This window comes from Eucyclogobius newberryi, unplaced genomic scaffold, assembly GCF_026437365.1.
Source record: "Eucyclogobius newberryi isolate DKJ021-1_F unplaced genomic scaffold, fEucNew1.0.hap1 SCAF_5, whole genome shotgun sequence".
Lineage (NCBI taxonomy): Eukaryota > Metazoa > Chordata > Actinopteri > Gobiiformes > Gobiidae > Eucyclogobius > Eucyclogobius newberryi.
In genome coordinates, this window is record NW_027316167.1 from 26,073,597 (window position 1) to 26,217,775 (window position 144,179).

Here is a 144,179-nt window from a genome sequence, read left to right on the forward strand (position 1 = left end):
AGGTATTGAGGCCTATGAAATATTTACCAAAGCAATAATGACTCCCTGGACAGAATGAGTGAAGGTAGAAGGTAGGGAAAGGTAGAGGGGGATCAGGATGGAGGAGCAGGGGAGAGTGAAGACAGGCTGACATTCTTTTTTCTGTCAGAAGTGAGCATGAACAAAGACCGAGGCAGCGGCAGACCTGAGACTTTCCAACTTCACTCGTTCCCTAAGCACAGAATAAAGATTAGCAGTGTCACATGATAGGACTTCAATATCAAAGTGCTGACAGTAATGATAACAAATTGAGAATAAAGTTAAAACAGTGACACCTGATCCATTTTTATGACCTTTTGAAGAATTCGCAAAAGAGAAGAAAAGTGGTCTCACGGCGAGCTCTCGGAAATCAAACACAAAAACAACCTGCTGAAGTCGAACACACCCAAATAACCAAAAAAAAGTACCTAGCCTGTATTTGAACCTCATTTTGTATTTTCCCAGTGGTTGCGTGTGTAATTTATCATGAACTTCCACTGTATCATGCAATCTGCAATTTTAAATTATGGTTTGAAGGCTCGAAAATGTAGTTTATCTTACACCAAGAGTCACTTTGGGAAGTATTTGGCTATGTCAGGACACGTTCAGGACATAACAAGGACTAAGACATATTGAAAGAACATTTAAAACAGAGATAGGCCAGGGATAAGAGAATTTGTGGTCCACACTTCACAAATACAGAGATAGGGCTTGAAATGAAACAGAGAAGTCACATACAACCAGTACTTTAACCACCGTTTGAGAAACACTACAGTATGGCAACGTCAGACTGGACTTTATTGGCCCAGTTTACTCAAAAAACCTCCAAAACTACTTTTTAAATGTTTCTAGTTAAAGGAAATATGCAGTGTTGAATAAAACATCAACTGCAGCGTGCATACACACACACACACACACGCACGCACGCACTCCTTGTAACATGAGCCTCTACAGGGCAGATGCAGAGTCCAACTTCTAGGACGAGTCCCCCTGTGGCGTGTCTTTAATGCTGCCTCTTCTCTTGTTTGCAGAGAACCGCTCGGCATCACACTGCGGGCCAGTTTGATCCGGACAGCCAGCAGAGTGGGCCTCAGATGAGACGGAGGGAAAGGAAACTCCACCGCCGCGCTGCTGTTTTCTCTTCATACCACTGGCAGGATGCTGGGGTGGCTCAGAACAACAGTGAGTCGTCTGTGAGAGCATGCAGGCCCTGGGTGAGGGATGGGAGGAAAGGAGCTCAGAACAGCGGAGGCAGGGGGTCTGTGTGGATGTGTCTACAGTGGGATGCAGCCACATGATACGGAGCAAGGGTTGGGACAAACAAACATGAACCTTTGCACCATTTGATTCGCTATGAGACCTCCGACGATACCGCTAAAGAACACCAGAAAATTCAACTAAAACTTTGTCTTAAAGAGTCAAGGAAACTGGATAGTGGTTGTGCAATGGTAGGGATTTTCAACTGTGTAATTCACTCAAATGTGGGCTTATATTGGTGTTTTCATATTTTACAATGTGATGATGTCATACTCTCAGATGAGGGGCACAAACCAATTCTCTCTATTGATGGTATTTTATGTACAAATATCTAAAAGATATCTGACAAATGTTGAACCTGATCATTTATATTCCTAGAACTATATCAACAGAAATGTGCCTGTTATCAGTATTCGTTTAATGTGTATTAAATATTATTGGCCTATAAAATGTTGTGATGTCATCTGAAACTCTCTTTTCCTGTGTTTTTCTGCCACATCACATTTTCTACTGCTTTACACACATTTTTTATAATGTTCAAGCAAAGGAATATCTTATCTTATCTTATATAGTTTGAATTAAAATGAATTTAAAAAGATATACTGCTGAAGAAAAACAGTATACAGTAGTTATTGACATTTCTGAGCAGAATAACACTAATGCAGCAACTATAACCATGTCACAGTCATTTTAGACAGAAAATAGCCAGAATGTCTCCTCTTTCTGCCGTGATGTTACTTGACCCAGTGTGAGTATGGGCGATTGATGTCAAAGTGCAGCATGTGTCCAAAACATGACGGTGCCTGTGTACTCCCTGAAGCGAGAGGCTACACTTCCTGATCAGCTCGCCTGACACACTGGACAGCTGACCTCTGACCTCCGGTTTCACCTGAGTCTCAGAGCGGCTCTACTGTCCGCTCTCTGCTGCGGAGGGGTCGGGGGGCAGCGTTGACACAGCAGTCCTGTGTTATGCTGAGCTATGCGAGTGTCCACCACATCAGCATCATGCCTTCACTCCGGAAACAAGTGTCACACCAAATGGGCTCTGGGGAGGCCTGTGTGGAGAAGATGGACGTGTTCAGGGGGGATACCATATTTGACACAAGAATAGTGGCCATTTTAATTATGCTTTAGGTAGATGTATTATGATGTGTTTAGGTGTGTGGAAATACCTAATCAAATACAAATATTTAAGGTGTTTTCATTTTTATTTATATATGATTTTTTGTTTGAAAGCTTTATTTGACAATAAATAGAGAGAAGGGGGTGTAGATAGTCTGCCAATGGTTGAGGCTCAGAATCGATTAACCCACAATGCAGTGGTGGTAGCAACCACACATGTAACATCCTTAAGCACTGCACCACCGGTAGTAAAGCTAACACCAAACATGCTTACAGCACAGTCCCTGCTTTAAAACGCTCTATAATTAGAAAACAAACATTAAAATTCAAAATAGCTGTACTGGGGCCAGACAGACTGAGAAAAGCTGGTACAGTCCTTTAAATTATGATGTTGTTGGGCAATTTAATTGTGAATTTGTTATCAAAAAACAAAAAAGAGTACTAAAAACATTGTCATTGTTTAATAAGTATTATCTGTCCATTGATTGTACAGTATTTATAACATTATCACATTTGAAGAAACATAGCGAAGTACAATAAATTAAGCACTCACAGGATAATCTGAAACCACTACAAGACCTCAATCTGACCTACACACAATCTAAACAACAACAGAAAGGAACACATGAACTAGTTAGAAGAAGCTGTGAGTGGAAAATCCATGCAGCCCAAGTGCAACTGCATTAAGTCTGATGAGCGATGTTAAACAACAACTGGACCGGCGGGCAATTATCATGATTGGAGAGCTATTCCCTTTGAGAGCCATCAGAGGGAGAGAGAGACAGAGATAGAGGGAGAGAGACGTATCCCACCTCCTCACGGCGTTCACATGGGGTCCACAACTCATTACCATGCATGCTTTTACAGGCCCGGCCACAGCAGTCGATGCTCTCTACTTTATTTATTAGTAAATAGAGACAGATGGCAATGAGAAGGTGGTATTGACTGGCCATTGCCTTTTAAACAGGAATCGATGGCAAGGGGGGAGTACAGAGAAGAGGGGCATTAACGTGCTAAATTAGTCTTATATATGAAATGAGCTGTAGTTGTATAATGTGACTTTTAACGCTTTGGGAATTTCCCCAATTTAACCAACACGCAGCGGTGGGTTTTGGCTTTACTGTTAATGACGCAGAAGTTAATGAGATGCAAGGTTCGACAGCTGTCAGTACATTTAAAAGATGAAGCACTAGCGCATTGATCCAATTGATTAGTTTTACAAGTGGGTCAATTTGAGAGTGACAGAAGAGCATGAGTACGAGAAGCAAGTTGCAAATGCCACCAGGTATACACCATTAAACACATAATTCTTAGATAAGAAACATGGGTGTGCTGTTGCTGATGTTAATGACATGATTTGTTGGTGAAGGTTAAAGTTCATACTGTTCTTAATATTACAGCAAAACACTCATCTCAAAACTATATTACTGTATTACTGATTTTAAAAACAATACAAGCTAGATGTATCAAAAATAAATGAAAGGAAATGAAAGGAAATTGTGTTATAACTGATAAACAATGAGGACATATAAGCGCATCCCAATGGATAAACACAACTATCTATCTGTATTTCATAACACTATGTCAAAGTGCACATTATTCACAGGAAAATACTGGCCAATGGAGGAAATGTGGCTTCCGAGTGGCTCATCACTATCATGTACTTTGGGACTGCCATATTATTCATAAATATTGGACAGAGATGAACAAGGATCTGCAGACGGTCTTTAACACCGACATTTCATTTGACTTTAAAACAATGTATCTCAGATGTAAAACTCCAACAATGGAAACGATAATAGCTAGCTTTGGAATTTTACTTTTGACAGCAACGGAGCTGACTGTTAATGACTGGACTGAGCTAACATTGGGTATTTATAAAACGGAAAGACGTTAGTCTGTGAATCAGAAAATTGACACATTTGCTGGACATTGGGATGTGCACAAAAGGGGACATTTGCCAGACTGACTTTCTATGAACTACTCTTTTTGTTTTTGTCTTTTCACTCTCTGTGTCTTGTTCTGCCATAGTCCATCAGCCTGCTCTCCTTCATAACCTCGCTGCCCTCTGCATGGGGAGCAGGTGGGCTTCCTTAAACCACCCACCACAGAGGCAATTAAGACATTAACCTGGATACTGCCTGGTGAATACACCGGAGACACACTGTAGATAGAGCAAGACACAAGCAGTGCACCAGAGGACAAGAGTCAAAAGAGGAATCTCCGCGTCCATATAGAAACGTACAGCGCTGTGGTGCTGAGTGAAACTGAGAAATGGATGTGAGCAGAGAGTGTACACAACCATCCCCTCCACAGCAAGAAGGTCACCAGAACTCTCAGAGGACTCCCTTAAATAAAGTCCCCTATCCTGCACTTTTCTGGGCAAACAACCTCCTCTGCTCTTTTTTAACTAAATATGAGGGGACTTTGACCAAGGGGACAAAAATTCAATATTTTTTTCCCCCACCAAATATTTAAACCAAGCAAATAAACAGACAAATAAATAGATCTCCTCTGCCAGGGGAGACGAGGCCAGGCGGTCCCCTGGATGTAATTTGACGGCCCACTTACTTGGAAGACCAGAGCCCAGTGCAACTCAGACACTCATTTGAAGAGCTGTCAATCACAGGGCAGTAGCAGCATTGGTGTGCTGATGGAAATATCTGTATGTGTTTGTGTGTGTATGTGTGGAGGGGTGTGGACCCACAAGATTTTTGTCACCAAGGTTACAGAGGATAAGGTGACATGCATATGCCATCCATATGTTTACCGTTTAGAGGTTGACTTCCAGTTATCATATTAAACAACTTAAAAGTATTTCACATTCAATCGTTTTCAAGCGTCAACAGAAAGGGCAAATCACAAACCATTGCATTTATTCAAATACACATTTCCCTACAGGCTTTAAAATATAAAATGCATCTTTTATAGTAAGAAAGATTGTGAAACCATAGTTTTCAACAAATATTATCTTAGGATACAAGGGTATTGTCTCTTGGAAGTGCAAAAAAGAGTTACTAAAAATAAAACCAATGTGAATATAAATGCTGCATTGTTTTTTTTAGAAGTGGTAGATGCAAGAGGTTTGAACAAAAGACCACACCTTATCAGATAATCTATTTTATCTAAGCACTTGACTAGGTATGTAAACTTCCTTTTCACAGTATTTTGATGTCTTTGTTCCTGCCGCTCTCTTATCATTCCACAAGCAAACAAACTCTTTCCTCATCTCCTCCTCTCCCTCTGCCCCTCCGAAGCAGAGTGATGCTGGCCTAAGCCTCGGCTCCATCCTGCTGGGTAAAGCTGGGTTGAGAGACCCGATATCAAAAAGTCTTTTCATCCATTTTAGATGAGATGCAGATGACTCAATTATGCTTGGCCTGACATCAAGACCACTTGGCGGAGGAGCTGCTAACGCTGGAAAACGATCCATTTAATCCCACTGATCTGAATGGCAGTGCGTTAACTGGGCACGCAACGGTAAGAGGGAGAGACAGGTGCAGGGAAAGATGCTTCAGAACTGCAGAGGGGGAAACAGGACTGATTATATGGCAGCGATGTGGAGTCAGAGGGGTGCAAGATGCTATTAGCAGTTTGTTGCTACGCTGCTCTCATGGTCAAAATGGTTCTGAATATTTTGTCAATAGTAAATGTAGCCACGGGATGACAAACAAATGACTTTTATTCATCCTCAACATAAATGTGTATACGCTGAATTCAATGCTCAGGCTATTGATCGCTTAGCAACCCTGCAAATCTGGTTAGGTGAGACCAAAGCCTCAGATATCAAAGTCAGATATCATGGTTGAGTGTGTAAACCTTTTGGTGTTTTACTTGAGATAATACTTATCGTGTAATACTAGCATTTGAGTTAAAGCAGGGTGTCCAAACTATGGCTCGGGGGCCAAACGTGGCCCTCAGACCAATTTTTTACTGCAACCTAAAAAATAACCATTTTTATATGCTACTGACCTAATATTAATGTTTCAAGCCTAATTAAATGTGGCTCATCAACACTAAATCAAATGAAAAATATCAAATTCTTCACTTCCTTGTCCTGTTTGCTGTGGCTCTCCGCTCCAACGTTCCAATCGACTTAACTCTGGGTGGCATCGAGTGACCGAGTCCTAATGTCACCTGAAAAGAAGCTGAATCTCGTGAATCCATGGGTTAGAGTGATGAAAAATCAGAACCATTGCATTATGATCAACAATCTAAAATGTAAGACAAAATGTGAAATGTGAAAACATCCTCAAAGCGCTGCCTATAACAGGAAGCTGAAAGCCATGAACAGTTTTGCTTATGTTTATAATTTTTCGCCTTGATAACAGAAAAAAACTGCATCACTTTCTGTCATGTACATTGGGTCTAAACATAGTATCAAAAAAAAAAAGAAGAGAAAAAGCTCTGAAATAGGTCAGGCACTGGTGAGGGGCAGTGAAGTCCTGCTGGACAAACGCGCTCTCGGACGCCTATCAGAGCCGGGGTTCTGCTCTGACCCACAAACATGCTCCACATCTGATCAGAAGTGTGTTTGATCTACCAACCCCCGTCTCCCTCCAGACTTTCCCTCTCCGCTCGCTGCAGTGCCTTACACTGTGTTCAGCAGCAGCACTGGCAGCTCCGACATCAGTGTGGAAACTACCGCAGCTTCACCTTCACTTTCGCCCGTCTAATTCCTGGTGAACTGGGGCCCGGCGGACGTGTCAGTGGTGATCATGCGTTTCACAGAGAGAGGGCAGCGGCTAAACACAAACCCTGCACATAAAACATGGTATATATGGTATTGTTGACTCGTAGGCATTTATTTCACTGCCTATATCACGTTATAACCCTAATTTGTTTGTAATATTGACACAGTAGCACGTCATACAACAAATAGGGATGACACATTTGCTCGCAGAATAAACAATAAAGTCCCCCACGTTGAATGGTTTGTGCAGTTGTTTAGCTAATTGAAACAAAATTTGCTAACCGCTAACCGCTAACATTTAACGGCTTTAGTTATCTCTCATTTCTGGCATTGCATATTCAAAACGTGAATCCACGCCATGATCGCAACCACTTTATGCAGCATTTTACAGATGTTTTCAAATTTTGTGTATTCGTCATACTTTATACATTCATAACAAGTTAGATTTAAGGATAGAGACTGTATTACCTTCTACAAAACAATCATTTTTAACCTTATAATAACAAAGCAAAGGTGTCAAGCAACTTTCTATTGCACGCAGAACGTTGAAGGCATTTTTTGTGTGATTTATTTCCCTCGTTTTGAAGACAAAGGCTGTTGAATTACACACATTGACTCAAATGATACCTTTCCAGTGTATAATTTAGAGCAATGACTGTTGGGGCTGGCTGGTATTTACACGGCTCTGGAACTTTTTCCTGCGTGTCTCTTTATGACCTCTGCGGCAATTATCAGTTGCAAAACATTAGGGCTGGTGTTGCTTCACATGTAGTCAATCAAGTCGGTGTTGTGTCAGTGCCGGCTGACAAAGAGCTCGTCTGTGTAACTTTGACAAATGAGTTGGGCCCATCCCACTGCTAACAGCCTCCCCTGAGCGCTGATGCTATCTCGCAGCTCCTCAACGGGCTTCTACAATTACCACTGCACGGCTTAGTGGCCCCGGGGCCTCGAACGCCGACCGGTGAGAACAGGGAGGCTCATCCACGCAGTCGTTTTGTGCAAACAGATTTCACATGTATGTTTAAAGAAGGCCGGAGAGTTCAAACAGAAACGTTGGTGTTTAAAGTATACTGGAAGTTGCACGGTTGGTTTGTTTGGTTTGTAGAGCAACGTTCGGATTGGAAAGGATGCACTAAAATCACTATGGAGATACAAATTTAAATAAGCAGATAACGCTTTAAAATAAGATTAGTATTCATAAGGCATTATCAAGCACTAGCTCTTTGTTTATGCACTTATAAGCATTTACTAGCCTTTGTACATATCTTAATATACCTTATAAACACACGGAAAAATGGGCTTGAATATACAGTAGTGTAATAGATTTAACATGACATCTTAAAATAATCTTGCGATCCCCAGTTTATAGTTTGCGACCCCCACGTTGGAAACCACCGTGTTATATATGCAAGAGCAGTAATTTAATGCTAAAACATTTTCAATAACCAAGTGAAAAATGCTTGTAAATGCTTAATAAACAAATAAATAGTACTTATTAATGCCTTGTAAGTAATTTAAGAAGGAACCTTATTTTAGATTGTTACCAATAATCACTATAAAATGTACTCTAAGATAAATTATAATTCATGAAAAACAAGGAAACACTTTAGTTACCGGTACTAAGCTTGAATCATGTATCATTAAGTTATAGTAGTGATAAAGTGGTACCATCAACAATTAATAAGTTTGTATTTTTACTCAGCACAAGCAGTATTTTTAATGACAGCTTTCATGGCCTTAACTTGTGTTCGGTTGTGCAAATGAGCGTTGACCTAAGCCCCGGAGGCACAACAATTTCCATTCGGACACCTCAATATGGCCAATAGAAATTACAATAACTCACACTTACAAATAAAAAAGGCAATTCCCATCATTCAGGCAGCCATAAACCGTACAGCATACTTACCTATAGCTTATATAGGCACGCAGCGTCACATGTGACTGATCCGTGACCCCAAACTGATACCTTTCGCCAGCACACACCTGGTCATTTTATCTCCCCGAGCTCCTATTGTTGGCCTAATTGAAGGTGGCTGGGCTGGTTGTCTGCAGGTCGACCCCGGCCAGAACAATGCATACCTGTGGCTCTCTCCAGCTCTGTGTTATTGTCTCCTCAAGTGGGGCCCTTTTCAACGGCGGACCCCGGGGGAAGAACACACCGTCCATCATCCATCACTCAGTCACCGGGCCGCTACAGGAAGTGGTTAAGTCGGTCAACCTCTGCCTTGAAGGTCAGGCGCGCGCACGGCGGAGGAATTTAGGACGGACATATATAATACAAATATAATACGGGGCATCGGTTTTCCCAAACGCGGCGCCGTAAATCAATCGATCATGTCATCCGTCAGCGGGACGTGCACGCTGTTTGCTCTGGTCTGCTTTGAAGATGGATGGGATAAATTGATCACTATTGGACGCAAATACCTCCTTGTCAAGACAACGTGCGGTCATTTCAAATCAAAGTAAACATTTGCGGATGACTTTTGCTCGATTAGAAAGTGAACAAAACACAGACACGAGCCACGTTGGAGAAGACTTTTTACTTTATTTATTTTTTTACCGCCATTCCTATTGCTTGGCGACAGACGAGCTGGGGCACAGGGAGCACGAGAGTGATTCAAACTGTTTTAACACTGCTGCCAATCTACAAACAAATCTCAGACAGCAAACAACAGAGACGCAGCAACGAAGAACGGCATTTGGCAACCATTAACATTTTGACAAAAGAACTCAGAAGTAAAAAGGAGTGCATATTCTGCATTTTTAAATAGTAAACAGCGTCTCTACTTCATCATGAACTAGATAGAGAGAGTGAAATCAAACAAGGAGGGCTGCTACGCTGCTTTGACGTTGGCCCCCTTTTTTCACCCTTTTTAGCGTTTTCTTTGAAAGTGGATTTTGTCTGAAGCGCCGGATCCTTCTCTCCCTCTCTCTCTCTCTCTTCCTCTCACTGTTTGTTGGCTGGCCTGCAGCATTACAGGGGCGCGTGGTACTCTACGCACTAGTAATTAAAAGCGATAGAACAGCTGTAATTATGAGAAACGGCGGCAGTGTTCTGGGTCATTCTATCAGTGCTGCCTTTCATCCCAGCATAGGCAGAGGGACCTGCGTTGCCAGTCTCCTTTTTCACTTCAATATGCACCATCTTCGTGAACAAACAACTGGCAGGGCGCCTACAGGCCTCGAACGCACTATCGCACTCACACACACTCACACAGACACACGCACGACACACTGTACGCCCGACGAACACACACGCGCACACGCACACACACACGCACACACACACAGGATAAAACTAACAACGATTGGTAGTCACACCGACGCTAACCGACACAAACGGCATATTCTTCATAAAATCTTTTTTGTTGACATTCATCATCGTATTATCAAAGCTTACTTTGGTCTCCTCAGTCTCGCTCTACCTCCGAACACAGTGAATAGAAATACATTACAATGAATGAATTCAAGTGCGCAAAATATGCATTCTATAGCTTTGTAGAGTAATATAACACTATGAAGAAATCCGAAAAGTATATATGCACTTACGATACTGTGCGGTTACTTAGAATGAGTCAATCTACTGATAAAAGCGTCTCTGGGTTACATGAGCATGAGTAACATTGAGTACATTGAAATAAATCCTTACACAATGTATGCTAACACCGAAATGCGGGATCGGTGATACTAGCTTGATACACTGGACTTGAAGCATATGTTACTGAAGCACTATTGTGATAATATTGTGTTACTTGTAGTACTGTCGTGGTAGGTATTAGGCAGGGTGTAGGTTTAGGTCAGCGGGGAGGTTTTCTGTAGGCGTGTGGAGGTGGAGGTGGAGGTGGAGATGCCCCGGTCCAACGAAAACCATTGTGAGATCACGTCGGGGCGCTCGCCGGTCTCGTGCCTCCTTCCCAGTGGGGCCATTCACAAAAGCTGGTGGGTTACTTCACGACACCTGCGTTCATCACATCCTGCTCAAAGAGAAAATAACACGGGTTTAATACGGTTGTGATGCGTACGAACATGAACGCCAAAAATGTGATCTGACAACTGGAGTTATCAGATTACTGAAACGTCATGTTAGATCTGATGCGAGTGGTGACTTCTTTCTGATTGTACACTGATTCTTATTTGTTGTGCTGATAAGAAAACCTAGGCAAAAAAGGGGCAAACGAATGTGACAAAGTGAAAAATGTCAACACATATTTTGAATAATTAGATTAGATACACCAAAATGTGATCTAATTATTGGTTTATCCAGCTGTGGAAATGTGCCCACTGTTCACTAGTGCACTATCTATTGCTTTTCCTGCAATAAAGTAGTAGTAAATAGTATTAAACTTGTCTATATTGCAGTTCAGTTGTTTTTATTGCAAACAGTACATTCTCACTGTGAGCAGGGCCACCTCTTCACAATCACCTGCTTGTTTCCATAGAGATAGATACGTTTAATGCCATAGGTAAAGCAATAACATTACTATGGATACAAGCAGGTGGCAGACCCTCCACCAGAAAAAAACAATACATTATAATGTGGAGTACTTCCATGTTAAACCTGTTTGTCAGGGCGGAGGCACAAAATTTGCATTCGTCTAGTGGTGAAGAGATACCGCTCACTAAAACCCAGGACTAAACAACTATTAAAGGAGAGGGTGATATTAGCAAACATTTATAAAACGATATGCAGTATATGTATGTATTTTTTAATGATCCTGACGGGAAATCCATCAGAAATGTGCTAAAACCTGCCTGTAAATGTCTAAATGTGGTTTGAGTATTGCACAAAATATAAATGAACTGTAAAGTAATAAAAAGGTAAAAGAGCAGACATATATTTCCATCAGCTCTGTCAGCAGTATTTTAAAACATGTTTTATTACAAACAATATTCCCAATACTCTAATTTTGTATATTCCCTGAACAACAATTGTAATAATGTCCCCATTTCAACATTGTGCATTGTTCCGTCATATATATAAAATATATAAGATATAAAACTACCCGTATACATTTCATGAGAGAAACGCATCAGAGTTAAATCTGCGTCCAGTTGCCAGATTCGCATGACACATAATAAACACAAACTGCTTCTAAATTGGGCCCACCTCCAGAGCAGCGACTCTACTCTGCTGATGATGTCCGCCAGATCAAAAGGCAGAGGCATGCTGGGGTCATCCACTCCCCAGAAAGGCCGGTCCACGGGTGCTTCCTCAGGGGGCAATGTCTGGGCCAGTGTCGAGTGGCACCTGAGGCGACAGGACACAGGAAACAAGCGGCCATTAACTCGTCCAGCTCATAAATCCAGCGAGGCAGACAGCCAGCGCTCTTCCAGCATGTGGGTAAGTGCGAAGATGCCCTCAAAAAACACCCAGCTCCGGGCATGTGGCCTGATAACCAAAGTGAAATGTCAAGGCATGCGTCCTACATAATAGATGAAATATAATAAGGCCATAAATAAATCTGTCTGCTGTCGATCAGTTTACAGCACATAGCGACCTTTAACCTGGGGTCAGCCGTGGCGTGCCCTAATACAGTCGCAGCTGCGTCCAGGCTTTTCAGCTCAGCGGGAGGAATAACTTAATTAATAGCATTTTTAAAAAGGGGAAGTATTTGCAGTAACATTATGGAGTGTGTGACGCAACCCAATATCACCACAAAGTCATAAACGGCAATGCATTTACTGAATTAAAGACTAATTTGAGGAAAATTAAAGAATTTAATGTTTCTTGTAGACTGCGTAATTGCCTGTAAAGCCTGTAAAAAACATTGACCATTATTGTGGTTTATTAGGCTATAGGTAAAACAGAGCTGAAAGTGAAATGTACAAAGGAGAACAGTTAATACCGTTGTTTTAATCGTTTCTAACATTTGTCTACTTATGGTTCAGTCATAGATACAAAAGATACCTGTAAAAATGTAATATTAATGCATTAAAGGTCAGGAAATTGTCAGATTCATATTGATCTTATCCTGTATCTTCTAACAAAAAACTTCTAAAATAAATATAATTAGTATGATAATGATTCTGAATATAATAACAATGAAACTCAAAAAGAAATGAAGTAGTGAAAAAACATAACAACTGTGTGACATAAATCGTTCCACCCACTCATTATCTCCAAACTGGTGTAATCACATTTGATTAACAACCACAATTACTTTGTCATAATCCATCTGCAAATTCCTCAAACACGACAAGAGAAACGTCACGGAGCAAGAGTGGAATTTACTTTCGCAGCTGACATAAAGCAAAGCAGTGACATTGGAATAACAAGGCCTTGTGAGCGATTCCTTCAACACACGGTAGGCGTGTTTGACCAGGAGCCGGACGTGTGTTTCTGTTGCATTTTACAACACGTAATGGATGGATGCAATTAGAACCTGAGGTGGTAAGTGTGTGCACCTCGTATAACCTGCTACGGAAAAGACCAGCAATTTAAACCTACTGCCTACGTCTGTTTGTCTGTCCGTCCATTGATCGTGTTTAATCCTACAATAAAGAAAAACAATGCTTGATCCTTCTCTAACAAGTACGGTTGCTAAATACCCGGTCTGTTAGCTGTTTATGCTTGCATTTTCCTGCTTAGTCAACTCAAGTCAAACGTGGTAATAAAGCGTTTGCGTTAAAAAAGAAGAGGAGAAAGTGATTAACAGCTTGTTGCCAAACACAAACAGCTGCAACACGATCAAATTAATCGCTGTGATATTATGTCTTTGATTAATGCCTCATTCATCTCAGGCACTCGCTCGGCCACACAGCGAGGTGATTTCACAACAGTGGCACTCCTCTTTTGTTGGACGCACTACAAAGCCCACAGACACCTGCGTTTGATGTCACGGCCCGATTCTGATGTGATTAATAACACAGGGCCGGTTGATTTGTACAGTGTTGGGAGGCCCCGTAGACCTTCATGCCACGTCTTTTGTCGAACCAGTGTAAATATTTACTGCAGTGACTTGGTGTCGTGGTAAATCTGCCCCCACCCTCCTCCGTCTTGACAGATGGGGCTGACCTTTGATCCCAGAGGTGCAAGAGGGGAGAGCTTGAAGATGGTATTTATATGTTTTGTGAGGTGCGGTGACTCAAGAATTTCCCTCCAACTGCAGAATCATGTAGAAGTCCTTAAAAAGACCCCCAGAAGGAAAGTGAGCAGGAGGACACAGGATTTTGTACTTTATGTAAAGTGTATCTAAAGCAATTGGTGATCGCAATATTTGAACATGGTTTTTTTGACACTGGATGCAAAGTTTCTTGCCCATAAACACATCAGCGGTGAGCATCGCCAGTAACAGGGAATGTCTCCACTTTGCATACAGCTATATTTGTTTTTCTGTTCACTTTTTCAACATATTTGTGTTCCCTCAGTCGTCCAAGGGGGATGCATAGCGATATACAGTTACATTTAGTCAACTGGACAGTTTCTGACACCGTTTTGTCTCTCATCCGGGAGTTTCTTCAGTTCTGAGGTCAGAGCAAGAACTTGTCTATTTTTACCTCTCGGCAAAAAGGAGTCTTTACATCTTTACATTGAAATGAATCCCATTCCATCCCATTGTTTACTGTATGTATCTGGCAAGGACTTTCACGTCTGTCAATGACATCAGTGGTAAACGTGACTAAATTATAACCACAAACATTTACTACTAACAAATACTCTGAGCTTTTTTTGAAGACCGGTATATTTATACAACACAAACTAATATTGTACGTCAACATTACGTACAGTTTTCAGCTAATGGCTTTTGTCGAAATAGAAAGACACACAAGTCATGCATCGATGACACGCACATGCCCGAGTTGCCGGGGAACAACCGCGGCTGCCACAATTTAATGGTTATATATTTTCGAGCCTCTTAGCGTTTGACCAGCTCTCAGGCTAAGTGCAACGTTTTGGTGCAGTTAGCCCCTTTAAAGAGCCACTGCATTACGCCTAGTGAGGAGCGGCATTAACATCACCAATTCCTATATATCTTGTGCGCTCTGGATCCGGGCCTGATAATAGCGTCTGTTAACATGCACTAAGTACCATTATGTAGCACATCACTTCATAAATAATACGATTAAGCGACCTTGGGGCTTTGCGACGAGCCGTGTGTTTAAATGTTCTCATCATTTATTTAGGCTGCGAATTAAAGGAAGCAGCACTTCAGAAGAGCAGGAGGACATGGCTGGAATACATATCAAGAGGAAAGTGCAAGTGAGCAAAAGAGACGCTTAACTGACCCAGACACACATTCAGTAGGCTATATGCACAGACAATACATATTTATATCATATTTTCTTGTGTTTGCATCACATTCTACCACAATTCACCAAGAAAAGGATTTGCAAATTAAACTCAAGTTCAAGTTAATCAAGTGAATAGCTCAAGAAAACAAAGAGTTAAAATGAGTCAACAATTATCACTATTAAGACCATACGGACCTAACCAAATCATAGTAAGTTTGGATAGCACTTTCAGAATACAGTCTATGCCATCAGTTACCTTGTGACCAGTCAACAACAGACAGGTGGTCAAATGTAATATTAGCTAAGCAGAAGATTCCCACAAAACCACAGTTGTAGAGCTGAATCAGTGGAGGTAATTCAGAACACACTCTTACACAGGCTGACTGCTGTTCACCAAGTAACGCTGCCTGACTGCAAAATGGAACCAAACAAAAAGTCAATATCGAGGCGAGGTTCCTTAAGCTCTCCCGGGCTCGGACTAAATTTTCTGTATAAGCAACAATGGGCTACAAACAAGCTCACCAAAAGATTTTCCCATGGCTGAACAGTCCACCTTAAAGTTAAGGTCAAAGACAAAGAGGTGTGAGGAGAGGAAGAGGTTGGGGTGAGGTGAAGAGGGAGAAAATGTGTTTGTGAGTCCAAGCTGTTCCAATGGATTAACCTGAGACAGATATGGGCCTAACTATCCCATCTGGCGCTCGGTCAAGTGAGATTGGCAATACAATCACTCATTTCAATTTGCCCTGAAACCTTATAGCTCGGCAGGCCCCCACTTAAATGGTATGCTAATGTGAAAGGTATCTAGGATTCTATCGCCTGTATTCCACTGAGGCCTTTTCTTCCATGCGGCACGGGCACTTGAACTGCAGCTCCACGGCCCTGGCGCAATAAGGGCCCGAGCCCCCTTTGCGCTCAAACTAACCACTTTAGCTAAAGTGAGTGTTAATTATGGACAGGCAAAGCAGTCAATAAAAGGTTAATGTAAAAGTCAAAGGATAAATTCCTTTAAGCATTGCATCATTCCACCATCTCTGCGACCAACACACTGCTCGCAGGTCTCCTAATCAATACGTTTTACTGTAATGCGCTCCCCATTGATTTCCGACCCCCCCCTCCACTGCACAGTCTGGGCTTCATCACTTGGTTAAAGAAAGGAAAGAGAGGCGGGGGCTCAAGAGTGAGAGAGACGGGTAAATAAAATGATTAACCTCGGTTTCACATTGTTGTTCCACTCTTAGTTTCCATCTGAGAGGCTTGTTAGGGGGTGCAGGGTGGTCCGATATCATTGCGGCCATCGCCAACATCGCAATCATCAGCATCATCACCCCACTCAATCGCCCGGGCGCGGTGTAATTGTGTGGCTGTACACTCAAGCAGGGGCATACATTAAAAGGCCCTCTGCTCTTAAAAGGGTGGAAATCCGCCTAATAGACAACATCAGTGCTTCCGACTCATGCAATTACACTGATAAATGCACAATTGTGTCAGCCCAAGTGAAAAAGACTCTCGACATCACAGATAAGAGAAAACACTTATTGCATTATTGCTACAGCAGGTCATTTGTAACCACAAGGGGAGTGGAGAGCATGGATCATCTTTTGGCCAGGACGGGGTCCTAAGTACCATTTTATATGTACTACTCCACCTTTGTTTCATAACTCAGTTTGTCAAACAAGCCCAATTGATAGAGTGGTAAAGTGGTTAAAATGTGTTGATTTCAAATTATGGTATTATTTATGTATTAACCTTTATTTGTTTGTTCATTTATTTATTTATTTATGTATTTGGTCGGGATAGTGCATGTTAATGCAATACATGCTGTAAACACAAATTCACTCTCACAAACAGGCTGTCTTTCATACACCAGCATACTATTGTACATGTTTTTAGTGGTAGCACCCGGAGGAAACCAACGCAGACACGGGGAGAACACACAAACTCCACAGAAAGGCCTCGCGATAACTTGGTGCACATTTACGTATAACTTTATACACTCAAAACATCCCATGTGTGAACCTCCAGAGAGTTCACAGTGGTGGGTGAGCCTGCCACAACCTGTTGAATGTCAAACATTTTTCAGTTACATTTATATAGAGCATCGGCATAATCCAATAAAGGAATAAATGAGGCCGACACCTGACAAACAGGATTTATTACGATAAAAGAAGAAGCTTAACCTTCAATTTATGAGTACATTTTTGTATATGATCTTTAAAAGACTTGGCTTGAGATAATTTGACAAACTCAATAGTTTCTCTGAGAGGTCTTGATCACCGGGATACTCTCTGTTAATGCATGTCCATGAAAGAATACCATAGCTTTCTTTTTTCTGAAAATAATTCAGCACTAACTTCAAGATTTTCAACCTAGACTGCACCACGTAGAACGCTGTCTATAAAGACTCGATGGCCTGTTCCAATGAGTTTGAGCAACAGTAAAATACTATATAATCTGTTTAAACAATGCTCCTTCACATTTGACGGATCAACACAAAATATTCTCTATTTATTATTAGAAATAGAGAATAATTACTCCTTAACACATTAAACACATTAAAAAAAGAAAGAGGAAGCCCCTTCCAATTTGACACATAGTAATCGATTTAACAGATAATTTTCAGAACCGGCAGCTGTTTTTGTCCCTGATTGACCAGGCCATAAAGAATCAAAAAGTCAACCAGCCAGTATAACATGTTCATTTAAGAAACTCAACATTTTAGCTTCATTAGTCAGCGTTGTTATTTTGTTGTTGTCATTCATCACTAACATTCATCATCTGTCGTCATTCTGATGATGAATGTAATAACAATATACTTTTAACAGCTTCGTGCTATTGTTTCCTCCTTATGGAATTATTTCATATTCTTTCTCCTTGGGAATCTTGGTCACATTGGATGGAAGGTTTTTGGTCAGCCGGATTATGATAAAACAGAAATGAGTATCTTGCAGTGAAAAAAATGGAACCTCGCGTGGACTTGGATTTGATGTATTTTTTTTTTTTTTATAATAACTCTGGAGTATGCCACAGTGGACAATGGACTATGTTGTGTGATAAAATGGACCATGGGGCATGACAGTGGACAGGTGCATGCTGGTGGGAAGATCGGGTACACACATTAATGGAATTGATTTAAAGTTTTAAAGTAAAGAAGGTTTTCGCCAAAAATGTATTAAAGCATTATCTCGACAATCTCCTGAAACAAGTTTTTCTATCAGGTAAGCTAGGGAAGGTCGTTGCAAACAAACTGATTTGAGCTAAACACAAATGTGCACAAAAGAACCAAACGATTAGCTCTGCGGTCTTAAAATAAAGTGTAGTTGTATAAAACACAGATGTTTATTCCACTTGGCCTGATAGAGTCATTTAAAAAATATGTGCCAAAGCCAGTGTTCAAACAAGAACATTTAATTGAATTTACATTACCCGATGACAAGAAATAAATCACATGCCGCTGTCAGTTTACTATGTCTTGATGTCTGTCTTAATCAAGCCAAAAAAAAATTGCTCTGATCACCTTCCTCATTGCTTCATGTGACTTTTCAGTAACCCTGTGCAGGTGCGAATCTTTATGGTCTTGGCAACTGACGTGCCCCCGATGGCTGAGAATGCAATCAAACAAGTCATGAAACAACAGGCATGTGTCACATAAATCAGCGTGGCCCTAAAGGTAAGGCGAGCAGTCACGTCCCAGGTAAGCAGCGGCTAACCGTGTTATCCTCTTGAACGCTCGGAGGAATGAGCAGCTGAGAACATGCGTGTCATACTGTTATATAAAGCTCAATTTGTACAATATGTCTTGAATTTACGTTTTAGCACTGCAAATGGTGTAGAAACCAAGCCACAGGGGATCACAAGCCTGTGCTGGGCCCAACTCTGGATAAATCTATTCCACTATAATTAATCATCAATGGAATGTTACTAAAAAAGTCCCTAATGCAATCATCGCATTATTAGAGAGATTTATAAATACATTCTACATATCAGATTGGATAAATGCTTGGCTTTTACCTTACAAATTTTGACTGTAATAAAAACAAAAAAATGTACAGCATAACTATCACATTTCAAAATGTAATACAGTAGATCCAAAATGTAACTTTGGGGATTTTTTTTTTATGGCTGCACCATTTCTTAAAACATATGTATTTTCAATTACAGAAACAAACACAAAATAAAAAACAGTCATAACTGGAATCAACAGTTTGTAATCTACTGTTCATTATTATATTAAAAAAATAAATAATGTAAATCAAAGTGCAACAAAATAAAAAAAACACACAAAAACAGATCAAAGTGAAGGAAAGCCAAAGTAGTGGCCAAAAATATAATAAATGTACTAGTTACTAAACACTAAATATAGCTTAATAATCAAGGTCATGTTCTAGTTCAACAACAAAACAAAACACTTTCCAGAAGATTAAAAAATCACACTAATAAAAAAATAATAGTTTTGTGTAACAGTTGTAACAGTAAAAAAAAGAAGGCCAGAGGTGTAAGATGCTGGATTTTAAACCTGAATACTTAAGCGTGTTGTCCTCCAGCCCAAGCAGCACCTCAGATGTGTGCTTATTAGCCCCCAGCTCCATTATCTCGATCATTGCCACATTGAGCCATAAATTTCAAGTGGTGCAGAATGTGGGCCAGCCAGAACGCGTGGGTCGGGTCGCGCCGTAGTCGTTTCTTCAGGATCGATCAAACACTATTGTGTCTGCAGACGGCTGCTGACTGCACACTTTGTAAGCGTGTGAGGTGGGCAATGTGGAAAGAGAGCCATGAGGAGGGGGGCTGGACTTCAAATGCATGACATATGTTCCTTTCATTTTGATTCCCTCTAAAGAGCCTTGGCTAATAAAACTAACATCTGATGCACTCTTTTTTTCTACATGTAATTAATGGTTCGGCAAAACCACAAAAATGCATTATTATGAAAGGAGACGAGATGTGCTCTGTGTGGGACTTTGAACACTCCCCCCACGTGCCATCACCGCACGTCTGCTGCGGGACACAGTGATCCTGCCCAGGACCAGGGTTTACCTTTGGGTGGTGTAGGGACCTCCTTTAATACTGTGAGGTCTCCCCTCAGCCAGCTGCAGTCTGGCTCCTCATTAAACCACATGAAACAAATAGGGCCCATTATGGCGTTTACAGCCAGTTGGGAATGCATGAATGACTAAGTGGTTCTATATAGTGCACTCTAAAGTTAGTGTAGCTGATCACAGATGTAGCTGCTTCATCATACCTGCCTGAAGGTTTGATGTGGCTAAGTGTGTCTTCTTGCGCGAGGCAGACCAGGTGCGAACCGAAAAACACACAGAGGTACGTTGCTACTAAATAGGCCTCATAATTGGAGGTCATAAAACAATGTAACGGTCTGGAAGTGAGGGAGTTGTGGCCCTGACTTAAAGCTTCTGCTGTCAAAAATCCAGGTGGATGTCCATTAGGTGCTTAACAGTGTAACAAATTACCCAACACTGTTACCCTGGTCACTCTGCGCCTCGGGCAATGGACGGAATGTGGCCTTATGTCAACACAGGCGCAAAATTTACAACCAGACGACTAAAGCTTAAATGCAATCAGGTTCTAATAAAAAGGCAGGTAAAAGAATAAAAAGACAGAGCCCTTCCGGCCATTCCAGCCTTCCAACAGTGTGCTGTACAGACATATCCCGCCCTCCGGCTCTGGCCGGAAAAAAGTGTGTATGTTTGAGAAAGGGAGAGCAGGAAATCAAAGAGAAGCAGTTACAATTTGCGAAGGCTTCAGGCACAGAGCACTTTAGGTGTCTGAGATGCCTGGCCCTACAGCGACTTGTGACAGGTTACAGCTAGCTCGCCCAAGCACCTGGCTAGAAGAAGCAGAGCAACAGAGACGTTTTGACAAGTTTTGACAAACATCATTACATGTTTCAGAAAACTTGTGATGCAGTTTTGTATAGAAAGCAGGGCTAATAAGGGCCGCTTTAAAAATTATGATAGTTTTGACTGGTGGCAAAATACTTATAAAGCCCTGGAGAAGGAATGGGGCAGTAAAACTTGATGTTCTGAGCTTTCTTGTAAAACATATTTATTTATCCTCCCCTTCCCTGCTTTTCGGCAGCCAGAAGCGCTTCGTGGGCATCATCCGAATGGTACACTAACACAAAAGATGAATGAGTCTTGCCTTGACAACTATATGAGCAGGCCACTGAGGCGACACTTGACCCCAGCCATGCAATAAGGGCGGTCCATGTTGGCACGTTCCAAGCTGACTTCAGGTGACAATGCCAGGGTCAAACCAGCCAGTCTAATAATAGCCTATAGTGTAATTTCTGGTGGCTGGTTACAGGTCACAGTGCTGCAGGGGATAAACTGCAGCAAAACAGATATTAGATGTCACAAATTAGATTAACAACCTGTTTAGCAAGGAATGTGTATCTTTTTTGAAGATTGAATTGAATATGGAAACAGATCTGCAAGTAACCAGATATTTTGACTGGGTAAAGGAAATACAATATGCAGTCGAAAAGTTGCTTAATGAGGCCAAGTCTTAATATAAAATCATTTTAGGCAAATAAAGAAGTAAACATAAAAGAAGTCAGTCAGTAAAAGCATATTGCCAAAATACTCTCTCTATTAGTGCAGTTGTTTCATAACTTTTTAATGCACGCAAACCTAATGAAAGCGAGTGAGAGTATTTAGTCAGTATTTAAACCAGTATTACCCGTATTTTCCGGACTATAAGTTCCAGCCAAAAAATGCATAATAGAGAAGAAAAAGAAAAAAACATATATTAGTCGCACTGGAGTATGAACTGTGGTTGCGAGAGTGATAACAAAAAAATTACATAAATAAATAACAAATAATATCACATATAAGTCGCCCTGGAGTATAAGTATATAAGTATAAATATAAGTATAAGTCGCACCCCGGCCAAAACTATGAAAAAAAGGTGCGACTTATAGTACGGAAAATACAGTACAATATTTTACCAATGATTTTGGCTTATTTGGTTATTACATTGCTACCAATTTTAACATAAGTAAACACAAACAATCCTCTCATGAAGCTTTATCTATTCATTTTTTGTCAGATCATTGTTTCATAAATTATTAACAATACACTTTTATAGATAAAAAATTTCTAGAGTAAACAAGAAAAAGTTCCAAGTCTGACTGAAGTTGGTAGAGACAACCAAAGGCCTTCAACGCACAAGCGCTCATGCATACTACTGTGCGCTCATGCCAGAGTGCTTTCTGCCAGGTGTTTGAACTTCTGCATCACCTGCTGCTCCCGCTGCGTGAACACGAGTTTTGTTTCACCCTATTAAGTAAATAGTGTAATTAAAGGGTCTGGGTATTTAAAATGCTGTGAACAGGCAGCAATTTGTTTGGAGGAGCAGTCAAGCTAGGCCCTGAGGCAGCGCAGTGAACAGGATGCAAAGAGTAAAGCCAGCCAGGAACCCACTACACTGTGTGCACAATGCATACAGTTTATACCAGCCTGTTTAATTACTTCATCTGTGTTTATGTGGGTGTGTAAATCAATCATTAAAAGATGTTCTTTGCTTTGGAAAAAATCTGTTTGTTGTAGAACAGGCCCTTAATAGTGTGTGTATTGTCAATATGAAAGACTGATGTCATAACTGTAACACCTGCATATTACAAATGTTTTTCTTTATTGGAACTGGAAAAGTAATAAAACAAGGGACACCTGACAAAAATGTCGGTAAGAGGTCACACGGGTGTTTTGTCTTGAAGAAATATAGACGAAAAATCTATTGTCAGCAGAAGTGAAGTTCTCAGACTACGTCTCTTCATGATTGTGTCTGTGCAAACATCCCTCCATACACCACCTATCCCAGTCAATTCTGTGCCATCGCAGTTGATCCCGGGTCAGCTGTGGGAAAAAGAGGGGATAACTTCTTCCTGAGCAGCAGAGAGGCCCAGATGGCTCTGCAAAAGCTCTCATCCAAAAACTAGCTTACAACTCAATCGCTGCGGCCATATCTGCGAGTCCACAGTTTACCCCTCTCACATGTCAGCCAAGGTCACAGACGCACACTCGAGAGGCCCGAGAAGCCAGAGAGGAGTGCTGCCAGAGGAGAAGGAATTAGACCCGGGCTGAGTGGCCCTCATCTGGCTAAGCCTGGTAAGTAGCAAGACTAACAGGCTGAGGCATGGTGTTTTGGGTTAGCACACACACACACTCACACACACACCACTTCTCTGCACACAATAGACAACCATAAAGAGGTAGGTACACGCAGAGGAAGTTGGAAGGCTACAGATGGCATGCCCTGGGCCTGCTGACTGGGGCTCTCAGAGAGCTCGTCTTAGAGCCATATTCACTGGAGGGTTCAGGAGCTGTGAGTGCAGGACAAAGAGAGCAAGAAGCGGGAGAACAGACCACACTGCTCCAACCATTTTAGATTGGCATAAATGTGGTACTATTTGTCTAAGTGTCCATGCATGTCCAAAACAATATTCTGTCCAAACACATTTAAGAAACCTCCCTATAAACACACTGTCACAACCAGTTCAGAGCCAGAAGTCACCTCAGCTGTGATTCCGCCTGACTTCCACTGCAGTCGGGTGGGCAGGACACAGACAGCGGGAGGACAACAAACTGTGAGTACAGGAAGAGACAGAAAATCATTCAGAAGCTTGCCTTTATGAATGTTTGATGAGAGAAAGTGGGGGTTTTGAAGGTCCCTTTTGCCTCTGGTTAAATCAGAGCATAGTTGTGTGTGTGATTGCTAACAGAGGTGGATGTGAACAGGATTTAGACTAGACCCAGATGAATGCAAAGTGCATACCCCGATACAATTTCAAGCCAGAAATTAGTCCCTGTCCTCCAAGCTCATGTCTCAACTAAGTACAATCACAAAAAAAAAAAAAAAAAAAAAAAAAACGCTTGAAATCCGGGAGGTGAAGCACTTTTTTGCATACAAATTGAACAGGTCTTAAATAATTAATCGTGCAGCTGGCAACACTTCATTATACCTCCATTAATCAATCAATCATGGCCTGAACCAACATGCATGACATAACATGCACTAGTCCAGCATTTTAACATTTAGACAGTGATACTTTTATTTGGTTACTTCACCAACATATATTTTTTATAATGATCAAAACTTTGTTAAAGAAAACAGCACATTTATGTTTTCATTATGTTTTTTTGATAATAAATACATAAATACACAAGAGTATTTGATACAACATCAAAAACAGAGATATATAAAAATATATACAGATTTCATAAATATATGTATCATAATTGTATGACTGTTTAAATATTATAAATAGGTTAAATTAATAATTTTAAAGAAATTGTTATGTATTTATTTACTGGAATTAATTACATCCTGTATTTTAGACACAGTTAATGGGTTGGTAATGGCAACTTGTTCTAAAGCAGTGTTGGACAAATATTGAATAAGCCTTTTCATGGAACCAGTTCCATTTATATGTACAACAATAACTCTGCTAATGTTGCAGGCAACACCGTCCTTTGAAAGTAAACTTGACAAACCTATAATAAAAAAAAGTCTGGCACTTGGCCAGGACAGATGACATGTGAGAGCAACAAACAACTTGTGTTATGTTGTATTGCGCAGTTCTAATTAACAATCATAAATTATGATTCAATGTCATTCAAAAAGCCTTGTGACATGCAGTTGGAGCGTGGGAAGTTGTTTAACATCCACGCCCAGTGTCTGTTCATTGTTCTGTCTTCACACCTGTTCTTGCTTCGGACACATTAAAAGGATGGCACTGACTCATTGTGGCTTGTTTTAATTAAAAAATACAAGACAATTTACAGCAAACCCTCTTTTACATCTGTTGATCTGCTCTTTAATAGATGTCAGGCAGTTGCCAATTTCGCCTCAACATGACTTGGGTTATGTTACGAAACAAGTGGAGCAGCATACTAGTTTTATCTCACCTGACACTTGTGACAGAACTGAATCCTAAGCAGCTCATTGGAAACTCAGCATGTTAATGTTCACAATGACGTTTTGATGAAGACTTTTCATCTAACTGTCAGCTAAACCAGTGATTCCACTGAATGACTTACGATCAAATACCATCTACTGTCTTGGTCTGAGCACGAGTTGCCCTGGTTCTCATTTACATCTGTCAGGTTCAAACATTTACACTTCACTACACAGGTGGATCAAATGCAGAAAGTACAGGCACAAGTTCAAATCTCTGCACTAATATACTTTACGCTCAAGTAACGCCAAATATTTCAGATTGGGAATTTGGAGTGTGGATTTGACTGACACCTTATGCTGCTCTCACATGTTGTACTTCAGTGCATATGCCAAATTTGGGCTTCCTGTTGCCTACTTTGCCTGTCCTTTCAAAGGCAAGAGTGAGTCTAACAGTGCCCCCTGATGGTTCATCCATACTTTATAGCAGACTGACAAGGCATGAGATGTAAATGGGTTTCAGGGAAGCTGCCTCACCTGACATCAAGTAGAGCCATTGTCCAGTCTTTGTCAGACAGAAGAAGGTGAAAAGAGTAGTACTTAGCACAGCAGCTAACCTGTGGTCAAATCAATAGTGTCTGAGTAGCAGAGAAGTGCTATGTGCTGGGGGGGTGGCTGGCGGGCCAACCCCTGGCCCTCTGCCCCCCGGCCTGCTCCTGGGGGGAACCTGAATGTCTCGTCAGCCTCCACCTCTTCTGCTTCACTGTCCATCCCTTGACTGGAAAATGGCTTGCACACACAAGTGTTCACCAAGGTAACATTTACAAGTGTGTATATATATATATATATATATATATATATATATATATATATATATATATATATATATATATATATATATATACACATTTATATTATATTTATATATATATATATATATATATATATATATATATATATATATATATATACACACACACATTTATATTATATTTATTTATATATAAAAAACAAATATAATATAAATAAAGACTAAAACATGCATTAAATACTGTAAATACATGTTGAGAGAGTAAATAAAAAGGTAAAATAATTATAACATGATTAAAAGCACCTAAAAGTTGATCTTGCATAATAAGTCTCATTTAAAAACAGGGAAAGACCAAGTCCTCCTCCCTCATTTCTTCTCTTCCATTGCTGCCCTCTTGCTTTCAATCATGCTTAACATCACAGGACATGAAGTGGTGTGGGCTGGGAGGAGGCAAGCACAACCCTGCTGTACAATGCACTTGTCTGGCAGCTGCTAGCTCTGACATTTGAGGCCATGGGGACCTTGTTGAAAGAGCAGATGCTCACTGATGTACAGGCACAGGAACACAGCAACTACACAAGTGACTGAGGCAGAAAAAATCTGCACTAACATATGACAGGAAAGAACAAGGGGATAACGTTAAAGATGGCTGCCGTGTGCCGAGATTTGAGTGAGACGTAAGGAGGGACACAAGTGCTTATTCAATTTGGGCAATCAACATTGATGAATGCAGATTTTATAAAGAGCATCATTTTAGGATTTGATATATTTGATTATACATTGGAGTGTAGCAAGTTACTAAATTGCTACCAGTCAAAATCTAATTCAAACAAGAAAGAGAAAAGAAAGGATGCAGAGAGAAAGATGTGTGTACGAATAGACAAAACACTTGAAACACAAGAATGAGAATGCAAAGTAAGAGCTTGACTATAGCATGGTGCATCTCCGGCACAGAGCAATGAGTTTCCACAGAAAGGCTGCAGGCTTAGTTATGGAAATGGGTGGCTGGCAGCGAGTTCAGCTGACTGTAAACAGGATCTTGGTAAGGCATATAGCCCCTGGTGAGGCCTGTAGAGCCAGGCATCCTCACGGAGCTGCAGTACTCCCACGGTCCCTCCCTCTATCCACTGGGTTCCGTTGCTTAAACCTGCCCAAATTACACTCGTGAGTAATTTATGAAGCTAGGCGGGGGTGGTGGCGGAAGCAGTACGTGCACATCCTGACACCGAATACATGACATGTTCCACATGTCTTTGCACTCAACTACAAAGAGCCCTTTTGTCTCTACAAAAAAGAAGCAACACTAAAAAGTAGTAGAGGCATTCACTGCTTCTGTATCTCTTTGCAAACAGCTGTGATCCTGGGAACATCGCCAAACATCATAGAGTACTTCACACTTGTTCGTCCTTGTTGGATCCTGGTTCCAGACCAGTTTAGTCAAGATGTAGACTTGATTTGGTCTTGTTCTTTATTTAAATTTAGAACCAGTTTGATTCCAAGTTTGATGTGATCCCTGTTCAAGTGTGAGCGCACTGTTGCATTTGGAGATTAGTAAGCGAAACCACAGAGACATAATGGGAGAAATGACATGTGTCACTGCAAACACAAATGTAGCACTTGAGCACTTTGCTGAATATGAAAGAGATATTTATAATACTCCCGGATAAGTTTCAGAGCATGTGTGGGTCAGTTGGAACTGGGTGCTTCTGTAGTGCAAAGGCAGCTCACTCTGATATCTCTTTTCTCCTGCTAATAGCTGTTGCTAGGACAATTAGGCTTGCATTATGTTTTCCTTGCTACAAAACAAAGTGCGGTGGCGTAATGCAAGGTCTTACACAAATGTAAACAACTTCATCTTGTGTCTGAAATATGTGTCACAACAATTGTTCAAAGCGGCCCATGGACAGGGGCGAGCAGGGTTGAAGGAGCCCATCCTAATTAATGAGATAGTGAGCGAGCTCGTGAAAGAGACAAACTCTCTTCTCCAGAGTTTTCCTTCAAACAAACATTGCCTACGGGATGCTATTGTTTGTATTGAGGCATCATGGGTAGCCTTATTTACAGATTTTAATTGCTCTGGTGATCTGGGGGTAACACACCCTGTCGTAATCACCCCGCAAAACAATTGTTACTCATTCAGACAATTGTACAAAAATGCTCTTTAGTGTCTGGGAGAAAAATAAGATTATACAAAAGAAAAGACTGAGGAGTGAAAGAAGGATGAAATTGCAGAAAGGAAACACAAAAAACGCAGGCAATATATATTTTCAATGCAAATTTACTTTGGTGAGAAGAACTAATCCAAGCAGGCGGAGAGCAGGGACGAGGACGGGACTGTTGTCCAAGGAAATGATTGCTCTCTCATCTCAAAGTGACAACCATGAGAAGCTCACCGTGCCTGGACCTCCGGAGCGGAACCGCGGAGGAGACAGTCCCTGCAGTCTTCACACACATAGAACAACTCACCTCTACTCAGGCACACTGCGACTGAGTAGCTGGGTCACCTACATCTACAGATTAGTGTCAGTGTGCAGGAGTATGAGCGCGGGACTGTCAGAAAACTGTCTTCTACACGTGAGAAGCCATCACACCTGCACTGGAGGGCGGCTCGCGCTGAACACATTACATTACGCACAATTAAGTCTATGTGGAGTGATGAGGGGGCTTAAGCGAAATTAAAAATAACTGGTAGAACATGACGATTTAACGACACTGTACAAAGACTGGAGCATTATAGTTGTGAAGAGATCAAAAGCAAAAAAGAAAATGAGCAAACATAGACTTTATCCCAAGACCCTGCCGAGTCTTATAAGATCTGGGTAACTTTATCCACACGTCACTACAAATAAATTGTTTTTGTTTGCCTTTCTATAGCAGCTTCTATATATCGAGTAGTGATTTATTCTACTTAAATGCGCCATATTCCATCCCATTATTATGCCTGATGATAAAGGTAACACAAACACCCTGCGCATCAAAGGTGCATAAAAAATTAATCAGCCAATCAGCTGGCAATTATTCTCTTTAATCTCCTGGAGGCAGCCAATGGGGATGTGCCTCTGGTGGTGGTGGCCTGGAAGGTATTTTTGCCTTGGGTTTTAGCACATTCCATAGTCCAAACATACTTACTTTGCAATATGCTCAGCTCAGGCTTAAATTAAGTAAGGCAAACTTTCTTAACACTATAACTTTTTTATTTGACAATATAGCTCTAACAATATTGGTCTGGTGGACCCATTATTGTCTCTTCTTTATACCTTTTATAAAATTAACACACAATTGGATATAGATTATATTATATATAGACAAATTGTGACTTTAATACAAAGCACTGTTAAATTGTATTTTTTTAATTACAGTTGTTTTATTGGATCTCTTATTGTGACAATTTTATTTGCCTTTTCATCATACATTATTTTCGCTTACACACAGACAATTTTATAGAAGCGGTTAAATTGTAAAATAAATCAAGCCGAACCTGTGAACATTACAATTTAAAATGTTTTATTGTAAATATTAGAAAGGTCTGCAATTTAGCTCTGAGCTTGATGATCTATAGACAAGGTATGGGTTGCACTTTAAACTACAACAATGCTGCTGTTTTTTTGTTTTGTTCTATCCCTTTCAAAATAAACACTTACATAAATCAAATAACTAGATCCACTTATGATTTGAAAGTTTACCTGGGTAATATGGGTATCTGGGACTAGCATCAAAAGGTGCTCTTGCTAAGGTGTGCTGCATTGTGAACCCATGTACTAACTGAAGTCTTCATTTAAAAAAAAATAAAAACACTAATTGTTCAATTACACTGCATCAAAATCCAAATAGACTGTCCCTGCCTGCGTGCCATGATGGATAGGCTGTGCGCAGTTGACAGCGTCCTTAGCTGCTCCGCCGAGTGTATAACTAGAAACATTAGCGAGCATCCACACCCAAGGACCCCATCAAAGACAAGGGTATTTAGCCCGCCGTCTGGGGAAACGCACGTGGACAGATGTACGTACATGTGCGTCAGAAGCTGGCACGCACACTCTCGTTTTATTGGCACATGTGCACATTGACAAACAGTAGGTGTACTAAAACATATATATGGATGTACACTTTGATATGGCCGCAACACACGCACGCACGCGCACACGCACACACACGCACACACGGACGCACACACGGACGCACACACGGACGCACACACACACACACACGCACACACACGCACACACGGACGCACACACGGACGCACACACACACACACACACACAAACACACACACACACACACACACAGGCAAGTCAATAGTGCTGATTTTCCTTGTCAGCTCCTGGGCAGGCACTGGTTTAAAGAGACATCAATCTGTGATGTCAGCACTTACCTAATGAACCTGCCCGGATCGATGAGCGCACTGGTCTGCTCCGGCCTGCCTCCACTGTCAGGCCTGCTTTTATGTGTGTGCTCTGACACTTCTGGGATCCATACCGCACCAGGCCGCGGCAAGCACAAGTGTATCCAAGTGTGCACATACCAGGAAGACATGGGGACATTGATCCCGCCCTACGTGGCTGTGATCACCCGCTTATTCACTGACTTAGTTGTAATACTCCGGAGGAACCGTCTTTGGGTTTTCTTACTTCTTAAAACTGTCCAAACACACGGGATTGGTTAACTCATTTGCCCCAATGAATGAGGAGCTGTGAGTGTCTAACGAGTTGCAGACGGGTTTATTATACATTCTGTTTCATTCCATTTTAATCTTAAAGGTGCGGTACCTGTCTTAAAAATGTGAATTAACTAGTTCACTTTCAAGTCTTTGCACATGTATTAATGCCTTTTGAGCGTCCTAATTAATCACCATGCTGAGTTTATAAGCACTTTTCACCACTAACTGTCACGGTCAACAACTAGCATGCTAAGAGCACACTTCCTGCGTCACTGAGAATAAAACGCTCTATATTTAGATGCAAAAGAGTGCACAATGGACTACTTTTCACCCAAATAGATGCTATTACAACATATCTCTATGTGGCAAAACAGATTTTACATGAAAAAAAGATAAGGTGCAGCCCCTTTAATGCATTGCTGGTCAATTATAGCCTTATTTAATCACTTAACAGTATATGTTCAGTCAACAATACACTGCCAAAGCCCTGGTCTGGTGATGGCAGTGAACGAGCAGCAGTGGAAGATGCTGTACAATTGGATTAGTTCCATTTCCTTTGATCAGCCTCGCCCTGTCCCATCTCACATGTGACACTTCAAATGCAAGCGCCTTCCTCTGCCACTTAATTGACCAGAATAAACATATTATATTGTGATAAGTGTCACGATTGTAATAAATTGTTTGCCGTGACTGACACAAATCACAGCATTAGCTCTGCCTTTCTTATCTTGGGCCTCCTCGAGCCTTCTCAATAAACAAGCTGGTAGACAGGAGAGAAGAGGACGAGGCGGGCCTAGATAGCAGAAAGGACGGGAGCTGGATTGATGGTGGGTGAGGAGAAAAGAGTGCAGTAAACGTGATATAAGGTTCACCCACTTAACCATTCAAAAAGTCATCTTCCTCCATCAGCTCCCCACTCGGCGCGGCATGAGAAACATTATCTTTCCACAGGAACTATCACTCACAAAGGGCTCCCCTCCGAGCAGCTTGCCAGTACTCATTTCAAACCCAGTACACTGCATTCCTGACATCTTTGTATTGCCTCTTTACCTCAGTGTCCCTTGGTACTGTGTTAAATGTAACGGCCAAATCTAAAAAAAGAGGATAATATGGAGGCTCTCTGTTGTGCGCGTGTGAAGATTTAAAGAGATGATGGTAGTCTAGAAGGAGCGCTGACGGCTGGTGGGAGGATGCGGGGAGTCTGATGTGTTAATCAGTGAATCAGCGTCCATCCACTAATGTCTGCCACTGTAAATAAGGCTTCATCTCCTGCCGTCACATACGCTGCCTTTCCAGCCCATTAGGCGCGAGCTGGCTGGCTGAGGTGGTCCCGTGCTCGCTGGAGACTCATTTACGTGTCTATAGGCATCTGTGGCTGGTGATAGGGAGCCCATGTGAAATTAATGGGACTGTGGGTGCTGCCAGTCCACCAGCTTCTCTGCCGCTCTCGCACACACACACCCCCACAGTATTTACAGAGCCTAATCATACGCATGTACGCTTGGGTGCATGAGCTGGCGCACCTTCATATGCGCACACAGACACACACAGGCACTGTTTTTATGCATGCTGGGTAAACTAACCTTTGCCATAAAGATTTAGCAGCTTTATTAGTTTAGGAAATGGCTGTAATTAAGGATAATTCATAATGGCTGCTTCCCCCCTCTCAAAGGTATTAAGACTGGCCTAATTTAACCAGCTTGCGTTTGTGCACTAAGGCAGTAAAATTGTTTAAGTCCATCTAAACAGGCACAGACAGTATGGACAATAGTTAAAAGATGTCCATAATATGTCATGCAGTGGATTAGTGTTTAGCGTCCAGTAAATACTGTGGTAATCACGCACTGAGTTTTGTCTGGAGAGTTACAGATCCCAAGTGTATTCTGTCCTACACATGATAATCTCATAACCTTCACTAACATGAGAGGAAGATCCCACTAGTGCAGCTTGTGCTTCCACTTTCACCAGCTGAGGTGAGACATACAACCAGACGGCAAGATTGATTAACAGTTGTTGCAAGATCTTTTGAGTCATTATTATTGTTAAATACAAGAGCATAAATCCTGAGCTCCGAAAAGATCTGTTTACTGCCGACATGCAAACATTAAAAGCTAGGGCACACTGTAATAGACCTGATATGTAGGAGAATAATGACATATAAATTATATGATGAAATTGAATCATAAATTGAACTTGAAAAGAGATCAAACATTATAACTCTCCACTCCTAGTGCAACAACTTTAAGCAGCAAGCATGCACTGACCTTCTGCATTATACAAAAAAAGAAGTAGGAGCTTCAATAAACGGCCAATCAATTATAGAGTAGAAACCTGTCCAAAATGTGATTTCCACACTGTCCGCTGCATCTTCCACACCATTATTGATTACTTTGGCTTGTAACGTTTTCTGTTAATTCTGTTCACCCACACAAAATCTATATGTGTGCATTTCAAAGCAGGCATTTGAGCTGAGCCCAAGCTGCCTCAGCTCCACGGGCCAGACAATCACTGTCAATCTACCTAATGACCAAGTGTCTGCTGATGCATGCTAGTGAACAGCGCTAGTCCCTGGGTCCAACATGAAGCAGAATAAAGAGCATCCCCAGCCTCTCAAAGTGTTGAAAGTGCATGTAACACCCCTGCAGCTTTCCCAATGCATTTCACTTCTCCTGTAACTTTAGTTCGATCAAAGAGAATGGGACCCTTAAATAGAAGTAGTACAGATCAACTTTTGGGCAAGTCACAAAAGGATGCACAGAGAAAGTAGAAAGATAAGACTGCCAGAGTGTGATTGTTTGGCTGACGGAGAAAATGTGTTGTGAAGAAGGAGCAAAGGGTGGGTAGAAAGTTGTCCAAAGTCCTAAGGTAGGAGTGTGCAACCTCAGCTGTGTCCAGTACATCAGACCGGGATGTATGAGATTGAATCAGACCCTGCCGCTTTGCTCGGGTGTTTCGCCGCCAAAATAAATGACAAGGCATGTGCTGCAGAGGAAACAGTGAGGGCGACCCAAAGGTGTGACCCCACTGATGAGATGAAAGTCAGTTCGGAGCTGCCAGGAGCACTATTAAAGTCCGGGACACAGGACAGGAGATGGAGAGGAAGAGGGAGCCCAGTGTCACTTATCAAATTCCTCCTAGTACATGGTAACAGGGGTCAGGGGAAGAGAAGCATGGGGGCAGAGTGTAAAGCTGAGTGAAAACACAGCGGCACTCTAATACCTTTCATAAAGAGAAAAGCCTCCTCATCCAGCCGCCATGATTAAATATAACCTGAGTGCTGGAAAAGTAACCCCGCTTTCACCCCTGCAAGTCCTAAGTTTGTGTGTACACTCTGATGGGGTGAGGAGGCTAAAAGCAATTTGTGGAGAACTTGTTGGGTGAGTGGAGTTTTTGGTGTCATGGCAGGTGGCTGCGAGGAGGGTGCTGGGATGGAGGGGCAGGGTGCTGGGATGGAGGGGCAGGGTGCTGGGATGGAGGGGCAGGGTGCTGGGATGGAGGGGCAGGGTGCTGGGATGGAGGGGCAGGGTGCTGGATGTTCACATCTTGGCCCGCAGCTCCCCCTGACATCAGCCAGAGAGTGGTTAATGTGAGAGACTGCTGCTCGCAGGAAATTAATGCTGTCATCAGCAGCTGCAGGAACTTAGGTAGAAGAGATGTACTTTTACCTGAAGAGACAGGTCGACAGACTTTTGTGCCATTAGTTTAAGTCCAGAAAGCCCAATATGAGCTTATAAAGAGGGTATTATATTGGAAAACAAAAATAAATGAAAATACATATATTCAAGTTTTAGGTTGCAAGTTACCATTTCCAAAGTACTGTTAAAGTAATGTTTATAGAACATTTAAACATTTATTAAATCAATAACATAAAGGGGAAAAAAGTGAAATCAGCACGGTGTAGTCCAAAGGTCAGAGAACCTCCTGATGCCGTGCAGGTCAAAGTGCATAGATCAATAACACAAACTAGAAATGCAAATATTTGTCTCTGAATCCTCCACCCTCTCGACAAAGAGGCGTTACAAAAGCAATAGCATGCTGCAAATATTCTGATGTGAAAGGCCGATACCTTACAATAATGTTATTTCATATGTGCCTATGCAGCCCTCTGAGATCCGGAGAAATTGGGCCATCAGTGTCACGGCGAGCCCCTGTGTGGAGCCTTGTTTCTTGATCTAATAGAAGGTAATGATCCAGAGAGCAAGCCCATGCACTCCTCCAGCACAGAGCAGGCCTCTGGGGGCTACTCCAGCCTGACAGAGCCACTGGTTGTGGCAGTGCAATAAGAATAAACACATGCAGGCACGGAGTCTATTTGGTGGAGAGTGATGGCTAGCTTGTTGCTTATCCAGGCCCAATAAATCTCCATACAGGGCCGAGAGATGAGCACCGCTTATCTCATCAGCCACGACTGATGCCTCTGACCGCATGCTGTCGCTCCAACCCCTGATTTATCACAAATAGGGGAGGGGAGCAGTTCCTTGCCACAGTAAGCTAAAACAAAGAAAGAGCTTGGGGTACGAGATGCAGCTGGGACGCAAAGTAGCAGCGGGAAAATAGAATAAAAAAGAGGGATGAAAAAAGAGACATATTGAAAACCATATAGAGCAGAGACAGATAATACAGAAATATAGAGAGTAAACAGAAAGGCTTTCAAGGGAAAACAGCCAGGCTTTGGCATGAGGCGGGTGCAATAAACTAAAAATAAAAACTCACAAATTCTGAGAGGAGGAGAGGGCAGCATAGGGTAAATGTCATCGTGCCCATGTCAGAGCTGGGCCGATTGCACTTGACGGCTGGATTCTGTGGGATTCAGCAGTCTGTAAAAGGCTGGGGAAGAGCTAGAGAGAGGCACTGAGCTGCACCATTCAAAAAAGGGCCAAATGCATCTTTCATACTACAAAACATGCTCTTCAGTGGCTTTTGCCAGAGGATCACATACTCAACAACTTTACGCTCACAGGGATGATGCACAAGATCAGAGTTCATTTGTATTGGCCGGAGGAAAGTTGCAAAAGCCTTACTTCTTAATGTAATGTTTTTATTTAGCTGTGTTAGAGGAATTAAAATAGCATCTTACATTTGTGATTATGTTCTGCTTATCTCAATTATAGCACTGAAAAAAAGATCAGTGTCAGTAAAGCAGTGTGCCAATTCCAAAACACTATTTCTTTAGCTGAATAAAAAATGAGTTTAAAATGAAATATTTTTGCTTCGGTTAGGTGCATTTAATGAATGAAAAGCAAACAGGTTTACTTAAGACTGTGGATTATGCTGTGAAAACAGATCTACAGAGCCAAGTGCCATAGGATATAGTGTGTGTGTTTGATGGTTAAGACGGTGGTGACAGGGTTTGTCATTGTGGGATGAGACCGGAGCAGCTCTAAAAGAATGATGTCAATATGACTGTCACCCATGGGTTGGCGGGAGTCAACGACAGCTAACTGGAGCTGCGGCCGTCTCTGGCTCTTTCCATCTTGTGGCCATATGAATTAGTGTGGTGAGGGCGCAGGATGGAGGGGGCGGAGGGGAGGATGGGGAGTGACGGCGAACAGACGGGTCTAATATTCTCATCACTCTTCGCTCGACGCTCGCTGGTGAGGAGCGTGGCCCAGGGCACTCAGCGGGCCTCGCCAGCCGCTTCGCAGACCCGGCAAATATTCCTAAACTTCAATTTTTCATATTTCCCTGTATGCATAAGGAGATGAAAAATCATCCTATCATTTGTATTGTCTGACTGAGGTTATACACAAATATTAGTTTATCTAGCGCACCTAAGATTGCCTCCCTAAGCAAGACGGATTGGTCTTTCAGAGAGGGCAATATTCCCCGGGAACATATTCAGTCCATCTTTTATGTGCTGCAATTCACACTGCAGCAGGTATGAATTCCATCTGCAAACAGGCCTGATAACGCTAAGCACCCAGTAGAGACAGAGCTTATTTTACACAATTCCCTTTAATTGCCACACAATTTACAGGGTAAAATGTATTGTTTTTTTTAAGCCTTGACACCTAATGCAATATTCATTCTTCACAGTTTATGAACACTTACCAAAAAGTAATATTAAAACAAAACAAGCTGAACAATCAATTTGAGTGAAGAGAAACAAAATAGCTCCTCGGATTGATTTCCGTTATATTGCCTGAAGTACTGAGTGTCTGTTTTTCTGAGCAGAGAGAGAGAAAAACATGGGGGGAATGACATGAAGAGGAGCTGTGGAAAGGAGTTCTGGGTCAAAATTCACAAAGTCATTATTCACCACTCAACCATGTGTAAAACTCATTAGACAATGCATAATGCCTTTAATCAAATCAATAGCACAAGCAACTTGAGAGTGAAACGACTCATCCAAACTTCCATATAGCATGGAGAATTTCTCGTTTACTTATAAGACCGGGGAATTACACCCAAAATGGCTCTAATTGTGCTCTGCTGAGGATCAATATTGTGTTGAGAAAGGGAAAACAAAAGACTACTTAAACAATTCAGCAAAGAAGCAGGTTTAACATTGAGAGTGACTGACATTCAAATACTAATGAGAATAAATAAAAATAGAGTGATATTACCAAATAACTGTGTACGCATTAAGAAGCAAATGTAGTGTACAGTGACAATAAGTGTCTCCCTGTGAGCGTGAAGGTGCTGACAGTCTATAAGCGCTCGGGCAGGAGTGTGAGGGTAATTAGGCGAGTGCAGGTACAGATGTTGAGTTGTGGAGGACCCTTACTGGGACACCAAGAAGCACTGGAGCACAAATAACCTGCATCTGCCTCCTTCTGCCAGCTCTAAGTACCTTTCTTTGTTAGGCTACGGCTCTTCATTCTTTACTGGTGACAGGCAATGTTATTTCCCTGATTTTGTGGCATCTGGTGAGGCTGGCTGTATGAAGAGGGGACGCATGCTAACACACACACATGCAGGGAGTGCTTTAATTAATTGGGGAAAGATTACATGGTCTTCCAACCGTGTAGTTTGTCATCAGAGCCCATTACACACTTCTATTAGATGTTTCTTCACAGTGTCAAGTGTAATTTGAAGGAGAGTCTTGGTGGAAGTACAGCACCAGGCCTAATCGGGGCCACTAAGGTTCATCTGAGCTGGGGGAAAAATAACAAACTCTACCACACCTCAATTAGCAGAAAGCAATGTGTAAACAAGTAAATCTTATTGGAGCTATGCCTATTTCATGGTGTGTCAGTCACTGATGCTGCTGACACGGAGCTCCAGTAGTTTCCGGCCCAGAGCTGGTTTGCCTGGTTTGTGCCAGTGCTATTGCTCTTCATTTTTTCTGCAGAAGCTTTATTTTCATTGCCAAGCAATGAAGTGTCTTTGTATGACTGCGGAGCACAGCACAATCAATCTTACAGCAGCAGAGTTAACAGGACAGAAACCAATGCAGCCGTTATTTCGCACAGAACATTACCAGTGTATGGACTCATTATTCATCAGAGGCTCCATTAGACACCACTCACTAGGCTTCCACGCTGGATACACTGCACACAGAGACTGCCAGTGAAGGCTGTGCAACATGAAAAGAACAGTGTCACACCAATGTGCATTCATAGGCTAAATCTTCCATTCTCACTCAAACTACCTTTTTCTTCTTCTCCATGTTTTATCTCTTCAATCTAACCACTGACCAAACACTTTGCATAATTCTTGCTGTAGATGTAAAAGGAGGAAACAGTGACAACTCCTGTCAAAATAATCACTATATTGAGTTATAGTTTGATAAATAATACAATATATTTTGGGGCTCAATATTTATCATATGTACATTTCCTTTGTGGGGAGATTTGTGTTGATCTGAGCTGTGAAAGTAATTTATCACTTTGTTTTGAATTAAAATAACGTTGGGGAGGGCCTCATGGATGTGAACGCGTTTTAAAATGGAAACCCTTTGTTGCTAAAATCCAAATTTTAGTCTGCCAAAGATGCATTACTATTATTAGACGTATGTCAGTGTATTACTTTGTTTTTCATTTTCATATATAACAAAATCAAACCGAACAAGACATTTTGTACCTATCCCATTTGTGAATTAATTCATTTCTATGGTTGATTATCATTTCATTCTGCTGGTTAGTTTTTCCAGCTCATGCATTTAACAATACTACATTTAAAAACGCTTTATTGGGATTATCCTGCTTTATGGTTCTTCTGTCAGTGACATAAAGCACTTTCAAACATGTGTTATTGTGACAGGCCTAAGGGTAAATAGCTATGTGCTAAAACATTTTAGATAAGTGTACATTGGGGAACATACAGCAGTAATGTGGTTCCTGGTTTACTTTAAAATTCCCTGCAAAGCTGTCCCCATTTTGCAGGCACATTCCTGCGTTGGCCACCATGTGCCCACAGAGAAATGTGTGTGACAGACTGTGTGCCTTCCTGTGCTGCCACCGCACTCGGTAATGGCACTAATGACAAAGCAGTTAATGGTCAACATTCGGGAGGAAGGAATAATAGGCTACAATCCATACATCAGCCTCATAACCTCCAGCTCTAATTGGCCACACATACTGAGAGAGAGAAACGCACATAATACAGTTGCTGCGTCACATCGGAGCTTTTACAATATCAGACTGCTGTAAAGCCGTGGTTTGGAAGACAGACAGGAGGAGCTGGTTATTCAGCTTAAAGTGCCTGACATGACAAGTTCTCATGTTTTTTTTTCTAATTAGGTGGGATATAGAACCTGTGGTAAAAACATATCATAGCTTTACATCAATCAAAAAGGAAAAATGAAAGTTGAAAATGACAGGAAGTAGAGCGTTCTAAAATGGGTTCACACTATGTCCTGTTAGCGACATTGCATCCAAAATGCAGAGAAAATGTACACGCGACAAATACAATTTTCTGACAGTTTGAACAGTAATTTATCAAAGTAAAGGTGTTATCCGGTATTATTATTATCATTATTCGTCAAATCATAACTATTGTGGCATTCAGCTTCATAATCATGTGCAATATTGTGATAATTATGTGCAATATTTTCTGTCCATACAACAGCTGTAAATAAGTGTGTTATTTGTAGTAAGAGTATAAGAGTTTTTTTAGTTATCTGTTTTTTTACTATAACCGTATTTTCCGGACTATAAGTCGCACCAGACAAAAAATGCATTGTAGAGAAAAAAAGTATATATATATATACATATATAGAAAGAAAAAATAGAAAAAAATATATAAGTTGCACTGGAGTATGAAATAAGGTTGCATAAGTGTGAAAATAACAAATACTTTCACATTTAAGTCGCTCCAGAGTATAAGTATATAAGCATAAATATAAGTCGCTTCGGAGTATAAGTATATAAGTATAAATATAAGTATAAGTCGCACACCGGCCAAAACTATGAAAAAAGGTACGACTTATAGTCCGGAAAATACGGTATACTTCTGTGCCTTATCTGTTTCTGTACCTATTCTGTGTTACAACATTGCAATTTCCCCATTGCGGGACAAATAAAGGTTATCTTATCTTATCTTATTTATCTGGGTTTTGGCGCTCGTTTACAATCTGGTTGCAGTTATGGAATTACCGCTCCACACTAAATGCCCAACCAGGAAGTACAATTATATATACACCAAAATGGCTAAACTGGGGAAAAACAGAAGTCAAATCTTAAACATAATCATGTTTACGATGTTTTGTGAAATTTATAGTGCACTTTAACTGAGGTGGCAACGCTGAACACACGGACAAGTCTCTCATACAACTGCAGCCTCTTCTCCACAGTCACCGATGCCAACGCAAGCACAACTGCGCCACGGCTGCCAGCACGGCACGGGACAGCTGCTCGCCAGAACCACACGCGCACACAGAGCTGGTGGGCCGCAGGCAGCGGGCCCGAGGTAATTGGGCTTTCTTACTTCGACAGTCAACAACAAGCAATGGCACATTCCTGTCTTGCCACAATGGCGGTTAAAAATGGCACAGTAAAAGACAGCGCAAACAAACATCCCCCAGGACCCCCGGGTGCAACATTGCGCTAGTTGCAAAACAGGCGTTAAACAGGACCACTAGGGAACACACGACCAGAACATGTGGCTGGGAAAACAGGAAGTAGAACCGCAAACAGGAAGTGACACAAGGAGTTGTTGGTTTGCAAACGAGAGGATGCTAATGAGAGCAGAGAAGACGTATGACTGTTTACAAGTGCCTGCCCTGGATGTAAAACTGAAATGAAATGGAAATTAAGGACAAACAATCAAAGCTTCATTATCGTCTTCCATTGTATCAGAAGGCTTGTTTTTATACCCCTGCTGGTTTATTGTGAAGGGCTAATTTTAGATGGTGTTTGTTATTCTACTGCTACAATGATCTGATGCGTCCTCATTCTTAATTTCTGTCCCACTTACTTTATTGTTTATCTTTCCTCCAAAGTTTCCTGTCGCACTTTGGATCTACTTTTCATCTTGAGCAAAATCCCGGAGCGAGAGAATGCAGACGCAGTCAAACAGAGACGCTGGTAACGTACCTTTGACAGAAAATTACCTTTTTAATTTTCATTTTCCATCAAAGGACAGGGGGAGTGCCGGTGTCTGCTAACTTCAGCTCTACTTTCAGCCAAACCTACAATTACTGCCATGTCTATCTCTACCTTAAACGTTGCTTAACAAGAAAAATATGCCAAAATGCCGCAAAGGCTTTCATTTGAGCTAAAAAATTAAACAAGGCGCTCCGAGCAATGTTGTAAATTACCACAAGGAATGTGCAACTGGGTGCAGACACAAAGAACTCATCACATAATTTCCCTCAATAGCTGAGCACTTATAATTTGTAGCATTTTAGAAATATTTATTCTTTTTCAACCTGTTCTTTTGTCCCAGTGGCCTCTTGTGGCCTTGGGGTGCAGCGCTTATCTGATTACCGTGTCATGTCAGAGATTTGTCACAAAGCCATAACATACACTTTGGCTTCCCAGAGAAGCAGAGGTAGCTACTCGGCATGTGAAGACACGGCCCCACACAGCCGCGAGTCTGCTGCCAGACAGAAGCACTCTGCACTGTCGCTGGATGGCACTGTCTCAGTCCAGCTCTCTGTATTTCACACCAACATAGAAACAAATATGTTTAAGATGTTTTTAGAGTATAGTCAGCATTGTTAAAAGATGATATTTCCATTCAAAAGTTATTAATGACCATGTTATGGACCCGGTTTTGTTTCTATCTTGTTTCTATATTGTTTTTGTGATTTTACATGTGACTTTGTTTATGTCGATAATGATTTATTTTGATCCTAATGTACTTTCTTCAAGTGTTTTCCCCTTTCCTTATGTTTTTTCCTTACAGTATGTCTTTATACCTACTGTTTGGTGTAATCCCTCATCCAGAAGTTAAAAAAAGAAACAGTTGTAGTCCTCTGGACACTGTTTTAGAGCAACAAGACGTAATTAACTACTGCTGTAACCTACCTTCAAATAAGATGCAGTTAATACTTTACTTTGCATTGCTTTCTCCAGATTGTGAACCTCTTCCTCCTAAACCCTTGGACCATTTGTGACTTTAATCTGGAGTCCATTCATTGTCCTGGCGACCACGATCCCCCAGAACTTTGTGATTTACCTCTTAGGCTGACTGTTGCTGTTTTAATTTATGTAAGTTCATTACCTTCTCTCTGTTTCACTTCTATTTTGTACTCCTTAGTGAACTTGTATTATTAATATAATAATAATATCCAGTACTTTAAGGTTGTTTTACCCTGTTAATAATGATTTAATATTTCATAGTTCAGAGTGAGGCCTTTTTGATCTTACTTTGAACATTTTGTGAAGGGTTCATTCTATAAGGGCAAAAGTGATTAAGAATAATCATTAGAGTGTGTTTCTCAAAATACAAATTTTCGTTAGGAATATAATTGTAAACAAAACTAGGCATACACAACTTAATTAACCCTTGATAAATATACCAACATTTTCGGCTGCTACACAGGCATGATAAATGAATATCCCATTTTTAATTTGTCGCCGAACAACAATCCGAGCGGCACCTTTGTACAACAGATTTATTACATCAACGCAGAACCAATTTCGACCAAAGAACACTGGTCTGCTCCTTGCACTGACCACTGCAATAACCCGCCATCTCCATCATGCCTGCTAATGACATCAAGGCATTACTCACTGCAATTGAGCCGTGTTTGTGGTGCTTTGGGTGGTTGTTCATTTTGAGTCTGTTTGCTCATGACCACTAGTGCCCCAAAGGCAGGACTGGGGCCCAAACAGGTCCTAATACCTGGCTTCAGCCACACGCCTGGAGGTGCTGTCAGCGCAATGACTGATCTGACGCACCTGATGGCTCTATCTCAAACAAGCATCTCGGAAACCTCATCAGAGCACTTACTGAATCGTGATTAATTCCCTCCAACGTCGCTGACAGACAAGCCGCTTCATCTGTCGCTGCTTTACTTGCCTGGTTGGGCCCCGAGCGACAAAAACAGACAGCCCAAGATGGAGCGATACAAGCGGGAAGAGAGGCTGGAGAAGCTTTAGCTGCTGGTAAAACAAACAATATCTAGCACAAGAGCACTGTAAAAAGAAAGCAAAAACAAAGAGTTGAGTGATGTTTCGGTAAACCTTTCATTTGAACAAAGGGAGTACTGTGAAACCAGCGAGGGAAACTCAGTCTAGGAGACAGAATAATGTTAAGTTAAAGAAGGATGACAAGACGAGAGCAGGAGGCAAAATGAGCCAATGGCAGAGGGAGAACAAAGGGATTATGGAGGAGACGTGACAAGACAGAAGTATGTGATTCTGTGTAAGAAAGATCAGTACATCGCACCTTTTTACACAAGGTGATGACAAAGGAAGTATAGTGGACAGCAAAGGGCAAGAAGTGTTTAAACCAGGGAGTATCTTGATTCTTCCAAATGCCATCAATGTAATATGTTTTTTTTCCAGACAAATATATGTTATCGCCTAGTATAGACATTTTTTTATACTAGGCTTAATATTATTATTTATCAATGTATTTATACTTTTGACAAAAATCCTGTTCAATTAGTTGTGAATGTCAAAATTAAACAATTTATCACCCATTCTAACAATAGCATGTTGGATACAAATGTACTTGCCACCTGCACTTTTGTGTGCAGCTACTTTGACGGATCAAATTTACATTTTCTCATTGGTGGATGTTCCTGGCTAATGGTTTCTGGATAGTCGTGTATGAATCCAGAGAAATACGATTACACAGATCCCCATGCTGTGGTGCTGGGTCTATAAGGCTGAAATGGAGAAACGCTTAATCGATGGTAGCTGTTTTAGCCCTGTCATCATTGATATCATAAGAAAGCACTAATTGACTTACTGCAACCCCTGGAACAACTCTGACCAGAGGGCTAATGTAGCATAATCGCATGTACTTACTTCCCCTGGACTTTCTCCTTTCACAGTCCGAGTTAATCGATTGTAAACTGCAGCTGGGGTCACAGCTATCCACAACTTCACAGCTGACCCTTCCACACCCCAAGGCAGCCCCTTAATGGAGCCACGCTCTCCGGAAATCAATACTTAAACTGGGCACGAATCACTATACAAGCCCCCAATCCTGATGGGATCTGACAAGAGGGCCTGTGTTGAACGTCTAAATACAAGAAGCAGCGTCTAATATTTATAGCTTATGGCTTCGGTGTTTCCCCTCCTCCGCCGGGCAAAATAAATCATTCCAAAATAGGATATTTGAAGCTTTACAAAAATGAACAATGCAACATCACGGTGCCACCTTCCAAAAATAAGACGCTTCCTCCAACTTACTTATGTTTCAACATGGCGCGTGCTGGAAAACACATCAGCTACAAGCTAATCTAGTCTATTGAGACGACTAAGCCCGAGTGCTGCACGGGGAACTGGCAGAAAGACAACACAGGCTAAAAGCAATAACGCCGCCACTTTAATTCCTCCTCACCTTGGGAGGACCTGTTTGAGTGGCTATGTCCCGTTAAGATTAATTTCTGCCTAATACTAATTGGTCCTTGGGCTGGTGCGGCCCTGGGGATCTGGCTCCCTTTGGTCCACTCTCGCTGGGGCTCGCTGCCATTGGAGAGGTGCTGATGAGCTGGCGTTTTTATCAGCCACAACATTCCGCCAGAGCTCCCCCAGGGCTCTGCACAAGCTATAATTAAGTCTCACACAATCCATAATTGCTGTGTTTACAATTACTGTAGGAGAGCAACACATAGCCACAGGAAGAAAGAGATAGAAGAGGGAGTGTGAAAGAACCTCGCCTGGCCGCACATGAAAAGGTACAAAATTCATATTAAAATCTCTTTTCTGCCACCCCATCTCACTTCATTTTGCCTTAATAAGCTCTCATGGCTGTTTTGGCGGGGGTTTGGCCCATCACTTATTTATTTTTCTCAGATAGCCCTATTAATTTTCCCCTGGCCTGGAGATGTGGACTGGATCTCAAGTCCCCCGGGTGCTCCTCGAAGGAAGAGCCGTAAATGACCCAAATAAAGGGTACTTTTGAAGGCTGCTGAGAGGCGCCGACACTATTAAAACTAAATGAAGTGTTTATTAGCCGTGCCGACAGCGCTCTAAACACTGCCAGATCAAGGGCAGTTACAGTTAATGTGTGTCTCCAAAGCATTGGCTGTTTGTTTAGCCTCGCCTATGGGCTCCAAAGAGCTAGAGGACACACTTTTCCATGCTTCTTATCCATGCATTTTCCTCTTCTGTGCTGCCTGCTTTTCACACACCTTGTCCCCCCTCATCTCCCTATTTCTATCTATTACTTTTTCCACAGTGCTGGAAAACGTTTCCTGTCTATCCACTGCAGGGAAAAGCCTTTATTTTGAGGTGAATCTCGGATCGCAAAGCCACACGGTGAGGTTAATGTAAGGTAGGTGTGACAGCGGCAAAGCGAACCAATTGAAAGTTGAAAAAAAAAAGAAAAGAAAGAAAAACTTTGAGGTGCTGCGTGTCTGCTGTCTTTTGGTTTGATTATGGAAAAGGGGCCCATTACACACAACGTATACCAACACAGTCTGTGGCTGGGCAGGAGACTCTCTGATGGGGGACCAAAACGCTCCCTTTAAGGCTTTGATTGCTCCGTATTCTGAAAATTCCCCCTTAAAAGTTTCCTCTCCCTCTAATTACATTGCTTATTTCATCCCCGCTTTGAGACGAGCTGACGCGTTTGGAGAAGAGAAAAGCTCAGTTTCACTTTGTTATTTTTTTATAAGGTTTGATTTGGTAATGAAAAAAGTATGCCACAATTGGATGAAATGAGCAATAAACTGTCCATTTATCTTCTTTATATTTCCCTCTAATAAGCCGAGTTATTATACACACGACATGGAACAGACACGTCCATTCACACGAGCACTTTTTACGGCATCTGCGCCACCTGAAGGGACTCTGTGGCAGCCTCTCAAACAGCAGCCTCAAATCAACTAACTGTTATTTTCTCATTAACTCACACGTCACCATTTTTTTAAATATAAATTTCCTCGTCGCAGATGTGGGAGTGAGAATAATGGCACTCATTTGGAGCTGAATTAAAAGTTCAAACAATGGAAAGTAGAGAAAACTTTCATATGCCACCTCAAAACATATTCTTCCGCAGAAATCTCTAATTATTTTTTATAACCCCAAGCAGTGCACGGTTAATATCACAGTCCCTCGCCTATCAACTATTGGGCTGACACCATTTAAGGCAGCCTTCTCGCCCTATTTCTCCTCGCACACTTTACTCTCAGTAGTTTTGGGGACTGATAAAAAAATGAAGTCCTGTCTCCGAAATGCTGGCTTAGGTATGAAGATTGATGTTGGACACGACGCAGTTGTGAAATGGGAGAGCTTGCAGTAACTATCCACAGTGATTATCCTTGGCCATTAATAGCAGCCGATAGAATGTCACAATCAGGGATGTGCATAATTAATCAGTGGTTAGTCTTTGCACCCTCCTCCCCGCGCTCCCCAGCTCCCCGTCTCCTCTGGGCTATTTTCAATGTAAAACAGGGTTAGGGACAATTCCCAGCAGTGTAACTAAATGCACCGCCCAAAGCTTACAAGGCGATGCAAGTCTTGCTATTGACGAAACATCACACACTGGTAATGAACATAGTGAGGGATCTGACTTAATGGTAATTTCTTAATTTTTTATTTGTTATCACACTCCTGCACCTCTGCAATTAACATTTGAGCATGCCATTATGGAAATCACGCACTAGGTGATAATGTGGTTGAGTGTTGCTCTCATGATTTCACTTGGCAGTTATTACCTCTGCTGCCATTTGATTGTTTGTGTGGTTGTTATAAAAGATTGCTTTGAAAGGTTTTTGGGGAATGGATAGTGCAAAGTCAACAAGAACCATTGTGGAATTGTGTGAATGTATTTCAAGGTAGTATATAACTCCTGCTTCAATAGAAAAACAAACAGATATGTAATAAATAGATTCATAAATACAGGAGGAGGAAGAACATGAAGAATCTGTGAAACACGTAAGAAAAATATAAGTTATGATTTTAAAAGTCATATTGAAATTATGCATTTTCAGGGATATTTTGTGACATAATAATTCTAAAATCACAATAAAAGCATTTTGTGTGCAGCCTCGGGTACTGAGGAAAAAATGCAATGCAAAATCTTTTGAGCTCTATTTTTTTATTCGTGTTTTTAATGAGAACAGCCAGATTTTGTAATCTTGTGCTATATTGTTTCATATTTCTCTGATATCAATACAAAAGCCCTTCAGGCAACGCAAAAAAAGACAGGGAAGAAATCCACACAAACCTCAGCCTCTTTTATATTCTTTGTAACTTCACCTGTCCTGGTCTAACACCCTGTTTGTAGATCACTATCAAAGCTATCCTTTCTCTTCATTTGACCTTCCTCCTCACAAGCAAACCTCAGGCTGATTCCCTTCACAGCCAAACAACACTGTCAAACCTAAACCCTGCTGACTTTCAAACTTTTCCTCCAGCATACACAAGAATTTCTGCTTGCCAGTCCTCGGGAGATCCAGGCCTTTCCATCAATGCCAAAAAGCCAAAACCGTGGAGCTGTGGTTTAGACACTGTGATTTATATAAGTTATTACAGCCCATTACGGAAGAAAAACAGGACAAAAACCCACTTCACAACAGAAGCTGGCCAAACAATGGGACCACAGTGGTGAGCGCTGGCATATGGGTGGGTGAAGTCCAGAGCATGCCGCAGCCGCCACTCAACACACATTGTCTTTAATCTAATTCTACACATGGTTTCGTTTCAATCCTAATCAAAAGCTCTCATGTTAACAAACCATAACAGATCTCCCTTAATCCGCCTGGCAACAAAAGATGGATGCTAGAGACACTCTGCCTCTCCGTCCCTGGAATCACTGCTCATTTGCATACAAAACACTCGCTGGAGGTAAGGGCATATATTAAAGCCATTATTTTGTGTTGTGTTCCCATACGCACAGGAAAAAGTTAGCATAATTGTATTGAAAGCTATGTGAAATGGAAGCGCACTATCCAAGAGCAACTTAGCAAAGCCTTCCTGTTGCTGCTGGCTATCTCCACTTCTGTGTTCACGTGATAATGCGGGGGGGGGAGACAAATGAGAGCACACCAAGAAGAACGAATGTGGTCCTTCAAACACTCGCAAGCTTTGTCAATTCTAATCCTGCTCAGCTAAAGTTTGTGTCCTCTACAAAAATACTGAAGCAACCGGCATACTGTACGTTCTCCAGAAACGTACAATGCAATAAGGATTGATCAAAGGCTTCAAAATTGAGGCTGTGCAAACATCGCCCGCATCTGAAATGATAATATAAATAAAAAAGGAGCAATCAAATGTGACTCCAAACGCTTGTCTGTCATTGGAGACGTTGATAACTGACTATTACTATTGTGAAAAATGGGATGGGTTGTGGTGCAGAAAAGTGACATCCTTGGATCTTCTCCCAAAGTCCAAATAAAACATCAACGCAATGAAGAAAAAAAAAAAAAAGGCCTATGTGATTTGTTTTCCTGCGGCACAATACGAACCACGCAGCTCAGATTGACAAGAGTGGTTGGGACATGTTGCTTCTTCAAGGATTAAAGATTTCATTTAACCATCATAATCACAGTGTTAAAACAGGCTGGTGGAACGTGCGCTGTCTCCAAAGCCACAGTCGAGGGAATTAGTCAGTGCTAATGTGGCCACTTTGCTAGATCAAACGGTGGGAAGGTTAGTTGCCGGCATCGGGGCTGGGTAATAAGGATCCACAGGCATGTCAGTGCAGGAGGTCTGATTTGCACAATCTTCATAGCGTAATGCTAACAGTAATGATGAGAACCTGACTTGTACATCTGTTCATGACAGCCACCTCAGGCAAAATACGCAAAGCTTGAATCAAAACATAATTCATTATGTTGATGTGCTTCTTTTTTAATTTTATAACCCTCTCCACTCAACTTTCTTTTTTCCAGCCCATGTGAAGTCTGTGTTGATTGTATCTCACACAGTCTGACTTGCTGGGCCCTGTTGGATCCCAGGTGTGCCTCTAGGGGCTTTACCTCACACCTGTGTGCTCAACAAGACTCAAGCTGTCCCACAGTCTGTCAGTGTTGTACCTGCCTCCTAGTGGCTTGGAGAGGCAAGCAACTAAGCATGAAAAACATGCGCCATAGCTCTCTTCAAATGTGTACATAAGGCCGCGAGTAGATACTTTTATCATGTGGCACATTAGGCCTGCCCCGTTCATATGTGTGAACGCAGTCCCTCAAAGGTGTTCACGTGTGAGCAGCCCTGTCAGCAGCACAAACACACACACAAGACAGCCGAGTGTAAACTGCATGCGAGTCTAGTGTAATGAGGACTGATGGCTTATGCCTGCCGTTTATTCCAGAAGGGTGTCTTCTGACAGCTTTGGGAGCCGATAAAGTAATAACTAATAATGTGCAGATAGCAGCGCCACTGTGTGACAACTGTGCTAACGCAGAGAGTGTGAGGGAGCGATAGATAGAATGAAAGAAAGAGTGAGAAAAGATGAGAGTGAAGGTGGGGGCCGCTGCTGTTGGGGGCTTCCTTTCAAGTTTCAAACACAACCTCCGGTGATGGATTCAAACCTAATTCACTAGCTCCAATAAACACACAGGCAGAAAGAGAATACATAAACTGTTTAACAATCACTCACTTTGAAAAAAAGAAAATAACAGAAGGGGGAAAGGGAAGGTATCCATGCAGTATTGCTTTTTTTATAATCCGTCAAGACTATAAACAGAAATTGAAATAAGAAGAGCAAAGATAGGTGTGTGCAAAGGAGCACCAGGGACAGAGGCTACTCTCTCTTCTCCAGCACAAGTGAGTGATCCTCCTCAGAATCCTACAACATGGAGACTCCTCCATAAATCATATTGGCCACTGCTGGGAGACTGAAGTGTGCAGTGGCAGGAGCCTGCTCCCTGACTCCAGCTCCTTTACTGTTACTCTGTGTCCTTTGCAGCACCAGTACAGGACTACAGCAGCGGCCCCACTGGCAGGTCACACACTAAACTTCACCTGCACTTTGGCTTCACAGGAACAACTTTTTAAACTTCTACTGAGACTTGGTGTAGGGCAGTTCTACCCTAACACCCTCCAATGTTACCTGCATCAGATACCATAAAAATGTATCTCATGATGCCATTCTCATTCAGTAAAAACCTACACAATGTCATAATCTATGCATACACGTACTGGATCCAAAAGTTCCATATGTGGCTCAGTCAAAGTTCCTGAAGACAGAATCTCATAGCCCATTTCAGAAGACACTAAGTATTCTTGAGCCGTGCGTGCTATCCATGCAAGCTGTCAGGCCAGACTTGGCCCTGGTGTTAATCTATTTATTTGCAGATCTGTACAGCTGCAATATCAACTTTGATCAACTTAACTTTCAAAGTAAAAAGTCATGACAAGAGGTAAGGGAAACAAATGAGTGAGAAAAAAGTGGGAAAATGAAGCATGAAGGAGCGTGGTTATGTTTCAAGAGGTAGACCACAGGTTGGGTCTGGTGTAGTGCGGCTAATCCGTCTTTCCCTTTGTGTGATTGTGTCTCTCATTAGGAGCCAGACCCTGAAACCGGAGCCCACACTAATGCCCTGCCATGTTTAGAGAAGCACATAAACCATTTGGCTATAATAGTAACCTTTTCAAAAACAAACCTCTGAAATGAAAGAGGGCCTGAATTGCAAGAACCGACAGGCGATTATTTTGAAAAGGAGGCAGGGGAGCCATGACCATGAAAAATCATAAACTGCAATAGAAAATTGAGCCTGGCATGTCGCATGCACCACCAAATCTCCCCCTGCCATGATTGCCCATTTCTCTGCCTCGCATCTTTGCTCTATTGTTCCTATGACTGTTTGAATAGTCATGAACCTGACCTGAATATGTTGAGCTGCAACATTCTCCCTTCACTCTGCACTGATGCTGTTACATGTTACAAGTTACCTTTTCTGAGATTTAGTACAAATGGGTTGTTAACCCCTTTCTCTGCCCTGTCCTTCTCTTCATACACATTCACTTGTTTTGCATGAAGCTATAGATTACGTGGAAGCGTACCATCGACTCCACAGACTGGCAGGGGATTTTCCTTGTACTTTAGCTAAGAAAAAAGTAAAGCAGATGTCCACTTGTTTAAACTTGTTCTAATCAGCGTAACAAGCATTAGTCTGTTGTGTCCGTGTACCTATGTGAATGCTAATTGAGGACATACCAGATCCAAAAAAATGAGCTGATGGCAAAGTCAAGAGGTAACAGAGTTTGAGGTCAGAGGTGTAGAGTGCAGACCTAGCCCGAGTTCAGAGCTTGAAGCTTAGGGCGACAGGCTATCAACCAAAGAAGGCCACCCTGTTAAAGAGCAGCAGTCTGGGCCCCAGGGGCCCACAGTGACAGCTCCCATGTCATAGGCAGTCCTGTGTAACACAGCTAATGTACCCTGGGGGTCGGCTGTGAAGAAAAAACACATCAGGACACCTGCGTTCGAAGCTGTAATTTGTCTTCTCTCATGTTCAAGGTGTTTTATGAGAGCAAAAGGACAAGGTGAAACTGCGAACAAAACAAGCAAGCCCATGTTCCCTACCAAGCAGAGTTTATTTTAAAATGTGGTTGTTCCATGGAATTAATTGTGCTACTACCTGTTGTGGACTCAGATTATTGTATTAGAGGGTCATCTGGACTCGACTTAGTCTGCAAACATCAGTTGGAGAAAGTTTCATGGAGTACTTCTGAGTTGCCAAATCAGTGGAGATCCATATGCATGCATGAGCGGGTATCGCTGGGGGTGTCTGGTGATCCCAGCCTCTTCCTGTATATTTGATGCTGCAGTATTAGTTAGGGTCCCTCCCAGAGGCAGTGACTACACTAGCTCTTGAGAAGACGCTCATCAGCGCCATGCTTTCAAAGGCAGCTTTAGCCAGTGCATTCAAAGCAATCAGCCCAGTCAGGGTCTTCCCATCCAGCCCAAATCCCTTCATGGCTATCAGAAGAACTGAGCTGGGCCTGCTGAGGGCAAGGCATGGCTGAGGAGAAAGATTCACACATAAGGGAATGTTAAAAGGCCGTGACATGTGCTTATTTATGCCCTAAATACCCTCACCCTCCAACCCCTTCTCAAAAATAAAAATACCAACAAGCAAAATATATGCAAATACACTCTACTCACTCACACTACTGCGTGATTTCAGCATTAAATGTGGCCTATACCTTTGTAACCAGTACACATGCAACACAAAACCAATCATTTTGTCTCATATCTTCTTGAAAGCTACTACTTTGAATTTGATGAGTAACTAAAAGCAGCTGTGATTCTCAACAATATTTATCATAGCATAATTGTGGTGTTGAGGGAGATTGGATTGCTCACATCTGCCTGGTTTTGAGTATATACAGTGCATGTGTTTGTGCGTGTGCGTGTCAGTGTGCTGGGGAGTTCACAGTAGGCAGAAGTTAGCCATGAGAAACAGCACAAGAGGCCTCAGAAGTATGTCAGAGTGCCCTCATATCTCCACAGTGGGAGCACACAAGGTACAGAGTGCATGGAGGAGGTCAGCCAATTTTAGAGTGTTTTCAATCTGCATCTAAATCTCGTGGTTGTCTGTGTTTAGCTGTGACAAAATGCATAACAAAAGCTTTTCTTACGAAACCTTGAGCCAATCATTGTACGCATCAGGAGACATTTCAAGTTTGAGGTTTGTTCTGTATTTACTAAACAACTTCAAGATTCAAAGGTTATGGTGGTTTACAATAAAAAGGGGGAAAAAGTAGTTCCAGAAAACAATTATATTTTATGGAGGTAGCAGACTAAAAATCGCTTTAAATGCATAATACACTGATAAAAGAACATGTATTTAATGATCTATTAAAACTGGTTCTACATTAATCCCTAGGGTGACCACCGCAAATTGTAAAAAAAAAAGAAAAGAAAAGAGGAACACATTGTTGAATGTGGTGGGACATGGGGCAACAGAAATTGGAGCTCATTGATAATTATGCAAAAACACCCTATGATTTTCAGTTTGTAACAATCATAACACAGAGAAAGAGATAGGAATAGCATCAGATTCAAGCTTAGGACAGGGACCTAAATGGCTGTACAGGACCATCAAAAGAAGGACAGGTTATTAAACACTTATTCTATGAGAAATATTGTAATTTAAATGATGCGCATCCCTTAATTTTATTGTCTCTTTTTAATGTGGACCAAAGCAATGGGCCTACAAACACTAGCTTACAGAGATTGCAAACTGACTCAATAAATAGACAACAAATGCCTATGCCAACGTTGTACCTAAATAATGAGGAACTTCAGTAACATAAAAGGAACTATTGAAATACATGTTTAAGATGTGACCGACTGACTGTCCCTTCCGTTTTCACCAGAGCCAAGGCCAGAGTCCCATTCCTCAGCTGCACCAAGAAGAGGAGCTCTATTGTGCCATGGAATGGTGTGCTGCTATGAATCATAATAATGCATAAACATGGCAAACGAACAGAGGACACCTTGACCTAACACAGGGCAAGGGAAGGGAAGAGCTCACACAGGAAGGAGGTTATTGGCCCAAACTATAAAACAACTACGTGCAGAGGAGTCAAAAGGAGTTCTCAAAATCCTACCACTCAAAGTTCGGAACATTGGTGCTTTCATGGCCTGGACAGCAGGGATATTAGGAAGGTAAAGGGCCTATTGAGTGCTGGGCTATCTTGCCCTGGCACTTAATCAAAGGGATTAAAGCCTGGGAAGCCAAGCCCACAGGTTATCCTCCAGGAAGCATACCAAGTAGTTATCAAAAAACACCACAGTTCAAAGCAGCTCAACTCTCCCATATTAGGCGAGTTCTGGTCATGGCCCTCAGGCTGGTTTCTGTGTTTCAAAAATTGTGCGATTCAATTGACAAGGTTTTAACAGAACATTGTCATTACGTTGTAACCGTTGTCACCATCAAAAGCTAAGGCAGCCACTGACAATAGTCTTTATCGCTACAACAGTAAATATAGTGTATAGAATACATGAGTCCATAGCCACAGTGTGTACTGGCATTTAGCATCCATGTAACCACAAAAGCATCTACTATCATTGTTCCCATAGATCACATAATTTCACCTGATAGCTCACTCCAATGGCTGGTTTTAAATGAACGGGCATCTGGAGTAAAAATGTGTGAAACAACAATGTGACTGGTTAATTTTGGCAAAAGGAACAACTGAATGGCAAAGTAAAAGTCATGAAACAAAATTATTCAGGATGGTAGTATAATATCTACATTAAATGACACTTTAACTGTTGTATTAAAAGTCCTCAGAGGTACTCACTTACTTAAGTGAAAGAACAGCAACAGGAGCAAAGATACTCAAAAATGTAAGAAAAAAACATTTAAAAACTTCAAGAGTAAAAAGTAAAAGCGTTTCAAACAGGTTTTGAGAACTGCTAAAGTGTTCAATTTGGTAATTTTTCATTTTTCTGGTGAATTTTACATTTACCGTATTTTCCGGACTATACGTCGCACCAGCCAAAAAATGCATAATAGAGAAGAAAAAAAACATATACACATATAATATATAAGTTGCACTGGAGTATGAAATGCAGTTACAAGTGTGAAAATAACAAATAATATCACAAATAAGTCGCTCCAGAGTATAAGTATAAATGTAAGTATAAGTCGCACCCCGGCCAAAACTATGAACTTATAGTCCGGAAAATATGGTATATTCTTGTTTGCTCAAACCTCGAGCTTGAATTCAGAACATTTAAGCAGGATGTCACCATGAATCTGCAAAAAATAACCCTTCAAGCCGTACAGAAAGACCTTTCAACTACATACCTAAATATCATACAGTACTTTTACATGTGTACTTTGTTACTTACATCACTGAGAAACATGTAACATTACAGTACAGTTTGACAAAGTGCTCTATCTCTTCTGGCTATGTAGGGCCCTGTCTTGGTTCATCTTGTAGAGCAGAAAATGTGGCAGTATGGTAGCAGACCAGAGCAAAGTAGGATCAGGCAGGAAGCATAAGGCTTGCTTTGTACCAGTAGTTTAGCTCTTTAGACACATGCAGAGCGCGTAAGGGATCAGCGTGATGTGTTTGCTGAGATTCCCTCTGACAGTCATAATTGAGCCAGCACAGGGTCAGCGGTTTGAAGCTTAATGTGAAGAGTTTGAAAGTGAAGTCATCTGACAAATATCATGACTGTTCCAAAGTTGCAGTGGTTTCTTCAAAGTAGGAACAGATTCACCATTGCACCAAACGCTAACTAACAAGATTTGATTTAGCCGGACAGTGTGGAGTAAAAATTTCCAAAGTACGAAAATAGGTATGAACAAGTATTTTACTGGAAGCCCGCTGAGGCTAAGTGCGTTAAATGAACTTAGTAAAAAGATACTTTAAAGCATGTCTAAGGTCTGCGTTGATGAAATCAGACTGGTAGCGTATTTAGCAGGTTCATTACCGAAGCATCAAACCTGCCAGAGACTTGGGTATATATGGCTTCAATAGACAAACTCCATCTGTCTGAGGTTAGGACCATTGGAAACAGATGGCTCCTTAATTGTACTTTTTGTCCGGATTGCAAAATAGCTACTTGGGAAAGAAGCTAAAATAACATACAAACAACAGCAACTATGATAACAACTGTGACTGGAATGGCACGAGAACAGTAAGAGATCAAAAACATAAGGCGAACAAATTATATTCTTTTGAAAGGGGAACCCCATAACAATACTGGGCCCCGTATTGATTTACTTAGCAATTTTGTGTTTCTCTTCCATGCCAGGTTCACCATTTCTGTCAAGCAGGAGGTCCAGCAAATGGCACTCATCAGATCCATTTTTTTTTTTTTTTTCCTTTTTCCAAAACATAAAAGATTGATATCGTGCTTCTTTTCAGACATAAGAATAATTGAGGAAGGGATGAAATTGCTATTTGGAGAAAGGAGGCGCAGCAAGTGGAAATAGATATCTAGGCCCAAGAGTTAGTTTAATAAAACATAATGGGAAAATGTTGCGGAAAGGGCACGTCTAAGATGAAAAAGCTGTACCTTTAGTGAAAAAAACAATCTAGTCTGTCCTATTAGAGTGTTCAAATTTAATCTTAGCTAAATGTGCCGATAGTGTAAGACAAATCTGGCTCGGGTGTCGAATCTGAGATGACAAGAAAAGTGAGTAACTCTATATTAAGTTAACATTAAAGGGACACAAAGTTTTTTTCAGTGAGCTTTTGGGCGATAACAAAGAAAATACTTCCTTCTCAAAACTGGTGCCAGCAGTGTACTATACGTGAATGGGTTCGCTGTGCTAAAATGTGCACAATTTTCAGCCACGGACAAAAAGGGAAGAACAGATGCAGGCTTTTTTTTTCATATTTCAGTCCAAATCACATCAAGGTATAAACACTGAGCCCAGAGCACATCTCCTATTCTTTTTCAAAGTAAGTCCCGCTGTTCCATTTCAAATACCTTGGGGTTATGGGTCATAATGCTGCCTTCCAGCTTCAGAACACGTTTATTCAGGCATCCTACTGTAAATAGGGGGAGATTCAACATCAAATATCTCTATTCCCCATGCTGGCCCTTTCGTCTGTTCTGAGCCGATGTGTGCTTTTGGCTAACAAAGTAATGTTTTCTCCTCTTCTCTTACCAGACTCGGAATAGCAAGTGGCGGAATAATTGAAGCGAAACTGTGCGAGCTGAGTTGTGTTTGGTGTCACAATGCATTAGAAAGGATCCCAAACAAGAAATAGCGATGAAAGAAGTCGAGTTGGCAAAATATCCTAAACCTAAAGATAACATAAAGGCAATATATGTCAGGGAATTAAATTAGTGTTCCCCTTATGTTATGGCTCACGGCTTCTATAGGCCATTAAAGTGGTAATAAATGTGTTATAAAGATCTTACAAGCCCCTTAGGCCATTAAGGGCTGAGCTCCAGAGCTGTTTACGAGATTGTTTATTACAGCCACGGCTTATCGTCATTTACCATGTGGAGGTGGCTAAAATGGGGCCTATAAATAGCATGTTGGGTGGCACAAGGGCAGTCCCAAATGGGGATTGTCACAAGTGTGTCTGTGTCAAGGTGTGGCAAAGAGAAAGAGGCAGAGGGCAGCGGGGCAGCGGGGCAGGCGGCTTTGGACTGCCCACCTCGACGACATGCACTGTCCATTGCTTTGGTGACAGGAAGAGACAACACAAAATGACCCGAGAACCCGAAGAGAGATAAATATAGAGATTGGGTCGGTGCATAGTAATATACATTTATGTTTTAGAATATTGTTTTATTCCTTTAGTGCTTTGAATGTGAAATGTAGTAGACCATCTAGGTTTAGTATAGACCTAGTATTATTGCTTTTACTAGTAGTAAGTCTGATTTAGAAACACATTATATAATTATATAGTCAGTAATGTCAGTAATTAATTATTATTAGAGGTATTCTAGAATTTAGTTTACATAGTTTACATAGTATAGTGATATGGTATAAAGCCTGTCCTGATAATTTACTATAGTTCACTAAATGATAGCTGGAACAATATTTTTGAGGATCAATATTTATTAATTGCAGGATATTTTTTCATGTGATAGTAGTACAATATCATATGAATATGAGCTGTAAATAGTAAAATAAATAACTTGTATGACTCATTATACTGTAGATACTAACTAACTGCTTAAGTGTGGATGATATTGTGTATTTACTTGATTATTCTGGGTTATTGTGCCAGTGGTATAAAGTTGTTTCAATATTATTTATTATCATGATATTCTTTTCTGTAAAAATATATGACAGAAAAATCAGATATTGTGACACGCCTATTTGGTATTGAAAGATTTTCCTCGATGAAAAGATACTTGAAATGTAAAATACGTAATACTTTTTTGAGAATCATTGACATACAATTATCGAGGGAGATTATCATAAATGCAATTTTTCCTCTTCTTGTAAATTAAACAGTCATTATATTACAATTTAAACCTACACTAAACAGAGTTAATTCATTCTAGTCTTTGCTGTGGGCCATTTGCATATAAGAAACCTGTTCAAAAAGCCGCCTCTATAATGCATAAGCACTTTTTAGAGTGGTGTTTACTGCAATACTCCAATACCTCCCACAATTCATACACATGGTTTGGATCATTTTGTGAGACAAGCCAACTGTAAATTATTCAGTCACTCATCTGTGACATTGCACCGCATTTAACAAACACAATCCATATTCACGTAGAAAGAGACAGTAGTGTGGCCTATACACGGGTACCTCAACAGCACCACGAAAAGTCACTTTGGAGCGGCTGTGAATCCCGTTATGTCGAAGTCAGAACCTGTCGGATGTCTTTCCCTGCACCGCGCCTTCTTTGTTCGTGGGGAATTCGATGTACACCACAGGTCCATTTAGAAGCTGCCTCTGCTGTGTACTTTAATGGGGCCGCGGGCCTTGAGCGTCACGAGCAGAGGAAAACACAGTTCAATTTTCTTTCGCAAGTGCAGAAGACAAGCATCGCCATTGTACCGGGCCCCATGCATAATTCACTGCTGGTGATGTGTGTCTTAAACGCTGCTGAAATATACATGGCGTCATATGCAAATTTGGCAGCGCTCTGGCATGCTGTACTTGCTAAACAGACAACAAGAGAATAGCATGCCACAAAGACAGCTCCAATCTGGACACACGTGGTTTGTACTACAGAGTGTTAGCCCTGTAATTTCCCTCTGCGTGTGGTGGAGGCGGAGGCAGTGCACAGGGCCGTGTTGGGAAATGTGTTACTTGCTCTGTTCTTAAATGTCCCAGTTTTGCCTAGGGCTATTTAAATTGTTTATAAAGTCACATAATGTTATAAAAATACAAGTCGTGTTGGGTTTAATAACGAATATTCTGCGCTACGGTGGTATGGATTGTCACTTTGCACGGATAAATTGTTTTGGGCTCAGTTTGTGGATGATTAGAAAGAAAAAAATAATACAAATTTAGACATAATAATAGAGGTAGTGGATTGGATGGTTTAGGATGTTACTCTTTCTCCATCTTGTCTGTGTTTTTGTGAATTTGTCTGTGAAGTAATTTGAGTAGTTACATACGACGTAATACAGTAAAAGCAACAAACACTTTGATATATTACAGGGGGAAAGTAATCGAAGCTGGGAACCTGAAATACGTTGTAAAGCACTCAACGCATACATAGAGGTCAGCAAAATGTCCCCCACTGACTTTCCCGTTCAATCATCCTTTTACAATATGGCCATGAGCATATGCATGTCTGTAATTCTAGTGAAGGATGTTGATGAGGGGAAGAAGAGGACAGACTGCTGGTGTCAGGTTTTATAAATGAGGAAGGAAATGTCTTTATTGTAGGCCTATGCAGACCCCCACTACAGTCTTGAGTGGTCCCTCCTGGAGATGATCCGTACATATGTGGGTGTGTGTGTGGGTTTTGGGCCAGGCGCTGGCTCAGTCTGGTTCCCAGCAGAGTGTCTTTAACAGGGCCTTCCCGCCGGGCTGCCAGCCTGTATCCTCCCCTAACGGGACAACAGCCCAGCTGACACTCCCACAGCCCTGCCAACACAAGCCATGCCTTCGACCCACAATCTGCTGCCCGCATCCTGATGAAAGGAGGGTGGGGAGTCATCACAAAAGAAAACAGCAGAGACAATGAAAAAGAAAGAACAACATATTCCAGCCTTTTACTAAGCAGCTATTTACAATGAACGGACACGCTGCTGTCATGCACAACACAAGTCTGGTGCATTTATACATATTTATGTATCTCAAGACCACAATGGCTAACTGGGTGTGCAAAATGGATTGACACCAAGTAAATATTGGCATAGAATCTACAAGAGTACAGTTTTTTAAGAATTCAGTGACTTCCAGTAAATAGAAGATTGAAACAGTCAAACCATATGAAATGCTTTCCTTCCTCAAATTATAAAGTTACACTTTGTTATTTAGTAATATAACCAATAGTCATGTGATATGTAGTGATTAAAACGCATAGCACATTGGTTGTTCCCTTATTTATTCAATGTATTTAAACATTGCTAGCATGCTGTTTTGTATTTTAGCGTACCTGCTACCTGCAAAGTACATTGGGATTTGCATGTGTGAAAAAGTGCTTTCATAAATAAAACTTACTCATTCATACTATAAGCATGTTCTTATGTTCCGAGGCTATCGCAACAACAATACTATATACACACTTCTACCTGACAAGAGCAGTATGGTAAAGTCACTGCATTGACACGTAAAGCTGCCGTACGTGTGGCTGCCAGGGCTGCGGTGTCACTGGTGTCGGCTGGTGTCGAACAGTGTGTTAACAGGATGTGTAATGTGGTGCGCCAGGGTTGGGTGGCAGCACTGTAGGCTAACAGTAGGGCAGTTATCATGAAGCACTTATGTAGCTGCTCTGCTGGGCCAGTCTAATTACAGGAGAACAGCGTGCACCAGTCTGGGCCTCCAAATGGCACCATATGTTTTCCCAGACTAACCGGCTGAATAAATGCCATTTACCCATTCAGGGTGCGCTGCGCTCAGTGTCTGGAAATCAGTCACTCAGTCTTGTATAAAAGCATTGAAACTCCTGAGCAGCCTGCCACCCACTACATACAAAACACTCAGCTAACCTGTGATTTAGCATGCTCACCCCGCTGTGTATTCTTATAACGCTTCTTGCTCTGTTCACTAGCTATTGAAAATGTTAAAGGTTGTGTATAATAAAACAGTATTCTGCTCCAACCACTTAAATTAACCAATAAAGTTAGTCTTTTCATCACAAGCCACGAAACAACCAAATGTAGCTGCGTAGTAGTAGCTTGTCTTGTTTATTTTAGCAACAATATAGTGTTACAGATCAGCCCACATTAAGGACTGTGATAAACAATTTGCCATGTACACATTGTAATTCTGACAGTGTGTTACATTGCATAATCCTAACTGTGACTATTCAAAATTGAGTCCAAATGAAATGTTTAATCCTGTTTCGATCTGGTCTTCTTTTCCATTTCTTTTGGAGAAATCAGTATGTTCCCCCACCAGCCGACTCTGGCAAACAGCAATTACAGAGTCGCTGATAACACAAACATAATTCTATTGGTGGCAAAACGCTGAAAACATTTTTGTATCATGACCTCTTTTTCTGAAATCTCTCAGTATCATCATTAGATAGACCTATCACATTTCATCAGTTTGTTAATGAGAACAGCCCAGGCAGAGGCTCACAGATGCCTATCGAGGGCACTAAACAAAGAGCCAATGTAAGTAAATATGGACTGTAATTAGTATGACAAGGTTGAAAAAACAGATAACACGCCGCAGCCGCCTAAAGGCCGACTCTTTCACACATGCGCTGGCACAGACGGGCACACACTTACACACAGAGAGAACAAGTCAACTGTATTAAACTGCTAGCAATAGAATATAATGAGGATCCTTTAAGCCTCAGATATCAGCCACCATCAGCCACTTGCTTCTGCCTTTGAGGAGATGATTTTCACTTCTCTCCTCACTAGATTAACACCATAACAAATATGCATTCACAACAAAACCTGAAAAGTATATTACTTAAGGAAAATTGCACTACAAGGAATGTATGAAGGGACCGTATCAAATGTGCCACAACATGATTTTCAGTACAAAGAAGGAAGATAATATCTAACTACACTAATGCCAATAAATCAAAAGAACATACACGATCACATGAAACCTCATATTGGCAGGATGTACACACTGCACCTGGGCCGGCCACAACTCCCTCACAACACTAAGTAATCACATGAAACTGTCAAGTCAGTTACAGCCGGACTAGTTTCCACAGAACTACAGGTATGCTGGAATTTCCAGTCAATCATCCAGGTGTGATGTATAGAGTGTGTGCAGGTGCGGCTGTCTTTGGCCCCCGCGCTCAGGTCTCACCTCTCCAAGGGGCACCCACAGTCATAGCCCCCAGCTGGAGAAGGGATGACCTAAAACACAGCTATGTCCTGCTGCCCTTGTCTTGGCTGGAGGATTGACACGAGAAGAAAGGAGGCCATGATGACTGTGTTCTTCAAACTATATAGAGGTTACTGGAAATAAAGGCATCGTCTTAAAGTGTATATTATTCACACAAAATGACCGTAATAATAAAAAAGTCAAAGTGGATGTGCAATGTACCTCAACTCAAGCCGGTGTTGCATTAGACAGAGTGGCCTGCTCTAAAATATACTATGTTGTTGGCTGCAATCTTGCTGCTACAATTATTCTAATATAGACATCAAGTTGTCCATTAATGGAGCAAACACTGAATGAGTATCGGAAATAACATTTTTGGGAGTGATACTAGATGAGAAACTGGACTGGAAATCTCATCTAAACAATATAGGAAGAACAATATGCAAAGATATATCATTCTAACATAACGTCAAGGAAAATGCATTGAGGTATCTATACAGTACATTGATCTTGCCTTATTTCATTTATTGCCTGGAAGTTTGGGGAAACACATACAATAACACAATTAAACCTCTGATTACATTACAAAAAAAAGCAGTAAGAATGATTCAGTCCATCTAAGAGAGCATTAAAAAGCATTAACAATCAAATCATATGAATTAAATAATTAAAGGAAAAAACAAGGGGAAAAAATACTCAATCATTGAAGTGTGGCCAGTTTATATGTAAAAATGTGTATGTAAAATAAACAAAAAATGTGTTCAGAACCATCTTGTGTTTTTTGTTGTATGAAATTTCTGAATTAATTATATTTTTATTAGATTATTTCTTCTCTCTACTCCTTTTTGATTGTGAATAATTCATGTCAACGTAAATAACATAAAATTGAAATAAAGAATACTAATCATTTAAAAAAATAATGCCAGGATGCCGGTGCTACCAAATGCTGTTGTCAACCCAAGGGTTTAATTAGTTTGGCACATGTGCCACTTATAATCACCTGCCATTACCAGTTCTGGCTGCATCTGCTTACACGTCTGTCACTGGTGAACAGACTGTGGATATAAGAAGACTTGAGCTGACACTGGGGGTTGGAGAATATGTAAGATGACCAAAATAAACAACTTCAACATGAGATCCATGGATACATAAAATAGGGAAATAGGGGAAATGAGCAAGAGGCTGAACCAAAAAAACATATTTTTGAAACAGTTAAGCCGATGTAACGAGTGACCAAACTAAGACATCTTTATTAATGCACAGTGCCAGTTGACCGCCTACACAGACGCACTGTGAACACAGAGGGGAGCAGGACTCCATAATGTCAAACTGCATTGTGAATAGAGCTACACCGCAGGCTGAATACATCACATTGTGATTTCATGAGATCTGGAAGAGAAACTTCAGGGCGGCTGACGTTCCTTTGCCCAAAATGGAAGAAATCTAAGTTAAAAGTGAATCGTTCACTCCCGCTGGCATAGAAGTGGCTACCTCTAGGGCTGAAGGTGAAAGAGCAGGATTGTAGACCATCCGCACAGCACCGGAGGATCTCCAACTTATGGAAAATAAAGACATTTCTAATAGTCTCACAGCTCTGCATTGCATTCACATCTAGAGCTGTACAAAAGCTCTAACTCACTATTATTCCATGGAAGTTCCAAACTAGGCTTTCAATGCGGCGCCGCCTAAAAAACATCTGTCGGGGACTTGTGTGGCTACACTAATTACAAATATCTGCAGTAATCCTGGACAGATAAGAGAGTCATTACTCCAGCAGACATTTATCACTATGGGATTGATGACCCATTTCACACACATTCTTTGTACAGGGAAGTGAAAAACGCTGATATTCCTTTTATCCCATAGCACTGCTGCAACCATCCCATTTGTCAGAAGGCATACTAGTTAGACTTGTAATTAACAGCTTCGGACTTTGGCCCTAATAGAATTTTCAGAAAAACTGGAGATTGACAAAGGGGGTGAGGAAGAGTCTTGAGGGTTTGCTGTGTTTTTCTTTCTTGCTAATTGCCATTCCGAAAGGCAGTCTGTTGGAGAAGAGTTGCGATACGCTCTGTCAAGAAAGTGCCACAGCAGCACTATGGTAGACTTTTTTCTACATTTGTAAATATGTAAGCACAGCACCTTAAAGATGCAAAGCCCCACTGCTTTAAGGCAATAATCTGACACATATTCACTCTAACTGTGGGGTCAAATATAAAATATGCACATGCTTAAATTCATAAGTTAGGTCTTGCGCTTTTCCCGTTGAACAGCCACCTACCCGCACAGCTGCCGAGCGGAGTAGCAGATGATCGCAGTAGGTAGCAGCTAAAGGTCTGGCCACCTGCCGGCCACGTCCCAGTTCTGTAGCAGTAATGAACAGAGACAGCTTGGGGACCGCCCTGTGAGTATTTCCCCCTCCTGGTCCTTCCTGCTTCGGGGCAGAGTTAAGGGCCGCAGGGTGACATAAAGAGTCAGAGATGTTCCCTACACTGACAGGTGGGTCTTACCTGGCCAAGCAGCGGCACACGGGGCTCAGCGGTGACTCACAAGGGGCACGCAAAATGAATGTCACCATACACAAAGATGAGCTGTATATACATGCGCACTGTAAGTACTCACACATGTCCCCGTACACACACACACACACACACACAGACCTGGTGTAATTCCTCCTGCACACGCCTGGTGACAGGAGCAGCTGCGGCCGCTACGGCAGACAGATGAAATTTTCATAACTATCTCCTCCAACTTCCATCCTCACCTTCAAGATAATTTATGACCTACCTGCCAGCCTTGAAAAGACAATATGCTGGCTATAAAATTAAGTGTTGTAGTGGTGTAGATTATAATTAACACAAGAGAAAGTGGAAGTTGCGTGTTATAAGTTAAGGCAGGTTAGGCAGAGGTTACAACTGTGTAGCTGGTAGACCAGGTGCTGTGTAATGAAAGATTGAAGTATTTATTTATTCGGAGCTGCATTAGCTTCCACAAACTGGTTGCTACAATGATCAGAGGAGAAACCATGTGGAGACTGTGTGCAATCCATACACAAGACATCATGCAGGCCCAGAACATTTCTAAATACCCCATATATTGTTTCATCCAAATATTGTTCCATTCATTTTGTATTCCTGTTTTTTTGTGTAGGGTAAATGAAAAATCCTAAGAATTGATGCATTGTGGGTCCTATTATTTCCAGAGCAAAACAGTATTTCCTGTGTGGAGTTTGCATGTACTCCTTGTGTTCATGGCCTTCATATCACTCTGTAAACCTAATAGCATAGCCAGTTATCTTGTATATAATTTGTTTATTTGGTCGGAACTGTGCATGTTAATGAACATACATGATAAACATGCTTCATTTCACTCTCACAAACAAGCACATTCTCATACATCAGAGTATAAAGACATTGGCAAAGTGGGTTAAGTGTCTTGCTTAAGGAGACACTAAGGTTAAAGAAAGGTTACATATTTTTTTATATCTGTAATAATTATGCAAATAATGCATATTGAAGAAAATTGCCTCACTGCAGTTGTAATGCTTGTTTCACATCCACTCAATCATGCATCCACATCTACTCCATCAGCACAATGGGGTGTCAGCTTGACCAGAAAGAATTTGTTTCATGACTTAGCAGTAAAACAGGCCCAAACTTGGATCCACAATGTTTTTCTCCAAACACAAATCATGTTTCCATATTAAGAAAGCCACCATTTAATGGGCATCTGTCAATGCAACAAGTGTGTTTAAATGTTTGTGGGACATTTAATGGCACTATTTTTCTCCTCAGTGCCATGTGGCGCTGACAAGTCCTTACTGTGAAATGTTTAAAAGTATCTATTAAAACCTGTAACCAATAGGATGCTGTCATGACTCACTTAAGGAAAATGAGAAAGTTTAAGAGTGAATGTGATACTGATTTGTGCCAGGCTCTCATTCCCACACCCAACCACAAAACGAGAAAAAGCTTGTACCTCAATGGTTAATTACATGTTGAGAATCAAGCATGGCACAAGTGTGTTCTTACATGGGAACAACTCGTTAAAGTAAAAGTGTAATCATTTGTCTAGTCCAAAGTGCATTCCTACAGAAAGACACAGTCGGAAGTATGTTCCAGCCCGGAAGCAAAGAGGTCAACGCAGCTGTGAATGTCACGGAATGTCATGCATAACTGACTGATTGCTAAATATGGGCGGATGCATGATAAGAGTTATTCATAATTTATAATCAAGAAGACACAAAAACACACCTGACAAACACCTAGGAACACAGGCTATATCATTGCACTGTGGAACATGTCACAGGACCACACAGACATGTTTTAGATAAAGACAGACAAATTAGACAACACTGTCTTAGGCTAACCACTGAGTTTGTGCTAATTACAAGCTGGCCAGTGATCAAAGAGACAGATGACATGTTCTTATTTGTTTTCTTGTTCAGAGTCCTGAACTGGGTAAACACACTGATGTTGATGGTAGTTAAAATGATAGAACAGAAGAAAAAGAACATACACAACCAAAGTCCCAGCTCCCACACACAGGTGTTTCTACCACTTTTGTGAACAAGCCCCGAGGAAAGAGAAACAGACAATGCAGGCCAAAAAAGGCTTTGCTTACAAAACACAGGGTGACAGTTGTTGGGGTGATGTAGAGGCAAATGTGGGGCCACTGTCTGAGTGATCTGATTAACCTGTCAGCTTAGGTTACACCTTACATCGCACGGACGTGGCTGACTGAATGTCCAGACCTGCCCACCCACAATATGTAAGTTTATGAGGACAAACAGAGAGCTTGAACTTGAAATCTTATATTATCTAATTATACACATTAGTGATTATTAAAACACACATTAATATTATCTTGTACTTCTACAATACACCTGTTAGGAGAACAGACAATGTGCAAGAAGACATGCCAGTGTCCAGTGTTTGTGAGAAAGAAGTTCAGGCCTAAACCCAGAACTACTTTGTAAAAAGATGCTTGTCTAAGAGAGGGGTTCATGGGTCATGATTTGGAGGGCACATTAAACAAGGGTGTGCTCTGTCTATGTTTGAACATTTCATCAACAACATGATGCTGACAATCTTTCCCATCCCATCTGGGACAGCTGACCTCCTACCCATGTGCTGGAATGGGCGTGGGGTCTGTCAGCGGCAACACAAAAGAATAATCACCACCCCCGGAAAGAAATGCAAGGCGGCGAAGGTCTCTCTTTTTCCTGCGTGTCTCTATGCATCTCCACAGGGGTGCAACTGGTAGTTGACAGCATTGGCCGGGTCATTCTTGGTAATGCTAGCTTCAGCCTAAACATGCTGGCCCGCACTGGCCTTTGTTGACCCTGGGTTTTGATGACAGACTGGGTCTTTTGTGCAGCCGTGCCCTGTCCAGGTGAGGACGAGAAAGGATGACAATAGAAGGAAACATAAAGGCCAGGCGGGCTGGGAGAGAGGCCAAGCAGGTCAAAGGCCAGGCTGGACAGTTGAGTGATGAGTGCAACTGTTGACTCCCTGTCCAATGGCTCAGTCTGCCATGTCAGCTGATGTTGTCTTTGTCTTCGAATAAAGCCTTTGCTAAGACACAACAAGCTGGAAAAAGTCATAAACACAGGCAACAGATGTAGCACGACACATGCACCCAATGTACAGCTATTAAGTAGCTATAAGAGACATTACTACAACAGTAAAAGACAATTAGGTAAGGAAAATGGGAAGGATCTCCAAGAACAATCAGACTATTGTGCAGCCATTTGGAATAAGTTAACGCTTTATAAAAGAGTATGATCTGGCAAGGCATTCTTATACATCTACTTCCAACATTTGAGTTTATCTTAAGTTTGCGGATACAATTTAGCAAGTCTTTGAAGTGCATGCCACAGTTTCATAATGTGACCATATGCCTGCTAAGAATATTTCACAAACTCTAGTCACATTTAAAAACTAACCAATCTGTGCTCTGTGTAATGATACCTGTAGGTCTTGAATCCCCCCCTCCCCCCTGGGTGTTCAACCATTTTCTAAGTCAAGGGGTCAATAGCTGCCTGCTCTCCTACCGGCCCACACTGGGGGACACACTCAGCCAAGCCAAGCCAAGCCAAGCCAAGCACAAAGCTCCACTTTGGGTCATAAACATCTCTGTCTGTCCCGCTCTTCTTTTCTCCTCCACAGAGGTGAGCTGGGTTTGCACTCTGTTAATCTTTCACTACAGGTCGGCCCGCTTTTCAAAACCCATCCACTAGAGAACAGTGGAGAGGAATGAAAGAGGGGTAGTAAAGGACAGGAGTGGATAAAAGAGCTGAAAGAAAGCCATACAGGGCCAGATGGGCACCTTCACAGTCCATTTATCAAACCCAATGTGGCCATCCCCCCCTTCCCACTGCTCTCATGTCCTAAACCCCCATGTAATTCTGTAATGATTTTCATTATCATATAATGACCTTACAAAGCCTACAGCAGTTTGCATGGTCAGTACAAAACTCACAGCTGTTCCTTTCAGTGTTTGCTCGCCGTCTGTGGCAAAGCTTTTTTGGTGCTTTTTAGATGGTCAGTGCAGGGGCTGCTTCACTGGCTAATAAGGTCAACTCTACAGCCAGGTTCTCTGGAAAGTAAAATGTATCACATGTTGCACCTGAATGGGTTCACTTTTATTAGTGAATCTTTTTTGAGGGATTTCTTTATTTGTAAACTGATAAATGCAGAGTAAAGGGTACATACTAAAAGTGCATCCTAGGTTACATTCATGTGTTGACTATTTTACATGTAAAACAAAAGCTATGGACTGTCTGTTTGCTGGAGGTTGAACCACACACTTCCTGTGTGGCTCAACTCGATAGACCAATCACCACACACATAATAATTCATCTATTTCCATGGTACTCACGAGGCGTATACCAAAGGGACACAGAGGGCAGCATCTATCAAAGACTGTGCGTCGTGCATCAGGAAAACCCAGTTACCAGAAAAGCTCATAAGAATAAAAAAGCTCTCATAACTTTGTTGGACTGAATGAATGGACCACAGCGGCATGCAAGGGAGTTGCAGCATCACTCATTCTGAGTGCCTATAAGTCAGAGTGAAAAAAACCACTGGTCACAGGTCCAATTTCTCTTCTCCTCTATGCTCTTGCTAGTGTTAAAATGCCCCAGAGGTAGCAGCAGCAGCAGGCAGAGCCACGTTCCAGTGCACAGCTTTAACCGGTGTTTAAGAAACAAGAGTAAACCAGAAATGTAATCAATCAGTGCTGCTTGTTTATGTTTATGTGCCGTAAGCTAGAGTCATCAATCATGCGTCTATTTTTTTCTTTTTCATCGCTGAATGAGGACCATAGCAAAGAGAGTGTTTAATGATAAAAGCATGCCTGTTGCATATTGCAAGGAAACCTAATTATGATGCCAGTTATAAAAAGGGAGAAAATGAATCAGCAAATGAATGTATGTTTCAAGAGCTTTTATGAAAATAAAGGATTAGATGCATCTCACTGAAGTTAAATGAAATACAAATTTAATTCAGCCATATAATATTGCCTAATCCAAACAAATCCCTTTATACATACCAACACTAAACACAAACTGGCTAAAGAACGAAGGCACTTTATATCTCTTAGTTAAAGATCAATCCTCATCATCTGTTCAACACATCTAATCAATATCAGTATGTCTCACTTAACATTGCATATAGCCATGTGTTTCGTTTTGTTTAATGCTATCTGTTGACAGCCACTTGACAGTATGACCCCCAGCTTCTTTGTGAGTGGGGACGCTGGAGGCTTGGCCAGACATTTCATGTGTTTAAAGGAGAGGGGAGATATTGGGAGCAGCTGGAGTTCAAACACATTGTGTGAGACATTTGCCCCCCTCCCAAACTAATCTAATCAGTCTTTCACTGCTGATAGAGTAAACGTCTGTCTGCCCGTTGACAAACTCAGCATTTCCTCTGGACATCGGAGCATCTAAGGGAGGGATCTGCTCCATCTCTGGTTAAACATGTCTAGTAGGGGTACCATTGCATTGTGGGTGGTGGAAGATACCAGGAGGGTGTGTGTCTATAGGGTGCAATGGTTTGTAGCTTTCAGCACCTGGAGCTGGAATGTACTATCAGGGCAAGGCCTACATCAGAGCTGGGGTGGTAGAGGACATCCATACAGCAAAGCAAGGTATGTGGAAAAACAGTGTTTACAAGACTCATCTGGATGGACTGCAACGGGGTCAACTGAGGGTGACAACTCACAACAGTGGGGCGCCATGGAACCAAACAATAACACGTACGTCCAAGAGAAGACTCCATTCACCCCTAATCACATGCAGCTTTCTCTCTTGTACAATGTGAGCATATGTGACACCGAGGTCAAAACTGTTGATAGTGAAACATGTGGATTTACATACACTTCATTATGTGAGCTTTTTTTCTGGGGCTGAGGTAGAGTTGCTGAGAGAAAGAGCAGCTAAAATAACACTGGATGTTAGTGTGAGGCCCGTCTTCCTTTATCTGCACGAATGGCTAATGTTCTCATCTTTGCCCTCTCAGTCCTTATCTGGGAGGAAGGAAGTGACCAAGCTTATCCAAGACACACGTGTCGTTGTGATAGCTGTGATAGCTGCCAGGCCCTTCCACCACAAACAAACGCTGAACTACAACACTATTTGTAGTGTCCATGAAAAGCTAAATGCTAAGGACAGTAAGCCTTATTTTTCAAACAATTGTTATGCTATTGTACCTGGGTAAACCTTGAAGGTGCACCCTGTAACTGATTGCTTTGTCTGGAAGGTTTAATATTGTGGCACAAAACGTATCTATGGAGACAAGCAGGTGACGCCAGCAGGCCAAGGTACAGGTCAGATCTGTAGGTAACCCCACTCATATGTTGTTTAAAGGTAATCTTTTAGCGATAAAAACACATGTTCAGTGGAAAATTCCAGGCCCAGCTGTAAAATTTCTCCACTAGAAAAGTTGCATCTTGTATGTTAAACTTTCTTGATGTGAATTTAGATGAGCATCAAGAGAATTTATTTTATGAGCTGACCTGGGATGATGCTTATAGAGGGGCTATTATTGTTTCATGCCTGTTAAACATTTAATCAGCAGAATGTCCAGTGGAAAGAAAATGAGGTGGCAAAATGTGTTACCTGTCTCTCCATGTCTGTCTTTGCTGGTGTCTGTCTGTCAAGGCCGACAGTAAGGTTTCTGCCATGTCCCGCCGGTTGTCCCCTGCTCTTTCATCATCCTCCACCATAGCCAGAAATAAATTTGTCTAAAAAGAAAAGGATTTTTTGTTAAATAAATGGGTTTTAAGACATGTTAGTAGAATATATTATAAACAATAGGAATCAACTCGATCCAACTGAATAGATTATCCTCAAATACACAAGTAGAGCAATTTTATGTTTTAGACAAGAAAATAGATACATCTTCCAGTTCCACATCCCATGTTAATTGGTTTACAGAATCAAAGAACGAACAAGCAAAATTAATGTATGATGTAATGTATCAAATGTCTAGTATTTTGTATTTAAAGCATTTAAAGCAACCATCAATCAATATAACTTTCTTCATCCCCAAGTTATTAAGGTTAAAATGTACTTTTTTGAACCCAATGCAGGAAAAAACTCTTCTGCTTTTGACCCACCCAGCCTGTACAGTGCCCTGGTTTTGAGCAATACGTTTGCTCATGAGCAGTTTTAGCCAAATTTGCACACTCCAAACAGAAACACCATATCTGGACCGGAAATCAAATCTGGAAAACTTTTGCTGTGAGGGGAGAGAGCAAGTCACTCAGATCATGCTAAAAGTGACTGCCATCCATGAGTTTCTATCCGGATTTTAAAGATTTTCCATGCTCGGAGACTATTATAACATCCCTGGGACGGCGACATACAGTAAGTCTAGTATGAAGTCAGTTTCACATCAGAGGACGGGCAAATTACCAAATATTAGAGTGTGAGTCAATTAATCACGTCCTGCACAGCACAGTGTAATGTCTGAGTATCCCCCCTGTTGAACATGAATTACAGGCCGGCTTAAAGTGTGACGTGGCACATCAGCCCTAATCTGAGACATCCTGGCAAACCCTACCCTCCAGTCCTCCCCAGCCTCTATAAGCTGTTGAGAGGAAGTCAAATGAAAAAGGATCTGGCAGTCCAAATTAAATGCAACGCTGTCAGCCACACTCAAATCCCTCTTTTTCCCCTCGCCGCCTCTGTCTCCGTCTTCTTCTCTACCCTTCACATAGCTCTTTCCCTCTGAATATCCTTAAACGCACCCCCCTCCTTCCTCCTTCTTGCTGCATCTAAGGAGTGATGGATGTGTAGCTATGACGGACCCTGACGCCTTGTTAAGAACAGTCTCTTCCTGTCACATCCGCCAGTCAAGAGCGTTCATTTCTTGCCATTAACAGTCACCCGCCCCAACGCTGCGCCCCCCGCCGCCGCCCCCCCATGCGCACTCTTTCAAAACAGAGGAAAAAATTCACTGTGTAAAAGCGATCGGCCTTTCTTCTTCCTCTTTTTAAATCTTTTTCTCTGACAATCCACCTGTCTGTCTTAATTCATGTGAAGATAAGTCTGATTGGCTGTGTGTGTTTCTGAAGGAGAGTGGTCTGATTTGCAGACGGAGTAATACGCTTACTTCCACCACCGCACACAGGAAATGTTCAAATATGTGGCAGCGTGTGACTGATTACACCTGACTCTGAAGAGACACCAAAGATTACAGTGACCAGGAGTATGCAGGGCTGGATACACTCCCTATGAGAACTGTACCTTTCGCTTTAGATCAAACCTCGTCCTCTCTGGGTGACTGACAGGCTTAGGAAGTAGCATAAAGTGTGTTCAGTGTCTGCCACTAGCTCACGCGTAGAGAACTGCCATGCTGCCTGTGTAACTGTGTTTGTGTGTGAGGCCTACTGCACCACATTCAACATGTTCCACAGTCAATGGCCTTTGTGTCTCCAAATGAAGAAGGTGGCCTGCACTATTGGGCTTTTGGTGATCCAAAACTTTGTGGTAACCATAGTGAGACTCTAGACACACCGGAATATTGTCATACCTGGTATTCGAAGAAGGCCTAATGTTATCATGGTTAAATTTGTTATACCAGACTTTTTTTTTAATGTCATGTGCATGGCAACTTAAAAAAAACACTTGTGTTTCCTTGTACAGTGGCCACTTTCAAAACAACCTGATGAAACATTGAGTATGCCAGGTGTACTGCCATTGTAGCCTTGGGTAAGACACTTCACCCACCTTGCATTCATGTATTCTGGTATGAATGAGTGTGTACATCCACTGTCCCGAACAAATAATAATAATCAAATCAATATAACAACATTAACAGAATAGATCTGTAAGCAAGATTTTATGATTCTGCTTCAAAAGGACAAAATCAAACAAAAAAATGACTGAACACCCAGAATCATCCTTTAATCAGTTACCATTGGCAAACAAATAAGTGTCCTGAGTTTTTTAACCCAGTGTTGTGAGAATATTCACACCAAACAGTTCAATTGTGCGTGTGTGTTCGGACCATGTGTATGACCTTCTGTTTAAAGAGCTGGTGCTGAGAGAATCCTTCAGGTTTAGCCTCGGGCTGATCCCCAGGCCTTTTAGACTCCCCACTGGTTGTTTACTGGTCCGGCCAGGCCCCGTCCACTCCACAGCCCTTTATCTCTGAGTTTGTGTTATTACTAATCAAGCTCCTTTTTTCCATCTATTTACACCTTGATGACAATAGCTGTCTGCGGCCTCCTTTCTCATCCTGTGCCGACCACAGATGTCCCTCTGACCTTAGCTGCAGAAGTGAAGAAGGGGACAAAGAGGACCTCAAGAAAAGAAGGTCACGTAATGCATCGATCTAGTGTAAATCTACACAGAGAAGGTTATGTTTAGATTTTCATAAGTTGTGAGTTTGTTGGTTACTATGGGTGGACACAAGGAATTTTAATCATGTCTGAGCTAATAATCAATTGATGTTTGTGTTATGGAAACCAAGATCCAGGAGTCACCACACAAGGTAAATAATATATAATAATACAATTTAAAAAATGACAATGCCAAGCAAACCAATTCAAATTGCACCTTTCTTTCAATATAATTATGATCGATAGTATATGATTTGGAAATTGCAGATTTTGGATAGGATATAAAATACAACACTTGAACTTAGATACAAATTTTATCTAAGTTCAAGTGTTGAATTTGATATCCTATGTTCACACTTTAGTGCAAATATACAATATCACCAATCACATGACACAGACCAAGACCTGCAAGGAGGGCATTAGAATATTGTTATAACGATATTGCATTTTTGACAGGGCCATTGCATATTGCATGTTAAAAAGGTCCTCTCCAGCACACACAGGGTCAGTGTTAACATTTACGGCGCTGTGCAGTGCATAGGCAGTGCAGGTAAACAAGATTTCACCCCGGCTGAGGCGTATTTTTCCTGGTGGAGAGTCGGACTGATGCCTTCCAAAAGCGAAGACTGGCTCGAAGGCTGCCTGGGGCGTCTCACTAACACCTCGAGCCAGCACTGTATCTTAACACCAACAAGCATCTGTCCATTCAATCACACAACAACATGTCACTCATGCAACACTGGAAGAGGCCGCGATGCTCACTCTTTTGCGATTTACTGCACATCACATGAAACTTGACCAAATACCTGTCACCCCGTTCACGTATATAGCAAAAGCAAGGGCTCAAAGGCAGAAGGTTAAAAAAGGATGCAGAAGTTGAAGTTTTACACTCCATAAACGGAGCTACAAGCTGACCACCAGAGTGTCTCAGAAACAGTTAACACCCCATGAAATGCCTCCGCTGACTTCAGAGTGGGACGTTTGGCGGCCCCAGAGCTCTCTTAAGCTCTCTGGCACTCACACAGGAAACCCCTCAAGACTGGAGGCAGCAATCACAGACCAATGCCAAATTTACCTCACCTTATAAAGCATTCTACCACAGATGACCTATTTCAGTGCTTTATATGATGAGAGTTGCCAAAAGAGTATGGTAAACAGTCTGACCACTGGACGGTGGTCATTTTACCCAGTTCCAAGTTGTTGTTTTTTTTATTTTATTTTTATTTTTTTAACCTCGCTCAAGCTTCTAGCTTGTTAGCTAAAAGCGCGATGAAGTGTGTATGTGTCACATTCCAACAACAGAGTTCCTAAATTGAAGGCTTAGTTTCTGGAAGCGCTTAGATCCAATTGGAGATAATTTGAGTTTAAAACCACTGCTGCTATTATATGTGTTGAGTGACTTAAACGTGCACTCTGTAACCTTTATGGTGGGTGGAAGGTCTTCCACCTGCTTGTCTCCATAGAGATGATATGATGTTGTTTTGCCTGGGATGTTCCACATTATGGCATTAAAGTTATCAATCTCTATGGAAACGAGGAGTTGATAAGACAAGGTTGGATCTGTGGAGAGGCGAGCCCACACAGAGTAAGAATACATGTTTTTCAAGGTATTTTGAGCAGTAAAAGAACCCATGGTAAAATAAATGCAAGATATAAAAGTTTAATGCTGGAATATTCCAGGCAAAACAATACCAGCTCCATGGAGACAAGCAGGTGGCTGACACTAGTAAATCTTAATTAGAGAAGTAAAATCACAAAAAGTAAAAACGTTTCAAAGGTCGTCACTTTTTGTAATATATATCAAGACCTTTCGGCTAATCATGGAGGAGCTATCTGGACTAGGCTAGATAAGTGAAGAAAATTCAATAATTAAATATTCATATAAATGTAATTGGATTAATGCAACACCACCAGTCAATCAGAAAACTGTTACCTACGTCATTGCCGGTGGTGTTCAACTTTCACAAATTTCTCTTGTAAATTGTTCTGCCAGTGACTTTTTTATAGCTCCATTGCTCTGTAAAGTTTTCCAACTCGGTCTCAGACAGTTTCATTTCCAAAACAAGAAACCAATATTAGTTTGACCAGGTCTAGAAAAAGGCACACGATGCTGGAGGTAATGGATAGTTTCTGCTCCGTGATATAAACAACTGGGGAGCTATGATTGTGCCAGGACTACTTTCAGTCTGGAACAATGTATCAGTGTTCCAACTTACTGTGCTGCTGAAAATATATACTAGTCCAAGAAGAAATAGACCCAATAGACATCTTACACTTTACTGACATCACACATGAAATCATAAAATGTGTTTATATAAGTTTGTGTGTTTGTATTTCCACCCAGACTGCAGTCATGTCATTATAAATGTCTTAATAACAAGTTAAAGAATATGTAAAATCTTTCTTGGCGATTTAAAAACTAAAGACACTGTATCTTGCATGAAATACTTCCAATGCACATTCCTTTGACTAACTCTTGCGAGCTCCAATTTAAGAGTCCATTACAAATGTTTTTACAGCATGTCTTTTACCATAAGTGTCATAAAAAGTCAATAAAAATATTTCATGCTGAAATTTTTACAGTATTAATTACCGGCATAACCTATTAGTTATGGCTGCAGTAAATGGGCTATAAAATCTATAAAGTCTCCTACAAGGATATCTAGAGATCAATAATGGGCAAAAATAAACAAATTACTTCAAGTTTCTCACAAAGACGTACAGCTTGGTCCCTGTATGTGCTGTGCTTAGGTTAATGTGTTCTCGTCATCTCCGTGGTGATACAAATGCAGGCCTTTTGCTGCCAGCCTGATCCCTGCAAGGTCACGATCCCCATCAATTATGTCAAGCGCTGAAATGGGCTTTAGCACGCAAAGCAGATTATATGGAGTGTAAAACATTAGAAAAATGTGTCTGCAACATCAGAGTAACATGGTTGAAGTGACAAAGGAGTGGAGGGGCCGGGGCCCTCCCAAACAGGGAAGACTCCTGACAAGTGATTTTGTTTGAAGGTATTGTAACAACTCAAGTGGGCAGGGATGCTTTCTATGGGCCCCGATGGCACTCCATCTTCTGACCAGAATACAAGCTAGATAGAAGGACATATGCTTTCCACAGGGTCAAATGGAGCAGAAGTCAAAAGCCTTTGTTAGGATCCCCTTTGGTCGCGAGAAGAAAAGGCAAATCTGCTGTTGGATGGTAGTCCAATAGCCTCACAAATATCACATAAGTATTCCCTGGCCAATTCCTCGCAAAAGCTTTTGACCCTGTCCAACCATGAAGAGTGTGGATTGGGTTAGCCCAAAAGGATAAAAGTTCTTAGACTGCATTAGCCCTGCAGTCGACTGGGTCATGGGATTTATATATAAAATAAACTTGAGCAAACCTCTCCCTGCTCTGGCATGAATGCACGCATCGTCCATCACGGGAAGCTTTGAGAGGCTTTTGCCTAATTCATGACAATGAAGACAGAGCGGGACAGAGATGTTTGTGATCAGCGTGACACTCGAGCACCTTTTGGACCATAATACATCGCTTTCACTCCGTCAGTTTATGAAAAGTGAGTCAAGATTCCAGCCTGATAGCAGATAGTGATCAGTGCCTCGCTCTCCTGTCACTAAAAGCTTTTTGCTGACTGGGCCAATGCCAGTGCTTTTTGCTTGAAAACATGACTTTCAGGGGTTTGTGCCACACGACAAAAATGCTAAACTAAGAAAAATTGTTTTCTATATTGACAAAGGGAAATGTAGTTTTTGAGGGATTATTGCTGCCATATGCTGAGAGGTGTGTTTTTACCTTTGAGCAAATGTGACAAAAAAGTAGTATAAAAGATTGAAGAAAAAATGTACTTGAATAAGTGTTTGGTACAAAGACATGGTATGTTGATTTTAATTTAATTTGATTGTTTTCATGAAACTGTTGATATTGTAATATAGTTCTACATTCTAAATAACTGCAAAGTATTAGACATTTTATTATATTATTTTATCTATGATTGACAATGTGCTTTTACCTAAAGTAGTAAAGAATTCAGATAAATCATGTGGTAAAAATATATAAGACGACGTTTGCACATAATATGATTATCACAGTATAAGTACACTGAGATTGTGAAAGTGTAAGTACTTATGTGTAAGTATGTGTTATGCATCTACGAGCCTATGGGTCATGCAATAAGGAATCCAAGCAATTATTTTTGTTTAAAAGTGAATCATCTGAGAACGGTGATTGAGCCTTGTTATTACTGTTGTCATCTGAAGTTAGCCATGAATAAATAACTCCAGAGTCTCCAAGCACACCTGACTTCCACTACATTAGCGTCCCCCCTGTGTGAGCGCTCCCCACCCAGGGAGTCTGATGCACGCCGCTAAAAGGTGTTTATGAGACTGTTAGCCAGGAGAGGATGCCGCCCTGCAGCTCTCGCCCAAATAAAAGAGCCATTTATTACATCCAACATGACCCTCTCATTACACACAAATAGGAATTAATGAGCGCTATATCTGGCACTCCCAGCGGAACAAGGCGGAGCCTGCTAAAGGACTAGCGTTAATTACACTGTCCTACATCTCACCCATTTAACACCACCCATCAGATTGGACTATCTCCTAAAAAAGGGAGGGTTAAAATGCATCTTCAAGGATGCTCACCACAAAGCGTAAACACAAAGTATTATTATTAGTAGGGCTGGGTACTGCCTAGTACCTCACGATACGTACAGTAAGTATACACGGAACTTGATACAATATGCGTCTGATTCATGGCAGAATAACAAAATGCATTAAAAATGGATGTTCACACCGTCTTCAATGTCAGAATACAACTGTCCAATGATTAAGTCACATTTTCAGCTCCTCAGATTCAGCCTTGATGCAGCTGTAGGTTTGTAGGTTCAGATGTGACTTCAAGTTATTTAAAAGTATCACGATCTCCGTATCGATACAGGTATTGCCAAGAAGTCTGTCACCATATATCCCGATATCGATATATTGAGCACAGATATTGCTCAATATAGTATTACCGGTATTCATTCCGCTAATAGGATAGTCAGGATGTATTGACAATCACTGCTGTTGCAGATCCAGTTTGACATATATGTTTTGCTGGTTCCATAACAGTAAATTTAAAGCAATTGCAGTATGTACAAAGAAATACACAGCTTGGCAAGCCACTTTGTTGATATCACAAAGGGTGGAGACTAAGAATGAAGTTGGATTAAAGCATTTAAAACAGGCTTTATCATATGCAAACTGGGACAGTTGACATTGTATTGCTGTGGAAAGAAGATGCGAGTGCAAGTTCGTAACACGCCCTGGAACCCTGTGCTGCTTTGTCATCAAATACAGTGTGTATCAAAGGAGGGATTTACAGTCTATTCTAATAATGTCACTAAGCCATCAAAACTGCTCATGACCAGTTGTATCTAAGCAAGGTACAATTAAGTGATTAGAAACAATAACAGATGCAAATAGGCCCAGCCACAAAAGCCAACCATTAAAAGTATTACTTAACAACATTCAAATGAGCATGGGGATCCCCTATCTCTTCCCGTTCCACCTGTTTAGAAACCTGCTGTTACTATCATCTCTTTATACCACCCCTTTTATTCAGGGACAATCAAGCATCAAACAATTTTACAGTGTCTTTACTTCAGGATTAACCTAGTTTATCTCCTCAGTGTTTACAAAGAAGGTTTTAATGCGTTTGTCAATCAAGTGATTGTGAAGAATTAGTAAAGGTTGTTGGGGTATTACAGAGATTATTTGAGGGGGAAAATAAATCTTGACGTCTTCATTTCATTATTTTTGGTTCATGTTCTACAGCACAGCTTAATTTGAATTCAGGCAGTTTAAAATGTTCCCTTTTCTTTAAGATTTTAAGACTTGTTTTTTTTTTTCTTTTTAGCAACCGGACTGGATTTAATAAGTAAAAAAAAATCAATTAATCAAAAGGCAATACATAAGTAATTAGAAGAACATGTTTGGGGCGTCAGTAGCTCAGTGGTAGAGTGCACGTCTTCTGATCCAAAGGATGGTTTCAAAGGTCATCGTCTGGACAATGTTTACAGGTAAATGTATTTATTGTACATATATAAAAACCTTTTCTTTCTTTTCTTTCCTGAACAAGTGAGGGATTAAACCAACTAATATTTATGGATGTTACTCAATTTACAACCACAAAGCATCAAAATAATAGCTACACGCTTACATGCAACAGCACAAAGTACAACGTGAGCAGTATCACATTACAGTAGTTTTTTTTACATCAAATTTGATATAATTCTGACAACAAGTACTTTTAATTTGTTATTTCTTTTACTTCATTCACTTCTGACATTTACTCACCAGAGCCTTGCAATACAGCGCAACAACTGCTACAAAAGTTTCTGATGAAAGACCTGTGATTATAGATTTAATATTCAGTGTGATCATCTTGTAGAGAAACATATACATCGAAGTGATTTGGGTTATTTTCTTTGCTTTTAGACTCTGATCACTGTCATGATTTCCTCTCTTTCTGTCTCCTGACACGATTGCCTGCAAGAGTAAACAATTACACCTGGATCAAAGTGTTGGAATAATGATATGCCAAGAGCCGGTTAGCGCTAATGTCTGTAGTCAGCCGCAGGAGGGGCGGACTTTGCTGCGAGATGCTCTTGAAATCTCGCTTTCATCTTTTTATACTTTTCCCCACCATCAAGGCACTTTTTCCAGGCGCACGCTACTTCTTCGCATCTTCTCTGAGTGTTGGTATGTCGCAGGAAGGAGCTAAGGCCCCGCAGCAAACCCCCGCCGTCCGCGCTGAATGCGATTAAGCCGAGCAGTGATTAATCTGGGTTGCCCCATAATTCCTCTTTACCACTTTAATGGATGTTATCTCCCCTCCTCTGAAGCCTTATCTTGCTGATCGGGGCCAAGGATGAGAGAAAAAGAGAGGAATGGAGGAAGGGGTGGCTCTGAGCAGGGAAGATGCGAGGGGGGATCAAACTAAATCCATACAGAGGTAAGTAAATGAATAAATAAGTAAATAAGTGAGTAAATAAATAAACGCTGGGATTGAGGGAGCGGCTAAGAGGATAAAGCAGATCAGTCTCTAAAGTGCTCATTTGTTTTCTAAGAAGACGAGAGAAGCCGCCTTCAAAGCTTGCTGATACTGTAAAAAAAAAAATAACACACCACAACAACAACAACAACACTGTCGACACAAACAAAATAAATTATCCAAACCGGTGTCAATAAGTGCTATCCCGCCCCCGTTTTTTTGTGACGGTGTAAGCCAAGCTGACAGTCGCGAACAATAACAGAGCAGTGCGTTTGGAAGATGAGCTAATGACAGTGACGTCAAGCCGCAGCATTGTTTTGTTGGTGGTTTACACGCTGTAGCCATAGGGCGGACAGAAAGTCAATGACGGCTAAGTTCCTGTAATATGTTCCAAATTTAATCATCCTCTGGCCTAAACAAGTCAGCTCGAGTCTATTGTTACGCCAAACACGCTGTACCTCTCCGCACCTTAGCTCGCAAGACAATGACTTACATCCTGTGATTGAGAAATAATTACACACATACACTATATGATGAATCGTTTTAATCATTTCGAATGAGAAAGTGCTCCGCCAGGAATTGCGTTAAAGAAGAAAAGATGAGCCGGTGCAGGGCATTGTGCTCTAACAGACAGTAATGTATAGTAAAACACTATCAACTCTGACAACAAGAGCAATTACAAGCGATTGTTTGTGCATCTGCTATATGTGTCTGACACGGTGCATTCTCAACTGTCTTCTGTGCAGTCTGGGAATTGTTTGACAAGACAAACTTTTTTCTAACTTTAATTTTTGGTGTGGATTTTCTGGGGTAAAAGCTATTGATAGACAAATAATCACAAGCGGCAATAAAGAAACAACTTAAATGCAATATTTGCTCTTTGTAAAGCGACTAAAGCAATGACAAAGACTAATTTAAATGAATCAAAACAGCAACATGCACTTTAATGAGTTATATAATTTTCTAAATTATGTATTAATAGTGTGTTGTCTTTTCCTCGCAGACATTTTCATCTGGTTTGTGGCTCTAAAACTTCAATGTCAGCTTGAATGGATGCATGAATACTGTGCACTTTTGTTCCAATGTGTTTTTTTTTATACTTCAAATGGCAAATAAAGCAAAACTGAACTAATTTAACATCATAGATTAAAAGAAACAAAACTAAACTAAAAAGCTTAAGTATGTATTGCATTGTTGACCTTTCCACTTATTCCAGGAATACATATAATCTTTTGAACCAGAAAAAATGAAATATGTCATATTATTATCAATAGTTTTCAGTAAAAAAGAAAAAGTAAATATCAGCTCTGTACAACACACATATTCATAAGCCCACCAGGCGTCGATTTATTTGTATCCTTCCTTTCTGTTTATGTACAGTAAGTCCTGTGTTAAGGAGTGACAGGGTTAAAGCTGTTGGTAGCTCTTTGTCCCATGCCGGCTAGTGCGATGTTGTGGAGAGATTCTGTCATAGACAAACCTCTGTGGGATTCCATTCACAGGCTCTGTACATCTTTAGATACAAAGCTGCAGGCTGCATTGGCTCCAGGTAACATAAACGCTCCCTTCAAGCCACTGCGTATCTGCCCATGAAAATTCTCTAAAGGGGTTTAAGCATTTAAGCACAACACTATCAGGCACTGCCGAAAAATTCAGCTTACCCTGTTCAATAGGGACTTCAAAGAGAATTGCAAAATACCTCTGCACGGGTACACTTTCTCCCCATCTCTGTCGCCTCATGGTTCTATTCATTTTATATTTCAAAACACAAGCGGCGGCAGAATGTAAAAAGTATAATAAGCTGTATACTGCCTTTTTAAATGAATAATAACAATAATCTTTGGGTAATTTCTTTTTCATGCTGTCTTTGTTAAATAAAGACGTTCATGCAATCCACAGGAAAACAAGGCCGTGCAATAATGAACGCCCGGATAAGGCCTTTATCTATGTCCTGCCTTAACAAAAACAGCTCCAGGTTACACCTCGTATTGCCTGTCAGCGAAGGATAAACTAATGTGTGGTTGTGCATTTACTTTTTTCTATTCACACTGTGGACAAACTGCAAGGCACTACCCCCAATGCACAAACCAGCACAGCGGCGGCGTGTGCCAATTGCTTCCACTGAGAATATAATAAATCTATAAGCCTATTTGCATGGTATAGACTTAAAATGCAAAACAATATGATGCATAAACATTGTGTGATTGAAAATAAGAGCATAATAAATGGTTTCATAATGAGCAATAAAAGGGGCTCTTTAAACAGTTTACTGCTTAGTTCACAGTTATAATTAATCTGGCTTCCATGTGTGCATATAAAGTGGGTATAAAATTGCCTGGATATGCGAGTAAAACAGTGAGTGGAGGAGAGGAAATATGCCGGTAAACTTATTCGACATGATTCAGCTGTGGCCTTTTCGCCGACAAACTGCCCCTTTTCTCTTCTAATCTAATCACTACGGCAAGCTCCCCAAATAATACATTACAAAGAAAGCTCCCTGAAATTATTTACAGTGAAGCGCACACTAGAAACCATAACATTTATTATGTTTTACAAAGCCATCAAATAAGTGGAGAGGGGATTAATTGCCCCAGCCCGACCTTAAAATAATTATTTTGAGCGGTGCAACTCTAAACTCCAATGAAATTGATACACTTTGATAATTAGATTCTTGGCACTGACCCGCTGAAGTCAATAAAGGTTATTAAGGCCAATTGCTGTCTAAACGCATTATGGGCAGGGTAAACTGTCCGTCGGAGGCCCCTGCTACTCCAATGCCGTTATGATAATCCATTCTCCGTCCTGGGGGTTTCTTCCCTAGCGCCTGTGTCTCCACTCTGCCATACAAAACCAGATTGGATTCGCTTAACCTTTCCAGGACTTTGATCAAATGAGCTCACAAGGCAATAACATTTACATTGACCCCCCCAGCCCAACACACACAAGCCTCTTCACCCTTCCAGCTCCCCGTGCACCTCCTCGTGTGTCTACAGTCCGTCCCCTCCTGCGCACGCCCCTCCTTCTCCCGTCGCAGCCACTCTTCACACGCCAGGTCAATAACCTAATCAGCTATCGATGGCACCGGGCTAGTCAGTGTATGATTGCAGTGCAGCCCTCCACAGCAGCCCCAGAGTGCTCCCGCAGACTCTTATTAAAGTGAGAAGAAGAAGATGAAATGGTCACTAAGCGCATCCCGGCAAGACCCTCCTGCCTCCATTATAAATCAGAGAACCTACAATTTGCCACACGATGAGGAAGAGAAAGTATGTCATAGCGTAAATGTGTAGGTATATGACCAAACCATTGGAAAACACAAAGTGACAGGTTGGGTGCACGTCGGAGAGGGAGACACGGCCCTGCGACTACTTCCTGTTTTGTACAGCTTGAAGTATACAAATGTATTCACGTGTGCAGATCCCGTTTATTATGAAAGTAGATTAATTTCCTTGATATGCGTTGAAAAGGTTTCCATTGAGGAGGCACGTTCTCCTGTCAAATGAGGAAGAAACTGTGCAAAAGAACAAGAGAAAGAACATAAAGAGAAAAGGAGAGCCAGCCAGCCAGAGACGGAGTGCATTGAAATCTCTTTGCATCCGCGCAAGCTTTTGAAGTTGCGAGATGAGCAGCTACAGAAGTCAGAAAAGTGACAAATTAGGGAAAGAGCTGTACTGTGCAAGCGGCGCGGCTAAATCAATTAAAGTCAAGCCGAGTGCATACATTAACATCAATGGCGCCACGCACGCACAGACACACACACACACGACACACAGGACGGGGGAAGAGAAACTGTAAGGCCCACCGCTGTCGTTCTTCCCCACCGCACTGAGGAGATAAAAAATACCACGCCAGCATTTAAAATATTCTGCATAAAAAACAAGGCTCTGAGTCTATTGTCACTCAGGCGGAAGCTATTCATTGTTGCTAGTTTAAAGAAATGTCACCGGTGTATGATCATGGTGATAGCAGTGTCCTGGGGGAAAGCGAGGCGGCAAGATGGAGGCTTCTAAACAGACTTCAGCACCCACCGTTCACCAGGGAGAGAAGAACCTTTAAGGAAAAGCCTATAGAGCGCCCCTACATACAGACAAATTATTCAAAAGGCCTTTGTTTAAAATCAGCCATCATACCCGTTATGGCGCGAGAGAGAGAGAGAGAGAGAGAGAGAGAGAGAGAGAGCAAGTGGACCTATTTTGTCCAAGATATTCATTTATTTATTTGATGCATTTTATCAGAATGTCATTCAAATGGAAGGGTGAGCATTTGCATGACAACAGGCTGAGCTGCAGGGAGGGAGCCCCAGGGAGACAGTATCCATAAACAGGAGCTTGCCCCCCCCATATCTCTCAATATTCCTTCAACAAACTAACAAATGCATACATAGGCCCGCGCATCCCATACCGCTGTGCTAAATATGACACTAAAGGGACTTGGTGTTAATATTAGTATTTTGGCAGGGAAAAGACAATGTGTTTTTTATTGCTACGGTCTCATGCACCGTAAAAACATTGTAATTGTATTTACTCTATTGAATACACATATTTTATATTATTTTAAAATACCCATGATAAAATCAAATTCGACAAATAGAAAATGGCACAAGTATTAAAATAAACTCTGCTAGCGAGAGGAGAAAATCGAATGAAAATAAACCGCATACGCACTTGGGTCGCTGATATTCCCCTGAATTTTACTGTCAGTTGCCAGTCTCAAAATGTAAAATATGAGTGAACATAGATGTAATAATACAATTCAAATGCTTAAAAGTAATATCGGAATTGTGTTTTAATCTAACAATGGCCCAGTAGCCCGAGCGATCCAAAGCAATGAGAGAGAAAAATCTATAAGTCACATCTATGAAGTGCCTTTCCTCTGGTCGATGCATGTATGTAAATATTGCTTGTGAGAGCAATAATGCTGCCTTTCATCACAATAGTGAATCATTATATTTATGCATCTGCATGTGTTATTATTTTTGTGCGGGTTCGATATGCATTTGTGCACAGGGAAACAGTTGCTTTTGATGCTATTTGAATAATTGAGTTTGGTATAAATCAATGGCAGATATAACATACGGTTCAATTTGGTTTAATAACAGCAAACTGTATTTTCAATAAAGTATTTTGTTGTTTCTTCGTAACAAATAATTGGAAGCACTGAGGAATGTACTGAATTAGTTTCAGTAAACAATATAATTCACAAATTAATAAGCACTAAAAGTGTGTGTTTGTATACATAGCTTAAATAGTGTTATGATGATCTGTTATAGGTTATAATAGTGAGAGAATAAATATTATATATATATATATATATATATATTATATATAAAATATTTGTTGGTATACACTACCGTATACCGTTTAACTACCGTAAACGAAAAATGTCAGATTAAATAAAATAACTAAAATAATATATGTATATATGTATATTTTGTAAATGTTATTATTTGTTTTTGTTTTTTTAATATAACCTAAACTATTGCTAATATTTTTGCTATATGTTTTAATATTATATAATTCTAGTCTTTATAGGCCCAGGTATTTGATCACACACTAAGGTTGCCCTATTAGAAAGAGATGACAGGTCAAAAAAAAAGACCTCACACTTCACCACTGCCCTTTTCTAAATACAGGTCCGAATTGCACACTTCATCGGGGCCTTAAGGTGGAGCCGGAGATGAGTTTGAACCCCCCTAGTCTGCACACACACGCACACACACGCACACCTACTCAGGCTGTTGGAGTGTGCAGAGAGGAGAGAGTGAGCCAGCCGGCGCAGTGCACTTCTCCTCCAGCCTCCTGTCTTTATCCCCGCCTGAGCATTAGATGTGATTACTGCTCAGCGGCCGACACTGACAGAGACAGAGAGCTCCCAGAGACAGCGGGAGCAGGGCCCGACCAACGGCATGGAGGGAAAAGCCAGCAGAGAGGGAGAGATGAGGGATGCAAGGCCATACAATGATGCAAGAGTGCCCCCTGCTGTTTTCTAAAGGCCTCCATGGACGCACTCTTTGAAAAGACACCGGGAAGTGCAGTGTGTCTATGACGATGATATCATAATCTATCTATAATGAGTGATTTCTTTATAGGGTGTCGGACTAATAGCAGCATGCCCATATTCTGCATGAAAAAAAAGTATAGTTTGAGGCTTCAATTAAAAAGCATGACACCCTTTAGTTTTTCTAATGTGTTGCAGCAAGAAGTTAGATGATATATCACGTAATTTCAAATGGCTATTTTGCTCAAGGAAAGATTTTTGGCCGATAGATCATTGGGTAGTTTGCATAAAAAACACAATTGAAAGCATGTAAAAAAAATAAAAAAAGAAGGACACTACTATTTTATTAAATGGTGTAGCAATAACCTAAAAATGACACTGATGTGTGTATGTCTGTGTACACCGTGTCTGAGGCGGCCTACCATGGTTTCCATAAGCCTCCAGTCATTCTCCAGCTGCTCCATGGGTCTGCTCCACCAGCTGCAGAAGCGAGTGTAGCGCCTGCCTTGGAACCAGTACTGCCGCAGCCACTCAAACTCCACCTGTGTGTTCAAAGTGCAATTCACCCCTTATTCACATAGTCTACTCCAAGGTAGAATTTCAAAATAAAATTTTAAAAAAGGTGAGAAGAACACATAGAAAATATGCATAATTAAGCAATTCAAATATTTGTTGTTTTATATTTTCCTTATTATTTTTTATATTTTATTTTTAATTAATGGCAATACATAATTTAAAATTCAACATTCAAAAAATTCTAAAATGAAGTTGGTCATCTCACTAAAAGTAGTTACCAAAGTCCTTACACACATTTGGCTGTCTCAGACAGAGTACACCTGAAACCTCCGCCCTCTTCTTCCTCATCCCTCTCTTTCTCTCTCTTTTCCTGCTCCGTCTGGAAATGACAGTCTCTGCTGCTGAGCCGCTCCTCCGCTGGGAGTGTTTTTGTTTCCTGTGCTTTTGAAGTGCTGATTTAATCCTCGCAAGGATGCCTCATGTAGCCAGGTGTGGCCTATCTCGTCGCTAAGTGCGTCTTTGCGTCGGCATGTTTATGTTTATGCCATTGCACTAGCATGCGTATGAGTGTATCTGTCTGCACAGGTGTGTGATCCCTTTGTTAGTGTCTACGTACCCCTGCCACTGTGACTCTGTGTGTCAAAGATTGCCCCAATTGCCGCCACCAGGAGAGTAAAGCCTGTAGTTGCCCACCCCCAAAACGTCCTACAAAGCATCTTCCACCCAAAACAATGCATGCTGCATTTCTGCCTGACGCAGACAACTGTACAACACAGAATCCACTTGCATAAAGGGGTTTGTATCAAGAAAGGACAAAGAGAGCTATTGTTATTTTCTGAAAACTATTTTGTTTACTGCAAGAAACAAAGCAGAGCAAATCCCTTCTGGAGCTGCCAAAATGTCACAACAAGGTTCAACATTATGCCATTGTTGTTTGGCATTATGGTAGTATTATTTTTACTGAATATAATTTTGGCAAAAGATTTAGATTTTTTTGGGGGCAGTTACCAGTTAGTTTGCTTTCCTCATGTGTTTTAAAAGATGTTCAATTAATTTAAAGACTAAATGTTTTATTTCAGCATTTGGATTTGACAGCACACTGTTCTGGTTAACACTACAAAATCATCAGCATAAAACATAGTATAAAATATAACATAACTTGTCTCAACAGTTATTAGATTGCTGGTAATTTAATGACATGAAGTTGCTCCCTGCTCTTTAGTTGACACTGAAAAACAGCCTCAATAGTGGCCGCCATGGGTTGAAGCTGGTACACAGGATCATCCTGCCATTTGCTTTCAAATGCTCTGATCACAGCAGGGATGACATGCAAGGACCGGGGCATGTCAGGAAGAATACACAGCCAGTGGCAGTGCTCAGCAGCGCCTCAGTCACTCCATACAAGCCATCCTTCAAAGAAATGTCATCCTTTATGGTCCCTTCAGTACTCACCAAATCCACTCCCCTTCGATCACTACGGCTCAAACACACAACAAAGACTGGAGCGCCGATATCGGACGTCCCCTTCCCCTCTCTCTGTCCCTCCTACTATCCCTCTGATTGTCCGCCTGTCCTTTAGTGACGAGTATCTGACCTGTGTCTCCACTTTAAGTTGACATGGCTGCCTGTCCCCTACTGTGCCGCGATACAGCCAACGCAAAGCAAGCCACAGAGGAGAGCAGCCGCTGTGGCATTTGGAGCCTGGCCACCCAGCTGTGAGTTACCAAGAGAGAAACCCAAACTAAATGCCATCTTATCCCTGCAGACAGATCGAATACAGGTGTGAAAAAGAGTGCGATTGTTAGGGCTAGTTTTTCTCTCAGACGGCATGGGTGAGTGAGAAGGAAGCTAGTGGCTCCCCTGCGGCACTTGCTGTCATCTCTACAGGTGATGGACATACTAACTACACATTAGGCCCACATTAGACGGACGGCCACCCGCCATGGCAACTCTGGAGTTAAAGCAAGCAAACCCGGTTTTCTCCATTTAATGAGGCACATTTTTTCCAAACCTTCACAGTATTCCCACAGCGGGTCAAATCAATTTCCGGACCGGAGCCCTGAGGTGGGAACTGATGAGAATAGGATCGATCCCACTCTGCCCTCCTCTGTTTACTTTTTCTCTCACTTCAGTCTGGAAAAATGGTCCCCCAGACTCAGTGTAAAAACTGAACATTTATTCTCATGAAACTGCCACTGTGGAGAACACATGAGCAAACACTATTAAGAAGCCGTTATCATTATTTTTCTTAAGATGACAAAGAAGGGCTATTGACTTAGAATACATCACATGGATGACACAGGGCATGACAAATCTAAGTAATTTTAACTTCTTATTTATCAAAGACGTACCTACTGTATGTAAGCAAATAAAGCTATAGGAATGTCCAGACACTGTATTTATGTCATGTACGAAACATGGTTCATCTGTATTATTAAATATTATGATTTAACACACTACATTACAGTCTCCAAAACTTAATATTGTTCAATAAGCATTTTCATTTAGAATAATACGTATGCAGTACTGTATGTAAGTACTGTATTTGCATTGTACCTTCTACAAATATCAACGTTAATGCTCTCACTCTTACATTTGATGATAATAAAATAGTTTATATTTTTAAGTACATATAAGACAAAGCTCATGTGTCGGAAGATTCAAAGATAGGATCACATCTGAGACCAAAACCACAGCTTGTGCTCTGAAGACCTGGGAGCCCGGCCTCGAAGACAGGACTTCACAAGGTCAGACACAACTGTTTCCGCACAGTTCACTTTCAGTCTGAACATGTGGGAAAAGCGTCCCTCCCTTCAATATTTACTGTTGGGGACTAGCATCATTAGAGGGGTCCCTGAGGGCACTCTGTCACACACCCACCTGGGAAGTGACACAGTGGCTTTAAATGAGACAAGACATTTGTGTCTAGTATTAGCATTTCAAAGGCAAACATGCACATGGGGGCCGTGTGGCAAAGCTACAGTACGCCCCTCCATCCTCTCCATCTAGGACTGCGGGTGAGATTAAACAGGAGGCTGTACGGGACTGTGCTTAACAAACAGGTGGGATCGGGAGTTTTCTTCAGTTTTGAAGATGACTACTTTTCTACCGCTTCCTCAAACCCCCTTCGTCAGAAGGCAATGCTCTTCTTCATCATTGTCAGACCTGTCCACACCACATCCCGTGACAAGCACTGCACTCTTCCTCCTCCTCCCCCCCCGCCATTGCACCATGTTGCACCGCACGTCACCAGGTGCAATCTGGCTGTTTAGCACTTCTTAAGGAATGGCCCATAAGGTGCTGTTCGGGTCAGGCTGCTCGTGCGTCTCAGGCTTGTTCCCTTCTTGGTTGTCCATGTCAAACACGACCTGCGCAATATGCACCCGCCAAGCACCAAAGTGGGCCGCCATCATAAATAACTCCACCAACAATACATCATTTAAGTGGGTGTTCGTTCTCGTGGGCAACTCAAAACAAATGGCCACATCGATCATTGCGAGTGCCAGGTAGGGTAAGCTTGCACCCCAGAGAGCCCCCCTCCTACTTAAACACTCTCACATACATACGCACACCTGCTCCTTTATAAATAGCAAATAAATAAAGCAGCCTTATGTGGCACAGGTTAACATGCAAGCCTAGCTGGAACTGTGCTCCTCCTGACACTACTCTCCTTATTATTTGGTGGTTTTGAATAATTAATATGGTGTACAACCTTTAAACAACCTTACATAAGGCTCATCTGTCATGGATCCCTGCTGTGGCTCTGGGTGCTGGCATCATCCGAGATGTGCGCTGTGAGCCCAAGGGTGCAGAGGGGAGAGGTGAAGTGGTACATTAACTGTAGGCCTGTGGCAAGCCAGCACAGGGGGCTGGTTACGGCCTTCGTGTTGCTCTTTTCTAACCTCACTCTATCCCTCAGAATCCCAAGCCAGCATCACTCATTGTTGTGTGTGAAAAGGGGTTTGTGAATGGAGCAGGTCATGACTCCATCTTTAGATAACATATGGAGAGGCTATTGCCTTACGATCCATCACAGGCCAGGACAAATTAGAGCAACCTGGACTTCATATTGAAGGCATTATCGGGAGTAACAACAACCATGTTGTTAAGGAGGGTACTTTGGGTGAAATCTTCCATTTATAGAAGAAGCTTATTATAATGACACTGGAAAACATATCATTGTGGTTGACAATTACCATACAAGTAGTAGCATATTTTGTTTTGATGCCAAATACAATAACCTAATAACTTGTCTCGATATAAAACTATGTCTAAAAAGTAAAACAAACTGCATCATTAGTTTCATGTAATTTTACTGTGTGCTGCAAACTTGTAGTCTATTTAGAAAGACATTCACGTCCAACGACACATGTAGAGTCACAGGTGAAGTTGTTGGCTGGTGTGAACTACCTCATTGTGAATCTCCTCACAGTGCGCCAGTGTAGTGGGCAGAAGGGCCAGCAGGCTGCGGGAGCCTGTCTCCGGGTCTGTGCGCAGGTGGGACAGGGCCTCCTGACACCGCGACTGGATGTAGGCCAGCGTCCCTCTTGAACACTGGTGTGAAGAAACAAACTTTGTGCATAACTGACATTGTGTATAATTCATATCACAATACAACACTAATGGTACATAACTGTGTGCTTTATAGATTTGCTGTAATGCCGTGTATGTTTTAGGCATTTGTATACACCAAAGTGTCGATATTTTGTCTACATTTACAAAAAGGTTATTTAATTCGATACCTTTATTAGCCACTTGCATAGTTCTGGTACTAAAAAATGCACCCTCATAATGTCACAATGGTTTATGTTTTACCATTGTTAAATTTGCCACAGATGGCTGTTTTTATTGCTAGGTTTTGACCTTATTACAAAGGCCAAATGAGAAGACAGCATGCTGGCTTCTTTTAGACACGTCGGTTTCTCACCTCGGCCACTCTGTGTGTGGAGCTGAAGCGAGCGGTGTCTCCGGCAAGGACACAGTGCTGATGGGTGGTGTTCAGGTCATCTGGCAAACACAGCAAGAACAAGATGGTCAGGAGCAAAAACAACGATTCACGCTTCAAAAGTTTTGCTTTATTGTCGATTAAATGTAAGAAAAAGAATGTTATATTAAAAAAAGAACGATATCTGAATGCCAGGGCGATGATGAAAAGTGGAGCGCGAATGAATATGACAACTAAATCATGTTGTACTCCCAGACAGACTGCACTTGGTCCAGTCTTGATTCAAATAGACTGAGCTGCATTGTACCATAATTTTAATTACCAAACAAAACCAGATAGTGCTCAATCTGTCAAGATGGAGGACCCACACCAGCAAACATTTGTCCAATATCACAGGGGCTTTACACAGAGGCCTTACTGCTGTTTCCAGTGTATCCCTCCATGTGTTTCTTTGTGTGTGTAGATGTTTCGCAGCCCTGCCATTATTTGCCTCATACCAATAATTAATTTAGCCATGACAGGGCTGTCATTCACAGCACATGTGCATATTTACACCCGCCTTGAGCAAGAGTACACTGGCTAATGCCTGTGATTTGAAAGTCAAACAGCCAAATGCTTTGGAAGGAAGATATTATTGTTTGGTGGAAGGGAAAAAAGATGGTGACAAACAAAACAACTTGCCGGTGTTTTCTTCACCCTGATGAGATTGTGAAGGATTACGTCTCTGGGCAGAATTACTCTGCGTCTTTAAAACTGTTTATATCCAATAACAAATTATCTCCATCAATCTGCTCTTTTCTTGGCGCGTCTGATGCGTCAGTGAGATCAGGAGGGAGTAGAGGCAAACTCGATAACTGTAATAAATATTTATCTTTCTTTCAACCCCTGCGCCTGCTGCCGCTTGTCCTCCTTTTCCAGGAAGCAGGCTTTTAAATATATTGGGTCAACTCTTTTCTTCAATCCCCCTGTGAATTTGGAGCTGGAAATCAGATTATTGAACAGGCTGGTGTCAAGACTTGCATTGTTCTTTTTTAACCACCAAAATTCCATTTGGGTGGAAATGATGTTGATTCAATTTGCCTCCAGCAGCTCAGACATTAGCAGTTCAAAGGGGGCAGTCGGCGACAAATTGTGGTAAAAAGACATTATGGTGTCTGTGGTTATATGCTATTATATTTTCCGTCTAACCACTTATGATAGGTTGTATGTCACAGGAATACAGGTGCAATGTATCGTGGTTTAGTGTCCTTATGTCTTCAACCAAGGCCTTAAAAACTGCAAAAGGCTTCTTATAGTGATACAAACTTAAACACATCAATCAGGAGAAACATTTTATACAGGAAACAAAAGTGTTGCAGGATCCACGCTTAGGAAAGTTAAATGCTTTTCCAAGAAATGTGGTGTTATGGTATTGACTATTGCAATCATGTTATTTTTCTGGGACAGATCGTGTAATATGCAATCATGCCTTTATTATAATCTACAGGATAATGTACACAAACTAAATCTTAAGGTCTGTGTTAAAAGAGGCAGCAGATATGTAAAGGATTATGCATCTAAGCGATCCTCACAGTCATACTATAGTAGGTCAATCTCCCATGTTAATATGTTATTACTAGAAGAGAAATAAAGAATAAACAATATTCTTCTAGATGTTAGTGTTGTCTCAATACTAACATTTCAAACTTGATTTTGATACTGAGGAATATACTCAATTCTCAATACTAATTTCAATACCACACCATTAATGAAAATCTCCTTTATAGTTCAAGGTTTTAGACAATAGAGAAATCATAGTACTATCTTTATTAAACCTTGTGGTCTTATTCCAGTTTTGATTAAGCTCAAAATTATTCTAAAACTGTTCACAACCGGTCAATCGAAACTAGATAATCAAAAATGAGTATAGTTTTGATAGTTTTAGTATCAATTAGTATCTGACTTTTGATACCTTTGACAACCCTACTACATGTAGGAATGCTAAGGACTAACGTGGTTCTAGGGTTTGGATTGACTGGATGTATGATTTATCGAGAAATAAATCAAATTAAATGAAACGTCCTATTCTAACAGATATCAATTGTATTAACATTTTGTAAAATAAGACACAAGTATTGCATCTGTGACAGTACACTGATTATGGCTGAATATCCTCCCATATGCTGAAAACAGGCTGCACATAAAAAGAATATATCACAGATCCAGTTAACTTCCTAACTTCTTATCCATCTGAACATGTGCAGCTGCTATTCTGTGGATACAGATGCTCTCACACTCAGAAAATAATGAGGAAGCATAAAGCGGGTCAAAGGGAGAGGTTGAGGTGTCTATCGCTGCAGCCCAGAGCATTAAGCCATGATTTACATGCTGTGACTGGTCATTTGTCCTCTTAGTCAGCACTGGGTCAAAACTTCAAAAACATAACGTTTTCCTAAGTTCTCCGCACATCATTACATGGGACCTTAAAGTTCCATGTCAAAGCTAAAAAAGTGTCTCTGTTGCACACAGCTCACTCAGACACATCATCACGTTCAGTCAAATACCAAGCCAATGTGGTGTCAGGCTAAATACAAAACGAGTAAATAATAAAAGAAGTGGAATACACATTTTAGAATATGTACATTTTAGAATATGTGCAATAATACATGTAATGCAATAATACATGTAATAAGCCCACATGGAGAGTGGGGCCAGATGTAAATCGACGAGCAATTCACTATTTTGGAAGGAAATTTTGTCAATTAGAAAGTCTCACAAAGGTCAGAAAAATACAGCTCACTAATAAAACAATCGTGGCTTTGTGAAGAATTCCACCACTTTTTAATATTTCACCTTTATTTTTGCACATCTGCTTCCAGAGAAAACTCTTCAGGACAGTAGTTTTTGTTCCCACAGAGATATAATTAACCATTCATAAACCATGGTCAAATATAGGCAGTTTAAAATGTCATGTGTTTGTGTGCTAGTGTCTGTACCTTTCATGTAATAACAGTCTCCGGACTCGAGCGGCAGCATTAGGCCGGGGGTGTGGATGTCCCAGGCAACTTTCAGCCCGATTCTCCACAAGGACCGCTCGCTGCTGCCTCCTTCGCTGCTCTCACCTGTCAATCACAGAGCACCCAACTCACTGGAAACGGTGCCATTTACATTTAACATTCATTTTTCGGTCATAGAGGAGCACAGTTTTATACACCGTGACCTAAAGTGGGTGTGAAAGACCACAAACTTTTTTGCACCACGTAAACCAAGTGCTAATGCGCAATACTTTTGCTGTCGTAATGCAATAGGATTAAGTGCTCTCCAGATAAACATGTGCAACACTACTGACCTTTACAGGAAAAAAAAGAAAAGAAAAACATCAATATCAAATATGTAGCACTTTAAATAGTAAAAGGTGTTATGATTTAATCCACACCGCTTTTACAATGGATAGAAGATGTCTGCCATTGTCGGAGTAAAAATCACTTGGCAGAGCAAATGTAATCTGTGTTCTTGTGATCACATTGGCTGTAAGTACAGGATCTTTATGCTGTCATTATGCTCGTGCAAGTCAGATAAAAGCCCCTGATATTATTTAGAGTGTATTATTGGTCAGCTGGTATGCTCTGATATTCCTGTCTTCTCTGCTCTCCTTTCTCCTTCCAGTCTTACAAGGCACACGGACAAAACAGGATTTGGCTCGGCTGGCCAACACCCTTCAGAAAAATCAATACTAAAGTCTTTCTGGGCCTCTCTGCCCCACAGCTGCCTTTTCCTTTGCTCAGCACGGATAAATAGTAACTTAATTTCCAGCCATTGTGCGCTGAGAGCCGGCTAATGACAGCACTCCCTCAGGCCTCGCGAATGGTGGAGGATCATTGTGGTGCCGGAAAACACTCATTCGAGGCAGATTCCTTTGGATGAGAGAGGGTGAGAACAACGTGTTTCACTACAGCTGCGGTCCAGCAGTAGTCCTCAACAACAGCCTTGTTATTTCTGAGTAAAGATTTCACGTCACATAATGAGAAACAAGACAAAGAAGAAAACAAGATGTATTTTTTGAGCCGTTGCTTATATCTGATCAGATTTCCCTCTGTCTAAAGTTGGATCACCCAAAAATAAAAAAGACACAGCTGCTCAGAGCGGCAAGGTGAAATGGCTGTGTTTGAAGATTGTGTTCACTGGGTCAGGGTTGAAACGGTCTAGAACAAATCATTGAAACAGACTTAAAAAGCAGGTGTTACTGGTTAGAAGGTCCCAATGAACAAAGTCCAGCTGCGTGTTGAGCAGGAATGGGATGTCAAAGCAGTTGACACTGCACCTGCACAATGCAGACTTTATACAACTTTTAGTATTCTCTGAACTGCCCATTCTGTGTGAACCTAACAAAAATGAGGTGTGTAACATGGATCATTGAAAGGTGCAAGTAATCATGTAGCAGATGGAAGTTAGTGCTTAATGTATTTTGATTAATATCTTCTGTGTGTTTTATACAATACAGAGTTTGAAATGAGAATCTTTACAACCTTTCCAAGGTGAATTTGTTTTGTTAGTTGTGTATGCAGTTTACTACAGATTTCCCCAATGTTCTCACAAGGAATGTCTGCTCCCGCTCAAATGTTTTATTAGCTTCTTGAAAGAGAGCACGTTCCATAATTAGCAGACATTGTATCAGCCAAAGCACTACAGTCTAGGAACAGTTATCAAAGTCAGGCTCAGTATTCCATATCAGATAATTGCACATCGATCATTTCTAAGGGAAAAGATTTAAGATGAGATTGCAAGTGTGATAAGGTCTGTTTATTAGACTACGCTATTGAGCATGTGTTAAGAGCTCACATCCAAATGTCTGTGATCTCCCTTAGCAACGTTGATGATAAGGCTGTCAGCAGCGAGCTGGTGGTGACATTTGATAATACCCTGACATTATCACATAGATGGATCTGATGACGCCTCACTAGGGGCCATGTCTACAGATGCCACACTGCTGCTGCAGGGCCAAGATGCACAAGGTTAAACACATCTGATCTGCCATAAAACAAATGAGATTACGTGATCAGATATTGATGTGAGGCAAAGCAGAATATTAATTTCAAAGTGTTAACACCCACATTAGTGATATAGTTTGAGTTCAAAGTTATACATTTAATGGGCCTATGTATGGATATTGTTTTTGTTGTTTGTAATGAAGCATCAGCTACTTACCTTTCTGATCATGACAGCAGCTATAGCTATAAACAGCCACAGGGGAATGCGTCACAAGGTTCTCGTCATGGTGCCACCCGACTGCCATTTTCCCCATGCCATAGTAAGGCTCCTCCTTGAGCTGGCTCATAGCAGCAGGGTCCATATAATTTAGTAAGGTGACATTGAACTTGACTGGACCGGTGAAAAGAAATGGCGAGCTGGGCTGGGAACACCTATTTTCCTGATTTTCTTTATCTTCAATGTGATAATCTGACAGGCTGTGCTTGAGCTGGGCCACTGGTTTTTCATTGTCCTCTTGTCCCATCGGCTTAGGCTCTGAACCACAAACGGCCTTGGTCACCCATGTAGGACAAGTAGCTTCACTGTGTGAACTAATACTTGTTTCACGTTGTTTCATTTGTGAGCACTCACCCTCCTCACTGCTGTTTTTAGACCCTGACTCCCACTCGCCCTCTGCTTTTGTCCCAGAGCAGCCTTCCTCACTATGTTTGGAATCAATGTCCCACTCCTCACTGTGCTTGGACTCTGTTTCTCCTTCCTCACTGTGTCTGGACCCCGACTCCACTCCTTCACTGTTCTTGGAGTCTTCACTGTCCCCCTCGTCCCCTTGTTTCACTTCTGTGTCCACAGCTTTTGCACCTTGTAGGAGTCTGTCTCCTTCTTTGGGCTGAGACACATCAGAGCAAAAAAAGTTGTTCAGTTCCCATAATGCTTTGCACGCGGCCCTAAAATCTGGGTCACAACATTTCTCTCCTTTGGGTTCACTGTTTTCACTATGCCAGGGAATGGCAAACAGTCGAGTGTCCAGGTAGCGGTAGGTGTGTCCAGGCTCCCCCAGCATGGTGCGAGACACAGTGGTGAATACATCCCTCTCCCGGACACGCACCAAATCTCTCAGGAGACAGCCTTTCTTTCTCAGAGTTAGGAAAGCCGCCTCTACTTGAGTATGGAGCTCTACAGGAAGTGAACAAGATCTCCTCAACACAAGTCCGGTGTAGCTCGAGTCCCACTGCAAAAAGAAATAATCATTATAACATCAACACTACAGATGAACCATTTAGATGTTTGATCCACACACCAGCTGCTGAAAGCCTCGGTCTGTGGGTCCCACAAAAGGGATCTTCTGGTCTCCCAACTCCTGCAGTAGCCTCCGCCTCTGTGGAGTGCAACACAAGTAAGTACATAACAGACTTCAGATTTTTTTTTCACTTGATTTGAAACATTTCCAAAGAGATTTGTCAGAATCTCTACTCGGTCTCAACTCATTTAACTTTTTTCCTTAAAACAAAATATACTGCCAATAGAAAAGACATTCAAAATTCCCCCTAGAACCACCATAGCGCACGCTGACTTCTCACATTTTTATGATTTTGTGCAGGCCGCCGAAGGGTTCCACACAACCTTATAAAAGATGCCCTGTGCCATACAAAGCTCCCCCAATAAACCTGTCAACCTGATGGTGGGATCAAAGTCACTTTCATTGGGTTGCATTCCATCCCATCCCGACCTGTAAATCCAATGGCAACTGGTATAAAACTATATGCCCAAATAAATTTCACAACTGTTTCCCCCTCGCTATTTCCGCACGCCCTCCCCGTTGTTGGCCATGTAAAACGGTGCGCTGCAGAATCCATACACAACTTTTAAAAGAAATAAACGTAATGACATGCTGATGCCTTTTGACAAGCAAGAGTTTATGTCAAGGCTAACACTGTTGCCATGGTTTGTGTGCAATGCCTATTTACTGGTAACAGCACACACGTCTCCACCCCTAACAGTCCATATATGCAGAAAGAAACCAAAATATGTTACTTTATAGTTAAATAAAATTCACTTCTAACAACATTCAAGTTGAAGTATAAACAAGGTACACAAGATCTGCATCTAAAAAGGGTGATTCGACTCGACGTGAGGCAGAAATACAAGTAAAAGAAGTTGGGACGGCGTGTGATGCGAGGCAGTTTGGCGAATTTACCTTCAGGGATAAATCTTTACCTTAGGCTAAACAACACAACACCTGCTGAAAGTTTTCTTAAAGGATGCACATGAGTGTACAGGCCTCTCCAAGTTATTCTGGAACAAACAAAAACAGACTCGCAGACAGTTGGAATCTGAAAAACAAAACAACATACACTATTCATGGCCAGACTGCACTCAAAGGCAGTTGGAAAGAAAATTGACAAGCTGACACATCCACCGGTGTCGAATTCCGACTTATGACAGAAGCTGAGGATATCAAGGTGAGGCTCTGGGCTAGTGGTGTAGAAGAAGGCAGACGGTTTTCATCAGGGTTTGTGTGTTTTTCGTATCTGCTGTGAGTGTGTACAAGGTCCGCCTACATAGATATAGGTTTATTAGGATCGGCTTTATCCGCAATGTCAGAACCGCAACTACGCAGACAGGTCCGAAAAGACGGGAGGGGGGGAGAAAAGAGAGAGGGAGAAAGCGCACACAAGGCAGCAAGCTCAAGATGATGCTTCAAACCCTATCGCACACAGTCTTGTCACACACATGTCAAATGCATCAAGCAACTTCAAAATTCCACTGGAAAGAAAGAAAGGCAAGGAGTTAGCGGAGCCCTCTGAAGAAGATGGACACGCTGTATTATGCGACTTTATTTCTGTCTGCACCTGATTTGTGAAGAGAGGGGGGGAGAAAAAAATCACTTTCCACGCAAACCCAAGAAATGAGATTACCAATCCCATAATAATGCAGATGCTTGGTGGTCGCGGCGGCAAGCATCTGCGCTCAGTGATATATCTGATGCTTTCGCTCCCTCTGTCTATTGCTTGATGGGATTATTCCATCAGCCAGACTGTTTATCACAGAAAAAACATATTTGGTAGAATAGAGACCAATTGCCTAGCTTTGATCAAGCCTCTAAGAGATATCAAACTGTGTAGGATGTAGTTATTAATTTAATTCTCCATCTGTGACAGTTCAGTGGCATTCTTCAATGTGTGAGTAGATTAGTGTCCAGTGCTTAGCGTCAATGGCTGAAAAAAACTGGATAAGTTGACCAGTTAGAGGGATAAATACAGTTCCAAAAAGAGTCTGTTGAAAGTGGCTGTTGAAGGAACAACAATTTTAACTAGAACAGAAATAAAATCTGTAAAAGATAGAATTCTTATCGGCTTAATAAAGAAGGCGTTCATTCTACTATAAAAAATCAAAACACTGATTATAATTTATACTAAAACTAGTGCTGAATCTAAATACTATATTTTTCCAAAAGAGTATGACCACATGGTTAAAGTATGTAAGTTGCAATAATTCTCTGTTGATAATTAAATTATATTGTTTACAATTATAATGTGAGGATGTAAAGGAGGTTTTTTTCCTTGGTTAAAGTTCAATATTGTGACAAGTCCAATGTGCATGTGTTTTTCACTCTGTTCTTTGAAAAGTTTTGCCAACCATTTTTGTCATATCTAAAAAATGCCAAAAATCCTGATTGTAGCAGAACCTGGGCAGGCTTAGGTGACGTGATGAGAGATAGCTGTGTAATAGAGTTTTGAAAACCACTGGTACTTGTAAGACACCTGGTTCCGAACAGGTCCACCCGGCACATAAGTGATGGTGAGTCAACAATTCTGACAGGCCCACTGTAAATCGTTCCACTCAAAAAGAGTGAAAAGAGGCGCACATCAAAGCCGCTTCCGTCCCGGTGTATTTGGCACTGGGTCGGCAAATCTGACGGGCCTGTGAGAAGCAACAGAAAAGGAGCAAGTTTCCATACAGTCAAATTGTGGTTGAAAGTTTAAAAGAAGTATTTAAAAATAATACAAATTCTTAAAAAAAAGAATTACAGTATACAACTTTTACTTGGAACTTCCATTAAAATGTGACACATCTTATGCATATTATGTTTGATTATGCATGACACACAAGCTAACAATTTTAGCAAAAGATTAACAATTTCTCACTTCTGTTATTTCATTTGCAGCAACTTGTGAAATCATTTCTGTGTAATACATGCTGAGAGATTTTTGTGAGGTGCGACGGCTGACTAGACTGACTAGTCAATGCTTTACTGGAATATGTGGGAGTGAACTTGAAAGCAGTCGTACTGGCAATGTTTGACCACAACATGAAGATGAGCAAGAATTCCAACAAAAAAGTCCAATTACGGTAGTTACATTTGCCATTTTCTATAACTATTGCGCCGTTTTTAAAAAAAAATTACCTCTTCAAAATATTGCATTTTCTGTTAAATATGGCCATAACATATTTAGCATTACAATAAGGTCCAATCCCATAAAAGAGTACTGACATAGTTAAATCACACAGCTACAAAATCTATAAACTGAACATTAGATATTGAGCCAGTGAGCAGAAAGAAGCCTTAGGTAGGCTAAGTGACAAATGGCAGGCAGACTGCGGCCTGTTAACTGTGCTTAAAGGCTGAAAGCTGCACTGTTCATTCACCTTACGACAGGTTGGCCACTAACATGATCCTTTATATTGAAATATTAACATCCATCAATGAGAACAAGTGGTCTTTCATAAAAGTGACATTCCTTTTTGTGTTTAAAAAAAAGGAAATGTTGGATTAAAAAGTAGTATTTTACATAGAAATGTCCTTTTTGTTAAGATAAAAAAGGAATGTCTCTTTTGTTTTGGGTGGGGGTATTTAGTTTGCAAATACTATACATAGTGTGACTGGGACTGCACATCGCTTTGAAAGATCTGAAGAAAGAAAACCTCATATAACCTATTAATGTCACATTCTTGCACAATTTCACACATTGGAATTGGGTGCTAAAAATAAATAGTGAAAAAATATGTTTGCTAGCTTTTACCATACTGTGCATTTCATTTGACATAACATCTTGGGACATTGCCATTTGCCTGACTACATTTGGTGTGCTAAGACCGTTTGTCCTTAGCTGTTATTTTGTGGCCAGGCCATAATGTTTCCATTAGGATTATGTCGATCGAGAAAAGCTTTTTAGTTTTCACCTTCAAATTACAACATGAGCTTTCATGGGGTCAGCTGTTTTCCATGTGGAATGGCCAGTTTTAATGCCATCACATTCCCTTGATATTCAGGAGAGGTCTGGTTCACTCAGGGGAAAAAGAGAGGGGTGCTAAAGGAGAGGGGAAAGAGAGTGTTGATTGAAAGACTGTGATTAGCAGTTTTCAACAAGGGCGCCTGGGCCACTGAGTTGTTCTAACCGGGTTGTCGCGTCTTGAGGTGCAGTCAAGGAGAAGTCAGTGCTTTAGAAAGCTCTTCTGATTTCTCTATTCCCCCTCCCATGCTCGCTGACTCTCACCGCAGCCACACTTTCCTGCCCCTCCAAAAAAAATCAATATAGCCGTGTAAAGTGCAGTTAGGCCCACGGGGAGAGACAGCTAACTGTAAGGGGCAAGATGCTGCGCTTACAAGGAGGACAAGACGCGTCCTACAGGCCTGTCCCACAGGCAGTGTCAAGGACAGACCTGAGACCAAAGGACTGAGAGCTCCAGATTGGCCTCATCATGCAGCTCGCCTCCTCTCTCTGCTGCCTCTGGATGGGCTGGGATGGCCCAGTGGGGCAGAAGAGATCGATAAGCAGGTGGAGCGTTTAAAATCCTCAGCACCAGAGGCTGCTGTTACGCTCCTTGGAGCACAGTGGAGCAACACATCGCTCAGCTGAGCAGCTGGATGAATAGAGGAGTGTTTGTCCAGTGGTAAGGTCTGGTCATTGAAAGGTTTACAATTTGTGACAATAAAAATTCAATAGCACTTAGCTATACAGGGTGTTCAGACAGGCATCGCACCTGCTTTGCTATTGGCTCAACTTTGGCACAGATGCACAAGGCTACGCAGTCTAACCCTAAGAGAAGAGATTTAGTCTACTAAATGCAAGACATTGTGGTGCCTTTGTCAACAGTGCTTCTCATTTCCATACAGTAGGCTTGAAGAGTAATCCAGTAAAAGATATGGAAGACGTATGCAAGGAGGATTTGAGCCCTGCCATGTGTCTCCTTGTATGAGTGACTGTACACACCCAAAATGGCTTGTGTATCTAATCCGGTACCACTGTACGACAGTGCAAAGTCCCGGCTCTGTGTATCTCAGCACGTTCTGATCAAGCCCATCATGTGACAAGGAACTTCTCCAAATGATGATGATTTCCCAGTTCCTGTCCTTCCCGCTCCATATTAGATCATCGTCTGACACCAGTGAGTCTGGTACTTCATGGGGGATAAGGATAATGTGCAATCCAAGCCGAGAGGTTTGGAGTCAAGAGAAAACTGAACGGCTGAGGCTGGGTGTTCTGCTGCATGGGCTGACAGCTGTGGAAATGATCACAACTTTATACTTAACATTAGATATGATCCATTATCATGGATGACAAAAGACATAAAAGAGGATGGCCCAAAAGATTAAAACATGCAAAATGAAAATGCTACTTTTACAGAATCCTTTCCAGTCCACCACAATTTCCCAGGTTGAAAAGTTAGAAACCAAACCAATCATGCTATGTCTGTGGCCTACTAAATCTACTGTCTTATGTGGATTATTTGACAGCAATATTTAAATATTAACATGCTGAGCACTGCTTAGGCTTTATTATAATCCACTGTAAAAACATATGGCGGTTCAAAACTGTGGTCAAACATCTAGGACAGGTCTAAATCTATCTCTAGGAGACTTTGACCCGGATAATCCAGCATTATGAAGTGACCTCGGATTAATATTCAATTGATTTGGGATTGTTAACACATCTGCCAGGCATCTGAAATCCAGAAGCAGATAACTTTAAAATTATGAAAATCTGACGGGTTGCAAAAAGTACTTGTCCTATTTTTCCCCTGAATAAAATAAAATATTCTACTAGATTAGAAAATAAATCTTAATCCTCGTCTCACTCCTCTATATAGATAGATTAGTGACAGATTAGCATGCTGCAGGTTTGCATACCTAACCATTTGAAATTGTCGGAGGCACAGCAGGTGCAGATGTTAATAATAACAAAGCGAAGATGTCAGAAATAGAAACAAACTTTCCAGGAGAGTTTAAAAGCAAAAGTCTTATTACCAGTACAAGTTACAGTTCAATTCTGCTAATTATTACAAGGTTTACAGGTCGGTTCCTGGATGGACCATGTTCTGCACCATTTACCAGCTGGCCAAAATGGAGGTGGATGCATTATGTGCTGCTGCCTTCATTATATAATAAAATTTAACCCCCTGACATGAGCGGTGTACTTAGCACAATGAGGAGAGGGAAGAGGAAAATAGTGAGGTGAAGTAAAGAAAGCGTCTGATAACATGATGTCCAAGTGCCACCTAGTGACAGATATCAAGCCTCTCTGGACATTTGAAAAACACAGGAGCAGAGGAAGGTACTTCTTTCCAAGACTCTCAAGTTGCATGATCCAGCCATTAGATATTTTATGTAAAAGGCAACCAACTAAATTCTAATCAAGCAAACAATCTAATTTCCTTAAGTGAGTTTGTAGGCTTGTCGGAGGTGGCCTGTAACACTCCGGCCCGTGGCCCCTGAGCTTCTAGGTCCCCTCCCCTCATTAGCCCAAGTATAAATCACACTCTGCCAGTGCCCAGAGGTGAGAGGGATGAGAGTGGAGGTGAGCTTGAAATAATGCTTATGTCACGGCGGGTCAGCCCTCCATTATGGTCGTTTCAAAAACTATTAATCTTTCTTGTAGTCACTGGCCTAGAAATAATTACTTCATCTAACCCATGTAATACAGCATGACCAGCAGTCGAGCCTGGTCAATTTGAAGCTGGGGAGGCAAAGATAGAGAGAAAGAAAGCACAGGGTTGTAGGGGGTGGAATGGAGAGGAGGGCCACAAATTACCAGGTCCTGTCTTGTGCTGCCGGGTGACTGATGTTCTGCTCACTTTAGCTATGGCCTTTTACACTCGTAACACTGATTTAGATAGATACATACACCCGCTCTAAGAGCCACATCATGTCTAGGCACACATGTATACACATATTAATGTATGATTACACACACAGTGGGTGGGACGCCAGCAAATCACATCATTTATAAGTCGCCCCGAGCTCAGTTACTGCACTCATTTATAACAGCTATTAGAGCTACTTCTATTATAAGGCTGGGCAAATTATTAGTTATTCCCAACCTTCCAATAAAACCATGCCTCATCATTGTTATTACTCACTCTCTCAGTGTTGAAATACTAAACAACTTTCCAGAGTTCACTTCTACAACAGATGCCGCTTTATGCACATAAGATATTTTTTTTAAATCTATGTTGTTTGTTACTCTAAAATAATTAATTAAGCCCATAGATTATCATATAAAAACATTTTAAACAGCATCTTTGACACAGATTTCCCAATAGTTTTTACATTTCTCAGCACTATTGTTTAAGCACATTTACTTACAATAAACTGAACACAACTCTTCAGGTTGTATCCCTGCGTTGCCTTCAAACTGTCATACTCTTTTGATGAATAAACAAGGCCACGGCATGGTGGCCGAACAAAATAAATGCGACCATTGGTGAAAACCCACTAACAGCGTCGCTTCTGCAAACTCAGCCCCTCTGAACGTCACAGGAAGTATGAATAGAGTGACACAAATAAATGCAGCCCTCCAGTGGCTGTCACAGCTGGCATTGCAGGTGCAAATTTAATTAGTCAAGGTGAAGTCCCCCTTGTTATCTGAGATGGGGGGGTCCTCACTATGCGCAACTGTAAACACGCATTATATCCTAATCAGGTGTCACTGCACCGTTTGATCAGCCCGCGAAAACTTGTCACGAATTCCCGGTAGAGAGTGGGCCGAGGGGTAGAACAAAGAGAAAGAGCTGTCAGGAGGAAACAGGGAGGTGCTGGTGATGCCAGTGGTGCTGGATGAAGAGAGTTTGCCCATTAGCAGTCTCTGTCTCCTAGCATCCTCCAACTGGATTCTCTCATACTACCACTTTTTTATACCGTGAACACTTCAACTCACTATTCTTCAGGAACAAGCACGATGTCTGTAATTCCACTCTGCAGGCGTCTCAACCCCAGCCGTGTCTGTCATCTGCAGCTTTCATAAAGAAGCCCAATTTATTTACCTTAAAGAACAAACAACTTCAGGATAGCAGTTAGCAATATCCTGTACAAGATCATATCAAAATACAAGATATGCAAAGTTTATCCATCATTTTAAAACAATTTAAAGCTTGCAAATAATAACAAATAATAATTGATCGTTTTTGGCTATTCCCTACCTAACAACAAGCTGTGTATCCCGGTGATACAAGACCTCCTGATACATCGAGATATCTTAAAATCAGTGTTAAAAGATTTACTAAAATTATGTTTTGATTATGAACAATAACAAAACAGTCACAATTTACAATACATTTATGGTGTTAAAATATCACAATACGCATATCTGTATTAATACGCATGTTGCAAAGAAGTAACATATTGCAGACTCAATATTTTGAGTATAATTTCAAGTGTAATTCATTTTACAACTTTACATTTCCTGTCCATACACTTTTTGTTCTATAGTTTACTCAACTATGGAATGCACAATACTGTATGAGAACATATCAGGCTTGCAAAATGTACAATCTCCCAAAAGGAACAAGATGTGCATTTTTGTCAATATAACCACCCACACTTAAAAAACAACCAAATGTAGATTAAACAGTCATTTAGCACAACACATGCCAATACACACAGTTTACCTTTCTGTTAGGTGTTCTTGAATACATTAGCTGAATGAACCTCACAAGAACCAGCCGCAAATGACAAGGCCCAATCTTCTTTGTGACTACCATGGTAGCAGAGATTAGAGCCAAAGAGTAATACAGAGCGATTTTTTAAAAACCCAAACAGTGATACATAAATTAATTAAAGGACAAAAAAAAGCGTAGAATTCAAGTTGGAACATCTGTCAGCGACTTAGCTTCCTAGCGTAATACCAGTGTTAGAACATTTATACCCTTGAAGTTAATGATCCCCACTTTAATTGACAGTCAAGGAAAAACGGCAGCAGAAGCATCCTGCCAAGACGTCGATAAGAGCCCCCTTCCCTCCCTAAAAAAAAAAAGAAAGAAAAAGAAACAGTTTAAAGAACCTTGGCACTAATCCCTATTGTCATCCCAGCACAGCAGAAGGACTTACAAACAGAGATAAGTGAAGTGAGGCTGTCTATTCCTCTAGAGTTGTTTGGGACAGGCGAGCCGCTACGTGCCTCAAATCAGTCACTCAGATTAGCCCGATCCCTCTGTGCTGTCACTCAGTGGAGACCCAGCCTTGTCAACGCATTTACATGAGTCCATATCATACGTGGCATGCCCCAAATATGCTGTATGTATATATATATGACAATACATGCTGGGAATGGGTCCACTTGTCTGCAGATAGGACGCGTGAAGTTGGATTAAGCTCGTGAAGTGAGCTTTGTCTCATGTCGCCTCCGAGGTCCCAACAAGTTTAAGAAGTCAGCGCTGCAGAGAGAAATGGGACTCAAATTTGGCTTTGTGACATGGCCAACTCCACCTACACCTTGAAACGTTGAAAGTACAAAGAGAAAACAACTGTCAAGCTTATAACATGGGTCACAATTCTTTTTACTTGTGTGTGTGTGTTTATAAAATAGGAAAAAATAAAACTCCCACCCAATATCTTTTGAGCTGACAAAAAGCACCTTGGCAAACACATAGTAAGTATATAATAGAATCCCGCAAACTTTACAAAGCGAACCTATTGACTGTGTATTCCTGAATGGGCTGGGTCATATTGACAAAAAAAAAATCTCAATATTGTTTGGGAGTATCCTAACTATATATAAAGTTTATATTATATTATAAAAACATGTATTTAAGTGCATTAGTTGAGGTTTAAGCATCAGACAAATGTAAAATTAATCACAAAAGAGCAGAAATATAACTATATATGACTATTGAGATTTTTTTGTTTTCTGTTCTTTTAAATAACTAATCTTGAGTTTTTGCAGCAATTTTATCATATATATAAAACATTTGCATATCCTCAAAACAACATCCACAACATTATCCCTATTTTAATAATCTGCCAATGCACATCTATTCCTGACAGAGTGTGTTTCCAAATCGGTGGCCCCAAAAGGCACCTTAGAACTAACAGAATGCTGACTGCTTCTTATGTTTCCGTGACTTATTTCGCTTCAAACTGTTCCGCAACAAATGACAGTGGATGCCTTCTACATAACAGGGCCAGGGCAGGCATGACACATGGGCTGACAGCTGAACCCTCGGAGTCCCTACCCCCTTTACCCCTGCCACGGCACCACCCGCGCACATACACCCGGAGCTACGCTAACATCCCTGACACGACCGCTCGGGAAACCTTTCTAACCCTTCTTTGAGTACGTGTGCGTGTGTTTGTCTCATCCTCACCTCAGCGCAGACAAAGCTCAATTCAGAACCTTTTTAACCGAGCAAGTGGATGTGACCCAGTGCCCCCAAGTCAGGTTCATCTGAATAAACAGACAGGGGAGGAGAAATCTGCCTACATTATGATAGGAGACGAGACGGTACGCTTCAGCCAAGGGGCTCCTTTTCTATGCACGTTTGATCAAGTGCTTGACAGCGCCGGTGGATGGAATTACGGACTGTTGAACAAAAAGTTGTGGAATGGGCATGCGGGTTTGTGTGTGTGTGTGGACAGGTTGGTTTTTCCCAGCCTGACAGTGCTGGATTGTGACAAGCCTGCCGCACCACACCACCGCAAATACAACTCGCACTGCAGCCTTTGCAGTCCATCACTCAGGATAGCCGAGCCAAGTGCCGTGAGAAGAGGTCAGACGTGGAGGAAGATGAGAGGGAGGTGTTGGTCAGGGGTTAAGTGTAGAGAAGACAGCAATGAAAGGCAACTGTCATGCACCAGTGCTTGCCCAAGAGCACCTGTCTCCAGAAGAACATGCAAAGTGTGCCGGTCACGTCCTGGAAATACCCACACTTTTTGTTTCATAGACGCACGGCAACACGGAGACAAGCACATAGGAAAGGGCCGCTGCAGAGGCATCGCCAGTCTGACAGCATGCCAGTCAAACTGTCGTTGGCTCGTTCGCATATGCAAAGAAAACTTAGGCAGATGAAGAAGAAAAAAACACCACATGCAAAGGAGTCACTGAGACATGAACAAACTGAAGATCGTAAAAGATATGCGCTTAAGGCTCGGACTGTGCGGCTACAAAACCACCACACTTGTACTTTCTGTATTTCAACGATATTTGACGAACAAGCTCATTAACAAGTAAATCAACAAGCTCCTGTAACGTGTGAGAGCACAACAGACAAGCTATAAAGAAAAAAAGATTACATTTGTCTTACACCCAATGGCGTCCAATACTAATGAGTCATTTGGTGAAGAAAGTCTGGGTCACACTTTTATAGCTTCTGTTTATAGATATATGATCTTCAAATTAACAGTTACTATTTACAGGCACTTGTGAATGCGATCCCATGCAGCTTTCTGAATGAAGGGTTTTGGACTTCTCATGAAAAACAGATGTTGGGCACCACCGTGGCAGTAGGCACTTTCCTTTTATTGGCAAGGTGAGTCATAACAAGTGCAAATAAATTCACAAATAAACAGCATGTCTTTTGCAGGTCTGCGTATTTACAGCACTTGGCTAGATTCAAACCAACTTCTGCGGCAGCGATATCTCGGCGGCGATAGCTCTTGAGTGCAGTCCAACTTTAATATATTGTGTTTGCCTGTTTTGCAGAAACTATTGTAAGGATTGAGTCCACATCACATACGGCCAATGCAATACCAAACAAACTGAAATTTGACCGTCTGGATCCCAGCCTTGAGTGCTTAATGAATCCCCTGGAGGTATGAGGTGAGAGGGTCAATCCCATGTTTATTCAGCGAGACTCCGACGAGCCACCACTATCTATTGATCCAACTGATTATTCTATGTCTCTCCTGTGACGGGCCACGTGCATGACAGATGAACCAACACTTGGACAGGTCACAATCGTTGCAATCTCATTGAATGTGACAGCTGATCTGGTCGGCCCGTTTGCTCGGCCCACACCGCGGCCTTGTTTGCGAAAACAGTGACATCTGCGGATAATGCCTCAACACTAATATAGGCTACTCACATGGCTGTCAGACACGTTAGCTGTCAAGAGCTGTTGGGACAACTCTAGTTACTGCTGCCAAGAAAAAACATGTACGGTATATTCACACGTAAGTAAGTGAAATTACGTGCAGTGGAAGTAAACAAACCGCTCCTATTTGGGCGAATATCGAGCAAAAAAAGAGAAATACAGAGCACTCTATTGTAGACACAGGTTTTGTGATGCATTAAACTATAGGGAGTTTCAAAACATTTATTGGGAGAAATAAAACTGTGGCACAAACTATTGTATCTGCAAATCCCAAAAATCTGTGTATCTGTGCTCGGCGACCAGATATTCTCACGAAAAATGTTGATATTGAATTCCCAACAAACCCTAAAAACACATTTCTGAGGTAAATAAAACAGTTTTAAATAGTGTTATTTATAATGTTTATTATTCAACTCTCTGCCCTTCAAATGGTAATATACAAAAATAAGAAAACGTACTCAACTAAACCAAGACTAAAGCAAGGTTAAATAAGGATGAAATAAATGTAATCATCAGATTAAAAATACATATATATTTAAACTTTCAACGACACCTCAAATCTGTCAGATAAAGAGTACAATAGAAGTCTTGCAATACAGATTATTATGTTTCAAAATATCGCAATATCGATAACTATGCGATACATTGTGCAGCCCTAATGAACTACTCATCAAATGTAGAAGAAAAGCTCAAGCCAACTAATCAGCCCCCTGAAGCTTTCATAGCAGATCAATGAACGACCTGGGGCTCTGGGCCCGTGCTATATTACACACCAAAACTTCATATTCATTCATTGATTTTACTTTTCAGAATAGTATATCACTGAACACCAATGGGAGCAAAAAAACAGCAGAGGGCTGAGGTCAACCCTTGTGGAATGATGTTTGCACAATATTGATGGCGCGTGCAAAAAGAAATGACTAAATATGTGGATCAATAGCTGGTTTCCCTAGCCACGACAGGTTGATTCAGATGGATATATATAAATACATTTTTTATGGCTTTAGCTAACAAACAGTGTTAAATACTCCCCTGAAGGTAAACTCTTTGGTTAGTGAAGGCCAGAGGTGACTGAAGTAGGCTCTGAATGCATCAGTGCTATTTGCAATAGCTTGGGGACACTAATGCCCAAAGAACCCATGGACCTGCAGATCACGCTACATCCCTTATACCTATTCTGCTTTAGATGAGCTAAAACATTGATGTAATTTTGTTTAGGGTTTTTCATGGTGAATAAATAATTGGCAGTAGTCTCTTAAGCATGACCTAAATAGACAAATATGTAAACATCTTTAGCATAGTGGTGATTAAACGCAAGAAGTCATGTGAGAATTGTGCATCTGGCGACAGCAGCTAATGGCCAAGGTTGTTATTCACAACAAAACACAATTACTGAGAACAACAGCCAACCTCACAGCTTCCCCTGCGCCACTACAGCCAGTAGGGCCATAAAGAGGGAGGAACCACATCATTGCCTGCTTTTTAATTAAATGGAAGCTGTTAGCTTCATTTGCTTCCTTATTTTACACATTGAAGTGGCCAACCCACCACTGAAGACCTCCCAGACGCCATCCCCGCTTGGCCCTAAATCATGAGTGGATAAACGGCCCGGCAGGTCCCTGCTGGACTCACAGTAGCCGCCCAGCGGCAAGACCAAAACAGAGCATGTGGTGGATTGACACCTACCCAGCGATAAGTAATTCTGTAGGATTAGCAGCATGATAGCCTGATCAATACTGTGTGCTCAAGCCATTAGGAATGCAGTGAGGAAATGACCCCCTCCGGTAATAAAGCAGGGCATCTGGGTTCTCCTTCATTTGCCAGCTCCATTAGTGTAATGGTATCATTATCTGCCACAGCCGTATTTTCTGAGCTCATGCTTTTCCACAGCTCTACCAGCGGGGGTCTGATGAAGCTGTGTGCTCCCCATGCCGTGTTCCCTTTTTTTGCCATTCTACTCAGAGGCAAGGTGTAATTCTAGCTCTGCCAGAGCTTATGTGCTACTCTGCCTTAGGTATCGATAGCCTTGTTTTATGTCAGTACCCAACACTATTTCTCCATTATTGGCTCATTAATAGAGCAAGCAGCATGTAGCTTTGGTTAAAAGGGAGAAAGTGATGGCCAGCAAAGTGCAAAGTTGCTTACAGTGCTAAATGTGAGACCCCCCTCTCACAAAAAACACTGGGCCAAACATGACCGGACGTCAGCATCAGTTGCCATAAATCGTTTCCTTTACACTAATTCACCAGCTAACATTTTGTGGGGGAGAATTGATTAACCGTGACGGGATGTGTGGCCACATAATCAGCTTTTACTCCACTAGTTGTTAATTTAACTGAAATGCCAGGGGAAACACAAACCATTTTAATGAGTGCTCAGAAATTAAATACCCTAAACAGCTTGCACAATGTGCCACAACCGGAGCAAACCAATGAGGCTGATCTAAGCAATGGGCCGGGCTGAGCTTGAGACCTCACAACATCTGGTGACCCTGTGTGATCATTACTTACCCTGCCACTCACACACACTCACTCACTTCCTGTTTGGACTCAGCTCTTCATACTTGTCATCGCAGCACAAATGGCAGCCTGGCATCAAAGACGATACTAAACTTGGGATTAAGGGACATGGCCAGGGTCATTTTCACTCTGCCAAAGCTTAGGTGAACATTCATCCATTTTGTCCAACACGATACAAGTTAAATATAGTTGAGCACGCATTACATTCCGTCCCTGTCCTCTTCTATAAACCCCGGTGCGCATACGACTGTGCATGCAAATATATAATGGCCTGTTTTTATTCCGCTGAATGCTAGTTATTTTACATTTGCAACGACGTGCTCATCTTTATATTGAACTAAAGAGAAAGGAAGCTAACGCATAATGGCGTATGCGGCTCATGCCTGAGAGCCCGAGGGCCAGCTGGAATGAATTCTGTCTCTGAGCCGCTCATCTGGCCGCCATGACTGCTTTCATAAACAGGAGGAACCACGTCCTACATAGTTTCACTGCTGTCTAACATGATCCAACCACATGCGCCACAGCAGACAGCACCCAAGCCAGGAGATAAGAAGAGGCAAAGAGGCACACAGAAAAACAAATGGATGACTAGAAGGGAAGGCAGCACAGGACGCCTTGGGATCAAGAGAAATCCCTCTCTTCCTTTTTCTTACTGTCCGAAAACCGAAAGTCTCTGGAGTTTAGCATATGAAAGCTACATTAAGCCTGGGTCAGCACGGAAAGGCCCGTCAATCTTCATAGGTTATGAAAGCAAACATCTGTCTTTGAATCATAAATAAAATGTCCGACTTTTATTAGATGAGATTTTTGTTTCTATGTGCGCGGCAATAGCCAAATAAATTCGCTCTTATGTTTTGTGACGTCGAGTAGCCTGGGTTTTGTTTTTTTCATTGCCACAGAACTGTAAAATAATCTGCCCAATAAAAAGCCAACTATCTTTGATACTAATATTTGCATCTATTTTCCATACTTTCATATTGTTAATGACTAATGCTGAATACATGCTACGATTTCACAGTAAAATAAATCTACTTTTGTGTTGTTTACAAATTTACTGTAATTGCCTGTAATTCATAAATGCAAAATACCTATTGGTGATGGTGACCCTTTTAAAGATTCTATATTGTTGTTAACACATTGTTGTTTGCAGGTCATGATCCATAGTGTCCCTTAAAAGGGGCCCCTCCCTGGCAGATGCGTGACCCTGCGGTGAGTCCCTGCGTCCTCAGCGGACCCGCTGTTGTTATGGAAATAAGTGACATTAACACGCTCTCCTCTGAGCACCACCAAGTAAGATGAATATTACAACTGCTGTGGCCTAGTTATTATCTGTCTTTATCAGTTTGTAATGACACAAAAGCAACTAAATCTCCAATTGGCAATGCATGTCTGCTGTTTATTTTCTAGAAACATTTAGGCTGTATTAATGTAGGCTGTTGTATTGTTTGCACTTTCATAATCAGTGTACAAAGACGACATTGTATAGGTCTACTCCATACTATCGCCATCGCTTTCAGCTGAATCATACGGTGATAAAATCCGTTACATGTGTCAGGCTGAAGGGGTAAAATGGAAAACACAATAAAGGAAAGAGGCAAGGTGAAGTGTGCGCTGACGTGCGCAGCTTTGCAGCTTTCAGATCGCAGCCAGCAGCATCGCATTTGGAACATTAGATATTCATTGAGCGACAAGGGCTCAGAAATAAACCAGAGCTAACGGAGAAAAACGCTATCAATACCTTTCTTCTCTTCTCCCCCTCACTGTCACACGATCTTTTCATGTTCCTGGAGTTGTGTTTACGCTGCCTCGCAGTCGCACGCGGTGATGCTGGATGTTGTAGTGCGCTTGAAAAAGAAGACGCAACTTTTCTTCTACTCTACGTAGAACTGTACATATCACATTAAATATAAGCTTTTGTGGTTCACATGTGTCCATCGGTTGATGATATAAAACAAAACGTGGCCAAATTAAAGACCAATAAGTGGCAGAATGAACCACAAAAACTACAACTCCCAGAATCCTCCTGGGCGAGAGGCGGAAGCTCTAACGTGACACCAGCTGGAAAGCGACGCACAGTGCGCACTGAGCGTAGCCACGCGCCTGTTTACGCCGAGGCTTAGATAGAATAATAGTTCTATAAGTTTATAAAGCGCACGTGGTATGCACGTGCCTTTGTTTCAATGCACATTCAATTTACTAAAAACTCGACATGTTTATTGGACACTTATTCTGCAGACGTGTTTAAATGAAAGCAGTATCAGAAAAAACAGTTTTTACATCTACACACACGTTTAAGAAACACATGTTGAACAGTGATATTCCAAGTGCTTTACCCCTTCTCTAAATCAAAAGCAGTGACACTTTCATCTTTGATGTGTAAAAGTACAAATACTTTAAACACTCCAGTTCAAGTTCTGCCAATAACCCTCTTTCAACTCTTGCATGCATCTCAAATCCAGGTGTTATTCAGTCTGTGTGGGCTTCTCCAATGTCGGCCCCCTTGAGTTTGCTCCTGATCATGAAAGTATGCCATAATGTAGGTACACAGATTGCTAACATGTTTTGAATTTTGCTGAATTATACCCTGTTCCAGTGAGAAATAGGCTGCAGGAAAGACTTTTACGCATGGCGCAGTGGAAGTATGAGTATATGGTGTAAAAACAGATTTCTCCCTTCCTAAACACCTGTTACATGTTACCAGTCTTTGATCAGTGTCGTCATTAGTTCTCTTTGTTATCGGTTTTCTTTGATGCTCGAGCTGACCCAAGCGGGCTGGCTGGGCAGCTTTTCCCTTTACCTGTCTTGTAAAATGCTCAAAAGCTCCCCTCCACGTTCAAAGATGGCCATATCTCCGGCATCTTTTACTAATAAACAGATGGGGCTCCTTTTGATTCCTATTTATAACAATACATTTCCTTTACCCTGTCCTGTCCTTTCAAAGTGGAAATATGCTTGAAATATATCCTTGAGATCAATTTCTGAAAACTAAATCCATATGCACATGCTCTTTTTTGTCACCGCCATGTGGAGGCCTACAGCACCTTTTAAAGCTAAGAGGAAAGTCTTATAGCATTGTAAATTATTCCTTTGTTTTATCTTATAACGTCAAAATGTGCCTTTATACAACATCCATCACACTATTCCATCATTACTCTGTTCTGTATGTGCCAAACTATCATCCACATATTTCTGTTGTCAATCATTTTTATGGAGAACATTTGAAAGAACAAAGCGTTCACTTGTTGGGTTTTTCAGATCTCGGAGTGAACATAATGTATTAGATCTTTTATGGCAGCCAGATTTGCCTAGCTTGTCCTACATGGCTGTTTAAAGACTCTATAGGTGGCCCTTGACTTGATAAGTGCACTTTGGGCCCGATAAGTTATATATTTTAGTTTTAAGTATTTGGAATCACTATTTAAGTCCGTACTATTGCCATTATTTTCTGTAAGTAGTCACATATATATTTGCTTAGAAAACAGTTTAGTGTAAAAAATCAAGCCAAAAATAAGGTTTGAATTAAATTTGAGGTGTATGAACTATTACTCCTGAGTCAAGTATATGGAAGATCATTTGTTTTGTCTGATTTTAAATTTTAAATGGTGTCAAATTTCTAACTCTGAATTCAAAACTTTGAAAAACTTTTGAATTGTTTTTATTTTAAATTTCAGCCCCATTGAGTTGATTTTTTTTTTTTTAGTTCAATGCATAGATTTTCAAATTTAAATGTTCGAATTCAACAGTCTAAATTCGCATCATTCATTCATACATTCATAAATGCATTCATCCAAGACAAATTCATAAATTTATTCATCCAAGATTAGATTCACTCACTTAAATCAGTTTCTAAATTCACTGGGAATTTGCCAATTTTTTCCTCCCGAGTAAAAAACACAACAAAACCCTACACTACGACTGAAATGCAAAACAAAGAATATTGATGCGATCTCATTGCGGCGTTGCCCTGCGCTAAAGACATTGAACTCCAAAATCCAAAACCGGCTCTTTATTAAACACAATTCACATGTCCTCGCTGTCAATCACCATGATAGGAACCACGTTGTGCCAAAAGTATTCCTTGGATGTTTTCGCCTCGATAGTTACATCTGAGGATCTGTGAACAATCAAAACGCACGGGCCCTTTACATGGAGAGAAGCCAATAATGACTTATCCCAGCAACGCCTGTCATTTACCCTACGCTCACTCTGAAGCGCGCACCTCTCATCTTTGACCTGTAGGTGCAAACGAAGCAGAGGTCACACTTCCGCTACCATCCAAGAAAAAACAACAAAATACAGTCTTTACTTCCTGTCATGCAGCCGTCAATTCTGTTGCTCGCCTGAATATGTTTACGATAGCCGCATGTTTTCTCTTAATATTTTGCGTGGCGTCAACCCAGGATGACCCGCCGCTAGACAAGGGCTCTCTCTGTGATACGATGAGCAGTGAGGACAAAAAAAACACACACACAAAAAAGAAGAAGCTTGGAGTAGAATAGAATGTGAAGAGGACCCGTTGCCAGAATGCGCTAGAGTAAAAGAGGACACGGGCGATTGTATAGTAGTTGTATTAAAGCCGGAGCCAGCAGCCTTGCAATCATTTCCTCCCAGTGCACCAAACTATTGTACGGGCGAGAAAATACAACGAGAAATACATAAGACAGATCACTCTCTGAATAGTGTTAAAGTTTAGGGAATGTATTTGATTGAATTTGTGTGTTATCGGTTAAAGCTGTGCGGATACTACTGCAAAACTGATAAACCACAATGCGTTGTCCTGTTCCACACATGGCTACAATGAGAAGGGTAATTGTTTTTATACCAGAGGTGGAAAAAGTAGTGTGTGCTCAAGAAAGAAGTACGTGCTAAAGACATGTGAGCACAGTCTAGTTTGTTTCTTGTTCTGCCTCTAGTGCTACTGACTATAGTGCTACTGACTCTGTATGTGTGACAATATGTCAGCTTCTATCATATATTATCTGTAGGTTGGGTAATGTTTTTATATAAAGTTTTAATTCTCTGAGAAGTGGTGGTGGAAAAGTAAAAGTAAGTCAAGTAAAAGTATTGAAGTACCTAAGAGGACAGATTTGGAGAACTTTTAAAGTGTTAAATGCAGTGATTTGATAAAGAATTTGGCCAATATTTTGTCCACAGAAGTAATTTAAGTAAAATTGTTCTAGTGAATTGTATATCTATGTGTTTTTGTTTGCTCAAAACTGTTACTTGAACTCAAATCTTTAAGCAGATTATGATTATGAACGTGTTAAAAAAAATAACCCTTAACACATACAAAAGTACTTTCTACTTTTCAGTCCAGTGGAGAAAGTACAGATACCTGCTCTCAAATATAGTGAAGTAAATATAAATCGTATCCCCGGTAAAAATAACTTTAATGATCCAATTAAAGTACAGCTAGCGTGAAATTGAACTGAAGTGCAATATTTTTACCTTTTATACTGTTTCTTTCCACCGTGACCCTGAGTAACACCATAGTTTTACTTCTACTCGAGTAACAAACAGTGTAGTACGACTCTTAAAAGTTTCATGATGACAATATCAAATGATTTGAGCATTTGTGATTCTTGCACCGCTGCTTCAGATATTAATTAGTTGTATTATGGTTTGTTCTTTTAAAATACAAGATTTTGTGCATTGTTTAACATTTTGTCCTTCAAATTACATTGACGTAAAAACGTGAATCAGATTTTAGTAACTTGAGTGGTAGTTTCCCCAAACACTTTTTACTCCAACTCGAATGATTGTCTGGACCACTCCGTTGTACTTCCTGTCGAGTAACATTACTTCAATGTGAATGTATCGGAGTAACGGTCTGGACGTAAATTCAGAGTTATAATTCTAATAACGTAAATGGACGGACAAAAAAAAACAGTGAGAAAAACAAAATCATTTCTGAAGGAGCAGTGCAGAAAACACAAATGTTCAAATATGTGATATTACCAACATAAAGCTTTTAGCACAATGGGAAGAGGAAGCAAAACCTTTACTCAACTAAGAGTACTGTTACTTCAATAAAAATGTTACTCCGGTAATAAAAGTATGCAGTCTGAAATCGAGAAGAAGTACAATTTCTTTAAAAAGTTACTCAAATAAATGTACCTGTACTACACACTTCTGATTATCACACTAAACTGATGCTTTAGAATCAGCTTTAAACATTTAACATCTGAAAATTCTGAGGTGAAGTGACAAAATCCCAGTATCCAAACAGACAAAACTCCTTTACTGATGACACCGTAGACATCCAACCTTGCCTTTACGCAGACAATCACTCCCATTGTATGTATATTATATGAGCAGATGGCACAAGTATGCAGCCCCTCTCCGCTCACTAACCCTTAATGCTTAGCACCAAGGAAACTGTTATTTGTCAGTGCTATAAAGCAGATCGCTGCCCAATGGTTCCAATTAACATCAAAGACTGCTTCACAGGCAGTAATAGTTATATCAAAACCTGAAGTGTATTATTAGGGCTATGCTGCACTCCTGAAGATTATGGCTTTTGTTGAGGCCGGGCGTACTTTTCCATATGCTCCGCCGACGAAGTTACGCTGCGCGGCTTTGAAGCGCCCCCACATTAGGCCAAAGTCTTCCTGTACCACTGGATACCTGCTTGTCTTAACACCCAATGGCCCATAGTCACGGCAGTAAAACGCCGCTACTACAAGAGTGATAGAAAAGATTAAAGTGCAGTTTTGTGAGCGGGCACGACGGGCGGTGTGTTTAAAATAATGCCAGGTGTAGATGTTTTGAGCCCGAGCGTCAATGTAAGCGTGAAGATTTATTAGTCTAAAATCACGCAGTGTGAAATGGGCTGTTTGAAACTACAAAAATATTGAAGAAATTTAATGAATTATAAATGAATTTGCTGACATTGAAATAGAAATGAACGAGCTAGAACAGTATTTGTAGTATTATTAATATATATTATCTAATGCACCTAGATAATGGCCACACAGTGAGTAAAATACAATAGATTTAATGAGATTGAAAAGAAAAAAGATGAAAAATCCCTCATCTAATGCGCAATTACGTGAATTAAAACTCATAAACCCAGTATTCTACAACTGAACACACTTTTACACATTCACTTTGTTTCTTAAACGCTTGTATTGGCACATATTCAGCCATAGAACACTCTTTACGAACAGTTGTTGAAATATTTCACTTTGACCTTTGATAAAAACGTATATTCTCAAAACCCCAGACTTTCCAGCCTTAGCGTATTGTTAAATCCTTTAGCCAAGTTCAGCCCGCACTGAACTGAGGACTCGTTTAAAGTGTCTGAATAGAATATACTTTATTACATACAAGTTGATTAAGCCGCAATAAATGGTTATACAGCACCGCAGGAAAAGGCTTTGGTGAGCGAGCGAATGGCCTCATAGTCTGGATGTGGTGCACCTCTTTGAATGAAACAACTTCCAGACTTTGAGCGGAGGAAGCCCCCTTTCTGCCACGGCTGTGTTTTGAATACCATGATCACTGCTAACTTTTATTAGAAACCTATTAAAAAATGAGCCTTTGACATACAAAGAGCCCCTATTTAAACCCCGGCGCGCACAAAGGACGTTATAAAACCCGATACGGAAGCCCGCGTGTGTCCCATTCTGAAGTGACCCGTTTTCAGTAAAAGCCCGAGCGGTTGTCCCTCGCCGCCGCCGCCGCCGCGCAGATTAATGGCACGTTTGTTCAGCGCGAGGCTTAAGTTTGAGCAAAGTCGAGTCACTTGAAAGAATCTGAAAGGAAAGGCTGCAGTGGGGGCCCGGCCTGACCCTGAGCTCCACCTGCCCCGCTCGGACTGGTGTTTATAAAGTGCCAACTCGTCTCATTAGTCCCCCCCATTAGCCCAAAGTTACGGCCGCGGCGAAGAACAATGGCCGAGACGGGCATTCGTATGATATGTAAGAGTTCAGCTAGTATTCGGAGCGAGTACTTTGATGCAAACTGTTTCATATTAGTGGTGTTTTATATGGGCTTTTCTTCTTTAACTTTAATGGGCATGTTTTCCCCCTGAGTCAGTGTTGCCATTTTTCCTTTCCTTTTTTGTGTGTGTGTGACCAGTTGCTCCGTTTTAGTGGAACATAAGGCATTTGTTAAGCTAAGCAAATAAGGGATATTAAGCTATGTTCTAGTACTTCCGTCAAATAGTACACGAAACGAGAGGGATTACTTGTTTTGTTTTGTTTTGTTGGTTTGGCCGAGTATCACGATATCAAGCTAAATCCTGAGTATAAAATGCACTCAAACTACCCAACTATAAGTGCTTTTCAATGGTGTAGTGGTTTAAGGCATTGCACATGTGTAGTTGCTGTAACCTTGAGTTGCTTCCCGGTCTCAATCGTTCATCGAATTTACTGCTATGTCCTACGTCTTGTCCAATAAAGAAACTCCACAGCCACCCGAGCGTGAACTGATCCAAGGATTAAATATTTGCAGAAACACTGATTTATAAACAACGTATTAAGACAATGTATGCAATTTAACTTACTAACCTCACACCAGATGGTTTTGTTCATTTGTATTTCTCCTGCATTTTGAGAATGTGTCAAACGCAGGAAATACCCGGGATTGTTTCCTGACAGCTCCAAGTCACTCATTTTTAATTTAATCTAATTCACTTCACAGCTCCCTATACATGTAACATAAAGTAAAAAGACAAATAATACACATTTCTCTAATATACTGTATTGTGATGGGCAGATCGATGGCAAAATATTGATAATCCAATACTGCTAAAGCGTCAATAAAGGATTGATTCTCGACTATAAGTAATGTGATTAATTTGGCATTGATTTAATTATAAATACCGTAATCATACAGTAAAATAACCACTTGTGTCAGACGGCCTCAACCCTTTGAGAACACCCAAACTCAGCTGAAGTGTTTATTAATTCATGCACATTTTTCCTGCTTTTAGAACGAGCTGACTATAGCGAGCGTGCCTCTGATGACAAATCTATTTAACACACGCTCAAAGGTATAAATCACACCCCACGTCCCTCGATCGGAGCGCTTCGTCTCCACGCAGAGGCCGCCTTCACCTCTAATTACTCAGCCGCTAACTGAATGGCAGCTCGGTTTATAATAGAAGCTAAGCACTTTATAGCACCTCGATTCAAAGGTTACATTCTGATTTTGTTGAATGAGCGTAACATAAATTCTGTCTGCTTCGGTTTCCGTCTTGCATTTCTCGACTCCGAAAGTGTTTTTCTTTCCCGCGAGTTGGAATGAGGTGCAAAAGAGTGAAGCGGGCCCGTCCCGAAACATTGGCTTTTATATAAATGAACTGTTTGCATTCCGAGTCTAAACTTTCTTAAACCACACTGCCCCTGTTAAACTTGGCATAGGCCTATTTGAAGACTTTCCCGGATGAGTGCGTTCCATCCACTGCCCCGGCTGAGACGTGCTGCTTCTATAGGTTAGTGTTTGGGATGAATTAGATTAGCTGTTTGAATTAGAATATTCTGCTGTAATGTGTCTATAATTCTGTAAACTGTATTGAATAGAATTGGATGCAGTGCCACATGTGTTTGGATGTCTGTTTGGTTTGGCTACAAACTGACAGCAGCTTCTGGTTATCCAGAACCCATTAGATGCTTTGATCCCAAATGGGCCTTGTTTTCATTTGCTGAAAATAGTGTTCTGTATTTATCCTGCGGTACATGGATTTGTTTCTGTGTTAAATATGATGTCTCGCCAGCCCTTTTAGATGTCTGTCATTCTCCAGGCTCTCGTTAAAATCATCAATAACAGTCTCCTATTCTGACTTTTTTAATGATTAGCTGTGTGAAAACTGGCTCCGTGGCAGTGACACTGGTAGAATCGTTCATCAGTGTCCCGTCATTGATCACTGAGACTGTTTGCGTCGTTACTGATGTTTTGGTGACGTCAGCATGTCACACTAACATCCCGACCTCCGACGATGTGTATAACATCCGTCACACTTTACCACACACCTTGTGCTAATATGTTCCATGCAGCGCCGACAAAAAGCAGCCTGCAAACTATAATCTGCAGCTATTGAACAAATGATGTTGTTCTGCGGTAAACGGTTTAGGTGAATATTAAAGAACGTGATCTGGAGCCAGGACAAGCTTCTGACAATATGGAAGGGAAAAGAAAAGGACCACAGCTTTTTTACACATGTAGATCATACGAGTGATGCAGCCAAGTCCCTTTTTCAACAGAGTGTCAAAGGCTGCTCTGGACCCCATCCCAAGCTCTTTGCTTGTTTGTCTTTTGTAAAAAAGGACAACTCGCCCGGCAGTGCCAAAGCACCCCAGGCTCTTTGATATGTGAACGCCTAACAGTGGGACAGCTCCCTGCTCAGCTGGGACGCAGATGTGTGTGTGCGAGTGTTAGGGAGCCCGCTGTCTGAACCGAGCACAGATTAGTGACTTCTATTTTATTCCTAATAAATAAAGCCTACTGCATGCTGGGGTATGTGTGAGAGGAAAATAACATGCCACTAGTCAATCAGAAGCAGGTGGTAAGGCAGAGTGGCTCGAAAGCCTGAAGCCCTTATCATAAAACAACTGCACTTTTAACTTTAATTGCAGTTGTGGATATATTTTGGGGTTTTGGTTAGAAGTGTTTTATTACGGGAGACTAGAATCAAAGCAACAGAAATATAATTATGTTAAAAACAGGCAACAATTTTGTTGTAGTGAAGGGTGGCCAAGTTTGAAACTAAAGTCTTTGATAAGTATACTGCCACATGGAACAAAAAGGGAAAATGACCTGTTTGATAAATAAAATGTAGACCAAATTAAATACATATGTTACATTAAAAGGTCTGCAGTGAATTTAAATCTTCACAATAGAACATTAGCTAAATTTGCTATTTTTTTAAATATTAGCAGTCTAAAATCTGTTTATTTAACAATTATACATTGACCTAACATTTAACATGTTTGTGAAGGTGCAGGTCCACAGTTGGCAGGGGCAGGGGCAGTGCTCCTCAGAATAGACTGTGGAGACAGATGAAAGCAGGCCAGAATGAGATGACACACCCTGTCTTCATAATTCACTGCTGCATCATGAACAGAGGCATTAGACTGCGGTTATAATTTTCTTCTGACGAATGGTACAGTACAAACTACTGCAGTCCAACCTGAACAAAAATGACTTTGTCTCCTCACTTGTCTCACTTGAGCTGAGGTCAGACTTCATCCAGCAGCATGAGGAGGCCAGCTGTTTCCACATATATGAAATATATATAAACTAAAAATCAAATAAGGTCATCGGCTATCTTATATATGTTATGTGAACTATAGGTGCAGGTTTAAAATACATGGATTGATTGATTGATTGATTGATTTTAGAAATGCTTTTTTATTTTTAAGTTGTACCTGCCAATGTACAATTTAACTTGTCAATAATATGGTAACGTCTTTTGTTTTTCATTTTGTATTGTGTTGTTTATTCGTTTAAAATAGGTTTTACTATCCAAATTAAATATATACAATTAAATATATGTTTTCAATTCAAATGATTTGTTCAATATAAAATATGTTTTTATTAGCTCTGACTACCATAGCATTGTGGCATTATCAAACAGCTACAGGCCCTAATATATATATATATATATATATATATATATATATATATATATATATATATATATATATATATTATTATTATTATTATTATTATTATTTTTTTTTTAAAGCATTTAAAAAAAACATTGATATTCATATTTTTATATTGACTCGCCATCTTGTTTCAGACATCAAAGAATTTGTTGACATTTTGACCTTTTTTTGACCTTTTGTTGCCTCTCACCCTGAATTCACACGTATAAATTAAGAAACAATTAAAACCAAAGCAGCATCAGTCCCAACGCTAAACCACTTACACATCAGACACCATCGTTAGGCCTTTCCCATAACCCAGTGCTCTTGGTAATTAGTCAGCGACTGAAGATAAAGCATGTGATTGGGATTTGAAAACAACATGGGGATTGAGACTGTGGTTTGGAGCAGCAGATTCCTCTGGGAGACACAAGTCTGTCACAAAGGAAACGCTTGATTTAAAGACGTTGATTCAGTAAATTACGCTTCTCCTGGAGACACTGCAAGAGTTTTTAATTGCAAACATAAAATTACAGGCTGGGAAAGTGCGGCGTGTTCCAGTCTTTCTATACCTGGGTAGACACGCAGCTGCAGCTTTTATGTGTCAGCGTCAAGATGAAAGTTAGCCTTTGTGACAATATCAAATGTGAAATCTTCAGCTCTGGGGCAACAACTAAAAAGTAGTAAACTCCATATCATTAAAGTCATCTAATATTAGGATTACCAACCAAAAGAATGCTTTGATTGGAGCTGTAAAAATTTAGCATAGTTTCAAAATAATAAAATATAAATGTCTTAGTAAATTGCAACACCCATTAAAAATACACTTTTAAACTTGTAAAATCTAATACTAATTTGTAACTCAAAAATGGAAAACTTATTTTCAATATTACTGAATGCAAACTTTAATTTTGACACTATTTTTTCTTTATATTCAAGTAAGATAATTCATTTCATAACGTCTGTCCCTTAAATGTAATCTTAAATATATAGTTATACATTCCACCCTCAATAATTAGTGGCTTTACATTTCTCTCTTGCTTTAACACTTCCTCTCATTCAGTTTACTAATTGTAAATTACACTCCACCAAAATAGTTTTTTTGGGGTTTTTTGGGGTTTTCACTGCAGTTGTACAAATCTCAGTGGCACCAAACAGATTTGCGTCCATATTGGTCTGCCTAATGGTTACCACTCCTTGACTTTGTGGACGGATGTGTGATTCTACAGCACTTTAACCCCGCTGCATTGATGTGTGAGACTGGGCTGCACATGTGTAGAACCCGGGTGCAAACGACCGGCGCTGCTCTGAACGTGTTGTGGAGGGAGTACAAGTATGTAATGACAAACAAACAAACAACAACTACAGTTCTGCTGGCTGCCGCTTTAGCCTCAGCAATGTTGTAATTAGAAGTGGATGAGAATGTGGGACAACTGAGCCTTTAACCATAACCAAACATTTCTCTTAGGGAGAGGATTACAGGCAGAAATTCAATGCGGTTTGCTCGGGCCTTTTCTGTGTGCCACATGTTGGGGGCCGCTCTGGCCAGAGGTTCCCAGTCCCTCTCCTTCTCTCGATGGCCTTCTATCTGCGGCCCAGATGTGAAGCCTGGTCACCTTCCACCCATCAAATGACTCAACCTCTGTGAAGACTGTGCACCCTGTAATCCCTACTGTCCTCCAGTCAATGCTGCCTCCCACTGGCAGGGGAGAAAACTGACTTCACTGACGCATCAGCTATATTTGTTAAGAGTCGTATAAAGTTAAATATATGGTTTACTTACGATTTACAACATAATTCATATGTCAGGGGCACTGAAACACTCCTTTATTACGTTTCTCATGGCAAATCTCAACCTAGAAGTTAAATAATCGTTAACAAGGAGGTGTAAATCCAATGTTGCCTCATGCCTGTGTTTCCCTCATGTCACAAAATGAATGATTTTTGGGTTGCAGCTGGAGCTAAAACTAGACCGCCGCGATGCATGAATGAGTGTCAGGCTTTGAGTTCTCTACCACCGTGTCCTGGCATGGGGAGCACATCTGAGAAACTTGTAAACAGTCAACCATAATCATATGTACCCTTAGCAGAGACATGATTAATCTAATCCCCGCCTGTCTGAATAGCCCAGAAAGTGCCTGTCTTCTGGAAAGTCATGCATCGTCTTGTGAATAAACAGCGTAATTGCTGTGAACAGATAGAGTAAAAGAGATTTATCCAATTTACTAAGTTGATCGGGTTACACTGAAGCCGTGCTGCGTTTAAGTGTCTGAAATGTGCAGCCAAGTGATTAGTGATATCTGTTAACTCCTGCCCCTTCTCTGATTCCCCTGCACATCTCACGTTGACCTCTGTGCATCCTTTTGAAAAGACATGTATCAAATTCTTCCTTAATTGGCTGCAATAAAACAACACAAAGCCAGCTTTGTTTTCCAAGAGCGTGTTCCAAATAAGGCAGTGTGGCTGCACCCAGAGCCGCGAGTGGGCTCAGTGGGGGACAGAGGGCTACAAGTTGAATTTGGGCCTGACCCGGTGCATTCCTCTGGTCGGCGGCGTCCTCCGCAGAGTCCCGGGGGTTCGGTCAGGTGGGAGTCGCTCCATGTCTCTACAGCAGCACTTAGCAAGAGGGGCTTTCACTGTGGACAGAATGGTTTGCTCAGCAGCCTGTTGCTTTGGTTTGTTTGGAGCTGCGGTCCTCTCTGGAATATGTAACTGAATTCTTTTCCCACAATCAGAGTTTGTTGCCAGCATCTCTGGCAATGAGGCCCTGAATTAGGGCCAGTCCTCCTGCTCATCCCACAGAGCCTTTCATGTTCCCAAACCGCAGCCTGAGCGAGGCGCCTCGGTTTCAACAGCAGCAGACCAGCATATGTTTGCCTAATTCCTGAGACATGATGACAGTGGTCTCCCAGCTACGAAAAGACAGCACAACTTTTTCTATTCCCCCTACGCTTTAATTATTATTTTCTGGTGTTGATAACTTCCAATAGTTACACACCACATGTTTTCTCATTACATATGTTTTTATTCTTTTTTTATGAGCAACCCCTCAACCCACACCCTTAAACCTTTCCTCCATTTCGGTCACCCTCCTCTTCCCACAATGCTTTGCTAAGTAGCGCGTGACCCTACAACTGGAACAAGCGACGGGGAGGTTTTTCATTGCCCAGCAGGAGATGGAATTATGGTTGGTTATTACCCACAAGTGTTAGGTGTTAGAGAGGATCACAGAGCTGCGAGGTGGACACAGTGGTCCCGCCACAGGTCACAGCCGCTCACACAAACCAGCCCGAGCTCATAAAGACTGGTGTCGGAAAACTACACCCAGCTATGCACCCGCCGATACCCTCTTGAACTCGGATTCACACGAACTGGCGCCATTGTCTAGGGACGCACGCTCACTTAACAATTTCATAAAATACAGAGTGCTCAAATTAAACTCCTTCTACGTCTGTATGGCATCGGAAGAGGTCACAGAGCAGGTTGCCGTTTGGGTCTAATCTACTCACGCAAGTCGAGAGCGGAACATAATATAAACACGCATTTCACTAAATTTTTACTTTCCTTTCAAAAATATTGCAATTATCCAGCACTTTCATCCTTTTTTGAATACGTAAAAGAAGCTATACAGTGGCTTTCTGACCTCAGCGTCACACCGACCGGCGCCTGCAGCAACGCACACGGTTATGAAGCTTGCCTTTGGTGTCTGTTGAGGTTTTATAGATGCTGTGCTGATCAGACAAGCCACAAGGAGCACTGCCTAATATCTACAGTTTAATCTGCACTTTCTGGTTTATTACGCACACGTCTTTTTGCCGGTAAGCTGAAACGGTGCGCTTCAAATCCGTTACAGAGCTTGAACGGGCTTTTGTGCGGCCAAAATAAATAAGCAAAGGCATCATGGTGAAAATAAGGTGAATTTAGTGGTACATAATGGGTCGCTTTGAAGGGAAGGAATTCATTTTTTGCTGCAGTTATCAGTAGCCCTGTTCCCACTACCCGCAGGCCAGTCTTTTGGGAGCTAAGACTCTTTGGCTCACTTCGACTGCCTGTGGCTGTCATTGCATGTGTTGAGTTTCACCGCGAGTTTCCTATGGCTTACTGTGGCCCGGCTTTCTTCTCAGATGGCGTGTGACACACTCTTATCCCCGGCAAATCTGTGCCATCCCCGCTGCCAAGTCAAACAAGCCTCTGTATATTGCTGATGTCCAACCCAATATCTTAAGGCTGCTTCAGAGGTTCGCTTTTTTTATATCCTCATGTACAAATGGGACCAGACTTCCAAATAGTCAATCATTAAATTCTCAGCACTGCTCAGCTAAAACATTCGTAGTTTATTTTATTCCTGCGTGTACAGACAGCCGCAATACAATTTTAGCAGCCGCGCCAGAAGCCGTGTGTATTTTAACACGCTGACCATATGTGGCACCCTGACCTCTTTCATAAACACAAGAGCCAGCAGTGTACCAATGGGCTGCTTTCACCCGATTAGGGAAGGGAAAAAAAGAGGGTGGTACCGGGCGCTTTACGACGGGGCACACACACAATAGACGTCATGTTGGAGCCGTTTCCCTTTTGAGGAACTGGGGTCCAGCACGTTCTTGTAGCAACAAAGCCAAAAGACTTCATCCGTCTGTTCACCAGAAGGTTGACAGAGCTGAAAAGGCTTCGCTGTCTTTAAACTGTCAGGCAGAATCCAATCCTTCAGGCATGTCCAGATATATTGGACTTTTTGGGCTCCAAGTCTGGCCGTGTTGTGCTTTGTACTGCAGACTTGGACGGCAGACAGTGGATTAGCGGAACAATTAGCTCTGGTGAATAAAGCGCTCCCTCCCGTAACAGCAGATGATCACTCTGTCTGTTAAAGGCACTTTGATTGATGTGGGTGGCCGGGATCGAGTGCTGGTTACTCAAAGCAGACCCTTGGGCCTCCAGGGGCCTATCATGGCCGTGGTCCTTACCTGCAGGTATCAGGTGTAGTGAGAGCTTTCAGGGAGGCGGGGCTGGCTGTAATTACACATGCATGTGAAGGGAGAGGGCCTCTGTGGGTAATGAGGTTTGAGGATGCGGCCTTCTCAGAGGGTGGTCCTATACGCTGCCCTCGCTCCTGTGTCCGTGCCTGCTCACGCGAGTCACCCGGGGCCCCTCTGTCCCCTCCTCTGTCCCCTCCTTGGACAATCGGTCCAAGCTTCATCGGGGTCCTGGAAGTGGCGCCCACCCCGCAGTCCCAGCCAAGCGGTCTCCCAAAGTTGCCTCCAGGCATTTCATCACATTACATCAGATCAAAAGCAATAAGCTAATTACAAACGACTGTGGGCATACAAGCAGTAAATACAGAATCAACATAATTGATTTAATCCTCTCAATGCTAAGTGAAAATCTTATCAATACCCAAGTCTAAATTACAGCCCTGTTTTCCTAGCCAACTCTGACTATTGGATAAATTAGTAGATCACATAAAGTCCATTCAACCAAGCGAAATTCTAGTCACACCAGCACCGTTCGTTCAAAACTGTGTCGCTAAATGAAAAGTGTGTGATTTTAGTCCTCGTGTACAGCCAAACTTAGTTGTTATGTTTGTTCATCTGTTTTCAAGTTCTCTGTAGAGATTTTTTTTCACCACTTTCCTCCATCATCCATTGCCGCTACGGAGACATCGAAAGTGGGGGTTTGAGGATGTTTTATGCATGCCTCAATATGCATCTTAAAAGCGGACGCATTAGGAACGATAGCAAAAATGCAAAGGGGTTTCGTCAACGTTTACTAATTCATGACGCGCCCGAGAAAAGCCGCGTTATTTTAGAGCAATTCCATGTTATCACTGGAGAAGCTCTAGCACAGAAGTCATTTTCCACCCGAGGACATGCGCTTTAATGACAGTTTGAGGTGATGCTACTGGAACGGAGATACTGCCTCTATGTTCACAACACATGCAATATCAAAGCAGAGGGGGAGGAGAATGTGGGTAACTGCAGCCATGAGGATATTGATGATCTTTTCATAATCACGTTATTGAAATTTCTTTTTTTTAGGGCTGGGATTCTAAAAGACACTCTGTGACTTAAGAGAAGATGCCAACACAGAAAGTTGGCCCAGGCGTACATTTTTAAAAGGAAGCAACATTTTAATATTGAGTTTATTGTTAATAGTAAAAAAAATAAAATGATATGGTATAAAAAGAGCTTATTAAAAAAGATATGTGTTGTAAAGTTTCAAACAAGGGTGATATTTTTGCACTTTTGTGGTTAATTTGACAGACATTTTATATTTGTCTGATAATTACTATTGTGTTTAAAGACATATTTTAACACATTTCTGTTGGATTGACATAATATTGTCTGAATATTATTATTGGGTTATTGATTTATTCATTTTTGTCAATATCCGCTCACCCTTAAGTATAATAAATTGTCACTTTTTATAAGTAACATTTCAACTAATTTTAATATATAGATAACAATGAAGGGATGGCAAAACATCAACAACAATAACTAATGAGTGTGAATATTTTTGTTAGTGTATAGCTTTGCAATATTCCATTGAGTTTCATCTTTAGGTTGTGTAATTAATCCTGTGTAACCTTTCGGTTGGTCGTTTTAAACAGAATTGAGAGGACAAAGGACTAAAAAAGTGCACAATGGAAATCTCAATGTACTGCTGAGGGAATGCACAAAGGGTTCGGGTTCCTCAGTCAATGTTTTGTTATTTTGAGTAAATATGAGATATTTGCCCAAATGCACTTTTTGAGTCCTCCTTTCTTTTGATTTGTCATTTTGATATTTCCCCCCATATTCTAAATGTGCCGTTTGTCATCACCGCAAAATATATGAGTCCACTGGTTCATTTCATGATGAGTGTGTGAGATCTGTTTGCACTAGTCTAGTCTGACCTCTCACACTCTCCTCTGCAGCATTGTCTGCTACACTGTGGCCTCTTCATGAACCATGAGCCTCCCAGTATGAGCAGTACAAGTCAGCCATCTATTGGACACCAGAAGAATGTTTTCAGTATGTCATTTTCAAAAGATTAGCACTTTAAATTGGTGTGAGCATATCCACGCTACTATTTTATTTAATCTGTTGGCCTCATTATTTTTTATGATGATGGTAAACCTTATGCTGCAGATAAACTGCTTTTCCCCCCCAACTCTATGTGCTAAAGGTGAAGTGAAAGTTAAGAATCCCATTTAAAGTGCCTATGGCAGGTTTTCATTGTTTTCAATATATTCTTAGGTGGGATAATCCCTGTGGTAAATATTTATTGGTTTACATCAGTCAAGTTTATGAAGAATATTTTAAATAAAAGCTGAAAATCACAAGTTTTGCTCTAAAAGTCCCTCTGTCTGTCAATAAGATGCATTTAATGGAAAAACAATTTACCCACAATTTCTTGTGATATGTATTATTTTTTTTGTCAAATCATAACTATTGTGCAATGTATATGTATGTTGTCCTTTGTTTACAATATGGTTGCTAAGTAAGACTTATGGAATTACCTCTACCTATGACCTGCTCCACATTATAAATGTCAGGAAATTGTCAAAATATAATCATATTCACTGTTTTAGTGCACCTCATTAAGCTACATTTATTCAATAACATTGAAAAACCTTATAGCTTAACTTGTTTTTTGAACACTTGCACAATCATATTGTACATTACAGAGTTACTGTATAGCACAGTTTCACTCTCAGAAAGTATTTACATGTCACATACTTGCCACCTCTAGTTTGGGACCTAGATCACAGCTGTGTCACTTGAGTCCAAAATGACCACAACAGTCCTTTGAGTTGCTCCTAACTGCTTCCATGTGGCTTCACTCCGCACAGATCTACAGACCAAGGTGGCAACAGATGATAATGCAAATAAAACGCATGGCACTTAAATCATATCTAACCGTGGCACTGTTTGAAATGGCTCGTCATCACTTAGCCAGCTTGGTGTGGGCGTGCGTCCGCTGGAATGGTCCGGAAAGCGTGCAGTGATAAACTTACGGTAATGTTTGCATGAGCTCTTGACGGATGAGCGCCGCTTGTGTTGCACGGCTCTTTAAAAAGAACTTTGCCTATGTGTGCGCCCGTACCCACAGCCACAGTAGCAGGTGTTTAATGCAGCCATTTTGGTTATTCAACACATGAGTCCATTATAACCGCTGAGCCGTGAGAAGAATGGGGGAAGGAGGGCAGCTTCCCTTAAATGGAATCTTTAATTTCACAGGCCTCTTGATATCCCTCCGTCGTCGCAATTGTGTAACAGAAAGGAGGAATCAAGGCTTTTGAAAGCACATTAAGCAGAAAGCAATTAACCAACACACAGTAGTTAATTTTTGTATTAATACTTCAACAGCTGGCGCAGATTGCTTCCTCATTGTTATCTCCGCTCTAGCTGTTCTTCCACCGACAAGAACATTATAGAAGATTTGTCCGTAATAAAGTGGCTCCATATATAGATACCTCGCCAGGAAACAGACCCGTGGGGAGAGTGGATTTACATTTGGAAAAAGTTGGAGGAAACCCATATCTTTTCATTCCCCATTGGTTCGCCCCCTCTTTCAGCGACCGTATCTCACATTGGGAGTGGTTTCAAAAGGCCCTTTTTTTTTCTTGTCTGGTAAATGTTGGCACCAGTGTACATTTCAGACTTCTTTAGCGACATCCTCCGCAGACGTGCTCCTCTCAGGGAAATTTGTCATAGAGTGAATTGAGAAGCAAATGCGAGGCCCAGGAACATTTGATTAATACGCCTGGACGTGGTTTGCTGTGCGTATCTGTGTTCTCCTCCACAAAGCCAGAAGCCACAAGGATAAAGAATAAAATTAAAGGACCTTTATGTTTCTCTGGGCAATAGATTACCATATTTCCGGGATAATGGGTTTTGTCTCAAGGCACCCAGTGTGGCAATAGATGGGGCATTGGGGGCCCTGGTCACTGTCGAAACGAACCAAGACCCAGTTGCCATTAGTGCCACATAATTCTTTACCCAGCAGGACAAGCCGCGGTATAAATGACGGTTTGCACATGATGTCACGCTTGCTTGTATATTTTTTAAGGGAAACCACCAAATACCATTATCTGTAACACTTTAGAATCCTCACAATGATTCAAATATGTTGACAAGACTGCTTGTATATCTATCGATCCAGTTCAGTGCAAAAAGGAGTAATTCTATGTTTGTTTTTGCTCAAAACTGGGGCTTGAGCTCCTTTAGAAAGAATGTAAATGTGCAAAAATAACTCCTCAAACTATATGAAAAGTACTTCACACTTTTCAGTCCTGTTAAAAAATGTAGTGGAGTAGGAAAGTACAGATATCTGCTCTTAAATGTAGTGAAGTAAAAGTAAAAAGTGACTAATTTTCATCAAAGAACAGTTATTTTATTTTGTACTTTATACCACCGAACCATTTGTTCTGCATTTAAAAAAAAGAAGAAGAAAGAAGTGTATAATATGTTTAAATATCACTGAATATTGCGCCTGTTGTAGTTGTCATCACACAAAACAAAGAATTCACAAAAGGCATCAGTACAACTTAGAAATCTGTTTTTATTTAGTTGCTGTGACCAACATCTGCATAGTCCATTTTTATAGCTCTGAATTAGTGGGGAACGTTATGAGTCATTAAAATCAGAATTAACTCTTAATCTATTTATTTTTTCGGTCTGTTTGTCATTCAGTTCAGGCTACTGCGTTGTCGCTAAATTATCACTCCAACATTACATTAAAACTGTGAAAAGAATGAAAATGTTATGTTAATTCAGAACACATTTGCTTATTGTATCGTTCAATATTTGTGAAAACGTACGGCTGCATAATGTCCCTGTCAATAATGTGTGCGCTACAGAAGATGTTACACACACTCTCTCTTCATAACACTGCAGATAAAGCTGTGCTGTCTGTCCTGCATATGCTTGTGAGATTTATTGGTGACAGGTAACCCGATTTCACCCTGCAACTTCGAATCAAAACACATTCTTTCACTTAAACAGGCACAGACGCAACAGAATCCACCCCCCAAAACACCTCACCTCGATATTGTGTTTTCGAGTGCCTGGGCTCCTCTCCACCGGTCACGTTTGTCTGGTATTGCACTTGCAGTTGGATTATTCAGACACTGATTCCCGCTCCGCCACTCAAAGGGCTGCAGCGGCGGCCATTGCTTTCATAAGTCCAGAACGAGACTCCCGGGAGCCAGGTGTTACTTCCTCGCGGCTCTTTCAGGACAAAGGAGGCGGCGGTGGACGGGATGGAAAACATTAAGGCCCCGGCTTAAATCGCGAGTGAACCGATGGGCCAGCTGCTGAAGATGACAGGGAAGAATATTATGTAAAGAGAAGACCTTTAAAAGTGTATACGAGCGTATTATTGACTGGTCTAGAAGTTGATTTTTACATGTGCACTTTTCAAGAGGGAAACTACATTGTGCATATCAGTTTTAGTAGGAATAGTTTTATTGTTTTGCATTGATTTGGATTCGCAAAAAAAAAAGTAAATCGATGCTATACAAAGTGGAATACACACAAAGTCTAAATTAAATTAAATTCAACAAGTATTAAAAGTTCTACTGAATAATGGGGTTAAAACGTCATACTTCAATTTTAACTACATTTAACTAAATAAATGTAGAGAGACTTGTCGTTCACTCTTTTTTATATATATTACTCCCAATCGTACAGTATTTTACGGCAATTGAAGTATTATTTCATCCTATCTTGATAACATCCACAAGACATATTTTATTGATAATATTTGTGGAATATGGTAACAAAAATAAAAATACTTGTACAATTTACAACTTTGACAATTTTTCTGTTTTTGCAATTGTATTCCTCACTCGTTCACTCATGAAGACTTCGCATAATTGTTTTAAATTATTGTCAAATGTGTAGTACTTTTTGGCAGCTAAATTCTTGTGAGATGTGGTAAAATTGCCACTGTTGGAGCCACACACACTGCGGTGACCCCTTTGCCTTTTCCCTAATTCCCGAGTGTTGTATTAACACTTTATAGGCCTATATTCAAGTCTATGTGAGCCCAGGCCGAACATGCCAAAGCAATCTGGCCTCTTTTGTACTCTTGTCAGCAGCTTGCATTGTACTTTTTCCATAACTGCCTTTATTCACACACCGTGTTTCCTGACTTCTCTGTGATCACCTGTGATATAGTAATGGAGCGCAAATCCTTTGATGGCTTAAAACAACTGCCAACATCATGATTATATACCATGCCTGCATGTCGAGGAGACAGACGGCAAGAAAGTTCATATTTTGTTCTAAAGAGCTTTCCTTTGATTTTTCCATTTCAAAGTCTAGTATCATACAAATATGCCGGGCAAAGATTATACCACCCCTCCTATTTTTCCTCTGTTTTGTACATGTTGCACTCATCACTGAGAGTCGAGTGTGTCCGTAATAACTTGCACATGTCCCACTTTTGTCTTTGCGGTTTTCATTTGGCGATAAATTGAAGGTAGGACACTTTTTCCTGGGTCTCTTTGGGTGATGTGTACGACAGGTTTAAATGGGTGTAATTTCGTATTGAAGCAATTGTGCGAGTCATTAAATGGTGCCAGTTTGCCTATATGTTGGTGTTTTTTGGAGCAGCGCGAGGGCACTCCGACTTGCCGCGCTTCAGGTTCGGCAACCCAGAAAAACGACATCTGGCAGCCATTCCCGCGGAGGAGTCTACAGCGCCAACACGAACACATTAGGCGACAGACCAAATGCTCTCAAAGCTACGCTCTAACACACGGAGCGCACGGCGACCACAATCGAAACCTTTCAGGCAAACTTCAGCTTTTTGCACTTTAATGCGCGTCATGTTCCTCAAAAGATTTCCCATTCCTTGACGCCAGCGCTCTCTACGGAGAAACCGATCCTTATTGAATTATGAAGGAAGCGTTCACAACCATGTAGCTTAGCCGCGCTCAAATCCGCTGTGGTCGGCAAAAAAAGAAGATGGTTAATTTGTACATTAGGGAGAAAAGGGATGATCCGGTGAGTGGCATGTTGTCACGGTGTGCTCTCCAAACATCCTCAAAACCTCTGCTTTCCTTGGTAAAATAGAGTTATGGCTTAACTATCAAGCTGATATCTTTATTTTTAATGTTTCCTGAAGCCTTTTTACATTATTATTGATTATTATACATATTGTACAAAAGTAGGCTATGGACTTCATGCATTTAATCTGTTTGAAACTGTTATCACATCAAAATAAACCTGAAACACAAAAAAATGTATACAGATTTAAAAAAATATCAAATGTAATATTAACTTCCTCACCCGTAGTGCTTGTATCGATCTTGTATTTTTCTTCATATTTTTCCTCACCATTTCATTCATTAAGCCTTCCTATTGCTCCTTGTGGCAACATTTGATCTTGATAGAAAATCTAATTTCACATCAAAACTAAAACAGCTTGAAGCGAGCGTTGACCTCAAGGCAACGCAAACGCTGTGGCTTTGCTGAGATTTAACAGTTGTCATGAAAATATTTGGATGAAACCCTGCATCTGGCGGTCAGACGTCGCGCAACATCACAAGGACCGCGCCGAAGTGCCAATAACTACGGTGACTCATTTCTGATGCACATCTGCGTCGTAAAATAAAAGCGTGGTCATGCTTGCGGATCGACACGGTACGGTGAATATCAGCTACGCAAAGACGCCGTATCTTCACCCCCAACAAAACTTCAAAACAGCTGCAAAATGTTGATGATGTGTGTGCACCTCACATGTTTCAACATGTTTAAATGGTGTAAATACACTTGATTTATTTGTCAGTGATATGACAGATATGACAGAAAATAATCAGGTGCAGAAAACGTAATTAACCCTTCTTCTGCTCTATCCGAGGGCCAGACTTCCTCACCACACACATTTTAATTTTGTCCATATTTGTACAGAAAATGCTTTTGTTTTTTTTGTTTTTTTTAATACTTTTTGGTCCATACATTTAGGTAATTTTCAACTCAAAGCTCATGTGTGAGAGACTGGCCTCAACAGTCAAATACAACTTGTTCCTTTCTTCAGATGCACCAAACTTGACAATCTATCACTCTAATGTCGTCCACTTGAGGTGCAGCTCTCTGACCTGGAGAGGCAGAAAAGCCAACTTTTTCCAGTCAAGTACCGTGCTATAAAGTACTATTTTGTTTAATCCCCGCTGATTCTCTCGGTAGCCAACCACCCGAGTGCCCGCTGAAAGTCCTGTTCTGATTAAACTACACAACAGACGTCAATACAGTCAGTTGAAACAAAGCTGTCTGGATGATTGCAACGAGGACTTAATCTTAACTAGTCTTACCATTTGCCAAAGTGTATTCCGTTATACGCAATTAGAAAGAGCCACTGTGAGAGAGTGGTAATCAATAGCTTTCCCCTCGTCTCTTTAATCAGGTCGCAGTACTTTTAATTTGCTTGTTTGTTGCAAAGATACCATACGAGACCGCACTCATTTCTACTGCCGTGGTTTGATTCAGCGTTTTTGAGTTCCCAAAGGAATTCTCTAATGACAGTCACAATTTGGAGCCATAATGCAGCACTAAACACAAATCTCTTCTCCTCAAGCGACTGGAATGATAACAAGCCTGCATTTCAGAGCTAAGCCATTGTTTTACAAGTGGAAAACCCAGCGACAATTATTCCTTGCTGGTTACGGTTTGGCCGGGTGAGAATGCACAGACTTTCTGCTTATATGCTTTTTCACACAGTGCGGCTTTCCACAGCTAAGGCAGCACAAGCGTACAAAAGCAAACAAACAAAAAGGCGAATGGATGGAAACTTTTGTCAAACCAGACGGGGATAACACCACTAAAACACGCATGACATGGACCGGAGTTCTCAAAGTTGTCATTCTGGTCCCTTCTGAAGATGCAATGGCGTGCAGAAATTTAGGATTAGTGGTCAACCTTGGAAACACATGTGCTGAAAGCAAAGGAAGTGAAGCGGAGTAGGAAGTTTTGGCACGTGCAGCAGATGTGCGGTTTGGTGCGCCGCAGGACTCTTTGATCTGCTGTACTCAGGTGTGACAGGGCCTTGGCAGACGCAGGACCAGGCCGGGATGAGGCAGTAGACTGGACGGGCCATATGCTGGAGTCTGGAGCGTGAGAACGGGCACCTGCCGAACGCAGAGGAACAAGAGCACTGAGTCTTGTAACGTCAGCCAAAAACTTCTGAGGACATATTCGCACACACACCTGGACAGCTGATGTCTGAAGTTAATTTTAGATCTTCATGTTGGAGCCTGACACTAACAAGAACACGATGAGAAATTAGCATGGAATTTAACATTAGCTACTGACAAACCCTTGTCAATACCCAACACTGTCAGAATTTGCAGTGCACACTTTAATCCGAACACTACAGAGGATGATTACCCCTGCATTAACATAATAGGCTGAGTGCTGATTCCAGCTGTCATTGTGTTGCCCTATCATCAGCAGTGATCAGCTAAAGGCGGCCTAATAGGCTGTGCTATAGAAACATAGTGCCATCATCAATTCAGCAGATCCACAGCTCGCCTGGTAACACATCTTATAGTCTTTCCATAAATCAGGATTTATGAAAATGAGCCAGTCGAGCAGAGGTCACAGGCAGTTTAATTTGAGACTTGGCAGTAAATCCTCTAATTGTTTTTCAGTGTGGCTTTACAGTGTACAATAAGACCACAAGAATACTAGCTTGCATATTTTGATACATAAAAGGAAACAAAATATAATTTTATGTGTTGTCTGCAGGACACACCTATTTTTAATAAAAGTTTGCTTTTGATTTTCTCCTATAAACGTTGCCAGCAAAATAGGGAATTAGCCTGTTAGCCTAATGCTTAATGAGATGTGTGTTTTTTAAAGAATCTACGTGAACCATTACTGCCATTTTGTCATGATTTGGCAGGTTTGAGTTTCAGTTCTGGGTGCTATTATTTCTTATGGGCTAATTAAGACATTAGCCATTATAGAAATTCTTCCACTCACTTTGTGGGGCAAGTATTTTTCTGATTCCAAGTCTTGGGCTGAGCAGAGGCCTGAGGTTTTCTCTCTCCACAACTGAACTTTAGTGTGACAGGGCAATGTGCGAACACGGTGACCTCTGTGACCCTGCCGCTGTGTCCAAAATGACAGACGGATAGAACTAAGAAACCTCAGGAGTAAAAGGCCTTTCCAGTTCTGTTACAGTCTCACTACACTTACACAGGGGTTGGTTAATTCTGTCATTTGGAGCTAAGAAGACTTTACAAAGGTCACTGTCTGTGTATTTTTATTAACAGTCTTTGCTCGGATAATGAGAACCATCGTCTTGGCAGATCTGGAGAAACATTTTGGTGTCAGCAAATGTTGCTGCTTGATGGCATGGATGTAATTTATCAGTGTGTTTATGTTGACGATTTAGTAGGACATTTTTATGCCCCGGTGGAGCAGCAATGCTGTGTCAGTTCATAATGACAATGTCACTTGCAATAACAGACAGATTCTGTAGTCTTGTGGCGTCATCACATAAAATAGCTTTGCACAATATGTGAAGTGTGATAACTTTATGATTATATTTCACTCCCATAACACAACGCAGTATAAATACACTACATGAGAACAGAAAGAATACATCCAACTACACATTCACATTTTACAATTTCTTCAGAAACCAAGACATAAAAGACATTGTAACTCAAACCACTGTAATTGCGTCGGACCAAAATTCTCAGAGGGAAGTTTTATTGCTCAATTTGGTATTAGACTTGCTATTTTCGTTGCAGCATTTGGAACATACATACAGTAATCTTCAAACAACATGGGCGATTGATCTCCTGCCACTCTCACATTATGTCTCTCAGTGAAGGGACACTTTTATGGCAGCACTAAAGACACTGGCCCGACTTGTTATACGCTCACAGGCAGGGCAGGCCAATGGGAATAACTTTAATCACTTCAATACCTCCTGTTGTCGACTTAATGCTTGTCAGAATTTAATTTCAAACTACGTTGCCATTCATCTTAGCCTTCTCTTTGTGTCGAGTTGTCATTAGCAATTTAGAATGACAGCGAGGACCGGGCTTTATTGACTATAAACAACTTGCAAAATGGAAAATTACAGTTCCAGGCCGAGCAAATACGGTCTAAGATGTCCCTATTGGTTAGCGCAGATCAAAGAGTTCATACTATTGGATAATGGCCATGCCTGTAGTCCAGCCATTGGCAAGCAACCGTGGAGTGGCTTGATAAGAGAACTCATTTGAATTCCTTACAAAAGAGTGTTTTCATGCCAGCTTATTCATGAGGTGTGCATTCCTCACTGCTGCTGTCATTCCTGGAGAGATGGCTTTCACATGGATGGCTGCCATTGTATCGGAACCAGAGCAGGCCGACAATTATCACTTTCTCAAACCGATGTTCCTTACTTTCATTTCGGCTCAACAAAACCGAAAACTAAAGGAGGAACATACTGAAACAATACGAGATTGGAAAGTGCTGAATCCAAGAACAATGACAAACAGGGCAGCATGAGTATAATCGTGAGTCTTTTTTTAATGTTGCCAGATGTGGTTGGTAAAGTAAGCTATTTAAGGACTTTTTCAATAGCATGATAAATCTCTTTTATGTTCTTTAATGTTGTTATGGTTGTCGACAAGTAGATTTATGAGTTATGTTAAAAATCGGCAGGCAAAACTGTAACATCACGCGCACTCTCTTCGACGTGATATTCTTCTGCAGTTTTCTGATTAATCAACCAGAGTCAAAAAAAAAAAACTATATATAGCAGGCCACAACAGTTTTTAGCGCCAGGAATTCTACTTTAATTTACTCATTGCAAAATATAAGATAACAACAATCAGCAAATATAAAACATAATGCTTCATGAAATAAATGTGATAGAACACTTATGTCAGTACCAGTCTGTGCATGTAAAAATAAACATGTCAGTCCTAGAGATAATCCCTCTTGAAAGGTGGTCCTGACCATCACAGCTCAAGACCTGGAGCGTCTCCTGCCACTGCCTTATGGTCCACTGCACCTGAACCTGACAAGTTACATTCGAGGAGACATGGCACTTTGTTTATCGTGTGTAGACAATAAAATGGTTCTTTATCAACTAAATAACAGCTACATTTTAGTTATTTTAGTCAGACTTAAAATGTAATGGTCAAGGTTTATTTGTAAAGCACATTTAAAATACAGTCACCGCTGCACAACGGGCTGTTCAAATGCAAAAACAATAGTTAAATCCACAGTAATAGAACTAAAAATTGCATACAAAATAAACAGGAGGTAAAAATTAAAATTAATACAATAAATATGCTCAAAAGCCAGTGCAAACAGGTTGAACACGCTGCAATGGTCCAATCATGTGGTTGTGAACATTGTGACTCGCCCCAACTGATCTGAGGGCGGGTAAGTCTTTACTTTAGTTATAAGTCTTTGGTATATTAGCTCCATGGGACTGATGAATTATAGTTAGAGTTAATCAGGTAAGTCAGCTGGATAAAAGATTTTTAAGAGTGAAAAGGTTTAGCCACTCATCTGAGTAGCTTCTTCAGTTCCTCTGACAGGGATCTGGTAAGTCACTGCCTTATATCTGTCTGCCGTGCATGTCAGGCTCAAAGCTAAACCCAAAGCTACACACCACTCCTTTGAGGATGGGGAAGTACAAAACAATGGAGAAATGGTGGGTTTAAAGAGGAGTCAAAGAAGCCATATTTCATAGAACAGAAATGGAGCTCTAAGATACAATCTCCCACCCATTTACACCTCCATCCTCAGGCCTAAACAAAGAAAACAATCAGAGTATGCTAACAAGAGTTGGTTCACTAGCAATTATGCTAAAGATAATTCAGGAGACAGTTAAATCCTCAGGGTCGTTCAATAGACCTAACTAAGAACATTTTGTGTACTAGTTTGTGTTAGTTTTGGTGTAGTTAGCTCCTCCTTTCAGACAGATATAAGGCAGTGACTCACCAGTTCTCCATCAGATGAACTGAAGAAGCCACTTGAATGAGTGGTGAAACGTCTTCACTCTTAAACGTTTATCCAGCCGACATAAATCAATCTTCTCTTGCCGTGGAATTGACCTAGACGTCTTCTTTAACCAACACGATACACAAATGGTGAAAATATTTTTAATTTTCTTTAATACCTTTTTGATGATCGTGTTTGTTCCGTAAAACCGAGGCTTCTCCGCAACACTTTTGTGCTAAAAATAAAGCACGTCACACATCTGTGAGTAAAGGCTTTCAAAAGTTTTGTGTATTTCCGAGAGGGAGACAACACAGACTTAAAACTTGGGCCCAGAGCGGATAATACCTGTGTCAAAATGCTTCACACATCTTCACAAGTCTTTCCCAAGTGCAAGTTGTGCAGCTGAGTGAGATTTCAAAGAGTTACAGCGAGCACTGTGATACTACACGCGGCAGGCTGTGATAGTGCTGAAGCCTTACAAAGAGGCCCTCGGCGTCCCTGGAGATGTCCCTGTCTTCACAGAAAGGAGGTAACGCAGAGGACAGGACAGGAGTGGATACTGCAACTATCCCTCTAATGTATATTTATAGTGGCTCGCATGCATTTAAGAAGTTTAAGAAGCGATCAGAGAGTGGCGAGCGTGTCTAATCTCCTTTTGAGTCGAATGCAAACAGATAATTATGTTTGCTTAATGGGTCTTTGTGCACACATTGTCTTCTGAACTGTTTGGATATTATCAAAGATGTTTCAGCTTCTACAAGGAAGCTTTGCGGCGACTCTCTGTCTGCAATTTTCAGTGCGGTATCCATTTTTGTTTGTAATATTTTCAGCTTCTAATGAACATAGATATTTGGCAAAAATTAAATTGAAGTCAGTGTTTATTTGTATGTAATTTTATCATCACTTACCAAAAAACGATCTTTGGCGAGGACAACAGTATGAAATGCAATAGACGGGACATTGGCAAAATTAGATACTCAAAGGAAATGAGTTATCACCTATCTACAGTACCTGCATGTGACAAGGGGGGCGTGCTTTGTTTCTTATTTTCCAAGCAAGCAACACTCAAGAAGCTTTAGTCAAACTGGGACTTATTTCAGCATGAAAAACGTGATCAAGTGATGAGAAGTATCTCGCTGACACAGGGATGTATTTCTATATTAATGTTTTGTGATTTGAAGTGGTCCACAGGTATGTCCACTGAATCTCTTGACTAATCCCGATGCTATAAATGATTTAGTGCAGCATTACTTATTAAAGTGCTCAACTTTGAGGTTTAAGCTGCCATCACTGCTGCCGGCACTATGCCTGTCTGCTCCTGTTTAAATAGAACATCAACTTCAGCTTAGGAAGGGTATACTATATGTCAAAAGACGTTTTAGATGCATATTCATTATTCATTTTGTAGGGGGGGAAAGTGAGCATGCTACGAGGAT

General features: G+C 41.2%; 1 protein-coding gene across 1 annotated transcript; it reads right to left on the reverse strand.

Annotated features, from left to right (window-relative positions):
- Window positions 1–10,910: 10,910 nt before the first annotated feature.
- Window positions 10,911–115,087, reverse strand: fto (FTO alpha-ketoglutarate dependent dioxygenase). The gene is made up of 10 exons (XM_072465903.1): window positions 114,949–115,087; window positions 98,684–98,761; window positions 97,603–98,614; window positions 95,394–95,519; window positions 92,401–92,480; window positions 91,884–92,027; window positions 87,380–87,499; window positions 71,197–71,321; window positions 12,198–12,338; window positions 10,911–11,064 (listed from the first exon to the last, which is right to left on the reverse strand). The coding sequence occupies exons 1-10, from the start codon at window positions 114,988–114,990 to the stop codon at window positions 11,058–11,060; spliced, it is 1,875 nt and encodes a 624-aa protein (XP_072322004.1). The 5' UTR covers window positions 114,991–115,087; the 3' UTR covers window positions 10,911–11,057.
- Window positions 115,088–144,179: the final 29,092 nt, after the last annotated feature.

What these genes read in the sequence shown, in the direction of transcription:
- fto (XM_072465903.1), bottom strand. Translation starts at nt 114,990, where the DNA reads ATGAAAAGATCGTGTGACAGTGAGGGGGAGAAGAGAAGAAAG. An exon ending in CTGCTGTCATGATCAGAAAG is followed by an intron (nt 95,520 to 97,602) that starts GTAAGTAGCTGA and finishes TGTGATTGACAG; the next exon opens with GTGAGAGCAGCGAAGGAGGC. An exon ending in CCACACACAGAGTGGCCGAG is followed by an intron (nt 92,028 to 92,400) that starts GTGAGAAACCGA and finishes TCTTCACACCAG; the next exon opens with TGTTCAAGAGGGACGCTGGC.